General features: G+C 47.4%; 1 protein-coding gene across 3 annotated transcripts; it reads right to left on the bottom strand.

The window, feature by feature from the left end:
- Positions 1 to 2,704: 2,704 nt before the first annotated feature.
- Positions 2,705 to 78,225, bottom strand: rassf6 (Ras association domain family member 6). 3 transcript variants are annotated; one of them, XM_085983755.1, is made up of 13 exons: positions 78,037 to 78,225; positions 44,070 to 44,194; positions 41,627 to 41,719; positions 34,853 to 34,943; positions 32,412 to 32,490; positions 28,846 to 28,985; positions 27,897 to 28,000; positions 27,545 to 27,723; positions 21,967 to 22,068; positions 14,433 to 14,484; positions 13,152 to 13,270; positions 12,951 to 13,048; positions 2,705 to 5,637 (listed from the first exon to the last, which is right to left on the bottom strand). In XM_085983755.1, the coding sequence occupies exons 4-13, from the start codon at positions 34,909 to 34,911 to the stop codon at positions 5,562 to 5,564; spliced, it is 1,008 nt and encodes a 335-aa protein (XP_085839881.1). In that variant the 5' UTR covers positions 34,912 to 34,943; positions 41,627 to 41,719; positions 44,070 to 44,194; positions 78,037 to 78,225; the 3' UTR covers positions 2,705 to 5,561. The 3 variants fall into 3 exon arrangements, with proteins under 3 accessions (XP_085839881.1, XP_085839874.1, XP_085839888.1); XM_085983748.1 differs by lacking the exon at positions 44,070 to 44,194; XM_085983762.1 differs by lacking the exons at positions 41,627 to 41,719; positions 44,070 to 44,194.
- Between the last annotated feature and the right edge of the window lie 43,671 nt (positions 78,226 to 121,896).

Raw genomic sequence — 121,896 nt, 5'->3', positions numbered from 1 at the left:
GGCCCCCTCCTATTTCTCATCTACATGCTGCCTCTCGGCGACATCATCCAAAAACATGTCAGCAGGCGTGTGGAACCTGATGTTGACACCCAGCTTTACCTCACCACCACCTCTCTTGATCCCTCCAATGCCTTTGATTTGTCATGCTGCTTGTCTGACAACCAATATTGGATAATCAGAAATTTCCTCCAATTTAATATTGGGAAGACCGAAGCCATTGTCTGCAGTCCTTGCCATAAACTCTGTTCCCTAGATTCCATCCCTCTCGTGGCCACTATCAGGCTGAACAACACTGTTTGCAACTTTGGCGTCCTATTTGACCCTGAGCTGAGCTTCCGACTCCTTATCCTCTCCATCACCAAAACCATCTACTTCCACCTCCATGACATCACCCGTCTCCATCCCTGCCTCAGCTCATCTGCTGCAGAAACCCTCATCAGTGGCTTTATTACCTCTAGACGCGACTATTCCAATGCTCTCCTGGCCGGCCTCCCATCTTGCACCCTCCTTAAACACGAGCTCATTCAAAACGTTGCCGCCCGTATCCTAACTTGCATCGAATCGTCTTCATCCATCAGCACTGTGCTCGCTGACCAACATTGGCTCCCTGACTGGAAATGCTTCAGTTTTAAAATTCTCATCCTTGTTTTCAAATTCCTCCATGGCCTTGCCCCTCCCTATCTCTGTAATCTCCTCCAGACCTACAACCCTTCAAGATCTCTGCGCTCCTCCAATTCTAGCCACTTCAATATCCCTGATTTTCATTGCACTACCATCGGCGGCTATGCCTTCAGCTGCCTAGGCCCTTTTGATGGGAAACCTCAGTGAAGGAAAAAGGACATTCAGAAGCTCTGGTGTGAAAAGTGGAGTCATCGAGCAGATGCCATGGAGATGGAGAATCTGGGAGAAACTCTCTACTGTGGGAGTACCTTAATACAGACTGCAGCGATTTAAGAAGGCAGTTCACCACCACCTTCTCAAGGGCAACTAGGGATGGGCAGTAAATACTGGCTTTGCTAGAGATGCCCATATCCCAAGAATGAATAAAAAATGGAAGAGCCAAAAATAGAGCATGCAAAGGTCGGTAGGGACTGGAAATGAATAAAATTCTACAAGTAAGAGTGAGAGCGGGGAGAAGCACCAACACAGTCATCAGTGCAATGGAGGAAGAGATCAGTGAGAGGGGCTAAATAGAACTGAAACAAGGAATGTTCAATGTACGCTACATAAAGACAGGTATAGCTGGGATTCATGCATGTTCACCTTTTATCTGGAGGAAGTGGGTGGAATGGAATAAATTATTCTGGGTGAGAACAAGATCAGCCAAATGGAAGGAGAGTGGTGATGAATGGGAACTGATTGGATCACAATCCAAGGAAGAAGTAGATGACCCAGGGACCATCCTGGTGAGGGATGGAAATGTGGAGGGACTGTAAATCCTGCTGAGGGATGGAAATGTGGAGGGACTGTAAATCCTGGTGGGGGATGGAAATGCGGAGGGACTGTAAATCCTGGTGGGGGATGGAAATGTGGAGGGACTGTAAATCCTGGTGAGGGATGGAAATGTGGAGGGACTGTAAATCCTGGTGAGGGATGGAAATGTGGAGGGACTGTAAATCCTGGTGGGGGATGGAAATGTGGAGGGACTGTAAATCCTGGTGGGGGATGGAGGTGTGGAGGGACTGTAAATCCTGGTGGGGGATGGAAATGTGGAGGGACTGTAAATCCTGGTGGGGGATGGAGGTGTTGGGGGAGAGTACATTCTAGTGAGGGATGGAGGTGTAGGGGGAGAGTACATTCTAGTGAGGGATGGAGGTGTAGGGAAACTGTATGTCCTGGCGAGAGATGGAAGTGTAGAGGGACTGTATGCCCTGGTGAAGGATGTAACCGTGAGGAGAAAGGTCAGTGAGGGTGTGCAACACTTTGTGTGGGGGGCAGGGGAGAGGACTTGAGACACAGAGCTCCCATTTAGATAAAGCTTGTGAAGTTGGGGAGACCAGCAAGGACAACATTTGAGAAATCAATTCTTGAGATGATGAAGGTTTGGATTGAGGGTTTTAGCAGCAAGGGGGAGAGAAATAAGCAGGCAATGTACTGGTGGTGGAAGAAGGCAGTCTTGGTGATGTGCAGGATAAAGCTATACTTAGGGTTGATCAGAATGGCAAAGTTGCAGATCACAGGATTTAATCTGAGTTGGCACCTGGGAGATATATGCAATCAGACCCAGAGGGAAGAAGGGACATGTGGATGTCAGATCATGGGTAGATGGCAATGGAGAAATAGAGTTGGCTGCTGTCACGATATGTGGAGACTGAGATGCAGCACGTAAGCGATGAATAAGAGGGAACCAATGAAGAAGCCCTGGGGTACGTCAGAGGTGATTGCGTGAGTGGGGGGGGGGGGGGTTGGGGTTTTTGGGGGGAGGAGCCATTTGAGATGTGGTGATTACCTTGGGACAGGAAGGAATGCGAACAAGAGAATGTAGTGCTGCAGAGATAGTCCACGGAGGGGAATGGAATGGTCAACAGTGTTGAAGGCAGCAGACAGGGTGTAACAAGAATAAAATCTATCAGTGTAAGTGAATTATTTAACAGATGCAAAACCACAGTGGAACAAGTGTCTTCCATTAGCACAGTATATTTAATATGCTAATGATTATTTTATTTTTTATTGTTAAAATGAGTGACTATAGAATCAGCAAAGAGAAGTGTTCATAATGAGAAAAGTTTAATTCAGGACAAATCACAGGTACAGATTGCTAGACCCAGGTAGGTTTACAAGAAATTCCCTTTTGTCCAAATCTTTAAATATGAAGACAAGCAGCAATTCTGATCATCAGATGAAAGGATTTGTTCTCTCTCATTTAAAACAATGGGAGCAGAAAATGCAAATCTCCATGCTGACTGAAAGGGATAGTAATCCGATGTGCAACAGCATTCCCAATCTTTTGAAAAGGGACAACTGAATACAGAGAAATCACACAGAGCAATACTTAAAGACACAAGTGAGTCTCGTTATAAACTCATGAAAATCACTAATATAAAACTACAGTTTCAAGGGCTCTACCTCTGACCCCCTCATTCACACTGCAGATCAGATTTAATGTACAGGTACTGATCTGCACTTAATGTGATCCCACATCCCGTATAATTTGTGTATGTGGCACCTTTTTGTCTGAAGCTTAATAAACACATCAAATTACAGTGTGACGCACATTGTACGTTGGAAGGTAGGGGTAGAAAACAGGTGCTATCAACTGGAATCAAGCTATTTACATGGGAATGATTCAATGAGACAAGTGACTGGTTTAACATCAGCAGCACGGCTTGTGGTTTGTAGTACCAGTGTAGAGAACAGATTTACATTTACACAAAGTGCTCCAAATAAAATAGCAGGCTGTTTATCAAACTATAAAACAAAAATGAAAATGTTGCAAAGTAAATGGCCCAGATTTTCCTGCATTGGTAATTTTGGCGGCAAACGCCATAACTTAAGAACGTTGCACCCGATTCTCCAGTGGCAAAGTGACGCAAAATTTTACTGGAAACTGATTTCAAAACGCCACAGCGAGGATCATGCTGAATCAGAAGCAGTGCAGTCAATGGCCAATAAAGGGACTTTGTTTTACAGAAGAGAACTGATAACAGCCATCTCTGTTTTTCATTCATATGGACTTGATTTGTTAAAAAAACTCATGAATTATTTTGAAGCATAAGAACATAAGAAATAGGAGCAGGAGTAGGCCATTTGGCCCCTCGAGCCTGCTCCACCATTCAATAAGATCATGGCTGATCTACCTCATCTCCACTTTCCTGCACTATCCCTTGATTCCCTTAATATCCAAAAATCTATCGATCTCTGTCTTGAATATACTCAATGACTGAGCCTCCACAGCCCTCTGGGGTAGAGAATTCCAAAGATTCACCACCCTCTGAGTGAAGAAATTTCTCCTCATCTCAGTCCTAAATGGCCAACTCCTTATTCTGAGACTGTGACTCCTGGTTCTAGACTCCCCAGCCAGGGGAAACATCCTCCCTGCACCTACCCTGTCAAGCCCTGTAAGAATTTTGTATGTTTCAATGAGATCACCTCTCATTCTTCTAAACTCTAGAGAATATAGGCCTAGTCTACACAATCTTTCCTCATAGGACAATCCCCTCATCCCAGGAATCAGTCTGGTGAACCTTCGTTGCACTCCCTCTATGGCAAGTATATCCTTCCTTAGGTAAGGAGACCAAAACGGTACACAATACTCCCAGTGTGATCTCACCAGGGTCCTATATAAGCAGAAGCAGAATCTCCAGGTTTACATTGGAAGTTGAACAAATTGATCACCAAGGTTCATTTTTTATTTAAGAAAAGGAACTTTGGATTGTAATGTTCATTGAGCTGCTTCACTTTTTATTTATGGCCAGAAAAATATATAAAAGTCAGAATGTTGAGGCTTGCTCCTGCTGTATTTCATCTATTTGGTCTTATTTAAGTAATTGAGTAATTGTGCATTTCATTTGAGCTGTAAGAAATCTGAATTAAAAAAAACAGCAAGTTTATACAGAATGGCCATTAAATGATGTTCTCTGAAGTTGGTTTTAGTTTGAACCCAAAAGGGCTGATAAACGCACACCAGTTAGTGATTCCGAGGTGCTTTGTGGATGTTTATTTTTACCTGGAAAACACTAAAAAAGACAATGAAGTACTTTTGAAGCATAGTCACTGTTGTAATGTTACAACAGCTTGCATTTATATAGTGCCTTTAATGTAGAAAAACATTTCAAGGTGATTCATGGAAGCATAAACAAACAAAAATCTTGTTGCTCGAGCTTCAGGTATTTTCAGCATCATTTAAGTCTGATTCAGTGAATACGTTAGAATCAATATTACACTAGTGCCAGGCCATCAACTCCCTTATTGTTCAGTCTAAGTGGCAGTGGCATGAAAAGGGGCTTAAATGCAGATTGATTTTAATGGGGGCAGAGCTATGATAATGGCCTTCTCGGTTTTCAGCGAGGGTCACGGCGGAGTAGCACAAAGATCCCAGAGAGATCTCCTGGACTAGTTTCGATTGCCTAGATGGGTCAGAGAGGAATTTCCCAGACTTTTCCCCCCCCCCAAAGTGGCCTGGATTTTTAAATCTGGTTTTTCGCCTCTCCCAGGAGATCACATGGTTTCGGGTGGAGTCGTGAGTGTATATTGTGATACACAAGGTATCAAAATTTGTGTGGGACAGGCTCGATGGACCAGAGGGTCTTTACCTGTCTGTCATTGTTAGTATGTTCATAAAACATGGAGCAGCATAATTAATGGCGTAAGTGATTTGCCCTACAATTTCCTTTTGCACCGTTCAAGGGTCCCTACGCTGTAGATGCACTGGTACAATTGTGCAATTCCCCAGGACAATCTGGGTCAATAATTTCACAATTGGACAGGTTTGGGGAAAAAAACAATTGGTTCCAGAAAGTGTGGCATCACTGTTAAAGTGGGGCACTGTTGCACTTTGGGATGGATGCTGATTACACATCGATGCTCCCCGACATCCAGTTTCCTGGTGATGGATCTGTTTCTTAAACTGAAGTTTCCGCCCTCACCATCACCCGTCTTTGCAGCTGCCGGATCAAAGATTTTTTCTCCACTTTGTACCTGAAATACAGCACAGGAAGAATTCTTTAATTAAATGGTCAGCATTGAAGGTGCACTGGGTTTAAAGATGAACCAAGTTGATACCTGTCTAAATTCTCATTTTAACAAGGATGAAGTCAAGACATTTTAATGGCCAGCGGGTATCTGGCTGGTTTCAGATCGATTCCCGCTGACCCACAACAGAATGAGGCCACGGCGATTATAACCGCTGGCCGACTTCCTGCCTGGAAAGGGCGGAAAAGGGTTGAAAGCGGTTCCTGGCCTGTGGAAATTCAGGTGACCCTTGACGATCAGGTAAGTGTGGGGGCTGGGATATTGGGTGGGTCTTGCAGTATGGAAAAGAGAGGTGGGTGGGGGAAATAGTCCAGGTAGGGGAGGCCTAAATTTTCCTTATGGGGATTAGGGGAGCATTCCTGTTCCTCTTGGCCCCACAAAGGTAAGTAAACGGCTTACCTTGAATGGTCTCGTCTGCTTCCTGATACTCTTCTCACTTGACATTACCTGGCGGGAAAACCACAGCGGCTTCCCCACTCATATCGCAGTCAAAATTGCAGTCAGGGCCCATTGACGTCATCAGACCCCCGATCTGCATATTTAAAGGAGGAGGCTCCCTGGAGAAACACAGCATCCCTGGAGAAACGCAGCCCCCCTGGAGAAACGCAGCCCCCCTGGAGAAACGCAGGCTCCCTGGAGAAACGCAGGCTCCCTGGAGAAATGCAGCCCCCCCCTGGGGAAACGCAGCCCCCCTGGGGAAACGCAGCCCCCCTGGGGAAACGCAGCCCCCCCCCCTGGGGAAACGCAGCCCCCCTGGGGAAACGCAGCCCCCCTGGGGAAATGTAGCCTGGCTGGAGAAACACAGCCCCCCTGGGGAAATGAAGGGTCCCAGGAGAAACACAGGCTCCCTATGCACTGCTGCTCTGAGAAGTGCATGAATGTTACCCTGGGCTCCAGACTTTGTTGGGAGGGTAAGGATTCCTGTGAGCTCGCCTCCATCTCGCTGTTCTCCCTCCAGCTGCAGCTCCCTGTGCTCCTTCTGTAGTGTATGTAACCGTTCTACCTTTAAGAGAACTATTGTATGTAACCGTCCACCTTTAAGAGAACTATTTTAGGTGTTGCACTACTTTATCTTGGCTGCTGTATACTGTAACACCGGGAGTGACCACACCGGTATATAAGTGCTGTGTAAGGATTTATTGGGCAGATTCGCCCTGACCTTCGAATAGTAAAGTCCTGTTAAAGTTACTCTTGTAGTCTGTGTATTAATTCACCATATAACCCACAGACTTTACAGTGGTGACGGGTTCGATCTTACCCTGCGGCAGCGACACACCCGAAGCAGTTAACGAGCGTCGAGAAGAGGCACCCGCCCTCGTCGTTCTGCTGAGAGAAGACTCGAGTCTGCAGAGCAAGGAAGAAGGAAGGATTCAGACACGAAGCCTTCCATCAGCAACAGGCTGTTATTGTCCCTTCTGCCATGGCGGTGAGTGAGCCGATCAGCCAAGAGAAGCAAGTCGGCCACGTTGACTGTGAGTAGGGGGAAAATAAAAAGAAACGGAGGATAAGGGCGGTGAACTCGACCACGGTCGGGGGAAAGGAGCCGGACAGAAGTCGGGCCCAGAGGCGCTGAGACTGGGGCAGCGTAGGGCACGGAAGCCGCGGTACAAGCGGGAACGCAGCCGGTGTGAGAGACCGGGCTACAAGCGGGAACGCAGCCGGTGTGAGAGACCGGGCTACAAGCGGGCTGGGAGACGCAACAGCGTCGTGAGACAGCTAGACCGCGACCGGCGAAAAAGGCCGGGCAGCTACCGAGGCCACGAGGCGCTGCGACCGGGATCGTAAGGCGCGGGAAGATATAAAAATAAATAAAACCGCGGAGAACTCAGCCGCAGCCGGGGGAGGAAAGGACCGGACTGCGAGAGGGCTGGGAGGCGCGATTGGAAGCCGCTGAGGGAGAGACAGAGCCCGAGTGAAGGGGGAACGGGACCGAGCGAGATTCCGCCCAGCGGCTGGAATTGTTCGCCGCCAACGGGTTGTCCCCAGCGCCGGTTGCCGGCCGAGAAAAGGGAACAAGGAACGCACTGAAGCCGGCGCGCAGGCTGCGAACTCCGAAAGCCAGCGGTCATCGCCCGAAGGAAAGCTTACCCCTCCCGCCAGGGGAAGAAACGCGGGAAGCCGCCAGTAGGCGGGGGAGAAGACAGAAGCGGGAAACCGCCATTTGAAAGTGGGCGGGGAAGAAGACAAGCGCGGGAAACCGCCATTTTTGGAAAAAAAAAAGTAACGAACAAATTCGTTGTGGTTTCTCAAAAAGATAGTGAAGATGCCTAAGCATGGTAACATCAACAACTTCGATTCCGAGGTGGAAGATTGGGCCACGTACGTAGAACGCATCGAGATATATTGTGAGGCCAATAAAATAGCAGATGATGATAAAGCTCTCACCTTATTAAACGCAATGGAGGCGAAGACATACGGGCTATTGAAGCATCTTCTATCACCAGCTAAACCGGCGGATCAGACTTTCGCTGATATTGTTGCTGTTCTGAAGGATCATTTGAACCCCACACCGCTGATGTTGGCGGAACGATTCAAATTTTATGCGAGAACGCAATGGAAAGAGGAAAGCAACGCGGAATACTTGGTCGAACTGCGTAGACTAGCGAAATACTGCCAGTTTGGGGAAAATCTGACAGAGGCATTGAGAGACAAGTTCGTGTGCGGGTTGTCGAAGGAAGGAACACAAAAGTGACTGCTCGAAGAGAACGGTCTTACACTTGACAAGGCTGTCCTTATTGCAGCATCACACGAAGCAGCCGCGAGAGGCACTGCGGAAATGCAGCTGAAGGCAGCGGTACTCAGCGTGGATCAAATGACTTCGGGTACAACAAAATGTTATCGTTGTGGGAAGACAACACACGACCAGAACCAATGCTGGTTTAAAAACCAGGAATGTAGAAAATGTGGCAAGCTTGGTCACATAGCTAAAGTATGCCGGTCAGAAAGAAGACCAACAACAGAAAAAAGTCACCGCAGGAAAAGTACAGCAAGGTACACAAGGTGGCTGAGAAGAGTTCAGATGAACAGAATTCGGATTCAGACCCGAACGGCCAGGAACTGGGTAGTCTGAGAATTTACAATGTGAGTAAGGAAGCTGACCTACAAACTATCTGGGTCACACTAAAAGTAGCCGGAGTCCAAGTGAAAATGGAATTGGACACAGGATCAGCCCTATCAGTCATAAATCGAAGGGATTACAACCGGCTATTCTCACATATACCCTTGAGAGATACCAAGATCGTATTGCAGACATACACGGGGCATAAAGTATACCCCATGGGAAAGATACAAGTCAAGGTGAGAGACAGGGGCAAAGAACACCAAGGAGTGGACTTATATGTACTACCTGAGGGAGGTCCACCACTTCTGGGACGGGAGTGGATCAGGGAAATAAACATGGAATGGCACTACCTAAAAGCAATAACGAGTGAGAACTCGGTGAAGACAATCAACTCAGACTCTGAAACGGATGACGACAAGACCAGCCCAGGTGCGAAAGACAAGTCTAAAATGGACTTGCTGACTAAGGTTGGAAAAACGAAGGAGTGCATAAATACTAATGCTTCAAAGGAGAACAAAGTTTCAGAACAGAATTCCACTGAACAACAACAACATAGTTTGGCAGAGAATTCTGAGTCTGTCCAGTTTACAGACATGCACAAGTCTGAGGAACACCGGGCTCGAACTCAACTCCATTTCAAATTACAACAGCAATTAGAACAATTGAGTTGCCGTCTCGAGCAAGAGATAAAAGCAATGAAAACGTTCTTTGACACAGAGTTGGAGAATCTGGAAAGACAACAGAAACAGCTGAGGGAGAAAAGGGAGCAGGAGCACACAAACCATCTGCGCAAGGAGGCCAAACGAATCAAAGCTGATTTGGTTTCTGAAGGTGCGTGCTCTAATCTGGTGGAGCAAGATGTTCAGCAACTGAAGGCGCTTGTTAGCAGATTGCAGGCAGAAAAGGCTGAGTTGGTCGCCATGAATTCCGAGCTCCTACTGAAGTTGGGTGCAGCATCACCGGACGATTCATTTGTGGAAATTCGAATGGTGGAGGCTACGGATGATGGCGAAGTAGAAACAGCAAAGGAGCCCCAGGGCAAGGTTATAAACAGCCCTGCAGCTACTGGGAAATGGATGAGGTCAGAAGAGTCAACGGTCAGCCAACTCCTTTATATGCTGAGGGACAAGACTCTGAAATGGGAACAATTTGGACATGAGTCTAAATCTTCAAAGGAGAGGGGTTTGGAGCTCCCAAAAGTTATTGGAATAGCTGAGGTTGCAACACAGACTGAGAAAATGGCAGCAGAGCAAACCTTGGATGCCAAAAGTACGCTGATTCACGTCAATGTTGAACAACAGAATGCTGAAACAGCTGCTCCAGTAGAGGGATTGAATAATACAATCAATCAATCTCCCAATGAAGTTGAAGTATTGAAATCACGAATGAGGTCATTAGTGAAAGACTTGCAGGAAGCCCAGAAAAAGCTGGATGAAACTGAACACATGAAGAAGTCTCTTCAGGAAAGATGTCTGGATTTGGAACAAAAGCTGGCTAACGTCCAGCTGGGTATGGAGGAAATAGAAGACCCTCTCGCTGGCCTAGCTCAGGACGACACCGAATATTACCATGACCTGTTGGACGACACCGAATATTACGATGACCTGCTCTGCCCAGCTTGTGATGAAAACTCCCAAAGTGCAGAAACCATGAAGAATCACCTAAAGTCTAAGGAACATCGGGAGATGGTGGCGCTACTACGAAAAAAGGAGGACGAGAAGGAGGAACGGTGCATGCAGCTGGCAGCTGACAGTGGAGCCCAGAGAGTCTCCAAGAAGCAGAAAAGGAAAAGACGAAGCAGAAGATGATGACCATCTGAACCATTATCACCTCTACCAGGTCACGCACGTGGTCTCTCCGTACGGAGCCAAATCAGTTTGCGCCTGGCCGCAGAAGAAGCAGCCGGCGGCCCGATCGCGGGGGTCCGATGTCGGAGCCGGTACCGGGGGTGGCGGTCTCGATCGGGTCCGGGACGCCGACGCTGAGGTAGGTCCCAGGGGGGTTGCTGCGGGGGGTATCGCGGTCGGGGTCGGTCCCAAGTCCCAGGGTCGCGAGTTACAGTACCTTGAGTATGCCTCGAGGTCCCGATGGGCCACCTCTAGAGAGAGAGAGCGAGGGCTGCAGCTTTGTCCAGGTCGAGGTCCCTTGCTTCCAGTAGTCTTTGCCGTGAGTAGTCGGACCGCAGGCCTTTCACGAAGGCATCGCGGACATTGTCTTCAGTATTTTCTGCCGCCGTTACCGCTTTAAAGTTACAGTCTCTGCCGAGTGCTTGTAGCACCCGTAAAAATTCCTCCACGGGCTCTCCTGGCTGTTGCGGGCGGGATCCTAGGAGGTGTCTGGCATACATGGAATTTACCGGGGTTTGGTACTGTCTTTTCAGCCGGTTGATGGCGTCCTCGTATGTTTTAAGGTCCCGGATGAGTGCGAATACTTTAGGGCTCACTTGGGCGTTCAGAACTCTTAGCATGGATTTCTGAGGCACGCCGGATTCTCCCAGGTAGGCTTCGAAGCAGCTCAGCCAGTGTTCGAAGTCGAGGGCTGAGTTTGCTGCCTGTGGGTTTAGGTCCAGGTACGGTGGTCTGAGGGCTCACAGCCAGGCCGGCTGCTGTGGCTGTTGTAGCTGGGCGTCTGGCTGGTCGCTTGGCTGGTCGTTTGACTGCTCAAGTGTCGACATTTTAAAATTTAGCCAATAAAATTGATATACCTATCAATTCATCCAATGAAAAGCGACGAGTTAAGAAAGTAACTATAGGTTTTTATTGGCTAAATAACAGAGCCCACCCTCGTGGGTGATCGGATACAACAAGGAGGAATGCCAGCCAGTCGACTACCTTTATACCTGGGCAGGTAGGTGGAGTCATGGGCGGAGTCAGCAGTGGTCAGCCCAGGTATAGCAGCGTGACAAGAGGCGACCTCGTATAGTGATACAACAGTGTGAACAGTGATAACCATAGAGTAACGATATAACAGTGATAACTATAGTGTAACGATAGTGAACGATAAAAGTGGTTTACCACAGGAATTAGAAAAACTTCCCAAGGTACTCAAGCTTTTAGAAGTCAACAATGCTGGTTCAGAAGTGACGGAAGTTCAAGCTGTTAAGTCCAGTGAAGGACTATTGGATGAGTCACTCCAGCAACGTGAACCGACTACACCGAGACTGAATCTGTGAACTGTTTTCCCACAGAGACTGAATCTGTGAACTGTTTCCGCAGAGACTACATCTGTGAACTGTTTTTACATGAAGTTGGATATATGTTATGTTTAATGGGGAATAAGTATGTTGTAAGCTAAAAAGGGAGGATTGTAGTGTATGTAACCGTTCTACCTTTAAGAGAACTATTTTAGGTGTTGCACTACTTTATCTTGGCTGCTGTATACTGTAATACCGGGAGTGACCACACTGGTATATAAGTGCTGTGTAAGGATTTATTGGGCAGATTCGCCCTGACCTTCGAATAGTAAAGTCCTGTTAAAGTTACTCTTGTAGTCTGTGTATTAATTCACCATATAACCCACAGACTTTACACCTTCCACCAGTTGCTGGTGCTCCTCTTTATTCTCTTCCTCTAGCTAGAGTTGAATTGCTAGAAAGATGTTCATTTTAAAAAGTGCATTGCCAGATTCCTGAAAGTTCTACAGCCACTACAAGAACGTTAAAACCGAATAAGTTGCTAAAATCCATTTTAAGCTGCCAAAAAAATGTCTCTCAAAACCTTGGCAGAGCAGATGAGGATCCCTTTGAATAGTGCTGGGAATGGCCACTCGGCTCTGTACCGCCCATGGTTTAGGGGCGGGTTGGGGAAGTAGCGGCGACATTGCTGATTGACACCAAAATGGCACTGGGATTCTGACAATGACATTTGACCTCATTTACGAGGCTTCTGCCTGTTTTCGGCAGGAGCACTGGCCGTGTAAATCGCAGTCCATCTGAACCGGACCTCCGGCAGTAAGTCAGCTGTACTTTGCCCGATTTTCATCCCTGTATTGCCCCACTTATGTTTAAAAAACAAAAAACAGGGCTGTAGAGAGACAAAAATCGCCCTATATGTCTACAGAATAGTTTACAATAACTGGTGTTTTGCTATTTTTCTTTAAAGCTTGTTTAACAATTCAGTGAAGGTACTAACAATATTGTGACGTTACCACAGAGTAACTGCATTTTTGTAAAAGGAGAGACTAATAATAAAAATCTTACCGCAGATGGGTATTTCCAATGTGTTTTTCCTCCTCCTCGTTTAGTTTCTGGAGAATTGCTTTTAAAATGGGAAGCTCAAACTTGATATACTGAGCCACCTGTCAGAAGCAATAATAATAACCAGGAGTTAGAACACAGGTCTTTGAAATCACTGACGTGCTGAGGAGAATCTTGGGGGCTTGTTTCTAAAATCTTACTTACATCAATGCTGATTTCCTCTGCATCTTTGTCCACTAAAAATATTTTCACAATTTTCCGTGACGGCCCGTGAAGCAGTCTCTCCCACAGTGGGAATGCTGTGTCCTTAAGCTTTTTCTTTTCTGTAAAAAAAAATGGTTTAAGATTCGATGAGATTCAGCACAGATGCTACAAATTACCAGATTATGCTCTGACATCATCTCTATCATTATAAATATATCATTTAATTGGCTAAAACAAATTATTTCTCACAAATTGACAACTGCAAATAGAATATGGTTATTCCTACTAATGATTTATTTTACTGTGAGCCAAGTAAGCCATGGGAAGATTAGAGACACAGGTACCATTCCCACATTACAACAGTGACTCCACTTCAAAAGTACTTCATTGGCTGTAAAGCGCTTTGAGACGTCCGGTGGTCATTAAAGGCGCTATATAAATGCAAGTCTTTCTTTCTTTTTGACAGCAGGACTTGGATCCAATTAATAAGATGGTAGTGACATAAATGCAGAAAAATAAAGGACCAGTTCGCAGACTGGATGCTCCTGCCCTGCGAGCCGTAACACTCACAGGGGCACCAGCTAAAAAATGGTGAGCGAGCATCAGGGCATCTCAGCCTGCGATTCTCCGACCAGCACTCCTGTCAGTTGGGGTTTGCAGGCTCAGTCTTGTTAGTAGTGGGACATTTTGTTTACCTCATCATATCTGACTCTGGCGGCTTTTACGCTGAGAGGCCAAACTGCATATGTCAAAGTAAGACCTAGGCCCGATATTTACGGGGAGTCTTAGAGGGTGTGGTGCTGCGCAGTAGTGCGGGGAAAACCCGGGGATGCCTAGGTCCTGACGAGTTTAACGTTAGGACCTCCCTATAATTTTTTTCTTCCATTTCTGCCGCTGGTTTTCCTGCCCAGCAGTCGGTCAGCCTGTCAATTTGGCCGGCTGCCAGGCGGGAAAACCAGCAGCAAGTAGCCAGAGTCCGGGACCCTTGGGGACAGAACCCGGTAATCGGGAGGGGGGAGGGTGCGAGAGATTGGTGCTTTTGGTGGGGAGAGAGAGGCCATCGCGGGAGGGAGGGAGTGAGAGTTAACTGATTCAGTAGAAGGGGTTGAGGCATGTTTAACACTCATATTACAGTGTGGTACCAGATCTAGATATCTAGCAATGCAGAGTGGGGCTGGTCCTAAACTTCTTAGACACAGGGGGATAGTTATTTATCCAGGTATCAGAACCCTTAGGTAAAACTAACCAAAAAAGAAAAGGGAAATTGTGCAGGTAACTTACCTTCACTTGCGTGAACGACATACAATGCAAAATCATTAGGATCATTTTCTATCTGTTACGAAATAAAGATATGTCAAAGTATAAGAAGTTATAATATATTGAAAATCTTATGTCTTTAAGCACTTTCTGTCTGTGCCACATGACTGATATACCTATCAATTCGTCCAATAAAAAGCGACGAGTTAGGAACGTAACTAAAGGTTTTTATTGACTAAATAACAGAGCCCACCCTCGTGGGTGATCGGGTCCAACAAGGAGGAATACCAGCCAGTCGACTACCTTTATACCTGGGCAGGTAGGTGGAGCCATGGGCGGAGTCGGAGGTGGTCAGCCCAGGTATAACAGCGCGACAAGAGGCGACCTCGTATAGTGATACAACAGTGAGAACAGTGATAACAATACAACAGTGATAACTATAGTGTAACGATAGTGAACGATAAAGTGGTTTACCACATTCACCCCTTGTTTAGATTTGAGTCCGGCGGGGTGAAGTGTACTACCAGTTCTGGTATGTCAGTCTGTCCGGAGGCCTCGTAAGCCTCTCCGATCGTCGCAGTGGCGGTGCTGCGTTATCCGGTGTTAATGCTGGTGTCTGCGTGGTCGGCGAAGGCTCGTGGGGTTCCGGCATGCCGTCTACCTGGGCTGGAATTGGGGGGGGTGGTGGGGGGGGGTAAAGGTGGTGTCTCCGGTGTGCCCGAGGGTGCGAGGTCTCGTAAGGAGACAGTGTCCTCCCGCCCGTCTGGGTAAGCCACGTAGGCGTACTGGGGGTTGGCGTGCAGGAGGTTCACCCTCTCGACCAGGGGGTCCGTTTTATGGGCCCTCACGTGCTTTCGCAGCAAGACGGGCCCCGGAGAGGTCAGCCAGGTTGGTAGAGTGGTTCCCGTAGTCGACTTCCTGGGGAAAACAAACATTCGTTCATGGGGGGTGGCGTTAACGGCAGTGCAAAGTAGTGACCGGATGGAGTGCAGCGCTATCGGGAGGACTTCCTGCCAGCGGGAGGTTGGGAGGCCCTTAGACTTTAAGGCTAAGAGGACGGCCTTCCATACCGTCGCGTTCTCTCTTTCCACCTGGCCGTTCCCTCGGGGGTTGTAGCTGGTGGTCCTACTTGCTGCAATACCTCTCGCTAGTAGGAACTGACGGAGTTCCTCGCTCATGAAGGAGGAGCCCCGGTCACTATGTATATAGTTCGGGAACCCGAACAAGGCGAAGAGGTCGTTCAGGCACTTGATGACCGTGGTACTGGTCATGTCTGGGCAGGGGAAGGCAAAAGGGAAACGGGAGTACTCATCAACGATGTTGAGGAAGTACACATTGCGGTCAGATGACGGTAGAGGCCCCTTAAAGTCGATGCTCAGGCGCTCGAAGGGGCGGGTGGCCTTGATCAGGCTTGCTCTGTCCGGCCTATAGAAGTGCGGTTTGCACTCGGCGCAGGTCTGGCAGTTCCTGGTCATGGTCCTGACCTCCTCGATGGAGTAGGTCAGGTTGCGGGCCTTAATGAAATGGTAAAGTCTGGTGACCCCGGGGTGGCAGAGGTCCTTGTGGAGGGTCTGAAGTCTATCAATATGCGCGCTGGCGCATGTAATTCGTGAAAGAGCATCAGGGGGTTCGTTCAGCTTACCTGGCCGGTACAAGATATCATAATCGTAGGTGGATAGCTCGATTCTCCACCTCAAGATCTTGTCATTCTTGATTTTGCCCCTCAGCTTGTTATTAAACATGAAGGCAACCGAACGTTGGTCGGTGAGGAGGGTAAATCGTTTGCCTGCCAGGTAATGCCTCCAGCGCCGTACCACCTCCACAATTGCCTGGGCTTCCTTCTCGACCGACGAGTGTCGGATCTCGGGGCCCTGTAGGGTCCTTGAGAAGAAGGCCACCGGCCTCCCCTTCTGGTTAAGGGTAGCGGCTAGGGCGAAGTCGGATGCATCGCTCTCCACTTGGAAGGGGATGGACTCATCCACTGCGTGCATTGTGGCCTTGGCTATGTCTCCCTTGATGAGGGAGAAGGCCGCGCACGCTTCCTCCGTGAGGGGGAAGGATGTGGACTTCATGAGGGGTCTGGCTTTGTCCGCATAATTGGGCACCCATTGGGCATAGTAGGCGAAGAGCCCCAGGGTTCTCTTAAGTGCCTTAGGGCAGTGGGGGAGGGGTAGCTCCATGAGGGGGCGCATTCTTTCGGGGTCGGGGCCGATGAGTCCGTTCTCTACTACACAGCCAAGGATGGCAAGGCGCGAGGTGTTAAACACACATTTCTCCTTATTGTAGGTGAGGTTCAGCCGTTGGGCCGTACGGAGGAATTTCTCCAGATTCACGTCATGGTCCTGCCGGTCGCGGCCGCAGATGGTGACGTTATCTAGATAGGGGAATGTGGCCTGCAGTCCGTTCTGGTCAACCATCCGGTCCATCTCCCTTTGGAAGACCGAGACCCCGTTGGTGACACCGAAGGGGACCCTAAGGAAGTGGTATAGGCGCCCATTCGCCTCGAAGGCGGTGTACTGGCGGTCCGCGGGGTGGATAGGGAGTTGGTGGTAGGCCGACTTAAGGTCGATGGTCGAGAATACGCGGTATTGTGCAATCTGATTGACCATGTCAGATATGCGGGGAAGGGGGTATGCGTCCAGCTAGGTGTATCTGTTTATGGTCTGGCTGTAGTCGATGACCAGGCGATTTTTATCGCCGGTCTTAACGACCACGACCTGGGCACGCCAGGGGCTGTTGCTCCCCTCGATAATGCCCTCTTTTAGGAGGCTCCGCACCTCAGAGCTAATGAAGGCTCTGTCCCCAGCGCTGTACCGCCTGCTCTTGGTAGCGACGGGTTTGCAGTCGGGGGTGAGGTTAGCGAACAGGGAAGGTGGCGGCACCTTGAGGGTGGATAGGCTGCAGGTGTTACGCGGTGGGCGGTTTAACATTTGCTGGTTGTCGACTGTGAGTGGGGGGAGGGGTCCACCGTATGCTAGGGTTACACTTTGGAGGTGGGATTGGAAGTCCAGCCCTAGTAGGACGGCAGCGCAGAGCTGGGGGAGGACAAGGAGTTTAAAATTTTTATACTCCGTACCCTTAACCGACAAGGTCACAACGCAGTAGCCGCTAATGTCCGTGGCGTGGGACCTCGATGCCATCGAGATTCGGTTGCGCGTTGGCAGGACAGGGAGGGAGTAGTGGCTCACCGTGTCTGGGTGGATGAAGCTCTCCGTGCTTCCGCTGTCGAACAGGCAGGTCGTGGCGTGGCCGTTTACTTTGATGTCCATCATCGACTTGGACAGGTGGTGTGGGCGGGCTTGATCCAGAGTGACGGAGGCTAGTGTGTAGGTAAGCGAGTCGTTGTCGTCTGCGGGCGAGGCGGTCGTCGGGTCCGGGGGCCCGGTGGCAGTCGGGCGTGGTGGGTAAAATGGCGTCTCCCACGAGGTAGGACAAAATGGCAGAGAAGATGGCTGCCCCCATAACTCACATGAGGCACTATTGGGGTCGGTTGTCTTGATCAAAGATGGCCACCCCCATGACTCACGTGTGGGGATGCTGGCCTCAGTTGCCTTGAAAGAAGATGGCCGCCCCCACAGTTCGCATGAGGCACTGCTGGCCTCTGAAGATCCGCTCCTGCAGGCCTTAGAGAAGTGGCCTTTCTTCCTGCAGGTTGAGCAGGTAGAGTTCCTGGCTGGGCAGCGCGACCTCGGGTGCTTCTCCTGGCCGCAAAAGAAGCAGCCGGCGGCCCGATCGCGGGTGCCCGATGTCGGAGCCGGTACCGGGGGTGGCGGTCCCGGTCGGGTCCGGGACGCCGACGCTGAGGTAGGTCCCGGGGGCGGCGCTGCGAAGGGTATTGCGGTAGGGGTCAGGCCCGAGTCCCAGGGTCGCGAGCAGTACCTGGAAAACGCCTCCTGGTCCTGATGGGCCACCTCTAGGGAGAGAGCGAGGGCTTCAGCTTTGTCCAGGTCGAGGTCTTTAGCTTCAAGCAGTCTTTGCCGTGAGTAGTCGGACCGTAGGCCTTTCACAAAGGCATCGCGGATATTATCTTCCGTATTTTCAACAGCCGTCACCGCTTTAAAGTCACAGTTCCTGCCGAGTGCTCTTAGCGCCCGTAAAAATTCAGCTACAGACTCTCCTGGCTGTTGCGGGCGGGATCTTAGGAGGTGCCTGGTGTACATGTAATTTACCGGGCTCCGGTACTGCTGTTTCAGTAGGTTGATAGCGGCCTCGTATGTAGTTGTGTCCTGGATGAGTGCGTATACTCTCGGGCTCGCTTGGGCGTTCAGAACTCTTAGTTTGGATCTCTGAGGGACGCCGGATTCTTCCAGGTAGGATTCGAAGCAGTCCAGCCAGTGTTTGAAGTTGAGGGCTGAGTTTGCTGCCTGTGGGTTTAGATCCAGGTACGGTGGTTTGAGGGCTTGCAGCCAAGCCGGCTGGTGTGGCTGGCGTAGCCCGGTGTCTGAAAGCTGCTGTGGCTGTGCTTCTGGGAGGGCTTCTGGCTGGCCAGTAGTAGACATCTTTAAAATTTAGTCAATAAAATTGATATACCTATCAATTCGTCCAATAAAAAGCGACGAGTTAGGAACGTAACTAAAGGTTTTTATTGACTAAATAACAGAGCCCACCCTCGTGGGTGATCGGGTCCAACAAGGAGGAATACCAGCCAGTCGACTACCTTTATACCTGGGCAGGTAGGTGGAGCCATGGGCGGAGTCGGAGGTGGTCAGCCCAGGTATAACAGCGCGACAAGAGGCGACCTCGTATAGTGATACAACAGTGAGAACAGTGATAACAATACAACAGTGATAACTATAGTGTAACGATAGTGAACGATAAAGTGGTTTACCACAATGACTTTCTGTTGTCACATTTCTGTCACACTCTTTGAGTCAATTTTCCCCATTATAAATTCCTATCCCACATTTCTAATAGAAAATCTCCATTCTGATTCTGATTGTGGTAATGGGTACTTACAATTCTCTCAAAATGCCTTGTGAACATTTTTTCCTCAATAACTTAACTCTCTAATGACCAAAATAAGGCTTTAAAAACATATAATTCACAATAACATTGTTAAATTTATCGACTGAATTTTCATTTACTGCCTTCTTTAAAGCTTTACTGGAAGGCCTGAAGTAAAAGCCTGGGCTTGGAGTTGATAGTTTTACCCAGATGTGTGACCCTGTTAGCTGAAGTATAGTTCAGCAATCTGAGATTGTGCAGTGTGTCTAATTTCTCAGGATGCATTGGTACTATTCAGTCTGCTATAATGAGGAATAGTTCAGCTACTGGCAGTTTCTACTCAAAAGTTAAAAAAAATTATTTGAAGAAAATCTAGAGGTCTAATTTTAAAGCTCAATTGAGGTAAAATTCATAATGAGTGTTTTTATACAACACAAAGATGATGGGGGGTAATTTTAACTCCCCAGGACGGGTGGAGTGGAGGGTGGGGTGGTTTAAAAATACAAAAACAGAAACCCGACCCCAACCCACCCACTTCTGTTTTTAAAGTTTGTGGGTTGGGGGGTGGTCAACTAACCTGCTCTCTGGAGGCAGGTCCATCCTTTACATATTTTAAAGAGGCTGCTTGCCTCAAATTTAACTTCTGTTTGGCATTTAAAAGCTGGAAGTCTGGTTTTCCGGGCCTTAGGAAACCTGGCAGCTGAAATAAAGTGAGAACGGCTGGATGGAACATGTTAGTTCCTTTCCAGCACTGCTTGTGGGCCAGGAGGAGCAGGAGTGCTTCTCCCTGGCCCCTCAAGCTACCCTGTAAACCACCCTGCAATCTGACCCCTTGATCAACCATCTTCCCTGCTGCAATCGAACCCCCGATGTTCGACCCGATGCTCTACTCACCTTCTGACCTCTGATGTCCGAATCACCTCTGCTCCGCTCCCTGGCTGCCTACCCGCCCGACAGCCTCTCAAGCTGGCTGGCTGTGGCCGGGAAACTGATTTGAAAAATTTAAATCAGATCCTGCCTTTAAATTCAACAGAACCTATGGGAAACCCGGATTTCCGGACACTAAAATCTCCCCACCCCACATCCCCCCACCCCCCCGCTCCCTTCATGCCTCCCTGTTATTATCTGGACAGTTGTGTGTGTGTGTGTCTGCATGTGTGCGTGACCTCCTCCCAGCCCCACGATTGGACCCCCCCCCAATCACGACCACCTGCCCTGTGATCACCGACCCCCCTCCCATGATCAGACCCCCCCGCCCCCGCAATCGCCGACCGTCCCCGCAATCGCCATCTACCCCCTCCTGACCCACCATCTCTGGAAAGCGAGGGCTGATCTTCTCTAAAGGCGCTACAGGAAACTGTGTGCTATCCAGCACCGACGGGACCGAGCTGTTGCCGTCCCATCAAAACTGCCGGACAAACCAGCACTAATGTTAAAACATACGGCGATTTTGAGCTCCGTATCTGGCAACAAACCCTGCAGCTTCTAAACAGTCGGCCGTACCTTGCAAGCGTCTCTGTAGCTTAGCAACAGCTTCAGCGAGACCTTGCAGAGCCTGACTGGTGAAAAAAAAGCAACGAAAAGAAAACGAACCTAACGAAACGGCTCCTGATTTTTGCCTGTGGCTCGAGCATTCCGGACAGTTAACCTCCGGATAAACCAAAGTTTCCTGTATATTACTGCAAGTTGCTCTTTTGATGCTCCGGCATATTGCACCTTGTGGGATGATATACATTCAAACCTTCACCACAGTGACTTCCTGAGCCCGGCTGTGCTGACAGGCTAGGTGCTGAGCATAAGTCAAGCTCTTTCGTACAGGATGGAGAGAAAATGAACGAGCGAGTAAGGTCAGGGCTCTCTCATGTTGTTCCTTGTGCTGAGATACAGAAGGGCTTTTGCCAAGGTCTAAGGGCAGGTGCCTCTCTGTACTCACTGTTAGAGAACAGTCTATACCATAATGAGATGCAAAAAATAAATTATCCCTCTCACAAAATCCATGGCTGCTTCCTGTCTGACTGGCCTAAGTCATCCTGCTCCACCCCATACAGGCAGTGAATCAGCTGCACTACCACTCACCTCCATGGGGCTTCCCAGCCTTTCCTGACAGCCCTGTTCTTTTGCAATGGTTCAGGAGTGAGATTCCCTCTGAGACTACAGTAGCGAACATCAGAAGCCATTAATAAAAGCTTGCCAACTATAACCTACCTGGGACAGCCACAAACTCTTGAACCGGGTGACACAGACTCAGGATTAACAAAGCGAAGGGGCACAGTCAATTTTGATTTAACTCTTTACACTGATGAGGGTGACCGTGTGGAATGGACTGTCCATGGAGTGGAGGGGGCAGCTAGTGTGGGAGAATTGGAGAGCTATTTGTGCGAGTGAGAGTAGGATAACAAGGGAGTGGGAGAATGAGGAAGTGGGAGAGCGAGGGGAATGGGAAAGCGAGGGAGTGGGAAAGCGAGGGAGTGGGATAGTGAGAGGCACAGCAGGAATGAGTGACAGAGTGGGAATGAGGGGGAATGAGCGTGTCGGGAGTGGGGAAGTGAGGGGTGTTAGCTCTCAGGACTGGTCAGAAAGACTGCAGAGCCATTTAAAACTTTAAGAAATGTACCTTAAATTTTTGTAGCAGTAGTGCTATCACTTCCTGGGTTGTCAATGTGCTGTTGATTCTCACACTGGTCACAGAGCCTTTGGTTGGCGTGAAAATGGATGTCTGCAAAGCACAAAGCCCATATTTTTATAGATGACGAGCTTTACAACACATGGCTGTTACTTTACTTATTATGTGTTGTATAAAACAGCAAAATGCCATGATCTGTTGTTAGGCAGTTCTGTCATGAGTTAAATAGCCCAAGCCTCAGGCTGATTACCTTGGACGTGTTTGACACTCGCTTGGTCTCCTGCCCCCTGAAGTCCGTTAAAATTCTCACTTTATCTTGTGAATTACAACCTGCAGTACTCACGATAATATTTTGCGAATATGTTATGAAGCACTTCAATCAAAACACTTGGGGAGATGGTTTCTGCAGGGGGCTAATCTCCCCATTCCCTTTATAAACAGGGTGGCTAATCTCATTCTCCTCTTTTAATTGGACCAATAAGGAAACATTGGATTGCATCAATCCAAATAAAAATAATCTACCAAAAGTGCCGCCATTTTAGAGGGGCACAAGCAACAAACAGCCAAATCATAAAAAAATGGAAATTTATCAAATTAAATAAGGATATTATCTACAGTGTCGACAATACACTCCAGTCTCTGCAGTGCACACCGGTCATGGAAGGCCTCAAGTGTATCGACGGACACTGCATGCTCCTCCTCCATGGACAAAGCTGTGGAAGAGAGGCCGTGTCCAACCTGGACCTGTGGATGGCCACATTGTCCAGGCCCAGGAGAAGACCCATGAGGAGGTCCTCTGACATGCCTGCCCCACCTCCGCACCGGGTGATTAAATATCAGGGACTGAAGTGCAGCCAGAAACAAAAGGAGCAGCCCCTTCAAACAGTGTAACAGGGGCCGCAACCTCTCACATTCTGGGTAAATGTGGTGCACGGACTCATCCAAGCCGCAAAAGTTACAGGCGGCTTGGCAGTCCGTGAAGCGAATTAAAAACCTATTGGACGGGACTGCTCCATGCAACACTCTCCAGCCCAGATCCACAATTCTTTTATAAATGAGGTCTAATCTCCCCATTCTCTTTTTTCTTTTCATGGGAAAGAATTGAAAAATTGCAGTGCCTTCAGTTTGATTCCATCGCCTGCATCACTCCCAATTTGCATTGCACCCCCTCCAAGGCCTATATATCCTTCCTGAGGTGTGGTCCCATAACTGGTACAGCCCCCACTGTTTGTATCAGATTAGATCAATTTTAAGCAGAATTTTGACAACTTCAGAAATTAAAACTTATCTTGTTGTTTAAATACTATCATCTCTGGGATTTGAGTTCAGATCTTTTTTTTTGATTCGTTCATGGGATGTGGGTATCGCTGGCAAGGCCAGCATTTATTGCCCATCCCTAGTTGCCCTTGAGAAGGTGGTGGTGAGCCATCTTCTTGAACCGCTGCAGTCTGTCTGGTGAAGGTACTCCTACGGTGCTGTTAGGGAGGGAATTCCAGGATTTTGACCCAGCGATGATGAAGGAACGGCGATATACTTCCAAGTCAGGATGGTGTGTGACTTGGAGGGGAACTTGGAGGTGCTGGTGTTCCCAAGTGGCTGCTGCCCTTGTCCTTCTAAGTGGCAGAGGTCGCGGGTTTGGGAAGTGCTGCCGAAGAAGCCTTGGCGAGTTGCCATAGTGCATCTTGTAGATGGTACACACTGCAGCCACGGTACGCCGGTGGTGGAGGGAGTGAATGTTTAAGGTGGTGGATGGGGTGCTTTGTCTTGGATGGTGCAGAGCTGCTTGAGTGTTGTTAGAGCTGCACTTATCCAGACAAGTAGAGAGTATTCCATCACACTCCTGACTTGTGCCTTGTAGATGGTGGAAAGGCTTTGGGGAGTCAAGGGGTGAGACACTCGCCGCAGAATATCCAGCCTCTGACATGCTCTTGTTGCCACAGTATTTATGTGGCTGGTCCAGTTAAGTTTCTGGTCAATGGTGACCCCAGGATATTGCTGGTGGGGGATTCGGCGATGATGATGCTGTTGAATGTCAAGAGGCGGTGGTTAGACGCTCGCTTGTTAGAGCTAGTCATTGCCTCACACTTGGGTGGCGCGAATGTTACCTGCCACTTATCAGCCCAAGCCTGAATGTAGTCCAGGTCTTGCTACATGCAGGCATGAACTGCTTCATTATCTGAGGAGTTGTGAATGGAACTGAACACTGTGCAGTCATCAGTGAACGTCCCCACTTCTGACCTTATGATGGAGGGAAGGTCATTGATGAAGCAGCTGAAGATGGTTGGCCACACCCTCTCTCTTTCTCAGAGGTGATTCTCTGAAGTAGAAGTCAGGAAGTGGACCTTTGCCGGCAGTCTCTCCACTTATCATAGAATGATTACAGCATGGAAGAAAGCCATTCAGCCCATCAAGCCCATGCCAGCTCTCTGCAAGAGCACTTCAGCTAGTCCCACCCCCCCGCCCTTTCCCCGTAGCCCTGCAAATTTTTTCCCTTTAGGTACTTATCCAATTCCCTTTTGAAAGCCACGATTGAATCTGCCTCCACCACCCTTTCAGGCACTGCATTCCAGATCCTAACCACTCACAGAGTAAAAAAGTTTTTCCTCATGTTGCCTTTGGTTCTTCTGCCAATCACCTTAAATCTCTGTCCTCTGGTTCTCGACCCTTCTGCCAATGGGAACAGTTTCTCTCTGTCTACTCTGTCCAGACTTCTGTCTCTCCCAGTTGAAATCTGCTATTGGTGATCTGAAGAGGATTTCTGGGCTTCTATATTGTTAATATTTCATAATTATATTTGTGGAAAATATTCCTGGCTATAAACAAGCTATGCAAGGTGGAAGTTTATCCCCTTATTCAGCTATGGAGAGCTGAACGGGGCTGTAGTACGCAGCGGTCTGGTCAGTTTCACCACTCCAGCAGGTACTGTAAATGCAGTATGAGTTTCAACAGGCTTAGTCACTTGTGTGTCACTTGGGGCTGCCTGAAAGGACTTTACGGGCTAGAAATTCGATTGCCCCCAAAAAAGGGTGCAGGGATCGCGATGCGGAATCAGCCAACGTCTGTTCAAAGTAACGCAGGCTGCACGCCAACTTCATGCCGCCTGCTGATTAACATGATTGTGACGTGCAGCCCAGTGCTGAACGTGCTGCTGAATGGCTGCACGCTCAGCAGGGGGCCCAAGTTCGTGCGAGGCTAGCACCAATTAAAGCTAGCCTGCACTTCTTGAAGTTAGCCTGCACCTCTTAAAGGGGAGGTGCATTCTGGCTGCAGCAGGTAATTTAATGGTTGGGGAACAGAGTGTGAGCAGGAAGAAGTAGTACTGATGGCACAACAGAGGAAAAAGCATGCTCCAAGGTTCTCGGATGCAGCACTGGAGGCCTTGGTGCAGGAGGTGGACAGGAGGAGAGAGGCCCTGTTTCCACAGGGGGCCAAGAGGACCTCCAAAAACCTACTGTCCTCTCTCAGGATGACAGCATTCGTCCTCCCACCACTGCTACTCTGCCAGTGCACTTGCTGTTGCCCGTCAGCCAGCCAACCCAAACTGCTGCCACCCATGCCGAGGTGGTGCAGTCTAAAACCGGGCCTTCTGGGCCCAGAGTTGCTCAAGGTCATCCTTCAAGGCTCTCTACGATTTCTTCCACTGAAAGTCAGCTGCCTTGTACCAGCTATGCTGCTGCCACTGGGGTAGCACTTCGCAGGAGCACTAGGACAGGCAAAGGCACATGGAAGACAGACACTAAGGGAATACACAAGAATGATTAGTTGACTTTGTGATGTAAAATTGGATGGATTGATATAAAAAGTTGGTTTGGAATGTTTCTTTTGTCGTGGCTTTTATTTCAGCATTGTGGCCATTGTGATGGTCCAGAACAGAGGGATGGTAAGGTGTGTGACTGTTGTACAATGGGGATTTGAGGTTGTGTTCCGTGGAGCTGTAGTCGAATGAGGCAATCACGCACAGATGGGATGTGCTGGCTGCCTCCTCCCTTCCTCCTGCTCCTCCTCTTCCACCTCCTCCCTCTGCAAGCAGCTTGCCCTCTTCTTCACTGCCTCTGCTCCCTCTCCCTGTCATGCTGCAGGCCAAGGGGGATGGCTACTACAGCACCCATGACTGGGAGCAAGTGGTCTGACCAGAACCCTTGCAGTCAGAACCAAGGCCTTCTCCACTTGCAGCACTACTCCCTGTCACCTCACCAACTTCAAACAACTCTGGAAAGCTCCAAACACTTCCACAAACTTCCACAGAGCCAGTGTAAATTAATCAGCAACTAACCGGAGGGTGGTTGATGATCTCTTTAAATAGCACTGGTGACATGATCCTTGCTGCTGCTGAACGCATGTTCAGCTGTGCGAGGTTAAGACAGGGTGTTAGCTCCAGCGTTGAGGACGAAAATGGCAGCGCTGGCGTCAAATCAGCATTGCACGCTGATTGATGTCATGATCTGCCTACTCTACCTACTTTCGGTGCACATTCCTAACGCCTGCCCTGCCGCCCTCACCAAAATGGCCTCCGGCACAGCCCGCACCAGAAGTGTGTCCGCTCAGAAGTGCGGACGCCATTTGAGACACAAAACAGCACCCGTAGCGCCGAAAAATCAGGCACCATGGAGCCGAATTTCTAGCCCAATGACAGGTAATTGCACTCGAACAGCTGTTTGAACTGCCCAAAATAGCTGGTTCAATTAACACGGTTTGAGCAACACCTTTGTAATTGACGCAATGGCAAATGGCTAATGTTTGCCTTTTATAGGTGGCTGTCTGGGATAAACAGGGACAGTGTAAGTGGTGAGGACTGAATTTCCATCACATGGTATTTTCTTTTAATCTAAGGTTCTGTGGCATTTAGTTTGGATGTGTGAAATTAATCATGTGTGAATTTTGTGACCATCTTCACTACCACCGATTGACATCATTGCGGGAGAACTGTGGGCAGTGAGTCCGCGATTTCTAACAGCTGCGGCCAGTGTATGTATAATTAAGGCCCATGGTTTGATTCTGATGATATCCCACTGACTGTAAAGAAAGACTTGCATTTAAATGGCCCCTTAGCATATCTTCAGGATGTCCCAAAACGCTTCACAACCAATGAGCTACTTTTGAAGTGTAGTCGCTGTTGTTATGTAGGGAAACACAGCAGTCAATTTGTGCACAGCAAGTTCCCACAAATAGGAAATAAGATAACCAGTTAACTTGCTATTGGTGGTGTTGGTTGAGGGATAACAGGAAACCGGGAGAACTCTTTGCTTTTCTTTGAATAGTACCATGGGAAATTTTACATCCACCTGAATAGGCAGCACCTCTGATAGTGCAGCACTCCTTCAGTATTGCACTGAAGTGTCAGACTAGATTATGTGCTTAAGTCCTGGAGTGAAGATTAAACTCAAACCACTAATACATTGCAACCATTTAATTCTTATCAGAACATTTACTGTAAAATGAAACATATCGCATGCTGGTCGTACTGAGGGCAGTTTTTCTGTTGAGCAGGTGTAATGCATACACTGGACTTTACAGCACAAGTTGCACTTGTTTTATTTCTGTAGAAAAGAATTGAATTCTCCCTTCATACCTTGTAGTTGTAATAGTGGCCGTTAATGGAACACCGATGGCGCTGAGCTTTCTGTGCTGCAGCCGTTGCTTGGTTCTTTATTCTCATCTTCACCAGTGATGCATCACTCCTGGTACGTATTAAGTTGCCACTTTCTGGCTCTCGATTGCGTTGTGGTTTTAACGTACTGCTTTCGAAGACTAAAGAGTTGGAGGAGGAGAAGAACATAACTAATTAAAATTTATCTCGGATACCATTCAGTGTCATCTCATATCTTTCCCAACAACTCGAGGGAAAGTATTCTCCAAAAGCCATCAAAGATCCCCAAAAGCATTAATTATTGAACCACTAACCCAACCCCCTGGAACCTTACCCAGCTGTTGGGTTGGCTCCTGTTCTTTGGCTTCTGGCTCTGCTTCCTCCTCCAGTTCAGCAATGTTGCACAAATTATCAAATTCTCCCCACCGTGTCATTCCTCTGCAAACACAAGTTAATTTATTTACTGAAAGGCTCATCCTATTGAATGCTTCTTATTGCTGGAAATGAGGTTAGAGCAGACAAACATTTCAGAAACAGTTTTAATCCAAGCTCTGCAACAAGCGTCTCACCTCCTGACCCCTCAAACCTTCTCCACCATTTACGAGGTCAAGTCAGGACTATGATGGAACAGTCAGTTGGATGGTGCAACTGCAACAACACTCAAGAAGCTCAACACTATCCAGAACAGAGCAGTTTGCTTGATTATAGTCCACCCCCTCCACATTTGGTGTATTGTGGCTGAACTTTGTACTATCTACAGGTTGCGCTGCAGCAACTCACCAGGATTACTTCAGCAGCACCTCCCTCCCCTGCAGCCTCTACCACCAAGAAGGACAAGAGCAGCAATGTTGTGGGAATACCATCACCTCCAAGTCACACACCATTCTGATTTGCACATACATTGCATTTCCTTCATCAATCGCTGGGTCAACACGTGCCGCGATATTCACTCGCAGCGCCCCAAGAGGAAGGCGGGGCATTTCCAGTAGCACCCCGCCTCCCTCTTGGGGTGCTACCGGTGAATTTCGGCCGCGGGGGTGCTAATATTTTCGGGGAGCTAAAAGTAGCGCCCCGGCGAAGTTAGCGCCCCAAAGGGTAGGATCTATAAGATGTATTTAGAAGTACAATATTGTAATGCAATTCTCCACCCTGCACTCCCAAGGAGCAAGGCACCCTCCTGGGATGGTGCGTTTACCTTATAATGCCTGTATATAAACACACGTACACATACATACTATGTAGCAAGTGTGAGGTAGCTGCACAGTTTCACCGTGGATGCCTACCTTTTGTTCATCACAGTGTCACGGGACTGGATGGCTCTTGATGATGGTGTAGATTTCTCATTATCAATCTGCAATCTTATTGGTTGGTGTACACCCCACGAAATATCTAATAGCCCTTCTAGGACAATTTTTCCATTATTCTATAAAGGGAATAGTGAGATGCTTAAATTAAATGAGAAGCCTCAACATACAATGTTACATAGAAAACAAAAGTACCTTGTAACAGGCCTGATAACATGAGTGAGGTACATTACAAACAACACACTTCAGCATCATTACCATCTCACCAGAGTTGGGTGCTATTCAGGCTCTGTGAAGTACTTGTATCTTAATATGCTTTAACCATTTCTTATCGTTTAATTATGTTTAAAAAGGACAGCAGACAGAAACCACAGGTTCACACCAGCCATTTGACCATTCTAACCTACTTGTGTCTTATTGACTGGGCATTGGTTGATGATATGGTGAGGGAACATTGGGAAAATGATGGTATCATTTTTTTTAAATTCCACAGTGTATGAGTGCCATGTTCAGCAAGCTGATTAGCTTGTAGTTTGGTGTTCCTTCCTAGGCACCTGATTGGTTACTGGTAAACTTATGACCATTTCCTCCAATTAAGAACATAAGAAATTAGGTGCTTAGAGTTTAGCCAAGTCCATTAAAAGGTCAGAGACTATTGGTGATTAATCAGCTTGATTGTGGCAAGACTTTTCCTGACATTACCAAGTTTATTCATCTTTTTCATATATTTTCTTAACCTTTTCACATTTTATTTACCTTTAACTTGTATTTTATTTTGACATTTTGATGCCAATCTAATATCATTCCCATTGGCGAGGCAACTGCTCCCAGGGACACGGCTGCTGGCAGGAGTTTCAGTAACGTGAAAAATATATGGCAAACATCAGAAGGCATGCACCAGGTCCATGATTACTTCTAACCAACACCAGGGGATGTTTACTGATCTTTTTGTGAGTTACTTCACAATTTCTTTCTTCCCTTTCCTTTTTAGCTGCAATCTTCACCATGGCCAAGAGGGTGATCTACTGCCAGGCCTCTGCAAATGCCACTCTGTAACCCATGTTTACAGAGGCCTGGGTTGAGTTCTGCTTTCCTGCCCAAGCCCTCCCATGGAGAAATGGCTAGTTTCACTCTGTACCACCCAACAATGACATGGCTGAGGTCAGATAAGAACATAAGAAATAAGAGCAGGAGTAGGCCATACGGCCCATCGAGCCTGCTCCGCCAATGAATAAGATCATGGCTGAACTTTTACATCAACTCCACTTTCCCACCCTATTCCCCTTATCCCTAAGTGGCCAAAAATCTATCGATCTCAGTCTTGAATATACTCAATGATGATGGGAACTGTAAGCAATGTTATCATTTTGTGACAAATTCGGGATCAGAATCGGCACACCGTCTACTATATTGTGTGAAACACTGGGGTTACTTTTTATTCGATAGAAATTGCAACCACACAAAAATTAGGAGCAGGAGTAGGCCATACGACCCCTTGAACCTGCTCCGCACAAGATTAATACACAGAAAATCTTTCCTGGAACATTGAGATCGTTGAAATAGTAACAAAAAATATTAGAGCAAATAATTAAATACTTGAATGTGAAAGGAACATTTTCACATCAGAATTAAACTATGTAACCAGATTACAACTTGTACTTTATCCCAAAAGTCCAGTGAGTTCAGGACTGTGTTCTGGCTCTGTGTATTTACTCAATCCTGTATTAAAATAATTAGCATGAGGCAAAACAGCAAAGGACACTTGATAGTTAAAGCAAGCTGGAGTATTACATAAATCATTAATACTGAAATACTTTTATTCTGCTGTGGCACACATGGGTGATTTTGTGGGCACGTGGGACCTTTGCCTGACAGAAGCAACTATCAGAACTCTGGGCACCGTGGACCTGAATATCTCACATGCACATCTGATGCTCGACATCCCCATCTGATGCTCGACATCCCCAATCAGCAGCTTGGATTCATAAAGTGACCCCTTAGACACAAATACTTAATGCACTGGTACAAAGTTCCTCTCTCCGCTAAATTATTGGAAACACTAGTCCATTTGTTTTAAACAACACTTGCATTTATGTAGCCTGTTTGGTACAGAATGTCCCAGTGCACTTCACAGAGCGGGGGGAGAAAAATAAATAGGGATAGATAAAGGAACAAGCCATGGAGGAGAGAGTGCGAGGGGTGGCCGAAAGCTTGGTCCAAAAGATGGGTTTTGGGAATCGGTTACAATCTCTGGTGAAGTAACGGCGAGAGGAATTTCCAAGTAAAGCAGTAAACACTCATACCTGTTGACCTACAGCGGAATTTCAAGGCCTAATATTGTATTTACAGAAGATGGAATGTGATATTGGGCCCAATTCCTCACTCAGACCAAGTTAGAGAATCTATCTCACTGATTTAACGTCTTGAGGGAAAGTTCTATATAAATGCTTCCTCCACTCTACAAGATACGAACTGAAATCCAAAATATAGCCCTATCCCTCCATCGCCATTTCTCAACCCTTAACCCGCTTCTCTCCATAGATGAGATAACTACTAACCCCACCCCCCCTTGCTAATGTGCTAATGAAGTATTTGACTGTCTTGCCCATATTTATCCCTAGAATTTTCAATCCTATTCCCAACCAGCTATTTATATGGCTTCCTTTGATAGGATGAATCACACAGCATCAACCACGTTCATCAGTTCCACACATCAACCTTTCTGTGGGATGTGTTTTTGCTATCTGGTTTGCTTGACAGTTGTTACTCTTGTGACCTCTAGTTCTGTGTTCATGGGCCAAGGCGAACAGCCAGCGTAGGTCTACATCACTATTTTAAAGACCAGGATCGTGTCCTTCCTCAATCTTTTTTTCTCTAATGAAGAGAAGTTCAATTTCTTTATTCTCCCTTCATAACTTTGAACCATATGTCTCAGAGCCACTACCGTCACTTTTATTTTAATCTTCAGCAAACCATAAATGTCCTTTTGAAGATAAGGCGCCCAGAATTGCATCAACGGGACAGATTTCCTCATTGCACTTGGCATCTAGGCTTGCCTCGGGGCATAGCACACAGAAGAAAACGGAGCAGAGAGGATCGCACGTTCATAACAAAACCTATCAGATTTACCATCCATTAATTTAAGTAGACAGGAAATCAGATGGGACCATATGGCCATGCGTTCCTACCCGCCCGAGCTCGTTAATTTTAATAGACACAAAATCGTGCTGACCTCCACACCTGATAGTATGATCTGCACTCATATTGTTATCTCTAAAAAATTACCACAGTGTGAACTTTCTCTCAGGAGATTAAATAGATTGGGCAGAGTCAAAGATGGCGAAAATTGCACCTTGTCAGTGAACTGATTGCACTAGACAGTTTCGATGGGCTTAGCTTGTTCCATCCTTTGTTGTATCATACATGTATTTCTGTGCTTTGGCAACATAAGATGTATCTTGTCATGCCAATAAAGCAATTTGAATTGAATTGTATTCAGACATTTTCATTTCCGGATATCTGAATGGTCTATAAAATATACTCACGTCATAATACGTCAGTTGCAAATTCTTCTTATCTTCACAAAAACAATTGTATGTTTTTAGCAATGAGAAAAACTCAACCCTGGAGGAATTAAGAATATAAATTAAATAAAAACTTGAAGTATCTGGGAGAAATGAACTGACGGAACGAAAGTCTCCTGTTTCTGCTGGCTGCGAGAGTCCGGAGTGGAGTAGGTTTGATCTTCCTCAATCTAGTTCCCATCTGATGAGAGTAATGAGAATGTCCTGTACAGTTTCACAGTTAAAACTTCATAATACACTTACAAGTTGTCTTTAATTTTACAAACTAACGCAGAGCTTTGCATTTCAGAGCACATATCCTGAGTCTGGGTCCTGACAGTGCCTCGTGTGCCAGGAGCACAGATCGGGATATTGGGAGCTGGCCTTTGTGCCTGAATTTCTGATATGTGCTCTCCATGCGCAAAGTTCTGTTTAAATTTTTTTTTAAAATTTGTTTATGGGATGTGGGCCTTGCTGGCAAAGGCCAGCATTTATTGCCCATCCCTTGAGAAGGTGGTGGGGAGCCACCTTCTTGAACCATTGCAGTCTGTGTGGTGAATCCCACAGTGCTGTTCGGGAGGGAGTTCCAGGATTTTGACCCAGCGACAATGAGTGATCGGCGATATATTTCCAAGTCAGGATGGTGGGGGACTTGGAGGGGAACTTGGAGGTGGTGGTGTTCCCATGCGCTTGCTGCCCTTGTCCTTCTAGGTGGTAGAGGTTACGGGTTTGGGAGGTGCTGCTGAAGAAGCCTTGGCGAGTTGCTGCAGTGCATCTTGTAGATGGTACATACTGCAGCTGTGTTGGAAGTGCTATTTCCTAAAATCTATCCTACATGAAGTCCTCATTGAGCTAATGGCTTAAATCTGGTTCCCTGGCCAGTGAATTCCATTTTACATTTATCTATTTGGCCTCTGTGAGGGAGATTCAGCTAGAGTCAAATATTCCACTCAGGATTCTTACAGCCAGTAGAAGTAGGAGACTTACATTCCGTCAATCCATCTCTCTCAGATGCAACAAAAGCACATTAACCCATTGTACCACTCAGTCTCCAGTGAAAATTCAACTGGAATTGCTTTGCTTCACAAGCTAAATTGTTTTATTTTTGTGTTTAATCAACAATTTCAAAGCACAATGAAAAATAGGTGACTCCAAACTGTATCAAAGCTGACATCATATGACATGAATTGCCATAATACATAATGGCCCAAAAATTGCTTTCAAAATAGTGGCAAGCAAATGCCACAGCAACTTCAGGTGAGGGCAGATGCGCTTTTAAACGTAGAAAATGAAAAGTTGCTGTTGGAGATGTGCTGCTCCTCCATTAGCTTTATGAAAATGGCATCTCGCTGTCTGGCTCCCCATTCAAATACATTGAATGGTGTGAAGTTCCTGTTCTTGCATGGTAGAGATAAATAAACTTGCCACAGAAAGTTAAGTCAAGGCATTTCAATCTAAGTACCCTTTTAACGATGTGATAAATGTTAATTACTGCCAGTCAACCTCTCTGGCACTGAAAATTAACTATTACAAGTATGGAGTCTCATACCTTCAGGTTTTAATTGTTGGAGATTTAAAAAAAATATAACTTACATTTTTTGTTTTACTTTCTGTTTTTGTCTCTTTCTTCTCTCTCTCTTAATCCAATCTTTCTTTCCCTTCCTTTAATTACCTTTCTATACCTGATTTAACATTGAATTCACCATTCTAACTTATACTTCTCTTTATGGCTTAATTTCAGAATCCTTCAATCTGATTGGTTAAGGAGATAGACAGTTGTTTGCCCAGTTCACAGAGATCCCAGGTGCCCTGTACTTGCAGGGCAAAATACTGTTGCCATTAAACGGGCAAATGCAAGTCTAACTAACAGCGAACGCCACTTGTTGCCTTGCCACAGCAAATTTTGGGCCAATGCAAAACACAAATAGCATTCATTACTGACGATGTCAGGGTTGAAACTGCGGGAACAGAGCGGGACATTGATGGGTAAGTCCTCTGGTTGATTTTAGCTGCCCATCTGCCCAGTTTCTGACAGGCAGCTGAAAATTGTCCCTAGATTGTCCGTGTGGAAGCTAACCTGTGCATGCACTCAATGTCTGCCACTTCTCACACTGAAGGATTGGTGATTGTGATGAAATTCAAAAACAATGATCTGTACGTGAAATTGGTGTAAGTTGTATGGCGGTAATGACTGTAAAAGACTTGGATATGTAGATCTGATTTTATTGCTGGCTCTTAATCGTGAATATTCTTATAAATAAACATTAATATATCCTTGATATATCAGTATATTGCATTTAAGCCATAAATACATTTTTGTTCATTCATCACATTAGTAGTACAAAGGAAAAAACGTCCTGCTGAAATTAAAGCTTTCATAGTAATGATTGGAAAGGGATGAAAGATAAACAGAACCTCAGTACCTGGAAATAAACTTATCTTTACGAACTTGGATTGCAGGCTGCGGATGGATAGTGTTCATGACAAATATATTTACTCAGAGAAGAGGGAAACCTGACAAAAGAAAATAATAAATAAAATGTAATTTTCTTCTTACTAACACATGAAATGATTATTGCAATATTCCTTTTAGAATGATATATATACAGAGTACAAGATTATCAGTGCACTCTTCATTGACATGCAGTGCTGTACTTAAATTATAAACTCACAAAAACAAGACATTTGAATCTGGGAAAGAAAAAGTTAGAAAGAAAACCCAGTAAAGACAGTGGTTGATGCAGAAATACTGGTAAGAACTGCCCTTGGGTGTGTACGGCTGACTTTCTTAACTTGACTGTCTTAAAATAACTTTCAAGGTAAACTGCAAATGTTTATATTTAGTTGTTTTGTTTATGACTATTTACCACAGCTTAATATGAACAATTCCACATTTCCATGATGTTGGCAATAATAGATTACAACACTCAGATATGCATTAACATCATTGCCCAAAATTTGAGTTTGAGTTTGAGTTTGAGTTTGAGTTTGGGTTTTAATTTGGGTTTGAGGGGTTTGAGTTTGAGTTTGGGTTTGGGTTTAAGTTGGGTTTGGGAATGGGTTTGGGTTGAGTTTGGGTTTGGGAATGGGTCTGGGTTGAGTTTGGGTTTGGGAATGGGTTTGGGTTGAGTTTGGGTTTGGGAATGGGTCTGGGTTGAGTTTGGGTTTGGGAATGGGTTTGGGTTGAGTTTGGGTTTGGGAATGGGTCTGGGTTGAGTTTGGGTTTGGGAATGGGTTTGGGTTGATTTTGGGTTTGGGAATGGGTTTGGGTTGATTTTGGGTTTGGGAATGGGTCTGGGTTGAGTTTGGGAATGGGTCTGGGTTGAGTTTGGGTTTGGGAATGGGTCTGGGTTTGGGAATGGGTTTGGGAATGGGTCTGGGTTGAGTTTGGGTTTGGGAATGGGTCTGGGTTGAGTTTGGGTTTGGGAATGGGCCTGGGTTGAGTTTGGGTTTGGGAATGGGTCTGGGTTGAGTTTGGGTTTGGGAATGGGCCTGGGTTGAGTTTGGGTTTGGGAATGGTCTGGTTTTGGGAATGGGTCTGGGTTGAGTTTGGGTTTAGGAATGGGTCTGGGTTGAGTTTGGGTTTGGGAATGGGTCTGGGTTGATTTGGGGTTTGGGAATGGGTCTGGGTTGGGTTTGGGTTTGGGAATGGGTCTGGGTTGAGTTTGGGTTTGGGAATGGGTCTGGGTTGAGTTTGGGTTTGGGAATGGGTCTGGGTTTGGGAATGGGTCTGGGTTGGGTTTGGGAATGGTTCTGGGTTTGGGAATGGGTCTGGGTTGAGTTTGGGTTTGGGAATGGGTCTGGGTTGAGTTTGGGTTTGGGAATGGGTCTGGGTTGAGTTTGGGTTTGGGAATGGGTCTGGGTTGAGTTTGGGTTTGGGAATGGGTCTGGGTTGAGTTTGGGTTTGGGAATGGTCTGGGTTGAGTTTGGGAATGGGTTTGTGTTGTGTTTGGGTTTGGGAATGGGTCTGGGTTTGGGAATGGGTCTGGGTTGAGTTTGGGTTTGGGAATGGGTCTGGGTTGGGTTTGGGTTTGGGAATGGGTTTGTGTTGTGTTTGGGTTTGGGAATGGGTCTGGGTTTGGGAATGGGTCTGAGTTGGGTTTGGGTTGAGTTTGGGTTTGGGAATGGGTCTGGGTTGAGTATGGGTTTGGGTTTGGGTTGAGTTTGGGTTTGGGAATGGGTCTGGGTTGAGTTTGAGTTTGGGTTTGGGTTGAGTTTGGGTTTGGGAATGGGTCTGGGTTTGGGAATGGGTCTGGGTTGGGTTTGGGAATGGGTCTGGGTTGAGTTTGGGTTTGGGAATGGGTTTGGGTTGAGTATGGGTTTGGGTTGAGTTTGGGTTTGGGAATGGGTTTGGGTTGAGTTTGGGTTTGGGAATGGGTCTGGGTTGAGTTTGGGTTTGGGAATGGGTCTGGGTTGAGTTTGGGTTTGGGAATGGTCTGGGTTTGAGTTTGGGTTTGGGAATGGTCTGGGTTGAGTTTGGGTTTGGGAATGGGTTTGGGTTGAGTTTGGGTTTGGGAATGGGTTTGGGTTGAGTATGGGTCTGGGTTGAGTTTGGGTTTGGGAATGGTCTGGGTTGAGTTTGGGTTTGGGAATGGTCTGGGTTGAGTTTGGGTTTGGGTTAAGTTACTTGAGACTCTGTTCTTTAAGGCATTTGCACTACCTGTGTTCAGCATGGTGAGTACAGTAGTGTATTGGTTATGATACTGGACTAATAATCCAGAGAACATGAGTTCAAATCTCACCCTGGCAGTTTGAGAATTTGAATTCCGTTTAAAAATTGTGGAAATAAAATGCTGGTATCTGTAAAAGTGACCATGAAGCTCTTGGATTGTCTAAAAATGCAACTGGTTCACTAATGTCCTTTAGAGAAGGAAACTTGCCGTCCTTACCCGATGTGACCTATATGTGACTAATCAAGCCCGTGTGGTAGCTGACGTGCAATGGCCACCCCACGTTAAAGAATTCACGCACAGGCATCTTCCACCCTTTTAAATGAAGTTCGGGACCTGGAACGACAGGACCCTCATGGACAACCCCAACAGTGCCCCTTCAACCACTGTCTGCCCCACCTGTGACAGAGATTGTAGGTCCTGCATTGGACTCATCGGTCACCTGAGAACTCATTTTTAATGTGGAAGCAAGTTATCCTCGGTTCCGAGGGACTGCCTAAGAAGAGAAGAAGAAATGTGGTTTACTCTTAACTGACCTCTGAAGTGGCCTAACAAGCCACTCAGTTGTATTAAACGCCTCTCTGGGTAACTAGGGATGGGCAATAAAAGCTAGAATTGCCAACGAAGCCTACATCCCGAGAATGATATTAATAAAAAGAAAGGTCAGCATTAAAGACAATTTTGGAGTGAGAATTGTGACAAACTGCAAAACTATTTCCACATCAAATAATGTTTACTTTCAAACGGAGGCGCATCAAAATAGGATGGAATTTTATACTAAAATGAGTGAATCTTATGGTAAATGAGTGAGAGTTGACAGGTGGGATGCTCAGACAATCCTCCCCGCTCCACTGGAAACAAAGCCGAGTTCTGGATCGTGTCCTTTGTTGTTTGACTGGAAGATGCAATCCTGAAACTCCAGGAGCAGCACTCCGGAACATCAACAGAAAACGATAAAGCTGCACCAGGTTAAAAAGAAAAATTAAAAGTAGTACAGGGGTGGGAGCCCTGAATGCAGAGATTTCAAAGAATGAGGTAGACCATACACACTGCTCCTCTTCCATATTCTACCTCAATATATAAGTAGGAACGTATGAAAGTAGTACAGAAAGTCAAATCAAATCAAATCAACTTTTATTGTCATTGTTAGTGCACAAGTGCAGTACAACGAAATGTAGGCTTGCGGCTCCCGAGAGTGTACATTTAGATTAAGACATTTAAACATTCAACATACTTTTGGCTTGTAATACATTAACATAAGCATAACCATAATAAAGTGCATTGGCAGATGTGCAGGCTTTAGAGTTTATTTGTGGCGTTCAGTAGGATGACAGCCCTGGGAAAGAAGCTGTTCCTAAATCTGGTCGTATGGGTGCGAATGCATCTGTAGCGTCTCCCAGATGGCAGGAGGGCGAACAGACTGTGGCTGGGGTGGGTAGGGTCTTTGATGATGGACCGTGACCTCCGTAGACAGCGTTTTTGGTATATGTGCTCTATGGTCGGTAGCCGGGTGCTGGTAATGCGTTGGGCAGTTTTGACTACCCGCTGCAGGGCTTTCCGGTCATAGTAGCTACAGCTGCCATACCATACTGTGATACAGTTTGTCAGGATGCTCTCTATTGTGCAGCGGTAAAAGTTAGAGAGGATCAGGGGTGACAGGTTACATCCCTTCAGCCTCCTTAGGAAATATAGGCGCTGCTGTGCCTTCTTCACCAGAGAGGAGGTATTGAGGGACCAGGAGAGGTCTTCCGTGATGTGGACTCCGAGGAACTTAAAGCTGTCCACCCTTTCCACCACAGCCCCATGGATCTGGATGGGGGTGTGATTTCCGCCTTTAGACTTCCTGAAGTCCACAATGATTTCTTTGGTTTTCTTGATGTTCAGGGCCAGGTTGTTATCGGCGCACCACTTCACGAGATGCTGGACCTCCTCCCTGTAGGCTGACTCATCGTTAAGCATTTATCATCTTAAACTGTCAGGTTAAGACAAAAGCCTGCAAACTGCTCCTTTACATATCAGCACAAGAAGTGATTGCTCTGCAAATAGAGTGAATTTTGAGTTTCCATTGGTGGATCTTGCTCTGCTAAGGATTAATGTGAGGAAATGGACACCACAATCCAATTTGCCAAACTTTTGTTTGATAATTAATAAACAATTGCCTGGATCGATGAAAATTTTTCATCCTATCTACATTAAAGGCCAATATTCCATGTCTATCTGCCATGTAATAATTTCTTTCAAACATGAGCTACTGGACGAATCTTCAGCACCACGATTTCTGGTGATAAATGAAACCTGAGACAGTTTTTAGCAAAAGTGATGAAATGAAGCTTGAGGACTGTCCTATCTACACGCCAAGCAAAACAAGGTGCATCTATCAGCAGCACATGCAGCTCACTGACCCTCAGTGTCCAGGACTAACAAAGCAGCTGTATCCAGTGAAAGGAGGTGATGTTTACAAGAAGCCACAAGCCCCAAGGGTTCTGAGATCAAACTGTTCGGAACCAAATTCAAATCCCACATGGGAACAACCTGTGGAATGAAAGGCTGCATTTTTCGGTAACTTTTCATAAATGAGGGCACCGGGGATGTTCCCTAATTACCATCCTGTCAGAAGTGGGCAATGGGCAAAAATAGCAAGAATGTGGTCATTTGTGGATATGATGAAGTACCTGGAGCAAATCACCTCAGTGGGTTGAAAATGAGGTCATAGTGCCCGTGGACAAAATGCTGATATTTGATGGCGGCTTTCCCAGGTACCAGTGATGTAATAATTACCAATAACTGAGGTCTTTATCAGTCAACTGAAGCATCGAGCTAGCAGTTGGTAGCTGTAGGGTCACTGTACCAAAACTAAACTAAAAGGCCCTTTCTGTAGGGTCTGTGCCAAAACTAAACCAAAAGGTCGTCTCTGTAGGGTTATTGTGTCAAAACTAAACCATAAGGTTGTTTCTGTAGGGTTATTGTGTCAAAACTAAACCATAAGGTTGTTTCTGTAGGATCTGTGCCAAAACTAAAATAATAGGTCTTTTCTGTGTGAGATCCAAGAGCCTTGCTGTTCTTGGCCAATAATGGGCCATGAGAATAAACATCACCCGGATCTTGTGAATGAACCATGGGGGAACACTGGGAAATATATAGAAACCTGCCAGATGATTGACAGGTCATCAGGAGTTATTCCTCTGTTACTGGAGAAACTACAGCAGAATTCCTGGTGCCTCTGCTTTGTAAATGACCAAGTCTATCGCTGGATAGCCCTGTTTATTCAAAAAGGATTAATGGTCTCCAAGTGGAAAGTCCAATCGTGTAGCTGGACCCTGCCTCCCGACTCTGCTGAGTGGAGTGGGCAAAGGTCATCAGACTGTACACTGTGCAGATTTCTTAAAGGAACAGTGGGGTGAATTTTGCGATTTAATATTCCAATGGGCAGAGCGGTGTGTACAGGAATGCACATTAGGAATTATGGAGTGGCGGTCACTGGACCCGATTCATAGCCTGCACAATTTTCTACCCATTAAAATTAATGCCGGAAAGATGTGCAGGGCCGTGGATTGGCCACGCTGACCTCCGTGCCTGAACTCCTGATACGTGGCCCCAGTTAAGGAAAGCTCTGAGCTGGCAGCGCTAAACCATAACGTCGATCCCACTGTCTCTAGCTGATTTCTTGACCCCCTCAGCGGATTCCCATATCCTATTAATATTTGGAGGTTACATAAATGAAGATATATTTATCAAAATGCCAAAATACTTCACCAGAACTTTCAGAGAGGCCACGGCTAATGTCAAAGTTTGGGTCATGTTGGTTTTACATGACATTATTCTCTATCCATGTTTGGCAAGCGATTGCAAATGTCCAAAACGTAAAGTGAGCTTTCCATTGTCTACAGACATAACAAAATATTCTCCAAGGTTCCTGCAGAGCCACCTCACTGGCGGAAAAGTAGTGGAACAGACCCTCAATCCGCCCGCATGGACAGGCCCAGACCCCCGAGGATAGGGTCATTTGCGTATGTGGGGTGGGCACATACTCAAGCCCAGGAGTTTCAGGCCCATTGGCTTGAGTAAGATTTGGTATATGGGGCCCTTGTGAATAGGATGGGTAGAAATTCATCTGGGCACATTTTCGTGCCGGACTCTCGGGTCCTGAGCGGGACAAGTCTGACACCTGCTCCCCACATCAGAAACAAATTACCCATGGGGGTCCTGCGGCTGGCTTTAGGCCTCTAACATGTGCAAGGGGCCTAACACCTGTTTTAGGCGACCACCCAGAACTCCTGCAAAGCCACGTGCACCAATATGGCGGAGCTCGTAAGGCAGGCGCAGATCGGCCGTGGGATGATGCGTCCCGAAATTGGTCCTTTTTGTCCTCCCTCCGCCGCCCCCCGCCCCCCACACACATTTTCCACCTGGAAATAAGGACCAATTTCTACACCGATGAGCTCCATCTTTATACACCCTTCCCTTATAATTTTGCGAATAAAATGTTTTAAATTGGTGGCCGAGCCTCCAGCTTCAATTCTTGCTTACCTCAACAGTCTGGGAGCTGAGCTTTCAAAGTGAATGTTGTAGATTCAAGTCTGGAGACTGTTTGCTTAAATACTGTCACCTCTAACTCCGAAACTGAAAAGCAAAAGTAAATGTGTGTTTGACGGAGAGCTGGGATCTTTATTTCTGTTCTGGTGAATTATATATTTTATCCGCAATGTTTGGACAGTTTTAATTCAGTTTCTAGTGGGTGCAGTTTGACAGCACTGTAACTATTTGTGTTCATAACATTTTGTAGAACTTAAAGCCCCCTCCATGTTGCAGAACTGCTCATCATCTATTTGAGAGGTTTTGCTGTTCAGCATCAAAGGAGCTTGAGCAGGTCTGAAACATGCAAACGTTTTGATTTGGGCAGGATGCTCATAGCAAGGTCACAGGTTAATCCTGAAAGAAGGGAAGGTGAAATTCCTCTTTTAGCAAAAAATGGGAGAAACTGCACATTTCAAAATTGTGCTTTTGGGTATTTTGTCAACGGTTTGTTAATTAAGGAGGAAAGCAGGAAATGTCCTGTTTTTCATTAAAAAATAAATTGAGCCTTATGATATTTTATGTCTTTAGGACTTATGGACATAATCTAGGCTGAGTCCAGTACTGATGGAGTGCTGCATTGTCAGAGGTAGCATCTTTCACAAGTTAAACTGAGACCCCATTAGCATGTTCTGGTGCATGTAAAAGATCCCATGGCACTAATTGAAGAAGAGTAGGGAAGTTATCCTGGGTGTCATGGCCAACATTCCTCCCTCAACCAATGCCACCAAAAACAGATTATCTGGTCGTTTATCTCACTGCTGTTTATGGGATCTTGCTGTGTGCACATTGGCTGCTGCGTTTCCTACATTACTTCATTACTTTACTTCATTATTACTTCAAAAGTACATAATTGGCTGTGAAGTGCTTTGGGTAATCCTAATGTTGTGAAAGGCGCTATATAAATGCAAGTTCTTTCTTTCTACACATTTATCAGTTTCTCTTCAAACTGAAACACTAAGGCCTGAAATTCCACACCGTTTCTGGGATCTAAAATCAGTGCAAATGCTTTTTCTAGTCTGGTAATTTGGGCCAGAGGTCACTTCTGCAGGTTTGTCAACCCAAAAACGAGGCGCCTGTCCTGCGATCCGCCCATTGAGTCCCCACACGGCTAACGGCAATAAATTTAAATGACGGCCAGTTCAGTGGTACCGCAAAGTTCGGGAAGTTACACTCACAATACACCAGGTGTAAGTCAGAACAAGAAATGTAATGTGCAGCCATTGTGAGGGTCAGCGAAAGCCGGCAGAATGCGCTGGACACTGCGCTGGTTTTTGCCAAGGTGAAGTTACGCTCAAGTTTCTGTGCAAACTCAGTGGAATAAACACGAACATAAAATATCCCATGAATCAGTGCAGTGAAGCAGCGTAATCAATCGTAATCTATTGGTGACTGGAACTGGGCATTCTCCAGCATCACAAGGGAGTGAACCATTATTTGAAGGGGCTGCTCCTCGATTTTTGGTTGCACTTCAGTCCCACGCTTCTGATCTTCGGTCACCCGGTGCGGAGGGGAGCGGGCAGGTCGGAGGACCTCCTCGTAGGACTGCTCCTGGGCCTGGCCAAAGTGGCCATTAATAGGTCCAGGCAGCGGGCGGTCGAGCGGGGCCGTCCAGCCCAATTGCCTGCCTCTCTTCCACGGCTATGTTTGCACCTGGGTGGCCCTGGAGATGGAGCACGCGGTGTCCGCCGGCACATTTGAGGCCTTCCGAGACCGGTGGGTGCCGCGGGGACTGGATTGCATCATCACCCCGGCAAACCAAATTTTAATTTAACTTGTGTGATCATTGACCCAGATGATAAACTATGTCAAAATGGTAACATGCCAACTCAATCTTCCATCTCATTATTTTATCATTTTTAATCTTTCCAAAATGTTTAACATCAAACATAAAGGACACAGATTTTTGATCAGTTACCAACGTGAAATGTCGCCCCGATAAATAATGTCTCCATTTACGCAATGCTTCTACTATTGCGTATGCCTCTTTTTCTATTGAGGAATGCCTTTTTTCACTATTATTCAAAGTACGTGAGAAAAAGGCCACAGGTCTTCCATTTTGGTTCAAAGTAGCCCCAATTGCAAAATCCGAAGCATCCGTCTCAATCACAAAGGGAACCTGCTCATCAATGGAATGCACAACTGCTCCTAAAATATCCTTTTTAAAATTCTCAAAACATGTCCTGGCCTCCCATGATAGAGGATATGTCATAACCCGAATAAGAGGCCGGATCTTCTGTGAAAAATTTGCAATCCAATTAGAATAATAAGAAAACAGTCCAACAACTCGTTGCAAAGCCTTAGAATTAGTAGGACAAGGTAAATCGATCAATGGTCGCAGACGTTCTGGATCTGGTTTAATCTTATTTCCCGAAATAATATATCCCAATAGATTTACCTCAGTAGTCGAAAAGATACATTTCTCTTTGTTAAAAGTTAAACCAACTTTTTCCGCAGCTTGAAGGAATCTTTTTAAATTAGAATCATGCTCCATCCTTGATTTGCCACACACTGTGATGTCATCTAAGTATGAAAAGGTGTCAGAGAGGGAGTTATCACTTATAAAAGCATCCATTGCCCGTTGAAAACAAGCAACACCATTAGTAACACCAAATGGTATTCGGCAAAACTGATACAGCTTTCCACCAGCCTCAAAGGCCGTATATGGTTGATCCTTCTTAACAATAGGAATCTGATGATAAGCACTCTTTAAATCAATAGTGCTAAAAACTTTGTACTGAGATACTTTATTGATAAGCTCGTCAATCTTAGGCAAAGGGTACGCGTCTAATTGAGTATACCTATTAATAGTTTGGGAATAGTCTATCACCATTCGTTTCTTGTGTCTCTCATTAGTCGTGACAACTACCTGTGCTCGCCAAGGCGAACAACTAGGTTCAATGATTCCTTCCAATAAGAGACGTTGAACTTCAGAATTAATAAATTCTCTATCCTGACTACTATATCTTCTTGACTTGGTAGCAATTGGCTTACAATCCGACATCAAATTGGAAAAAAGTGATAATGGAGGAATAGATAAAGAGGTTAATCCACAAATAGATAAAGGTGGCTTAGTCCCTCCAAATGAAAGACTAAGAGACTCGTGTAACTGAAGCACATCATGTCCAATCAAAATATCCGCACAGAGATTAGGCAAAACAGATAGGCGTATATCAGTATACGTATTACCCAGAAGAACCATTTTCACAAAGCAACAACCAGCTATTTGTGAAGTAAGGGTCGTCTGAGCCATACACACCTGATACGTAACAGGCGAAATTTTCAAATGCTTCTCCTTCGCAAACTGAAGACTTATAAAACTCTCAGTACTGCCCGTATCTATAAGGGCCTTCACTTCCAACCCATTAACTTGAGCCGTAACTATAGCTTTGTTTAGGCCATGAGCAAATGCAGCAGAAATTGATGCAATAAACGCCCTATCTAAAGGCTGAATAGTCACAGAAGAGGTAGTGGAGGAAAACCCTCCCACACCAGGAGAAGGGAAGGTAATTGAACCTGATGATTTGCACACACGTGCATAATGACCTCTCTTGCCGCATTTACTACACACAGCCTCCCGAGCAGGACACTTCAGACGAGGGTGCCGGATATTCCCACAAAAATAACACTTCTGAATCCTAGAGGCAACGGCCGCCGAAGTAGAAACTGTTTCAAAATCTGGTAAACCACTCCCATTAAGTCCACATAATTCCTTTTCATCCGAAACTGCCGAAACCATAGTCGCAGGCCGATTAAAAAGAGCATAAGAATCCGAACTTCTCTGAGCCACATCCAATGTAGAAGCTTGCTCAAAAGCACTTTTAAGATCCAGAGTCTTATTTTCTAACAACCGCTGACGAATTGATCTAGACAGTAATCCATTAATAAAAGCATCCCGTACCGATTCGTCCTTATATTAAGTTAATAAATTGAAATAAAGAATAGATTTGCCTTCCAAAGCTAGGCTTTATTAACTTTAAAATCTGCAGCATATCTTTCCACATCCAGTCCCAACTAAGCTAGAAAAGGACTGAATTTAAGGTAGCCACAACACATCATGTGATCATCAACTACCAATGAGATTACAACACATATCCCAAGGCAGTTAACAAACAACGAATCACAATACTTTTACTAATCAAGGAATAATCACCACATTTTGTTAAGTTTTATTTAAAGTTTTATTAAGTTACAGTTAATTTACAGTTCATTTGGTTCAATAAAAAGAGGACAAGGGAGTGAGATTAGCAGGAAATGAGCCATTCTTTAATTGCCTGATTTCATGCTCTTGATCTTACTTCTACATCGGCTTCAATTGACTGCTTTGATCTGCCCTTGATACATAAGACCTGTGGCCAGCAGTCAATTGAAGCCACACAGGTGTGGCCCGCTCTGCTGTAATTGACTGAATTTAGACTAATTTAAACTGAATTTAAAGTAATTACAACAGCAGCGGGAGAAGCACAACAGGGCCTGGCTTCAATTGACGGCTGGTCACTGCAGGTACAGGTGATTATCGCTGGATTCATGTGACCAAGGGTGCCTGTGCGCCTGAGAATCTGGGTGCAATGTGATGAACACACCTGAATGAGTGCAATCTGTGGAAACTCGGCAAGTCGACCTAGGGACGTGGCCAGTTTTGTGGGCGGGGCCTGCTTCGGGCGAATGGACTTTTGAACCAATGTAAAAGATCTCGGATACTCGGGCGTAACGTGTTTATGGGCGCAACTCACTTACCCGGAAAATTCCATGGTCTTTTGCACGATTTGTGTTCGAGCTGACCGGTTGTTCCAATTAAATAGGTTAGGGAGGACCAGGGGTCACAAGTTGAAGTTGTATAAGGCCAGTTTTAGGTTAAATGTCAGGAGGTGGTTCTTTTCCCAGAGAATAGTGGACCTCTGGAACAGGCTGCCGTCTCGTGTGGTGGACGCTGATTCGCTGACTTCCTTCAAATGAAAGCTGGACCTGTTTCTGGCTGGGGTGGAGATCCCCTCGTACAAAAGGTAGGTACTGCAGGGAATTCAGGGACTAGTTTTGATCACCTGGGGGTGGTGGTGGTCAGAGAGGAATTTCCCAGATTTTTCCCCCCAAATTGGCCTGTGTTTTTTATCTAGTTTTTCGCCTCTCCCAGGAGATCACATGGTTCTTGGGTGGGGTGGAGATTGTATATATTGTGATACACATGGTATCACAATTGTGTGGGACAGGCTAGATGGACCAGAGAGTCTTTTCCTGTCCGTCATTGTTTGTGTGTTCGTGTTTCACTTTATTCCTCCTGGATTCCGCTGTTAGGGCGGAAATCATGTGGAAACATGACCCCGAGGAGTTTTTGAGTCTGAGGAATACCAGAAACTTGCCTGCCGATTACTAGAGTTGGAAACGGGTTTGTCAGAAATTTGTTTGCTTTGCTCGTAGTCCGTGCTGGACTTGCTTCTCACTGCCTGTGGGACTGAGACCCACAGGATACTTTTGCTCCCACCCTCAGGTGCAGGTATGGCATTCCCTATGGGAAACTCCAACCTTCCATTATCATGCAGGAGGAGCACAGGTTGGAGGAAAGATGAGTCGGGCAGCATTTAAGGAGGATGGATCCCTCTCCACTTGGAATATACAGCAACACAGGTCCTATGGGGACCTTATAGTGAGGAAATGTGTATTAGAAGAGTGAGCTTCACCAAAGAGGCAATAGGGTCATACTTTCACTTACTGCATGAGGACCTGCAGCCACGGTCATCTGGCACAGGCTCATCTCAGGCAGCCGTGGGTAATCTCTGTAATATTGGACAGGGGCTGTCTGGCCGAGTATTCATCAGGTGACGGATGTACTTTACAGGAGAACTGGGGAATTCATCTAGTTTGGTGGTGTGTAGGATACTGTAGAGAGGGTACACAGCGGCTGGACCTGGGGGAGAGCAGCGACTGGCGAGGTATAAAAGCGGCGGCGGCGAGGCGAGGCCCGACCACAGCGGTTGGACCTGGGGGAGAGCAGCGACCGGCGAGGTATAAAAGTGGCGGCGGCGAGGCCCGACCACAGCGGCTGGACCTGGGGGAGAGCAGCGACCGGCGAGGTATAAAAGCGGCGGCGGCGAGGCGAGGCCAACTCAGCAGTGGGGAGAAAGGTAAAAAGTAATCAAAGTGTGACGTCACCAGGGAGCAGGTAAGTGATTGGTTGGTGAGTATTTCTCTATTTTTTAAACTTTAACTCTGTGGTTTATAGTTGCTAAGGTCTTTCTGGTGTAGCGGGGACTGTTGGTAAACCATACAAGTGCCCTAGTGTATATATTTAATTGGTGGTATTGAATTAATTTAAATTAATTAAAGGGTAAGTCATGTCAGGACAGCCCAGCCCCATGTTATGCTCCTCTTGCTCGATGTGGGAATTCAGGGACGCTGCCTGTGTCCCTGACGACCATGTGTGCCAGAAATGTATCCAGCCGCAGCTACTAGTAGACCGCATTGCGGCGCTGGAGCTGCGGATGGATGAGTTTTGGAGCATTCCCGATGCTGAGAGGGTCGTGAATAACATGTTTAGTGAGTTGGTCACACTGCAGGTAAGGGCTGCACAGGCAGAAGGGAAATGGGTGACCATCAGGCGGAGCAGTAGAAGCAGGCAGGTAGTGCAGGGGACTCCTGTGGCCATCCCCCTCTCAAACAGGTATACCGATTTGGATACTGTTGAGGGGGATGACTTACCAGAGGAAGGCAGCAGCAGCCAACTTCCTGGCACCAGGGGTGCTTCTGCTGCTCAGGAAGGGAGGAAAAAGATCGGGAGAGCAATAGTGGTAGGGGATTCTATCATAAGGGGAACAGATAGGCGTTTCTGTGGCCGTAGACGTGACTCCAGGATGGCTTGTTGCCTCCCTGGTGCCAGGGTCAAGGATGTCACTGAACGGCTGCAGGGCACTCTGAAGGGGGAGGGTGAACAGTCAGAGGTCGTGGTTCACATTGGGACCAATGACATGGGTAGGAAGAGGGATGAGGTCCTGCAGCAAGAATTTAGGGAGCTAGGTAGCAGATTAAAGAGCAGGACCTCAAAGGTTGTAATCTCTGGATTACTCCCGGTGCCACGTGCTAGTCAGTATAGGAATAGGAGGATAGAGCAGATGAATGCGTGGCTAAAGAGTTGGTGCAGGAGGGAGGGCTTTAGTTTCCTGGATCACTGGGCCTGCTTCTGGGGAAGGTGGGACTTGTACAAGTCGGACGGGTTGCACCTGAACCAGAACGGGACAAATGTCCTTGCGGGGAGGTTTGTTAGCACTGTTCGGGGGGGTTTAAACTAACTTGGCAGGGGGATGGGATACAGAGTGGAGCTATAGTAGGGGGTGATGTACAGCCAAATATAGAGGAAAAAATAAGTCAGACTGGAAGGCAGAGCAAATATGTAACGGCACAAGGGAGTAGGGCAAGGCTAAATGGCATTTATTTTAATGCAAGGAGTCTTATGAATAAGGTGGATGAACTGAAGTTGTTGATGAACACATGGGAGTATGATATTGTTGCTATCACGGAGACATGGTTGAGGGAGGGCAAGACTGGCAGCTCAATATTCCGGGGTATAGAATCTTCAGGCGAGACAGAGGGGGGGGGGCGTAAAAGAGGAGGGGGTGTCGCAATATTAATTAAGGAGACAATTACTGCTGTAAGGAGGGATGATATATTAACAGGTTCCTCTAATGAGGCCATATGGGTTGAACTTAAAAACAAAAAGGGGGCTAGCACTTTGCTGGGAGTGTACTATAGGCCCCCAAACAGCCAGGGGGAGATAGAGGAACAAATATGTAGGCAAATCTCAGAGAAGTGTGCAAATAATAGGGTAATTATAGTGGGGGATTTCAACTTCCCCAATATTAACTGGGATAGTCAGAGTGTGAAAGGCTTAGAGGGTGCAGAATTCTTAAAGTGCATCCAGGAGAGCATTTTGAGCCAGCATGTAGAAAGTCCTACAAGAGAGGGGGCGGTACTGGACCTAATTCTAGGGAATGTGGCCGGGCAAGTGGTAGAAGTGTTAGTAGGTGAGCACTTTGGTGACAGTGACCATAATTCGGTGAGATTTAAGGTAGTCATGGAAAAGGACAAGGATGGACCGGAAATAAAGGTTCTAAATTGGGGGAAGACCGATTTTAATATGATAAGGCAGGATCTGGCCAATGTGGACTGGGATCAGCTACTTGAAGGAAAATCCACATCGGAGCAATGGGAGTCTTTCAGAAAGGAAATTGAGAGAGTACAATGGCAACATGTTCCCGTAAAGGTCAAGGGTGGGACCAACAAGCCCAGGGAACCTTGGATGTCAAGGGATATACGAGAATAGATTAGGAAAGAAAGGGGGGCTTTTGGCAGATACAAAGGACTAAAGACAGAGGAAGCCCTAGAGGAGTATAAAAAGTGCAGGGGGATACTTAAAAAAGAAATTAGGAGAGCGAGGAGGGGCCATGAAATAACACTGGCGAGCAAAATAAAGGAAAATCCTAAGGTGTTTTATAAGTATATTAAGGGCAAGAGGATAACTAGGGAAAGAGTAGGGCCCATTAGGGAACAAAGTGGCAAGCTGTGTGTAGAGCCAGAGGATGTAGGTGGGGTTTTAAATTAATTTTTTGCATCTTTGTTCACTATGGAGAAGGACGATGTGGACATAGAAATCGGGCAGGGGGACTGTGATATACTTGAACATATTAGCATCGAGAGGGAGGAGGTACTAGCGGTTTTAGCAGGCTTAAAAGTGGATAAATCCCCAGGCCCGGACGAGATGTATCCCAGGCTACTATGTGAGGCAAAGGAGGAGATTGCAGGGGCTCTGACACAAATTTTCAGAACCTCTCTGGCCACAGGGGATGTGCCAGAGGACTGGAGAACAGCTAACATAGTACCATTATTCAAGAAGGGTAGTAGGGATAAACCAGGGAATTACAGGCCGGTGAGCCTAACATCAGTGGTAGGGACATTATTGGAAAAAATTCTGAGGGACAGAATTAGTCTCCAATTGGAGAGGCAAGGATTAATTAGGGATAGCCAGCATGGCTTTGTCAAGGGAAGATCATGTCTGACCAATTTGATTGAATTTTTCAGGGGGTGACTAGGTGTGTGGATGAGGGCAGTGCAGTGGATGTGGTTTACATGGATTTCAGTAAGGCTTTTGATAAAGTCCTGCATAGGAGACTGGTCAGGAAGGTAAGAGCCCATGGGATCCAGGGTGCCTTGACACATTGGATCCAAAACTGGCTTAGTGGCAGAAGGCAGAGGGTGATGGTCGAAGGTTGTTTTTGTGACTGGAAGCCTGTGTCCAGTGGGGTACCGCAGGGATCGGTGCTGGGTCCCTTGCTGTTTGTGGTCTACATTAATGATTTGGATGTGAATGTAAAAGGTATGATCAGTAAGTTCGCAGATGACACGAAAATTGGTGGGGTGGTAAATAGCGAGGAGGGAAGCCTCAGGCTACAGGACGATATAGATGGGTTGGTCAGATGGGCGGAACAGTGGCAAATGGAATTTAACCCTGAAAAGTGTGAGGTGATGCATTTTGGATGGACTAACAAGGCAAGGGAATACACAATGAATGGTAAGACCCTAGGAAAGACAGAGGATCAGCAGGACCTTGGTGTGCATGTACATAGATCCCTGAAGGCAGCAGAACAGGTGGATAAGGTGGTTAAAAAGGCATATGGGATACTTGCCTTCATTAGCCGAGGCATAGAATATAAGGGCAGGGAGGTTATGATGGAGCTGTACAAAATGCTGGTAAGGCCACAGCTGGAGTACTGTGTGCAGTTCTGGTCGCCACACTATAGGAAGGATGTGATTGCTTTGGAGAGGGTGCAGAGGAGATTTACCAGGATGTTACCTGGGCTGGAGCGCTTCAGCTATGAAGAAAGACTGGACAGGCTGGGGTTGTTTTCCTTGGAGCAGAGAAGGCTGAGGGGGGACCTGATTGAGGTATACAAAATTATGAGGGGTATAGATAAGGTAGATAGAAAGGAACTTTTCCCCTTAGTAGAGGGGTCAATAACAAGGGGGCATAGATTCAAGGTAAGGGGCAGGAGGTTTAGAGGGGATTTGAGGAAAAACTTTTTCACCCAGAGGGTGGTTGGAATCTGGAACTCACTGCCTGAAAGGGTGGTAGAGGCAGGAACCCTCACAACATTCAAGAAGCATTTGGATGAGCACTTGAAATGCCATAGCATACAAGGCTACGGACCAAGTGCTGGAAAATGGGATTAGATTGGACAGGGCTTGATGGCCGGCGTGGACGCGATGGGCTGAAGGGCCTCTTTCTGTGCTGTATAACTCTATGACTCTATGACTCTATGGGATAGGGGACAGAAGATGTGGGAAATGGAGTATGGGATGGGGGAAAGGGGGCATTGGGTAGGGAACAGAGGTTATGGGATAGGACTGTGGGGGAAGAGTGGTGAAGTGGGAATAATTGGATAGCTTTTTCAAAGAATCGACACAGGCATTCTGTGCTGAATGCTATGATACTATTCTATGAGTTTCCTTCTCCTGTTGCTCCTCCTCCTCTTCCTCACCATCATTTTCCTTACTGTCTACCCCCTGTTGCTATGATGGATCTCTAGGAAGGGAGGGTAGAAGCTAAGAATGAGTGAGCATTACCCCCTTGGGATTAAGGAGACAGAGAAGGCTGTGGAAGCTTGTGGCTGAGTGGTGCTTCACAGGACTGTCATGGTGACTGTGTAGGAGTGCACCCACTAACCTGCCACTGGCATTGTCCCACCAATCTCGTTATCAGCCACAGCAAGAAAAGAGTTCCTCCTGACCATAGGAACAGGAGTAGGCCACTGAGCCCCTCGAGCCTGTTCCGCCATTCAATGAGATCATGGCTGATCTGCCACCTAACTCCATATACCCGCCTTTGGCCCATATCCCTTAATACATTTAGTTAACAAAAAGCTAGCAATCTCCGATTTAAAATTAACAATTGATCTAGCATCAATTACTGTTTGCGGAACATAAGAACATAAGAAGTAGGAGCAGGAGTAGGCCATACGGCCCCTCGGGCTTGCTCCGCCATTCAATAGGATCATGGCTGATCCAAATCTAGACTCACGTCCACTTCCCTGCCCTCTCCCCGTAACCCCTAATTCCCTTATCTGCTAGGAAACTGTCTATCTCCATTTTAAATTTATTTAATGTTGCAGCTTCCGCAGCTCTTTGGGGTAGCAAATTCCATAGATTTACTACCCTCTGAGTGAAGAAGTTTCTCCTCATCTCAGTTTTGAAAGGGCAGCCCCTTATTCTTAGATTATGCCCCCTAGTTCTAGTCTCACCCATCAGTGGAAACATCCTCACCGCATCCACCCGATCAAGCCCCCTCACAATCTTATATGTTTCGATAAGATCGCCTCTCATTCTTCTGAACTCCAATGAGTAGAGTCCCAACCTACTCAACCTTTCCTCATACGTCAACCCCCTCATCTCCGGAATCAACTGAGTGAACCTTCTCTGAACTGCCTCGAGAGCAAGTATATCTTTTCTTAAATATGGAAACCAAAACTGCACGCAGTATTCCAGGTGTGGCCTCACCAATACCCTGTATAACTGCAGCAAGACTTCCCTGTTTTTATACTCCATCCCCCTTGCAATAGAAGCCAAGATTCCATTGGCCTTCCTGATCACCTGCTGCACCTGCATACTAACTTTTTGTGTTTCATGCACCAGGACCCCCAGATCCCTTTGTACTGTAGCACTTTGCAGTTTCTCTCCATTTAGATAATAACTTGCTCTTTGATTTTTTCTGCCAAAGTGCATAACCTCACACTTTCCAACATTATATTGCATCTGCCAAATCTCTGCCCACTCACTTAGCCTGTCTATGTCCTTTTGCAGGTTTTTTATGTCCTCCGCACTCACTGCTTTCCCTCCCATCTTTGTATCGTCGGCAAACTTGGATATGTTGCACTCGGTACCTTCCTCCAAATCGTTAATATAGTTTGTAAAGAGTTGGGGTCCCAGCACTGACCCCTGCGGAACACCACTAGTTACTGATTGCCAGCCCGAGAATGAACCATTTATCCCAACTCTTTGTTTTCTGTTTGATAGCCAATCTTCCACCCATGCCAGTATATTACCCCCAATCCCGTGATTTCTTATCTTGATCAGTAATCTTTTGTGTGGAACCTTGTCAAATGCCTTTTGGAAGTCCAAATACACTACATCCACTGGTTCCCCTTTATCCACCCTGTATGTTACATCCTCAAAGAATTTGAGCAAATTTGTCAAACATGACTTCCCCTTCATAAAACCATGCTGACTCTGTCCTATTAAATTATGTTTATCCAAATGCTCTGTTACTGTTTCCTTAATAATGGACTCCAACATTTTGCCAACCACAGATGTTAGGCTAACTGGTCTATAGTTTCCAGCTTTTTGTCTACTTCCCTTCTTAAATAAGAGTGTTACATTAGCAGTTTTCCAATCTGCTGGGACCTTTCCTGAGTCCAGGGAGTTCTGGAAAATAATCACCAATGCATCCACAATCCCTACCGCCACTTCTCTCAAGACCCTAGGATGTAGGCCATCAGGTCCGAGGGATTTATCCGCCTTAAGTCCCATTATTTTACTGAGTACCATCTCCTTAGTGATTTTAATCGTGTTTAGCTCCTCCCCCCCGATTGCCCCCTGTTTGTCCAGTGTTGGGATATTTTTAGTGTCCTCTACTGTAAAGACTGATACAAAATATTTGTTCAGCGTCTTTGCCATCTCCATGTTCCCCACCACTAGTTTCCCGGTCCCATCCTCTAAGGGACCAACGTTCACTTTAGCCACCCTTTTTCTTTTTATATAGCTGTAGAAACTCTTGCTATCTGTTTTTATATTTTTTGCTAGTTTACTTTCATAACCTATCTTCCCTTTCTTAATTAATCTTTTAGTTATTGTTTGCTGGCTTTTAAATGCTTCCCAATCTTCTATCCTCCCACTAGATTTGGCTACTTTATATGCCCTTGTTTTCAGTCGGATACTATCCTTTATTACTTTACTAAGCCACGGATGGCTGTCTTTTCTTTTATTCCCCTTTTTCCTCAGTGGAATATATTTATCTTGAAAGATGTGAAATATCCCCTTGAATGTAGACCACTGCTCTTGTACCGTCTTACACTTTAATCTGTTTTCCCAGTCCACTTTAGTCAATTCTACTCTCATACCTTCATAGTCTCCTTTATTTAAGCTCAGTACGCTGGTTTGAGGTCCAACTCTCTCATCCTCAAACTGAATTTGGAATTCAACCATATTATGGTCACTCATTCCAAGGGGATCCTTTACTAGGACATTTTTTTATTAATCCTGTCTCATTACACAGGACCAGATCTAAGATTGCCTGCCCCCTGGTTGGTTCAGTTACATACTGCTCTAATACACTCTATGGACTCTTCCTCTAGGCTGCCATGCTCAATTTGATTAGCCCAGTCAATATGAAAGTTAAAATCCCCCATGATTATAGCTGTTCCCTTATTACAAGCCCCAACTATTTCCTGATTTATACTCTGACCAACAGAGTTGCAACTGTTAGGAGGCCTATAGACCATGCCCACTAGTGACTTTTCCCCCTTATTATTCCTTATCTCCACCCAAACTATTTCACTATCCTGATCCTTTGACCCAATATCATTTCTGACTATTGCAGTGATTCCATCCTTGATTAACATAGCAACCCCACCTCCCATTCCTTCCTGTCTGTCCTTCCTAATTGTCAAATACCCTTGTATGTTTAGTTCCCAGTCATGATTATCTTGCAGCCATGTTTCTGTAATGGCCACCAGATCATACCCATGTGTAGTTATTTGTACCGTCAACTCGTCAATTTTGTTACGAATGCTGCATGCATTCAGATAAAGAACTTTCAAATATGTTTTCTGACAATTTATTCCTGCTTTTACCCCTTTTACTACTTTACTACTTTACCTTTATCATTATACATTCTGTCCCTTCCTGACACGCTCTGGTTTTTAATTCTCCCACTGTTACCTTGCTCTATTGCCTTCTCCGCTGTCATTTTTATTTTTCGCTCTCTAAAGAGAGTTCCAAACTTCTACCCCGCTTTGTGTGTAGAAATGTTTCCTAATTTCACTCCTAAAATGACTGGCTCTAATTTTTAGACTATGCCCCCTAGTCCTAGAATCCCCAACCAGTGGAAATAGTTTCTCTCTATCTACCCTATCAGTTCCCCGTAATATCTTGAAAACTTCGATCAGGTCACTCCTTTAACCTTCTAAATTCTAGGGAATACAACCCTAATTTGTGTAATCTCTCCTGGTAACTTAACCCTTGAAGTCCGGGTATCATTCTGGTAAACCTACGCTGCACTCCCTCCAAGGTCAATATATCCTCCCTCAGGTGTGGTGCCCAGAACTGCTCACAGTACTCCAGGTGTGGTCTAACCAAGGTTTTGTATAGTTGCAGCATAACTTTTACCGCCTTGTATTCTAGTCCTCTAGATATAAAGGCCACCATTCCATTAACCTTTTAAATTATTTTCTGTACCTGTTCATGACATTTTAATGATCTATGTAAAGGATCAGCCATGATCATGTTGAATGGCGGAGCAGGCTCGAAGGACCAAATGGCCTACTCCTGCTTCTATTTTTCTATGTTTCTATGTTTCTACCTGGATCCCTAAGTCTCTTTGGGCCTTCACTGTTTTTAGATTTTCACCATTTAGAAAGTACCCTGTTCTATCCTTTTTAGGTCCAAAGTGGATGACCTCACATTTGCCTAAATTGAAATCTATTTGCCACAGTTTTGTCCATTCACTTAATCTGTCGATATCCTTTTGTAATTTTATGCTTTCATCTACACTGCCTACAATGCCGCCTATCTTTGTGTTATCAGCAAATTTGGATATATGACTTTTTATGCCATCATCTAAGTCGTTAATAAATATTGTGAATCATTGAGGCTCCAACACAAATCCCTGTCGGACACCGCTAGTCACATCCTGCCAATTTGAGTACCTGCCCATTATCCCTACTGCCTGTCTCCTGCCGCTCAGCCAATTTCCTAACCAGGTCAATAATTTGCCCTCAATTCTGTGGGCTTCTAACTTAGTTAACAATCTCTTAAGTGGGACTTTATCAGATGCCTTCTGGAAGTCCATATAAATAACATCCATAGACATTCCTCTGTCCACTACTTTAGTCACCTCCTCAAAATATTCCCGACAACAGCTACAAGGGCTGACACTGCAGGGGCAAGGTTGGGAATGTCCGCTCTTGCCCCCTGCCTCTCGCAGACATTGCACACAAGTTTTCCTGCCACATGATAGAGTGAATTAGGTGAAGCTAACTGAGGGATGTCTCCCGATGAAATGAACAGTTGATATGAGAGATTTTAAAGTCAGGGAAAGTGTTTTAAGGTTCCGCATGCAGGTAATTGCAGTTAGAGAAGATGGTCACTCATACCGTTAGTGTCCCCCTTAACCAGAGTACAGTGTGAAGAGTGACATGTGCAGCTAATAACTTTACAGGATGAAGACGGTGTTGGCGCTCAAGGAAGTAAAGGGAGAATAGCTGGTGTGTTACCCTGCCGGCCCTGCCAGCTCATTGAACTGGTCTGTGGCCCAGGGGTTGAGAGAGTTGGTGCTCAGTGCCTGTGTCAATGCCACCTTCCTCCACATGGCACAAAAGAATTTTTTGTGGCTTTCTCCTATGGAGACTGAGCAATCTACCCCTCACCCTCTCCTCCTCTCTCTGTCTCTGACTCTCTCTATCCATCACTGTCTCTGCCTCTCTCTCTCCCTCTCTCTTCTCACTGTCTGTCACACGCTCACTCTCTCTGTCTCTCTTTATCTCTCTCTGTCTCTCTCTCTCTGCCTGTCTGTCTGTCTGGCTGCGATTTTGCTGACCTCGATGGGTCTGGCGCGGGCGATGTTGGTGGCGGGTCCCAACCTTGCTGCTGGCTCCATCCCGCTCTGTAAAATGAATTTCCCTTGATGGGGCTTGTTAAGCCCACACAGTGCATTTCCCAGCCAATTAGAGGAAGAGGTGACATCATTTGATGACGCGTCATCAGCCGGTTTCCTTAAAGGGACCATGGCCAATTTTATTTTGACATTTGTGCTGTCAGCGTTCTACAGCATTGGAGTGCTGCAAACACTGGCAATGACTGCACTGAGGTGCAGGGCTGCACCCAGGCTCTCCCATAAGCATATGGAGGGAGTCACAGCATGCAGGGAGGTCCTCTTCCCTTCCCATGGGTGGAAGAGACCTCCCCAGGAGACCAACACAGCCTGGTTGCACATTGCAGAGGAGGGCACAAGCAGGGATGTGGTCAGGAGGACTTGGGTGCAGTGCCACAAACATTTCTATGATCTCAGTAGATCACAAAACATTAGTACAAAGTCACACTCAACCACATCCTGCTGTGCCTCTCATCACATCCCCATCACTCTGCCTTCACTACCCTACTCCTACACATCCTTACTCACACCAACTTACCTTGCACCTCCACCCATCCCTCGCTTTCTATCTATATGATCACTGTTGTGTATGTACCTTTAAGGGAATAACTGGTCTCAGACTGCAGTACCGGCAGTGACCACCCCTGTATAAAAGGCCCTAGCAGGCTTCTGTAGTTTTCAGTTTCCAGGTTGTCTCCATTCAGTAAAGATTTGTTATAATCAACTCCTGCAGTCCGTGTCTCAATTATACACAGACATAATAATGGCGACGAGTAAGAAACAAACTTACCTGCAACTCGGCAGCACCTCAGACGACGTTGTTGAAGGTCGAAGCCAGAAGAAAGAAAAAATAAATAAAAAAATAATCCAAAGTAACTCGAGAAACGGGCGTCGACCGTGGGCAACCGCCCTCCAAATCATCGAATTGAAAAGTGCAGGAGAGACTGTCGAGAGCCTGGCTTGATTCTCCAGTCTGTGGTTTCCCAGCTAATCGGGCTGGTGGCAGGTAGTGCACTGATCCTTCCTGGGCTGCGGCGGGCTAGAGCTCGATCGGGTGGCTCTGCAATGGGGCCGGGCAGCGAGTCGGGAAGCATAGAGAGAGAGAGAGGGTGGAGCACACAGGGCGCGGCAGGTGCTTCGAAGCCGGGCAGCGTTCGGACCTAAGAAGAGGGAGGGAAGTGTCCCAGAGGGTCTGCTCCACGACGGGAATGGTTCTTCAAGTAACGGAGCAAATATTGAAGCACGATAGAAAAATAAAAATACCGCGGAGAGCGGCGTTGGCAGCAGCGATCGGGGAGGCGCGAAGACCATAGGGCGTCGCCATTACAGGATAGTAAAATAAATATAATCACCAGCAACAGCGTTGGCAGCTGCGGCAGCGGCGGGAAAGCGCGGGAGGCGCCATCTTAACTCGGCGGGGAAGAAGGAAAAGTGCGGGAGGCACCATTTTGATCCATCAGGAACGAAGGCAAAGCGCGGGAGGCGCCATCTTAGATTTTCAAGATGCCAAAGACTGGCGATATCACTGCCTTCGATAATGCAATAGAAGACTGGATCACGTATGTGGAAAGAGTTGAGGTATATTGCGAGGCAAACGAAATAGCCGATGAGAAAAAGGCATCGGTATTGCTAAATTTAATGGGCGCAAGAACGTACGGCCTATTGTGGGACCTGATTACTCCAGCCAAACCGAAGGCGAAGAGTTTTAACGAAATTGTTGCAATCCTACAGGAACACCTAAATCCTACACCGCTGCTGATAGCAGAAAGATTTAAATTCCACAGGAGAAATCAGCATAAAAATGAGAGCAATGCTGATTACCTTACGGAACTATGCAAGCTATCAAAGCACTGCCAGTTCGGAGCAGGACTGGCAGATACCTTACGGGACAAATTTGTCTGTGGACTCCTGAGTGAAGGAACCCAGAAGAGGTTACTCTCAGAGAAAGAGCTGACGCTAGATAAGGCTTTCAGCGTGGCAGTATCGTACGAAGCAGCAGCAAGGGGAGCTGCGGAAATACAACAAAAGCCACAGGAATACGGCACCCACGAAATGACACGGGGATTTGCAAAATGTTATCGCTGCGGCAGAACAAACCATGACCAGAAGGACTGCTGGTCCAAGGACAAAATATGCAGGCAATGCGGAAAGATGGGACACATTGCACGAGTTTGCAGGTCTGGGAAGAAGACCAACGACAACAAAAAGGCTACTAAGGAACCGTACAGGAAAGTACAAAAGATGACGGACAGTAGTTCCGAAGACCAGATGAGCGATAGTGAATCCGGGAACAAGAGACTAAGCTGTCTCAAACTTCACAACGTAATCACAAAAGAGGATCACCGAACCATTTGGGTCACCCTCACGATAGCAGGGTCCCAAGTCAAAATGGAATTGGATACAGGATCAGCTCTAACCGTCATGAATCGACGAGACTACGAGCGGCTATTCTCACACATACCCTTGAGAGAGACAGCCATTGTCTTGAGGACGTATACGGGGCAAAAAGTATACCCCAGAGGAAAAATAAGGGTGCCTGTCGAATACAACGGCAAGAAAATGCGGAAATTGTATCTCTACATTCTGCAAGATGGTGGACCACCGTTATTAGGACGTGAATGGATCAGAAAGATAAGTTTAGACTGGCACTCCATTCAGGCACTGACGGTGGCTGGTAAAAAGGATGACGACGTCACTCCTGGACGATTGTCAACAACCTTAGCTGACGCCAAAGAGGTATTTCAACAAGAACTGGGCACTCTTAAAGGCGTAACCGCCTCGATAAAAATAGAGGAGAATGCAATTCCCAAGTTTTTCAAAGCAAGACCGGTACCATATGCAATTCGTCCAGCCGTCGAGGCAGAGCTGGAGAATCTGGAGAATGCAGGCGTGTTATCTAAGGTAGACTGGAGCGAGTGGGCGACACCCATCGTTCCTGTCATGAAGAAAACGTTAAACAATAAGTCTGAGGAGCCAAGGAAGGTTCGCATCTGTGGGGACTTCAAGGTGACGGTGAACCCAGTCCTTCACACAGTACAATATCCTCTTCCAAGGATAGAAGATATCTTCGCCTCACTATCTGGAGGGAAGCGTTTTACAAAAATTGACCTAGCACAAGCATATTTGCAGATGGAGGTTGAAAAATCCTCTAGGAAGTATCTCACGATAAACACTCACAAAGGTCTTTACCAGTATAATCGACTGGTATTCGGAGTAGCATCAGCTCCGGTGATATGGCAAAGAGCGATGGAACAAGTCCTGCAAGGGATTCCGGGGACTCAGTGTTACTTGGACGACATCCTAGTGACAGGTGAAGATGACAGTGAACACCTTGCCAACCTAGAGCAGGTGCTCACTAGACTACGTGAACATGGGCTACGAGCCAATCGCCCCAAGTGCGAGTTTTTTAAGAAACGGATATCGTATTGTGGCCACGTGATTGATGAAGAGGGGTTGCATAAGTCCCCTGACAAAATTGAGGCGGTAGTTAAGGCTCCAGCGCCTGAAAATGTGTCGCAACTGAGGTCATTCCTCGGATTGGTGAATTACTACCATAAGTTTTTGACGAATTTGTCCACAATTCTGCATCCACTGAACGCCCTACTATGAACGGGAGTAGCATGGAAATGGAGTGATGAGTGTAAGCGGGCCTTTCAGAAGAGTAAGGACCTAATCACTTCAAGAGAAGTATTGGCTCACTACAACCCATCACTACCGATAAGACTCGCGTGTGATGCGTCTCCCTACGGCATTGGGACGGTACTGTCACATAAATTCCTTGATGGTTCAGAGAGGCCGATAGCTTTTGCGTCACGCTCGTTAACTTCAGCCGAGCGTAACTACGCCCAGATTGACAGAGAGGCCCTCAGCCTGGTGTGGGGGGTGAAGAAGTTCAATCACTACCTGCACGGTCAGAAATTTACTCTACTAACTGATCATCAACCTCTCGTCTCCATTTTCAACCCTCAGAAGGGCGTACCGATAATGACGGCACAATGGCTACAGAGGTGGTCCCTTTTCCTAGGGGCACACCAATATGACATCGAGTACAAAGGAACTAAACAGCATGGGAATGCTGATGGGTTGTCGTGCCTACCATTGCCGATGGTGGAAGAAGAACTGGCAGTGGATCCAGTGGAGTTATTCCACTTGACTATAGTCGAATGTCTCCCTGTGACGAATGCAAACATAGAAAAGGAAACACGAAATGACCTGACACTCTCCTGGGTCTATGATTTAACGGTGAAGGGATGGCCAGCACATGGCGAACCACTGCTGCCAGCATTCTCGCCGAGAAGAGAACAGCTGTCAGTGTACAGAGGAACCTTGATGTGTGGATCCAGAGTAGTAATTCCACCCAAATTGAAGGATAGAGTGCTCAATGAGCTTCATGAGGATCATCTGGGAGGGGTAAAAATGAAGAACTTAGCCAGAGCGTTTGTGTGGTGGCCGGGAATCGATAGAGAAATCGAAGAGATGACCAAGAGCTGTACAGGATGCCAGAAGGTCCAAAACGCTCCACCACAAGCCCCTCTACATCCATGGGAGTGGCTCTCATCTCCATGCCAAAGGGTGCACATTGATTTTGCTGGTCCCTTTATGGACTCGATGTTTTTAATTGCGGTGGATGCACATTCAAAGTGGCCAGAGGTAATAAAAATGTCCTCAACCACCACAGAAAAAACTATCACAGTCTTACGAGCCATATTCGCCAGGAATGGGCTGCCTGAACAGATTTGCTCTGACAATGGACCACAGTTTGTGTCTGAAGAGTTCCGGAGGTTCTTAAAGAACAATGGTGTTAAGCATTACACATCCGCCCCATATCATCCAGCCACTAATGGATTGGCCGAGAGGTTTGTTCAAACATTCAAGAAGGCTATCAAGGCAATGTGTAATGAAGATATACCCCTACAACACAAGGTGGATAACTTCTTGTTTGCCTACCGGAATGCGACACATGCGGTTACCAACCAAACTCCAGCCATGATGTTCTTCAATCGAAGACTACGATGCCGCTTGGATTTGGTTAAGCCAAATGTCAGAAGAGATGTGGAGAACAGGCAGTTTCAGAATATGAATGAAAGGCCGACCAGGAGTTTTAAGATAGGCCAACCAGTTTTGGCCCGGGACTACCGCAGAGAGAAATGGCAGCCAGGAACGATCTGTACACGGCAAGGACCTCTAATGTATACCGTGGACATTGGAGAGAGCATTGTAAGACGCCATGCTGACCAGATTCTAGAGTCACTGGAAAACGTCAACTCCACACCACAATCTGTTACACCTGGCGATGAAACCGAAGTACCAATTGCATCTACCGCAGAATTGGTGATATTGGAAGCAGACGAACCAAACAACTACATTGATCCCGACTCAACCTTGCCAGAAGAACCTGATATCCCAAAGAGGCGTTATCCAGACAGAATCAGGAAGCCTCCTCAAAGACTGAACTTATAATTGCTTAACTTCAACCAATGTATCTAGCAACCGTAATTGTAATTAGTTATTATTTAGTTGTTAAATGAATGTTATGTACTGTTTATCTAAAAGGGGAGGAATTGTTGTGTATGTACCTTTAAGGGAATAACTGGTCTCAGACTGCAGTACCGGCAGTGACCACCCCTGTATAAAAGGCCCTAGCAGGCTTCTGTAGTTTTCAGTTTCCAGGTTGTCTCCATTTAGTAAAGACTTGTTATAATCAACTCCTGCAGTCCGTGTCTCAATTATACACGGACATAATAATCACATCCCCATCTCATGAGCCACCCCTCACACTCGCCCTCATCCTTGTCCAATCATACCAACTAACAACACACAAGGGAAGGTACTTGGGTGTTTTATGCAATGTCCATGTAAAGTTTCTCTTAATGTGGTGTCAAACATTGAAACCTTTATTTTCAACACTTTGTGTTCTTGGACAGATTTGTGTGCAACTTTGGAAGTGCTGATGGAGTAGATAGCAGTTGAAGTTGAAATGACAGAAGGAATCTATTAATGGTGAGAGACGTTGCTACAATGAGGTGACACAGGCTGGAGAGTTTGCTCCAAACACTTGCAGCCTGCATAAAGGTCAATCTGTGTTTCAAAGGGAAAAAGCAACAGCCTCTGTGCTTGGAAAGTGAACAGGTGTGAAGTGGGAGCTTTTATGCATTTCAAGCTGTCACTCATCAGCTGATTCAATGGCCACTCCACTTCCACCTCAGATTAACAGACGGGGTCCAGGAGCAGCGTGGAAGCCGTGGGCGAGTTGTTAATGTCAAAAGGTAAGGTTAAATTCACTCCTAAGGGCTTGTTAACAAGCCAATAATTGTTTAAATTAGGTCCCCCGCCGCTGCCGGTCGGTTCTGCTTAGCGCTGGCAGACCCGACATTGGGAAAGGCAAATGTGCATGATTTGACAGCAGGTTCCCAACCCACTGTCAATCAAATCAAATTTCACTGCCGACCCACCACCGATCCCGTCCACTAAGCACCGGCAAAATTCTGGCCTCTGTCTCTCTCTTTCTCTCCCTCTGTCTCTCTCGATCTCTCTCTTTCAGATGAGACGTTGAACCCCATCTGCTCTCTCAGGCGGACTTAAAAGATCCCAAGGCACTATTTCGAAGAAGAGCAGGGGAGTTATCCCTGTTGTCCTGGCTAATATTTATCCCTCAATCAACATAACAAAAACAGATTATCTGATCATTATCACATTGCTGTTTGTGGGAGCTTGCTGTGCGCAAATTGGCTGCCGCGTTTCCCACATTACAACAGTGACTACACGCCAAAAGTGCTTCATTGGCTGTAAAGCGCTTTGAAACGTCCGGTGGCCGTGAAAGGCACTATATAAATGCAAGTCTTTCTTTCTTTCTTTGGCCGGAATTTTGCAGGGGGTCAGCGGGCACGATCAATGGAGGGTCGAGTGGGAAAGTGTTTTTTTCCCCCAGCGGGTCGGGACCCCACTGTGAACTTGCTGCCACATGTCTTTCCTGATGTCAGGTCTGTCAGCATTGAGCAGACCCGACACACAGCAGCGGGGGACCAAATTCAGTTAATTAGTGGCTTGTTTAGAGCCACTTATGAATGATTTTGAGCTTACCTTTTGCATTTGACAGGTCGTTCACGGGGTCCACGCGGGTCATGGACCCCATCTGTCAAGCTGAGGCGGGAGTTCAGTGGCCACTGAATCAGCTGTTAAGTTGACAACTTCAAATGTAAAGTAAAAGCTCCCACCTTAGATATATCTTCCCTCAGCCACAAGCATTTCCTCACTGCATTTCCACAACAGATTCACCATGCTGCAAGTCTTTACACGTCTCCATCTTGTCTGGCCTCATTACCTCTCTCGCCATTTACAGATCGCTTCTGTCATCTCTACTTCACCTGCCATCTATTCCATTCCCTGTATACTCTCTCACCTTGGACCTCAGAATCCCACCACGATCCCAACACTTTGATCCAAGCTGCACTGTCATCCTATTTCCCCTCATTCTCCATTCTTTTCCATTTTCTATCTCTCCTGTTGAAAATTTACATTTATTTTTACTTTTTTCTACCTAATTAAATATGGGTCCTTGAGAGCATGAAACCGGAGAAATTATAATGGGGAATAAGGAAATGGCAGAGACATTAAACAAATATTTTGTATCTGTCTTCACAGTAGAAGACTCAAAAAACATGCCAGAAATAGAGGGGAACCAAGGATCTAATGAGAGTGAGAAATTTAAAGTAATTAATATTAGTAAAGAAAAATGACTGAAAAAATTAATAGGACTAAAAGCCAACAAATCCCATGGATCTGATGGCCTTCATCTTAGAGTCCTGAAAGAGGTGGCTACAGAGATAGTGGCTGCATTGGTTGTGATCTTCCGAAATTACCTAGATTCTGGAATGGTCCCAGTCGATTGGAAGGTAGCAAATGTAACCCCGCTATTCAAGAAAGGAGGGAGATAGAAAACAGGGAACAACAGGCCAGTTAGCCTGACATTAGTCATCAGGAAAATGTTGGAATCCATTATTAAGGAAGTGGTAACAGGGCACTTAGAAAATCATAATATGATTAGGCAATGTCAACATGGTTTTATGAAAGGGAAATTGTATTTGACAAATCTATTAAAGTTTTTTGTGGATGAAACTAGCAGGGTAGATGAAGGGGAACCAATGGCTGTAGTATATTTGGATTTTCAAAAGGCATTCAATAAGGTGCCACATGAAAGGTTGTTACACAATATAAAAGCTGATGGGGTTGAGGGTAATATATTAGCATGTATAGAGGATTGGTTAAAGGAGAGAAAACTGAGACTAGGAATAAACAGGTCATTTTCAAGTTGGCAGGCTGTTACTAGTGGGGTGTTGCAAGGATCAGTGCTGGGGCTCAGCTATTTACAAACTATATTAATGACTTAGATGAAGGGACTGAGTGCAATGTATCCAAGTTTGCTGATGATACAAAGCTAGGTGGGAAAATAAGCTGTGAGGAGAACACAAGGGGCAGGATTTTCATTGGGCTGTGGAGGTGGGATTGGAGGCGTGTGGGGGGTTAAAATCCCAAAATCTGGGGGCACGAACCCATCCTGCACCCAACCCGCCTCCATGCCAGTTTCAAAGTAGGCGGATACCCGACCCACACTGGGACCCGTCTCCCCGAGGCGGGAAGGGGATTAGTGCCAATTAACTGTCTGTTAACAGGTAGTTAACTGGCAATTTTTAGCCTAATCCCTATTTTTAATGTTGAAGTGTGGGATTCCCGACGGCGCCAAACCACGCCAAGTTAGAGGAGGCGGACCGTCGGGATGAAGGGCTTGGAGGGGTCGAGATGTCCGGTGTTCAGGTGAGTGATGGGTGCATGAGTGCAAAGGTAAGTGTGTTTGGTGTGTGTAAAGTGTTTAAATAAGTTTTACATACCTTTACTTACCTTTACAGCCTTCCTTCCTTCAGGTCTCAGGAGTCCCTCATCTCACTGGCACAGAAAGCAAAATGGCCACGAGCTGTCATTAATTGCAGCATTCAGCTTTCTGTTCCGGGGAGATCTCTAAATCATCCTGAGAGGAAGGAATTAACTTAGAGTACAGATTGTCAGTGTTTGACAGCTTCAAACAGCTGTGAAATGCTGATATTTCATCTGTCAAAAGGTCTTGACAGATGAAATATCAATCTGTGACATGACCTGTTGCCGGGTGGCACTTAATTTGCCTGCTGAGCCCGCTGGGCTACAACCCCGAAAGTTGTAGTCCTGCCTCCTACCCGACTCCTCAATGAAAATCCAGCCCAAAGAGTCTGTAAAGGGATATAAACAGGCTAAGTGAGTGGGCAAGAAGGTGACAAATTGAGTAAAATGTGAGTTCACATTGGTAGGAAAAGTAGAAAAACAGAATATTTTTTTAATTGGCGTTCAGAGGGATCTGGGTGTCCTTGTACTAGAAACACAGAAATTTAACATGCAGGTATAGCATGCAATTAGGAAGGCATATGGTATGTTGGCCTTTATTGCAAGGGGGTTGGAGTATAAGATTAAGGGGGCTAGAAATGTGATTGCCTCCGACAATGGGCGCAGGGATTGCAATGCAGGATCAAACCTTCTACAATTGCCGAATCCCGCACCATCAACATCCTGGGGATCACCATGGACCAGAAGCTTAACTGGGCCAGCCACATAAATACTGTGGCTACAAGAGCAGGTCAGTGGCTGGGTATTCTGCAGCGAGTGTCTCACCTCCTGACTCCCCAAAGACTTTCCACCATCTACAAGGCACAAGTCAGGAGTGTGATGGAATACTCTCCACTTGCCTGGATGAGTGCAGCTCCAACAATACTCAAGAAGCTCAACACCATCCAGGACAAAGCAGCTTGCTTGATTGGTACGCAATCTGCCACCTTAAGCATTCACTCCCTCCATCACCAGCGCACCGTGGCTGCAGTGTGTACCATCTACAAGATGCACTGCAGCAACTCGCCAAGGCTTCTTCAACAGTACCTCCCAAACCTGCGACCTCTACCATCTAGAAGGACAAGGGCAGCAGGTGCATGGGAATACCATCACCTCCAAGTTTCCCTGCATGTCACACACCATTTTGACTTGGAAATATATCACCGTTCCTTCATCGTCACTGGCTCACCATCACCTTCTCAACGGCAATTAGGGATAAGCAATAAAAGCAGCCCACATCCCATTAACAAATTTTTAAAAAGCACGCCAACTTTGTGCTGCCTGCTGATTAGCATGATTGTGACTTGCAGCCCAGCGCTGAACACACTGCTGAGTGGCTGCACACTCAGCAGGGGGCCCAAGCTAGCCTGCATTTCTGAAAGGCAGTCTGCCCCTCTTAAAGGAGAGAGCATGCTCAAAGGTTCTTAGATGCAGCACTGGCAGCCTTGGTGCAGAAGATGGACAGGAGGAGTGAGGTCCTGTTTCCACAGGGGGCAGGAGCAATGTTCTCTATCATTTTTTTGGTGCGCGGTATCTTTTCCAGCAGCAACAGCTGGTGAATGACTTGCGCGGGATGTCCCGATCGATGCGCTTGCCCGTAATGTTGGCCAGGCAAATTCAGAAAAGGTAATGTGAGTAGATATCCATCGTGGTCAACATCAGCAGTATAGCCCCGAGGACCTGGATGCAGTGCAGGAAGAAGTTTAATGACCTCACACGAGTGGTCAAGGTCAGTGAATTCATCTTTAAATGCCGTATCCCACCATCTGCACCACTAGCCTCACCCACTGCTCAATGCACCACACCTTCATCACTCACCTACCAACAATCTCTACCAAACATGACTCATACCTCAAACTCATAGCTTCACCTCACCCTCGCACACTTACCACTGCTGCAAGCCCCACACCCACACCTCACTGCTTGGACATGATGCCAGCGTTTTTTTTAATTATCCTGCTTCGGCATTATTTCCATCTGTTATTAAACCCATTTATGTATCTATCTGGGGTTTCTGCTGATTTTCTGCCGAAATTGATCGGGCAAATCGTCAAAGACATTTCCGACTAGAGTGTTTTATTAAGTTACTTGTATAGTGCTTAACAGCGAGGGTCCACTTGTAGCTGTTTGGAGCACAATATAGTGGGGTAATATCAAGAGACATTTGCTTTCTAGTCCCATTTCAAAGGAAAAGCGCTAGGTTTTTTTGGGCAAAATGCAAATATTCATGATGCAGCATACATTTCTTTGCCTGACCTTGTGACATGTGCTTTCAGCACAAAGTGCCACTTTTACTTAAGATGCACTTCAAATGGTTGTAACATTCCTACAGGACCAACGAGCATAGCCAGTGGCAACATTTTTCTGCTGATTGCTAAAGAGTAAGATTTACCCTCAGGTTAAAGTAATGTAGTTACAGCAGAAATGTTTTTATTTCTGCAGGTACAATGGCTAAAACTTCAAGTTTTTTTGCCCCTACTGGCTACTTGAGGATACAATGTAGTTTGGTATGTTTTGGTTTGGATATCTGGAATTGCTGTCCTGAATCAAGATTCTTATATGGCTTTGGGACCCACCCTGACCACACATGCAGAGTTTATGACAGCACTGTTAGAATCACTGCCATTCTAGTGGGTATTTGCTTGGATTTATTGTATGCAGGATGCCCCCTTTTTTCTGTTTATTGTATTGTATGGATTATTGGATGGGTGTCAGCCTTGGCTCTGTGGTACCACTCTTGCCTTTGAGTCCCACTTCAGAGATTTGAGCACATAAAAGGGAATCCAAAAGTCTTCTGTAGGCATATAAATAGTAAACCGGTAGTAAGAGGAGGGGTGGGGCTGATTAGGGATCAAAATGGAGACCTACGCATGGAGGCAGAGGCCATGGCTGAGGTACTAAATATGTACTTTGCATCTGTCTTTACCAAGGAAGAAGATGCTGCCAAAGTCATAGTGAAAGAGGAAGTAGTAGAGAAATTGGATGGGATAAAAATTGATAAAGAAAAGGTAATAGAAAGCCTGGCTGTACTTAAATTAGATAAGTCACCAGGACCAGATGGGATGTATCCTAGGATGCTGAGGGAAGTAAAGGTGGAAATTGTGGAGGTACTGGCTATAATCTTCCAATCCTCCTTAGATATGGGGCTGGTGCCTGAGGACTGGAGAATTGCAAATGTTACACCCTTGTTCAAAAAAGGGTGCAAGGATAAACCCAGCAACTGCAGGCCAGTCAGTTTAACTTCGGTAGTGGGGAACGGAGAGATGGTAAGATGTGTGACTGTTACAATGGGGATTTGGGGTTGTGTGCAGTGGAACCATAGTCAAATGAGTCAATCACAGACAGCCCAGCCAGAGACAGGATGTGCTGGTTGCCTCCTCCCTTCGACTTGCTCCTCCTTTTCCTCCTCCTCCTCCCTCTTCCTCCTCCTCCTCCTTCCTCTTTGAGCAGCTTGTCCTCTTCTTTGCTGCCTCTGCTCCGTCTCCGTGTCATGCTGCAGGCCAAGGAGGATGGCAACTACAGCGCCTATGACTGCGAGCAAGTCGTTTGACCAGAACCCTTGAAGTCAGAACCAAGGCCTTCTCCACTTGCAGCACCACTGCCTGTCACCTCACCAACTTTAAAAACTCTGGAAAGCACCAAACACTTCCACAAACTTATACAGAGCCAATGGAAAGTAATCAGCAACTAACCTTAGAGTGATTGATGATCCCTTTAAATAGCGCTGGTGGAGGGGGATCCTTGCTGCTGCTGAATGAATGTTCAGCTGTGCAAGGCTTAGACAGCGTTTAAAAACAGAAAATGCTGGAGATACTCAGCAGGTCAGGCAGCATCTGTGAAGAGAGAAACAGAGTTTACGTTTCAGGTCGATGACCTTTCGTTAGAACTGGAAAAAAGCAGGAAATGGAACAGATTTTTAAGCAAGTGTAGGGGCTGGGAAAGGGGGTAGGGGCTGAAAGAACAAAAGGGAAGGTCTGTGATAGGATAGAAGGCAGGAGAGGTTAAGAGACATTAAGAGATATTCAAGGCAAAAGGAGATGGTAATGGGACAGGTTAAGAAACAAAGGATGGCTCTAGATGAAGTGTAAATTGCGCTGGCAGAATGAAAGACAGCTGCCATGTGGGAGAGAAGAACAGAACAAAAGTGTGGATAAAAAATATATATATGATAGGGGCCGAGGTTATGATCTGAAATTGTTGAACTCTATGTTGAGTCCAGAAGGCTGTAGAGTGCCTAATCGAAAGATGAGGTGCTGTTCCTCGAGCTTACGCTGAGCTTCAGTGGAACAATGCAAGAGGCCGAGGACAGTGAGGTCTGAGTGGGAGTGGAGCGGAGAATTAAAGTGACAGGCGACCGGGAGTCCGTAAGGGGGACCCCGAGCTCCCGGTCGCCTGTCACTTTAATTCTCCGCTCCACTCCCACTCAGACCTCACTGTCCTCGGCCTCTTGCATTGTTCCACTGAAGCTCAGCGTAAGCTCGAGGAACAGCACCTCATCTTTCGATTAGGCACTCTACAGCCTTCTGGACTCAACATAGAGTTCAACAATTTCAGATCATAACCTCGGCCCCTATCATATATATATTTTTTATCCACACTTTTTGTCTGTGTCCTTTTTTTCTTCTCTCCCACATGGCAGCTGTCTTTCATTCTGCCAGCGCAATTTACACTTCATCTAGAGCCATCCTTTGTTTCTTAACCTGTCCCATTACCATCTCCTTTTGCCTTGAATATCTCTTAATGTCTCTTAACCTCTCCTGCCTTCTATCATATCACAGACCTTCCCTTTTGTTCTTTCAGCCCCTCCCCCCTTTCCCAGCCCCTACACTTGCTTAAAAATCTGTTCCATTTCCTGCTTTTTTCCAGTTCTGACGAAAGGTCATCGACCTGAAACGTTAACTCTGTTTCTCTCTTCACAGATGCTGCCTGACTTGCTGAGTATCTCCAGCATTTTCTGTTTTTATTTCAGATTTCCAGCATCTGCAGTATTTTCTTTTTGTATTAGACAGGGTTTAACTTGATTGACGTCATGAACTGTCTACTCAACATACTTCTGGTGCACGCACCAAACGCTTACCCTACCGCCCTCACCAAATGGCATTCGGTGCAGCCCGTACCAGAAGTGCGCGCATGCAGTGCTGACGCCATTTTCGACCACTACACCTATACTAAATTTACTACTTGCATTTGGAAATAGTGAAAGTTAAATTATCGCCAGGATCAAGTTGAATCATGCCCAGATGAAAGTTGAAATATCCCAAGGTTAGAGTTGAATTATCCCAGGGTGAAAGTTGAATTATCCCCGGGTTAAAGTTGAATTATCCCAGGGTGAAAGTTGAATTATCCCCAGGGTTAAAGTTGAATTATCCCCGGATTAAAATTGAATTATCCCAGAGTGAAAGTTTTCACCTGGGAATATTGCCTATTTCTTCTTCTATTTCTGATGTTCTAATGCACCAGTAGGAGTGTTGCCAAGCCAGTACATATGCACGCCCCGAAGGGCCGCCCGTTTTTGAAGGAATTAACCTTCCTGCTACACTTCAAGGATTAATTCCAGGCTTTTTATGAAACTCCCAGCCTTGCTGCTGGTAACCCACAATCAGTGTAACATAAACTGTGAGCATTTATCACCTTTTGGTCCACCTGCCCAACCTCTCCCAGTCTCGTGGCGCTGCCTGCAGTGTTCAGACAGCTGTTTTTTTAATTAATGTTGCCTCCAGTTACACCTTGTTGTTATGCCAACTCATGTACTAACAATGAGAAACACTGAGCTAAGTAAGCACCTTAGATAAGGGCTCATTCCTTTGTACATGAACCTGTCTAGCAACTCGAAGAGACACTGCAACATTAAAAACCCGTCTTGCTTTTCAGCAGTGCTGCTGTCTTGGTGTCTGTATTCATGAGCTCGACAAACTGGAACCTTCAATGGGAATTTGATCCTAACTTGCTTTAAAATCTATTCCTTTTCCTGCTTTTTTCCAGTTCTGATGAAAGGTTCTCGACCTGAAACGTCGACTCTGTTTCTCTCTCAACGGATGCTGCCCTGGCCTGCTGAGTTTTTCCAGCGTTTTCTGTTGTTATAGCAGAACACTTTTGTTGCATCTGAACAAAAACAAATATTCATATTTTCTTCAATACTCATAAATCAGGTTGGGAAATCACTAGGGAGACTAGCAGCCAACTCCAATAAATTAAATGTGCAGACATCAGTGCCCTTTTAAAGTCCAATGGGGAGAAATTCAGTATTGCCCCATTGGGGCGCAATTATCGGCTGGGCGCAAAGATTAGCACCTGGCGCTAATTATCGCCTCCGGCTGCAAACTTGGCTTTTATCGCCCCTGGAGGTGATTGGAGCGCTAAATCAGGCGCTACACACCTCTCTTAAGGCGCAAAGGCCGAGGAGCGAGGCGCTACCTCAGAGCGCTGGTGAAGCTCATGTGCTGTCAGTCAGCAATGGAACACAGACACACTGGCGCCGGCCAATTCTTAAAGGGGAGGGTCGATCTTGCTCTCCATCTACATCCTGCTCATTGCAGCCTTGAATCTCGGCCTGGAGAGACCTGTACATCAATTCTGCTGGAAAGAACAATGGAGAGACCCAGGGAAAGAGCTCAGAGTGCAGCCCCCATATTCTCTTTTAAATTGATGCAAGGAAGATCAAATCAGAAAGAACCTGCAAAGTGCTGCTCAGTACCCAAAACTCCTCAACACAGCTTTGAATATCTCCTACAGTCTCTCTCTCTCACTCAGAATGCGCGGTGCAAAAATTTCGCTGACAAATAAAGGCAGGAAGCGGTCGCCTTTAAATAGCGCTCCCCCAGTCCCTTCCTGACTGCAAAACGCTCCCTTCAAGCTGTTGTTGCTGGCAGCAGGCGGTAAGACAGGGGGCGCCACTCAATATCCGGTCCGGGGCGCTACTGGGGCGTTGCACACTTGACTGACGTCACGATCTGCCGGCGCAGGAGATCGTGGCGGTAGTGGTTAGCGCCGCCGCAAAATGTCTGGTCAATTTCGTGAGTGGCACAAACATCGTCGCGCACGGGTGCCAGTTGCATTGCACCCCAATAGCGCTCTCTTAAGGCACTAATGGGAGGCGCAAACCAACCAAATTTTTCCCCCCAAAGCTCTCTGCTCATGGCTCAGATTCCTCCCTCATGAAGCTCTCTCCTGAGGAGACTATCCTTACTCCAGCCCTGACTCATTGTCTGGCATGGCACAGGGAAAAACTAAACTCCAGGGATCGGATATTTTGCTTAATGGTCAAATAAGCATGCAAATTAGAGACTGTTACACCTCTATTAAATTTACAACTGGCATTTGGAAATAGTGAAAGTTGAATTACCGCCAGGTTAAAGTTGAAATATTCCCACGGTCGAGTTGAATTATCCCAGGGTGAAAGTTGAATTATCCCTGGGTGAAAGTTGAATTATCCCTGGGTTAAAGTTGAATAATCCCCAGGGTTAAAGTTGAATTATCCCCAGGGTTAGAGTTGAATTATCCCAGGGTGAAAGTTTTCACCTGGGAATATTGCCTATTCCTTCTTCTATTTCTGATGTTCTTATGCACCAGTAGGAGTGTTGCCAAGCCAGTACATATGCACACCCCGAAGGGCCGCCCGTTTTTGAAGGAATTAACCTTCCTGCTACACTTCAAGGATTAATTCCAGGCTTTTTTTGAAACTCCCAGCCTTGCTGCTGGTAACCCACAATCAGTGTAACATAAACTGTGAGCATTTATCACCTTTTGGTCCACCTGCCTAACCTCTCCCAGTCTCGTGGCGCTGCCTGCAGTGTTGAGACAGCTGTTTTTTTTATTAATGTTGCCTCCAGTTACACCTTGTTGTTATGCCAACTCATGTACTAACAATGAGAAACACTGAGCTAAGTAAGCACCTTAGATAAGGGCTCATTCCTTTGTACATGAACCTGTCTAGCAACTCGAAGAGACACTACAACATTAAAAACCCGTCTTGCATTTCAGCAGTGCTGCTGTCTTGGTGTCTGTATTCATGAGCTCGACAAACTGGAACCTTCAATGGGGATTTGATCAAAAAGCAGAACACTTTTGTTGAATCTGAACAAAAACAAATACTCATATTTTCTTCAATACTCATAAATCAGGTTGGGAAATCACTAGGGAGACTAGCAGCCAACTCCAATAAATTAAATGTGCAGACATCAGTGCCCTTTTAAAGTCCAAGGGGGAGAAATTCAGTATCGCCCCGTTTGGGGCGCAATTATCGGCTGGGCGCAAAGATTAGCACCTGGCGCTAATTATCGCCTCCGACTGCAAACTTGGCTTTTATCGCCCCTGGAGGTGATTGGAGCGCTAAATCAGGTGCTACACATCTGTCTTAAGGCGCAAAGGCCGAGGAGCGAGGCGCTACCTCAGAGCGCTGGCGAAGCTCATGTGATGTCAGTCAGCAATGGAACACAGACACACTGGCGCCAGCCAGTTCTTAAAGGGGAGGGTCGATCTTGCTCTCCATCCACACCCTGCTCATTGCAGCCTTGAATCTTGGCCTGGAGAGACCTGTACATCAAGTCTGTTGGAAAGAACAATGGAGAGACCCAGGGAAAGAGCACAGAGTGCAGCCCCCATATTCTCTTTTAAATCGATGCAAGGAAGATCAAATCAGAAAGAACCTGCAAAGTGCTGCTCAGTACCCAAAACTCCTCAACACAGCTTTGAATATTTCCTGCAGTCTCTCTCTCTCTGTCAGAATGCGCAGTGCAAAAATTTCGCCGACAAAAAAGGCAGGAAGCGGTCGCCTTTAAATAGCGCTCCCCCAGTCCTTTCCTGACTGCAAAACGCTCCCTTGAACCTGTTGTTGCTGGCGGCAGGCCGTAAGACAGGGGGCGCCACACAATATCCGGTCCGGGGTGCTACCGGGGCGTTGCACACTCGACTGATGTCACGATCTGCGGGCACAGGAGGTCGTGGCGGTAGTGGTTAGCACCGCCGCAAAATGTCCAGTTAATTTCGTGAGTGGCACAAACATCGCCGCGCACGGGCGCTAGTTGCATTGCACCCCAATAGCGCTCTCTTAAGGCACTAATGGGAGGCGCAATCCAACCAAATTTTTCCCCCCAAAGCTCTCTGCACGTGGCTCAGGTTCCTCCCTCATGCAGCTCTCTCCTGATCGGTGGAGTGCGGAGACTATCCTTACTCCAGCCCTGACTCATTGTCTGGCATGGCACAGGGAAAAACTAAACTCCAGGGATCAGATATTTTGCTTAATGGTCAAATAAGCATGCAAATTAGAGACTGTTACACCTCTATTAAATTTACAACTGGCATTTGGAAATAGTGAAAGTTGAATTATCGCCAGGTTAAAGTTGAAATATTCCCAGGTTTGAGTTGAATTTTCCCAGGTGAAAGTTCAATTATTCCCAGGTGAAAGTTGAATTATCCCAGGGTGAAAGTTTAATAATCCCTGTCAGTTTTGGAAGCTGCACCTTTGCCTGGAACCTGTTTAGTCGGATTGCTTTTAGACCCAAAGATTACTTTCTACTTGAGGTTTTCCTCCATCTGGTTAATCTCCCCAGTCTTTTTACAAACTATTCATTCCAACCTTTTCACAGATCTCACACATATTGGGCGAAATGCTTATGGTGGATTGTTTATTGGATTCTTCCTGGCTGGTCACAGCACAGGGTTAAACGTGGGTACTACTAGCTGTTTATGGAAGCTGCAGACAATCTGCTCCTGTGGGGCGAAGGGTTGTTAAACCTACTCAGTGCAGTGCCTTCTCCCTATTGTCCCTGGTAGCTGACCGGAGAAGTGTAATTTTCCTGCAATCGCAGGCTGATCTGGAACAGACCAATTGGCCTCAGCATTGCATTCAGTTCAACCATCCCGTGTGAGTGACACCTGGGGATTTTATTTAAGGATCTGTTTGATTGGCAGCGCTGAGTTGGAGGGACACGGGGGTCCAAACTTCTGATTTTTTTTTTTGACGGAAATGTGGCGTAGTTCTGAAGTCAACCGACAAGAAAATCGGGCATGGTGTAAAACGGGTGCCACGAGCTGTTTCATGCTACTGCCGGCCGGAGACCAATTTCGCCCCAACTGACTCTTTGACAGTTTGAACCCTTGAAGATGCAAAAGTAATAAGGACTCAACTGCGGTCAGCCCTGTACTAACTCTTCGCAACATAATGTCACCTCTTTAATATTCCGCCAACTCGCAGTTCCTTGCTTAGTTTCTGCTTTCACTTTCAACTATTGTGACCGTCTAACGAGCAATTTAAAATAAATATTTTACAATTTAAAGTGAGAGGTAAAGATGGTGAATTCAGTAATCCGTGAACTCGGGGCCTGAAGTGGTCTGTTCCGATCCTGTGCATTCCTAAGTTACTGTGACTGTAAGAGATCTCCTCCCATAAATTCCTCATCACTCAGTGCTTGAAAATGTTTGAAATCTGACTGAGCGGCGCTTTCTTTGAACTCGCCTAAGTTCACTTTTCACCAACCAAAAAGCATGACTTGAATTTTACTCAGAAGAAATGAATGCCTGAGTAAAATATACCTTTCAGGGGCCAGCCAGCTGGTTCGAGAACAGATCCCAAAGAATCAGGCACAGCAAGAGAGTATAGATAAAAATCAATAAAGGACCAGAGATGGAGAGATGAGACCAGCTGGTTGTTTGGAGTTGTAAAGGAGCTCAGTAATGGTTAGTTTGTGAGCATAATTTTCCAATTGGTGCTGATCATTAAGAAAAAAAAAGTATTTGTGCAGAACACGATCCCACAAACAGCAATGAGATATATCCCCACATAATCTTTTTTCTTGATGCTGCTTGAGGGATAAATATTGTTCAGGACACCGGGAGAACTCCCCTGCTCTTCTTCGAAAAGTGGCCATGGGATCTTCTACGCCCACCTGTGAGGGCAGACGGGGCCTCGGTTTAACGTCTTATCCGAAAGATGAAGGACTTGATTATATTACAGGTACTCCCTTAAGTACCGTGTTTTGTTTTCCTATTTATTAACCCGTCAAATTTCATACTGGGCACAAACAGATAACCTAAAACATAAGTCTGAAGGAAAGTATTTCAGTCACTAATAGAAAATAAAGCCAGCAGATTAAACGGCAGGAATGCTATTTCATTTACAAGTTGTAATGTGTTGTGCTGTATCATGAACCCCAGACTGACAAGGTTAACGTGGCAGATTTATAAACTATATATTGAGAAACACAGCACAGCAGGAATCTAATTTCGATTTTGACCCTCGAAATACAGCAAATAATTCAAAAGTCAGTGCTATTATAACACTGCACTTTGAGCTCTCATCCTGTTGTTAAAAACAAACATGGTGCCTATCAGTTTGCATAGAGGAAGTTGTAAAACATACATGAGTCACAGTGGCGTTCAGTCTTGTGCCACGACTGCAGGTATATCAGGTTGTGTTAAAATCCTAGCCTTGTAAACCACACAACTGAGTTGGTTAGTCTCCGAGTCCTGACCTTCTCATTCATGGACTAATTTAAAACTCAAAGGATCAAAGGAACTGTGATAAACACATTCTTAATCCACAAACTTCACTTACCTGAGGAAATCTGAAGTACAAATCGGTGTGATGCACTCTCTCACATATCCCTTCACTTGGCCATTCAGGCACATGACAGCTTTAGAGCTACCTGTCAGCTCACCTCTAAAATATGGAAGAGCCTCAAGAAAAAGTGAATTATTAGCGAAGGAACACTGTTGGGCTTGAAATATGACACACCCATCGCCAGCTGCCCTGTGCATTTTGGGAGTGTTTACTTTGTTGTTATAAGCAGCTGATGATACAAACACTCCCACACTGGCATACTGCTAGAGAGATTACTCCACACCTGTGTGGGAAGCTTTCTGGTAAAAGAATGTGCTGTTTCTATAAAGGAACTTCCTGCTGTAAATGAACTCCTGTACAAAGTTTTGTTGACATAGCACAATTAGAAAAGTTGTGACTGAGGGGGTTATATATTTAATGTGTTTACCAAACCGTATTTAACTTGGATTGCCAACTAAAAGAAAGACTTGCATTTATAAAGCATCTTTCGTGACCTCAGAACATCCCAAAGTGCTTTACAGCCAATGAAGTACGTTTGAAGTGTAGTCACTATCGTAATGTAGGAAACGCGGCAGTCAATTTGCACCCAGCAAGTTCCCACAAACAGCAATTTGATAATGACCAGATAATTTGTTTTAGGTATAAAAACAGAAAATGCTGGAAATACTCAGCAGGTCAGGCAGCATTTGTGGAGAGAGAAACAGAGTTAACGTTTCAGGTCAACGACCCTTTGTCAGAACTAACGAAGGGTTCTGATGAAGGATCATCGACCTGAAATGTTAACTCTGATTCTCTCTCCACAGATGCTGTCTGACCTGCTGAGTATTTCCAGCATTATCTGTTTTTATTTCAGATTTCCAGCATCCGCAGTATTTTGCTTTTGTAATCTGTTTTAGGTGTTGGTTGAACAGCAACAGGAGTAGGCCATTGAGCCCCTTAAGCCTGTTCCGCCATTCAATGAGATCATGGCTGATCTGCGACCTAACTCCATATACCCATCTTTGGCCCATATCCCTTAATACCTTTGGTTAACAAAAAGTTATCAATCTCATATTTAAAATTAACAATTGATCTAGCATTAATTGCTGTTTGCGGAAGAGAGTTCTAAACTTCCACCACCCTTTGTGTGTAGAAGTATTTCCTAATTTCACTCCTGAAAGGTCTGGCTCTAATTTTTAGACTATGCCTTCTAGTCCTAGAATCCTCAACCAGCGGAAATAGTTTCTTTCTATCTACCTTATCTGTTCCCCATAATATTTTGAAAACTTCGATCAGAACACCCCTTAACCTTCTAAATTCTAGGGAATAAAACCCTAATTTGTGTAATCTGTCCTCGTAACTTAACCCTTAGAGTCCAGGTATCATTCTGGTAAACCTACGCGGCACTCCCTCCAAGGCCAATATATCTTTCCTAAGGTGTGGTGCCCAGAACTGCTCACAGTACTCCAGGTGTGGTCTAACCAGGGTTTTGTATAGCTGCAGCATAACTTCTATCCCCTTGTATTCTAGTCCTCTAGATATAAAGGCCACCATTCCATTAACCTTTTTGATTATTTTCTGCACCTATTCATGACATTTGAATGATATATGTACCTGGACCTCCAAGTCTCTTTGGACATCCACTGTTTTTAGCTTTTCCCCATTTAGAAAGTACCCTGCTCTATCCTTTTTAGGTCCAAAGTGGATAACCTCCCATTTGCCTAAATTGAAATCTATTTGCCACAGTTTTGCCCATTCACTTAATCTGTCGATATCCCTTTGTAATTTTATGCTTTCATCTACACTGCCTACAATGCCGCCTATCTTTGTGTCATCGGCAAATTTGGATATATGACTTTCTATGCCATCATCTAAGTTGTTAATAAATACTGTGAATAGTTGAGGCCCCAACACAGATCCCTGCGGGACACCACTAGTCACATCCTGCCAATTTGAGTACCTGCCCATTATCCCTACTCTCTGTCTCCTGCCACTCAGCCAATTTCCTAACTAGGTCAGTGATTTGAGGGATAAATATTGGCCAGGACACCAGGGAGAACTCCCCTGCACTTCTTTGAATATTCCTATGGGATCTTTTACGTCCATCTGTGAGGGCAGACGGGGCCTTGGTTTAACGTCTCATCCAAAAGGTGGTACCTCTAATAGTGCAGCACACCCTCAGCACTGCACTGAAGTATCAGCCTAAATTTTGTGCTCAGGTCTCTGGAGTGGGGTTTGAACCCACAACCTTCTGACTTAAAGGCAAGGGTGCTACCACTGAGCCACAGCTGACAGCAACTCTCCTGGATTGCCCTGGAGTCTCCCATAATTAAATATTAATCTCCCGGAGACTCCTCCGAGCAACCTGTGAGAAGATCACAGGGGCATTTTCTTCTCCTGTTTCGCTCTAGCCAGGTTCGCAACGAACAGCAGGGCCGAAATATGCCCAGCAGCAATGGGGCTCTGGTAAAACCACACGATGGATTGAGTGTTTTTTGGAATATAGAGGATTGTGGGTATTGCAGCCAGCATTATTGAACAATCAATGTGTTGGGTAACAACGGTGGGACTGTGGGGGCAAGGTGGTTGGGGGCTACAGGTCATGCGATGAAGCCTCCTGGAGTATGGTCCAATCAGAGTTGGCGACCCTATCCTTAAGTGATGCGGAATATATGATGGAAATCAAAACCAAGACATGCTTGATAATGAAGCAAAAGATTGAAACCTGTAACACAGACCTGAGCCCACCTGTGTAGAGTCAGGCCAGCAGCAAATACTCTCTTTTCTAACTATTAGGATAGATGTTCCGATGGTCAGCTGGAAGTAGCTGGAAGTCTGTGCAGTGGGAGTTGCGTTTGCTGGAGATACATGTTTAATTCCGGGGAATATTCCTCGGTCAGGCCTTATTATTCATCCAGAGCGAGCTTCAGGCACGTAATGCACCAGTGATTGTGACTATTCTGGAGGCAGGATACCCGTTCCTGTTACAGGGAGTCAAAGGCCTACAATAGCAGTTTAAACAGGAGGGTGTCTTTTGTATGCAAACACGTGAAAACATTGGGGTGTTGCTGGAAGTGTGGCAGATAGGTTTGCCCAGTTTGGCCCTCCAGGGCACCATCTGCACACAGAGCATTACAGAGTGTATGTGAAGAAGTGGTGCTCTGTCTGACTGTTATTTCTAACACTGAGAGGATTTGGTTGTTAATTTGCAGGAAAGTTGAAACTTTGCCAGATTACCCAAGGTAAGAGTACCCACCAATATTTCATGCCAAGTGGATGGGCAAAGTATGCAGGCCCTTTGAATACTTAACATATATGCCCATTCTGCATTAGGGCACATATCACTGGCGCAACCTATAATAAAAACTCTTGTTAAACTGACATCGTTGAAGGGACTAACCCAAAAGATCCTTCTAACAAAATGTAGCTGCATGATGCAGGTACATGTACTCACAGGCACAATGGGCTACAGAATAGCCACTTTGTGTGCTCCTTCCAACCTTTCCAGTCTGCTTTTCTACTTGCAGTCTAGGTGTGTACTCAATGCCATATGGTATATTCTTATGGAAGCATTATTTGAAGAGGTGTCATGCATTCACACATATCTTTCCTTTCTCTTTCTACCGATGTCCCACAAGAGACAGTCACAATACCCAACGGTTCCCAAGAAACCAGCACCAGCACAGAGAGTTACTCAGTTTGAGTTGGATGTTGTTAGTCCTGGGGATGAACAGCACTGGAGAATGGAACCCTTTCCATGTCATTTGGGCTGGGGAATGGAACCCTTTCCATGTTTTGGTCTCCATATTTAAGGAAAGATATATTTGCATTGGAGGCAGTGCAGAGAAGGTTCACTAGGTTGATTCCTGGGATGAAGGGGTTGACGTATGATGAAAGGTTGAGTAGATTGGGCCTATACTCATTGGAGTTTAGAAGAATGAGAGGTGATCTTATTGAAACATATAAGATTCTGAGGGAGATTGACAGGGTAGATGCTGAGAGGATGTTTCCCCTAGTGGGTATCTAGAACTAGGGGGCATAGTTTCAGAATAAGGGGTCGGCCATTTAAGACGGAGATGAGGAGGAATTTCTTCTCTCAGAGGGTAGTGAATCTTTGGAATTCTCTACCCCAGAGGGCTGTGGAGGCGGAGTCAATGGGCAGGATTTTCATTGGGCCGTGGAGTCGGGATTGGCGGCGAGTGGGGGGTTAAAATCCCGAAATCAGGGGTCCCGACCCTCATCCCACACCCAACCCGCCTCCATGCCAGTTTCAAAGGAGGCGGGTACCCGCCCCGCACTGGGACCCGCCTACCCGAGGCGGGAAGAGATTAGTGCCAATTAACTGCCTGTTAACAGGTAGTTAACAGTTAACAGGCAGTTTTTAGCCTAAATCCCTATTTTTATTGCTGAAGTGTGGGATTCCCGATGGCTCCAAACCACGCTAAGTTAGAGGAGGTGGACTGTCGGGATGAAGGGCTTGGAGGGGTCGAGATGTCGGTGTTCAAGTGAGTGATGGGTGCATGAGTGCAAAGGTAAGTGTGTTTGGTGTGTCTAAAGTGTTTAAAGAAATTTAAATTACCTTTTCTTACCTTTTCAGCCTTTCTTCCTTTAGGTCTCGGAAGTCCCTCATCTCACCGGCACAGAAAGCAGAATGGCTGCGAACTGTCAAAAGTGACAGCCTTCAGCTTTCTGTGCAGGAGAGATTTCTAACTGAGTCTGTGGAGAAGGACTCAGGTTAGAAGTAAGAATGTCAGTGTTTGACAGCTTCCAACAGCTGTGAAACGCTGATATAGCATCTGTCAAAACCTCTTGACAGATGAAATTTCAGTCTGTGACGTCACCTGTTGCCGGGTGGCCCTTAATTGGCCTGCTGAGCCCGCTGGGCGAGCTCAACAAGGTCAATCAAGTTAAAATTGTGTGGATTGGCCACATCTCAATACCCGACTCCTGAATGAAAATCCAGCCCAATTAATATATTCAAGGTGGAGGTAGACAGACATTTGAACTACAAGGGAGTCAAGGGGTATGGGGAGAGAGCGGGAAAGTGGTGTTGAGGCCAAGATTGGATCAGCCATGATCTTATTGAATGGCGGAGCAGGCTTGAGGGGCCGATTGGCCTACTCCTGCTCCTGTTTCTTATGTTCTTCTTATGTTCTTATGTCATTTGCCCTACCTCTGGTGCAATGTTCCTTACCTGATCATGCCACTTTATCTTTATCATTCATAAACTTTGACTTTGGAAACAGCTTATCCAGAGGGAAGAGGCCAGTGTCCAACCCACTGCACCATTCAGTCCACTAAACATGCAGCTTAAAAGCAAAAAAACTGCATAAAGACCTTGGCCTAGAAATTCAGTTGCGTTCGCCAGCCGTTAGCGCCATAAGAGGAGTAGATTTCGAGCGCTAGGCACTTTGCGCCCGGGCGCAGAGCGATCTGCGCCTACGCCCAACTTCAGTTGACATTTTGCGCCGGCGCAAAGTGTTTGCGCGCGCTCAGCTGCGCGCGCACCTTATGACGTCATTTTGTCGTGCAACGCCGTTTGTGCGCCCCAAACCGGAACTTCAGTGGCGCCCGCCCAATGTGGGCGTGGCGCTGTTAAGAACTGTGAAGTGGAACGCAGCAGAGGCCCTGCGGGCCTCGGGGAGCGCTAATTAAAGGGCACTTAGACTGAGGTATAAAGGCCAGCCATTTTGCTGCAATGACTTTAGTGCTTTGGATTTCTGGACAGAGACCAAGGAACAGACCTTACTGATTTGGGACAACATAGGAGAGGTATTTTTGGCTTCTGGCCAGAGCTTGGAAATTTGACTCATTGTGATTTGACTGTTTGCAAGTATATTATGGGGGCTGCATGGGGTTCCAACCCTCAGTTCCAGCATTATGTGCGAAGGGCTCGCAGACACTGTGTGAGAGGGGCAGCCATGCCTAGACGCAGAGGGGCCATCAGGCGTCGGCAACGTAGGCCTTACCCACTCAGGGAATACCGGCAGCAGGTGTCCTATCTCACCATGACTGCCGCGCATTGTGTTAAGAGGCTGCGCTTCAGAAGGGATGTGGTTGCAGAGATCTGCCAGCTGCTTCACAGAGATCTGCATCCACAGCTGATGTGCAGGACATCTCTGTCGGTGGAAGTGAAGGTCACGGTGGCTCTGAACTTTTATGCAAGCGGCTCCTTCCAAGCCGCTGCTGGGGACATAGCGAACATCTCCCAGTTCGCCGTGCATCGCTGCATCCGGCAGGTCACCGATGCCCTTTTCGCAAGGAGACACCAATTCAGCTCCTTCCCCATGACCCTAGAGAGGCAGGAGCAGCGTGCAGTCGGATTTGCCAGGATCGCCGACTTCCCCATGGTGCAGGGCGCCATTGACTGCACGCATGTGGCTATGCGGGCACCTATCGACAATGCCGAGGATTACCGCAACCGGAAGGGCTACCATTCCCTCAATGTACAGCTGGTGTGTGACCACAGGCAGCGCATCCTAGCTGTCAATGTCCACTTTCCAGGAAGCAGCCACGATGCATTTATCCTGCGCCAGACTACTGTGGCTGACATGTTCCAGGCACAGCCTCCCCCAAGGGGATGGCTTATCGGGGACAAGGGCTACCCTTTGTGTACATGGCTCATGACCCTGCTCCGCGCGCCCAGGACCCCTGCTGAGGAGGCATACAACGAAAGCCATCAAGCCACAAGGAACATCATAGAGCAAACGATTGGCGTCCTCAAGCAACGGTTCCGCTGCCTGGATCGTTCCGGCGGATCTCTACAGTATTCGCCGGATAGAGTCTCCCAGTTCGTCGTCGTTTGCTGCATGCTGCACAACCTGGCTATCTGCAGGACTCAGGCACTGCCACCTCACGTTGGACCACCACCTCAGGAGGACGAGCAGGAGGACCATGAAGAGGAGGAGGAGGAGGAGGAGTACCAGCCCAGGAGGGAGCCACAAGGTCCAAGGGCCGTCCGCCGGCGGCTTATTGAACGACACTTCTAGGCCCCCTGTCAGGGAATGGCTTGTGGCAATGAACGCACCTGAATGCAGCCGCTCCGCAAGCCCTCAGCCGGTTAACGCAACAACCACTTGAAACATGACACATGGACAAGCTGAATAAATAAAAAGCTTTATTTAACAAACTCAGGCCCCTTCCCACATGAAACACAAAATCAGACAAGACCCCCAAAAAACAGTCAAAAACATATCTCACTCCCACAACCTGGGGAGGAATAACAAAACTTGTCCATCCAATTGGCCTTCATCCTCGGCCTTACCAAGACAAACCCCCCCATACAGAACACAAACACCCCCATATAAAAAAACATTTGGCAACACACTCTACTTGGTGTGCCGAGAGGGCGAGTCCTTGTGCAGGCTTCTCCGGCCCCTGCCCGACCTGCTGCTCCGCCTCAACCTGGGCCCTGTGGGTGTTGCAAGGCTGGGGGAAGGCTCCTGAGGGGCACAAAGCGTGACGGCAGATGCCCTTGGGGGTCGGCCTAGACGAGGTCCGGCCCTGGAGGGGCCGGCTGCTGACTGCTGCAGCTGTGGCTGGGCAGCATCAGTCTCTCCAGCAGCTCGTCGCAGCTTTGCTGGGGGAGTGGCAGTGGCGGCTGCAGCAATGGGGGCAAGCTGGCTGATGCCAGGCGCTCGCTGGTCACCAGAGACACTGGCACTCGGCCGGGCTGGCACTGCAGCAAGCGCAGCAATCTGGTGAAAGCCAGACCGCTGTGCTGCAGCAGCGCGGCGGGTGCCCTGGCGATGCGTCCGTGACACAGCGAGTGTGGCAGCAGTGAGTGCCCGTACTGCCCTGGTCTGTGCCCGCATCAGACCAGCCAGTGTCTGCACGGCACCACTCATGAACTCTCGACTCGCGTCCTGTGCTGCCGCGAGTTGTTCGACACCCCTGGCCTGTGAGTCCCCGAAATCGGCCACACTATGAGCCAGGGACTCAATGGCCTGAGGCAACTGTCCCACACCCCCATGAACTCGGTGTGGCGCCGCTCCGAATCCGCGGACATTTGATCAAGGAGGCGCACCTCCTGGGCGAGGACCGTCTCCGGACTGGAGGCCGGACTCTCCCTTTGGGGAGAAGGCCGCCGAGCTGGCCGACCCTTCCCGCGTGGCTGGACGCCACTGGGCCCAGCAACTGCCCTCCCCTGCAACACTTCCCCCCTCTGGGGAGAAGGCAGCCGTGCTGCCCGACCCTTCCCGCGTGGCTGGACGCCACTGGGCCCAGCAACTGCCCTCCCCTGCAACACTTCCCCCCTCTGGGGAGAAGGCAGCCGTGCTGCCCGACCCTTCCCGCGTGGCTGGACGCCACTGGGCACAGGAGCTACACCCCCCTGCAACACTTCCCCCTGGCTCTCCTCCAGGCAAGACGTGTCCCCTCCATTGCCATCCCCTGGCGCGGATGAGGGTTCCCCCGATGTGCCGCCTTCCTCTTGGTCCTCGTCGTCCTCCTCTTCCGAGGGACTGACACTCGCAGCTTCAGGGACCTCCTCCTCACCAGCTGAAAGCAGGAAGGCGCAAGAGTAGCTTTAGAGTGAGGACAGGGCGTCAGCGAGGGAGGCATGAGTGGTGGCATTATGCGCATTGGTGGGACAGTGGCAAAGGATGTAGATCTGAAGCGCAAGGGGAACGAGAGAGGTCCAAACGGTCATGTCCTTACCATTGGGGCCCAGCACAGGGTCGGCATCTCCAATAGCAACGGGGCCAATCACCCGGGCACGCATGAGTCGAGCCACGCGCTCCTCCAGGTCACTGAGCTCCTGGAACTGGACACGGCCTCCCTCGGTGACAGTCCGGCTCTTCAGATTCTGCGCCAGCTTGGCCTGCAAGAGAAAGGACGGCCTCTAAGTACAGTGTGGTGCCCTGTTGTTGTGTGCACTGCCTCCCATGGTCGAATAGCTTGGCCAGTGTGGTGCCCTGTTGTTGTGTGCAGTGCCTCCCATGGTCGAATAGCTTGGCCAGTGTGGTGCCCTGTTGTTGTGTGCACTGCCTCCCATGGTCGAATAGCTTGGCCAGTGTGGTGCCCTGTTGTTGTGTGCACTGCCTCCCATGGTCGAATAGCTTGGCCAGTGTGTCAAGTGCAGAAAGTGCTACTGATGATCATGCCAGTGCCATAGCTGCTGGGCCTTTGAGGTCCCTTTGCCCATAATGTGAGGTGCACATGCAAGGATGAGGAGGACACTGGAAAGGGTACTCACCCTGACCAACCGAGTGAGGTCGTTGAACTTCTTGCGGCATTGGTCACCAGTCCTGGGGACATCGCTGTTGGCTGTGACCCTCTGGGTGATTTCCCTCCAGGCTCTCCTGTACAGCCTCTTGGGAGCCTTCTTGCCACTGTCCGGGCACAAGATATCTCTTTTCTTCTCCAAACCCCTAAGCAGCACCCTCAAAGCATGCTCTGAGAAGCGCTGCGCTCGTTCACGGGCCTTCTGCATGGCTTCAGGCGCTATTTGGGTCCAGCAGCAGTGTTCAGGCCTAGCTGGAGGGCTCCACTATCCAGGGCGTGGCAGCAGACCAAGTCGACCCTTCCCCCTTTAAGAGCTGGCCGGCGTCAGGGTGTCTGCTGTCAATCAAAACATGACCGCACCTGCGCTGCGCCCGGCCTCGGCGTTATCACTCTGCACCGCCGGCTTAGCGCCTAAAGATAGGGGTGCAACGCCAGTTTCAGCGCTCGCCCAAACTCCTTGGCCAAAGCTACTGAATATCGGCGAAGTGGCCTCCACTTTCCGGCGGGCGCTAACTTTAGCGCCCGCCCGACTTTACCGCCCCAAAAGTGGCTATACTGAATTTCTAGGCCCTTGTCCTTAAGGTTGGTGGCACAGGGTCGCTATTGCCCAAACGAAAAGTGATTTTTTGCACCAATAGGTTGACGCACTTGCAAAGACAAGTTTTTAATATGATTGGATAAATTCAGTGACACTTCGCTCCCACAGGGAGCCTTGCTCAACAAGACTGCTGTTTGGAGACAGGGTACATCACTTCGACCCGTGCTCCTGTTGATAGGCAGTGTTAGGATCACTGAACTGAGCCTGATGACTATAGTGGTTGTTCTCTTTGTGTTAAAGTTTGTGAACACTTGGCCCCGATTTTCCCCCAGCCGTCGGGCGGGTTTTCAGGTGGGCGGGAGCTGAAAATCGCAGAAATAGGGGGTTGCGACCCCCCGCCTGATTCCCCGCCCTGCCCGACTTTCGCCCCCGTGTTTCAACGCGACCCAAATCAGTCCCGCCCGCATGTTTAATCCTATTTTCAGGGTCCCTTGCCATTTTCAGCCTTTCCCCACATGAAACACGCCTGGCGCGAACACCGCTGATGAAGCCTGGCGTGAACAAAGTTGGCTTGCTTGCTTTCAGCTGCAGGTCAATCAGGACTGAAGAGATTTAATCAGACAGCATTTGTAAGCTGCAGGACCTTGTTGCTGAAGGCTTGGGGCAACTTGTTGAAGGCTTAGGCACAGCTGTGGAAGGTTGGAGCCTCACACACTTCTCCAGTGTCGTCGTCGTACGTGTCTGAGCTCCTGGGAAGCCCCTCTCACCACCCTAACTCAGCGCCTCCTCAACGGAGGCATCTGCCAGAGGCATGGGAGGCCTTTTGTTCCTTCCCTTCCTGGCATTAGAGGATCTCCAGCAGCAGAGGAGGCTGGAGCAACTCCAGCAACAGCAGCTCCAGCAACAGCAGCAGCACCAGCAACAACAGCAGCACCAGCAACAACAGCAGCACCAGCAGGAGCAACAGGCTGCGGCTCAGCCACCTGAGGCAGCATAGGCCAGAAGGGGCCAGCGCATGGAAGGCCGTCGGCGCAGGAGATACCCCCCAAACAGGGTCTACAGACACAGGGTGAGCTACCTCAACATGACCGAGCAGCAGTGCCAGAGGCGGCTCCGACTTTTGCAAGAGGTTGTGACCGACATCTGCGCAATGCTGCAGCAAGACCTGGAGCCCAGAGCACCAGGTCCACACTCCTTACCAGTGGCCATCAAAGTCACCACCGCACTCAACTTTTATGCCTCAGGCTCCTTCCAGGGATCAGCAGCAGACATCAGCGGCATCTCCCAGGCGGCCGCACACACTTGCATCAAACAGGTCACCGATGCCCTCTTTGCCCTCGCGCACAATCACATCCATTTCACCAGGGATCGCGCAAGTGTGAGGGCGCGAGCGCTTGGATTAGCTCAGCTGGCAGACTTTCCAAGGGTGCAGGGCATCATTGACTGCACACATGTGGCCCTTAGGGCACCCCACCGCAATCCAGGAGTTTTTGTCAACCGCAAGGGCTTCCACTCCCTTAACGTTCAGCTGGTGTGTGACCACAAGGTGATTTTGCATGTTTGTGCCAAGTACCCTGGCAGCTGCCATGACTCCTTCATACTGTGCCAGTCTACTGTGCCTCCGCTATTCAGTCCGCCAAACGAACTTCAAGGATGGCTACTTGGAGACAAAGGATATCCCCTGCGCTCTTGGCTAATGACGCCGTTGAGGAGACCAGCCAGCGAAGCTGAGGAGCGTTACAACTCCAGCCACATTACCACCAGATGCATTATCAAGCAAACCATTGGATTGCTGAAGATGCGCTTCAGATGCCTCGATAGATCAGGTGGAGCCCTACAGTACTGATCAGCCAGGGTCTCCAAAATCATCGTGGTATGCTGTGTGCTTCACAACATGGCACAGCGTCGTGGCTTGCCGATTCCGCAGGACCAAGAGGCTCCTCACAGAGCCGCCTCGGATGAGGATGATACTGAGGATGATGCCGAGGAGGAGGAGGAGGACGGAAACGAGCATCCTGCAGAGGCCCGCCAACCAGCGGCACCAGTGCGCGAGAACATTGCTGGGCGGAATGCAAGGAACGCACTCATCCTGGGCAGATTTGCGTAGCCTGGTACATCAAACACTGCAGCCTCACTGCTTCTTAACTGACCATGGACAGTGGCCAATGCCTGCACATTCCTACCTATTTGACCAGCTTGCTGACATCTGCAAGTTATCCTAAGGCCTCTATGTGATATCCCATTCGCCAAATGACAGACGCCATAACTGCAGCAGTTGCCACCAGATTTTTTATGTACAGGAAACTGATGGCATTAAAACTATTTACAAGACTTTTCACCCAAGTGACTACCCTTGTGATTAGTGGTGCTTTATTTTTCTCTTATGCGTGCTCCTACGTAGTGGTTCCCCTGTGGCTTCAGCACATATGGAGGCCCCTTGCTCACTTTCCTGCTGCGCCTGTCTCGACACCTTTGGCGGGCATCCTCTGGGGTGGCGAGCCTGTGAGGGCTCGCCAGCAGTCTGCTGCTCCTGCGGCTGTGCAGGGCTTGAGACTCCTATCTCACTGGGGTGTGGACTCCGGCGGGGCTCTGACCGAGGGCTCTGAAGTGGCATGGAAGTGTGAGCGCGTGGAGAGGAGCCCCCACTTCCTTGAGGTGTGCCAACAACCTCCCTCTCATGGGTCAGCTCCCCCTCAGCACCTGCAAGTGGCTGGAGAGCACCTTGCTGCACATCAGGGGGGCCATGGGGACCCGTCTCAGCACTGGAAGTCCTGCTCAGAGGGACTTCCATGAAGATCTGGTTTTGATACCCTGGTGACTAAGCTCCTCCATGGCCGCAGCCCTCCTCTCCTCGGCTGCAGCCCTCCTTTCCTCGGCAGTAGCCAGCCTTACCACGGAGGTAGCCAACCTTTTCGTGGTGATGCTTTCATGCGCCAATGACTCCAATAAGGCTCTGCTCATGCTCGCCATGGACTCCTCCATTCGCTCCACACTCGCAGCGACCCTGGAGACAAAACCTGCCAGCGACTCCTGCATCTGTGCATGGAAATCCATCACCTCCTCTCTTGCGGATGGACCCAGAGGCATAGGGTCGACATGCAGCTGAGCTGAGCTGGCAGAGGCCTGCGCCCTCCAACGAGGACTCTCCACTGCTGTCCCTGTCTCCACACTCTGCTGATGCTCACTTGTGAGCTGTGATACACCAGGTGACAACACTACTCTATGTCCCGAAGGTCCCACCGAGGTGTGAGTGTCTGCGCTGGTGCTGGGTGCGCTTACTTCTGCTGACACTGCGCCCTCAGAGGCTGGAGCTTCCTCTGAGGAGTCTGCCTGCTCAGCCTCTTCCTCCTCGGCAGTGGCGACGGGGGCTCCGGATGGTCCTGTGGGGGAGTAAAGGAAAGAGTTAGAGATGTGATGCCAAGGCTACTTGCACATTGGATTTGGCAGATGCTCATAAGTCCAAATGATGTGGCTTCAGAATCATATCAGCGACTCATGCTGTCAATGAGAGAGATGGGAAACTATTCTGTCACCAACTTGCGGGCTTGCTCCTGTCTCTCCTGCCCCAGCATCCACAGGCACGTCAGCCTCAGCAATCTCCATCACAGCTTCCTCCCAGGGGCTCAGGTGGGCGATTGAGGGTGGTCCTCCTCCAGTCCTCGCATGCTCTCGTCTATTGTGAGCTCTCTTTTCCTGCAATGAGGGAGACAAGTGGAGTTTGAGTGAGAGTGCAGGAGTGAGTGTAGAGATTACATAGCATAGATACTTAGAAGGAGACAAAGATGGTGTGAGGCTGCAAGACCAAGGGCCCACCCTGTGTGTTGTCAGTTGTGTTCCAAGCATCAAAGTGAGAGGCAGTGTGAGGGCTGCATGGTGGAATAGTTACGTGAATGTGAGCATAGAGAGAGAGGGAATGGGTAAGGGTGCATGGATGTGACTGTGAAGTGGGATGTGGAGGAAGAGATTGCTGAAGCTGAGTGCTGTTGGGGAAAGGCAATGGGGATCAGGTTGAGGGTGATGGAAACTTCGTACTTACTTTTCCTGTGTGGTGAAGGTCATGGAAGCGCTTCCTGCACTGCATCCAGGTCCGACGGGTGACTCCCAGAGAGTTGGCCTCTGCAGCCACCTCCATCCAGGCAGTCCTGGTCTCTTTGGGAGGCCTCTTCCTCCCTGAGCTAGGGAAGAGGACCTCCCTGTGGGCCCTAACCCCATCCACCAATGTCTGCAATAAGGTCTCGTCAAATTTGGTGGCAGCTCGGCCTCTGCCGCTGGCAGCAGCTGGTGCAGGCTCCTGTGCCATTCTGTCCGACTGGTTGGGAAGCCTGCAGAGGTTGAGAAGCTTGCTGGACACTTTAAAAGCACCACAAATGATGACATCATAATGTGGGGCTTTCTGACTGGAATTGGACACTTAGCAAGGGTGCCCACATGCTGGAAATTAATTGGCCAATTGAGGGAAAATTGCGTGCAGCTGGCTGACCCATTTAGATTCGGGTCGGAACCCGACATTCGGGGAACCCGACAATTCCGCGCACCTTTGGAAAAATCGGGGCCCTTAAGTCTTAAAGTTTCTGATCATTTAGCAGCAGCCAAGTCTTCATCCCATCATTACTGCAGACAACTATGTGCAAAGTAAGAATTGTTCCTCCCTGTCAGTCCCCTCTCCCCTCCCCTCATATCTGGCCACTGGAGACCAACTGCCAGAGGTTCCAAGACCCAAAGAACGTGTAGGAGGGAGGAAGGGGAAAGGGAGTCGAGAAAAATTAAACTCACCTGCTGTCCTTTTGTATCTTCGGGTGCTCCGCGGGACAACTGCAGACCCTCGGTTAGCTGAGGGTCCTGGGGCAATCCTTGCAGCCTATTATAGGAAGGCTGCTCTATGGGGATTGTGGTCGTGAGAAGCAGTTGGTGCAGCTTATTCCATTGCATTTTAGCAACGGACCAGCACCGACAGCTTCCTCTGCTCTACGGGGAAGAATATCCATGGACTCATCCTGATCTCGAGCCGTAACATTGGCGGAAGATCGGCGGAAACCCCGGAGAAAAGGCGTAAACGGCCGAAGTTACGGTGGGAAATCAAGAGAATACCCATGAAAATTCCAAGCTGTGTTTATCTCAAATTTATTACAATGCGCATTCAGCATTGAATTTCAAAAAGGGAAATGTAATAAAATGTAAAACCTAAGACTCATACACAATGAATGAGATTCTTCCTCCTTCCCTGAAATCTGTAACATGCTGCAGAGGATGTCACTCCTGGGGATTGCATTCAACCCAGGATTGCCCGGGAATCTCACTTTTGCACACTATCAAGCTCAGTGCAGTGCCTTTTCCTTCACTACCCATTTACAACATGAAGGAGAATTATATCTCATGGTGAAACCGTTGGTATGAATTTATGGCTTGCAAAGCACATGCCATTGCGGTTGGAGCGTGTCGCTACCTGTATGGGAGTTGAAGAGGCAGGTCATTGAATGCTGCTGTCAGCTGAAGCCCCCATTCCAGAGTGCATCTCCTCACTGTAAAGGCTGTGTGTTGTATAGCGAATTAATACACAGACTACAAGAGTAAACTTTAACAGGACTTTACTATTCGAAGGTCAGGGCGAATCTGCCCAATCACTCATTACACAGCACTTATATACCGGTGTGGTCACCACCGGTATTACAGTATACAGCAGCCAAAATAAAGTAGTGCAACACCTAAAATAGTTCTCTTAAAGGTGGACGGTTACATACAATAGTTCTCTTAAAGGTAGAACGGTTACATACACAACAATCCTCCCTTTTTAGCTTACAACATACTTATTCCCCATTAAACATAACATATATCCAACTTCATGTAAAACAGTTCACAGATGTAGTCTCTGCGGAAAACAGTTCACAGATTCAGTCTCTGTGGAGGCGTCTCCTGTGCTTCCTGACTCGGTCCGGACAACGCCTCGGTGTTGTAACAGTTCCCTGTGGTGTAGTCGGTTCACGTTGCTGGAGTGACTCATCCAATAGTCCTTCAATGGACTTAACAGCTTGAACTTCCGTCACTTCTGAACCAGCATTGCTGACTTCTAAAAGCTTGAGTACCTTGGAAAGTTTTTCTACTTCCGAACTGATTTGGCTCCGTTCGGAGGGACCACGTGTGTGATCTGGCAGGTGATAATGGTTCAGATGGTCATCTTCTGCTTCGACTTTTCCTTTTCTGCTTCTTGGAGACTCTCTGGGCTCCACTGTCAGCTGCCAGCTGCATGCACATTTCCTCCTTCTCTTCCTCCTTTTTCCGTAGTAGCGCCACCATCTCCCGGTGTTCCTTAGACTTTTTGTGATTCTTCATGGTTTCTGCACTTTGGGAGTTTTCATCACAAGCTGGGCAGAACAGGTCATCGTAATATTCGGTGTCGTCCAACAGGTCATGGTAATATTCGGTGTCGTCCTGAGCTAGGCCAGCGAGAGGGTCTTCTATTTCCTCCATACCCAGCTGGATGTTAGCCAGCTTTTGTTCCAAATCCAGACATTTTTCCTGAAGAGACTTCTTCATGTGTTCAGCTTCATCCAGCTTTTTCTGGGCTTTCTGCAAGTCTTTTACTAATGACCTCATTTGTGATTTCAATACTTCAACTTCATTCGGAGATTGATTGATCGGACTATTCAATCCCTCTACTGGAGCAGCTGTTTCAGCCTTCTGTTGTTCTACATTGACGTGAGTCAGCGTACTTTTGGCATCCACGGGCTGCTCTGCTGCAGTCTTCTCAGTCTGTGTTGTCACCTCAGCTATTTCAATAACTTTTGAGAGCTCCGAAACCCTTTCCTTTGAAGATTGAAGCTCGTGTTCAAGTTTTTCCCATTTCAGAGTCTTGTCCCTCAGCATATGAAGGAGTTGACTGACCGTTAACCCTTCTGACATCAGACGTTTCCCAGTATCGTCATCCTGTGTTTTTGACGGATAGGCTACAGGGCTGTTGGTAACCTTGCACTGGGGTCCCTTTGCTGCTTCTAATTCTCCATCATCTGCAGCCTCCACCATTCGAATTTCAACAAATGAATCGTTCGGTGGTGCTGCACCCAACTTCAGTAGGAGCTCGGAATTCATGGCAACCAAATCAGCCTTTTCTGCCTGCAACCTGCTAACAAGCGCCTTCAGTTGCTGAACATCTTGCTCCCCCAGATTAGGGCACGCCCCTTCAGAACCCGAATCAGCTTTGATTCGTTTGGCTTCCTCGCGCAGACGGTTTGTGTGCTCCTGCTCCATTTTCTCCATCAGCTGCTTCTGTTGTCTTTCCAAATTCTCCCACTCTGTATCAAAGAACTTTTTCGTTGCATTCATCTCTTGCTCAAGACGGCGAATCATTTGTTCTAATTGTTGTTGTAGTTTGAATTGGAGTTGAGTTCGAGCCCGGTGTCCCTCAGAAGTGTGCATGTCTGTAGGCTGGACAGACTCAGAATTCTCTGTCAAACTATGTTGTTGTTGCTCAGTGGAATTCTGTTCTGAAACTTTGTTCTCCTCTAAAGCATAAGCATTTATGCACTCCTTCGTTTTTCCAACATTAGTCTGCAAGTCCATTTTAGCCTTGTCTTTTGCACATGGGTTGGTCTTACCCTCATCAGTTCCAGAGTCTGGGCTGATTATCTTCACTGAGTTCTCACTCTTTATGGTTTTTAGGAAGTGCCAGTCCATATTTATTTTCCTGATCCACTCCCGTCCCAGAAGTGGTGGACCCCCCTCAGGCAGTACATAAACGTCCATTCCTTGGTGTTCTTTGCCCTTGTCTCTCACCTTGACTTTTATCTTTCCGATGGGGTATACTCTTCGCCCCGTGTATGTCTGCAATACAATCTTGGTATCTCTCAAGGGAATATGTGAGAATAGCCTCTTGTAGTCCTTTCGGTTTATGACTGTTAGGGCTGATCCTGTGTCCAATTCCATTTTCACTTGGACTCCGGCTATTTTGAGTGTGACCCAGATAATTTGTAGGTCAACTTCCTTACTCGCATTGTGAATTCTCAGACTATCCAGTTCTTGGCTGTTGGAGTCTGAATCCGAATTCTGTTCATCTGAACTCTTCTCAGTCACCTTGTGTACCTTGCTGTGCTTTTCCTGCGGTGACTTTTTTTTGTTGCTGGTCTTCTTTCCTGACCGGCATACTTTAGCTATGTGACCAATCTTGCCACATTTTCTACATTCCTGGTTTTTAAACCAGCATTGGTTCTGGTCGTGTGTTGTCTTCCCACAACGATAACATTTCGTTGTACCCGAAGTCATTTGATCCACGCTGAGTACCGCTGCCTTCAGCTGCATTTCTGCCGTGCCTCTCGCTGCGGCTTCGTGCGATGCTGCAATAAGGACAGCCTTATCAAGTGTAAGATCGTTCTCTTCAAGCAGTCGCTTTTGTGTTCCTTCCTTCGACAACCCGCACACGAACTTGTCTCTCAATGCCTCTGTCAGATTTTCCCCAAACTGACAGTATTTCGCTAGTCTACGTAGTTCAACCAACTATTCCGCGTTGCTTTCCTCTTTCCGTTGCGTTCTCGCATAAAATTTGAATCGTTCCGCCAACATCAGTGGTGTGGGGTTCAAATGATCCTTCAGGACAGCAACAATATTAGCGAACGTCTGATCCGCCGGTTTAGCTGGTGATAGAAGATGCTTCAATAGCCCGTATGTCTTCGCCCCCATTGAGTTTAGTAAGGTTATAGCTTTATCATCATCTTCTATTTTATTGGCCTCACAATATATCTCGATGCGTTCTACATACGTGGCCCAATCTTCTACCTCGGAATCGAAATCGTTGATGTTACCACGCTTAGGCATCTTCACAATCTTTCTAAGAAACAACAACGAAGTTTTCCTTTAACTTTTTTTTTCTAAAATGGCGGTTTCCCGCGCTGATCTTCTTCCCCGCCCACTTTCAAGATGGCGGTTTCGCGCTTGTCTTCTTCCCCGCCTAACTGGTGGCTTCCCGCGTTTCTTCCTCTGGTGGGAGGGGTAAGCTTTGCCCTCGGGCGACGACCGCTGGTTTACGGGGTTTGCAGCCTGCGCGCCGGCTTCAGTTTATTCTGAAGCGCGCGCGAGAACAGCCGATCGCGTTCCCTTTTTCGGCAGGGGCAACCGGCGCTGGGGACAACCAGTTGGCGTCGGACAGCTCCAGCTCCCGGTCCTTCACGGCAGCCGCTGTAAGCCGCTGGCCGGAACCTCGCTCGGCCCCGCTCCCCCCTCGCTCGGGCTCTGTCTCTCCCGCTCGCCGGCACGGTCTCGCTCACTCTCTCTCTCTCGGGCTCCGTCTCTCCCGCTCGCTCGGCTCTCCCAGACCTCCCGCAGTCCGGTCCTTTCCTCCCCCGGCTGCGGCCGAGTCCCTCGCGGTTTATTTATTTATTTATTGCCTCCGCGCCTTATGATCCCGGTCACAGCGCCTCGCGGCCTCGGTAGGTGCCCGGCCTTTTACCCGCTGCGTTCCCGCTTGTAGCCCGGTCTCTCACACCGGCTGCGTTCCCTGCACCGCGGCTGCCGTGCCCTACGCTGCCCCAGTCTCAGTGCCTCTGGCCCCGGCTTCTGTCCGGCTCCTTTTCCCTGGCCGTGGTCGAGTTCACCGCCCTTATCCTCCGCTTCTTTTTTATTTTTCCCCCTACTCACAGTCAACGTGGCCGACTTGCTTCTCGTGGCTGATCGGCTCACTCACTACCGTGACAGAAGGGACGATCACTGCCTGTTGCTGATGGAAGGCCTCGTGTCAGAATTCTTCCTTCTTCCTTGCTCTGCAGACTCGAGTCTTCTCTTAGCAGAACGACGAGGGCGGATGCCTCTTCTCGACGTTTGTTAACTGCTTCGGATGTATCGCTGCCGCAGGGTAAGATCGAACTCGTCGCCACTGTAAAGTCTGTGTGTTGTATAGCGAATTAATACACAGACTACAAGAGTAAACTTTAACAGGACTTTACTATTCGAAGGTCAGGGCGAATCTGCCCAATCACTCATTACACAGCACTTATATACCGGTGTGGTCACCACCGGTATTACAGTATACAGCAGCCAAAATAAAGTAGTGCAACACCTAAAATAGTTCTCTTAAAGGTGGACGGTTACATACAATAGTTCTCTTAAAGGTAGAACGGTTACATACACAACACTCACTATTAGAAACAAATCATTCTGACACTTCAGGCTCTTCCACACATGCTACATTTTTCCTGTTTTTCTTCTTAGGCAGTCCCTCGGAACCAAGGATGACTTGCTTCCACATTAAAAATGAGTTCGCAGGTGACTGATAAGTCCAATGTGGGACCTACAGTCTCTGTCACAGGTGGGGCAGATGGTGGTTGAAGGGGTGGGTGGGTGGGGTACTTGGATTGACGTGCGCTCCTTACGCTGCCTGCGCTTGGCTTCCGCTTGTTCCCGGCGAAGAGACTCGAGGTGTTCGGCACCTTCCCGGATGCTTCTCCTCCACTTTGTGTGGTCTTGGGCCAGGGATTAGAGGGCTTTAGAGGGTGTCCTTGCAGTGTTTCCTCTGCCCACCTGGGGCTCTCTTGCCGTGCCGGAGCTCCGAGTAGAGCGCTTGTTTTGGGAGTCTCGTCTCGGGCATGCGGACAATGTGACCCGTGCATCGGAGCTGATCAAGCGTGGTCAAAGCTTCGATGTTGGCCTGAGCAAGAACACTGATGTTGGTGTGCCTATCCTGCCAATGGATTTGCAGGATCTTGCGGAGGCAGCGTTGGTGGTACCTCTCCAGTGCTTTGAGGTGCCTGCTGTACATGGTCCATGTCTCTGAGGCATACAGCAGGGCGGGTATCACTGCTGCTCTGTAGACCATTAGCTTAGTGCCGGGTTTGAGGTCCTGGTCTTCAAACACTCTCTTCCTCAGGCAACCGAAGGCTGCACTGGCACACTGAAGGCGTAGTTGGACTTCGTCGTTGACGTCTGCCCTTGTTGACAGTAGGTATGGAAAGTGGTCCACGTTGTCCAAGGCCTTGTCGTGGATTTTTTTTAACTCTTTTTGCAGTTGATTTCAGAGTCCTTTGCAATCAAATTCTGCTTTAGAGGAGTTCACAGAATCACAGAATCACAGAAACCCCACAGTGCAGATAGAGGCCATTTCGGCCCATCGAGCCTGCACCGACACATATCCCACCCGATCCCCGTAACCCCTACACCAACACATATCCCACCCTATCCCCGTAACCCCACGTATTTAATCCCCCTAACACTAAGGGTCAATTTATCATAGCCAATCAACCTAACCCGCACATCTTTGGGATGGATGACTTGCCAACTCCAGCAAAGAGCCCAGACACCACCCCCTCTCGACCCCAGCTAGGCCTCGTGACCCCTCTGACCCCAGCTGTGAGTTCAGACCACACACCCCCCCCGCCCCCCGACTGGGAGCTCGTGGTTTCAATGAATGAATTTAAAGCTGAGCACTCAGCCCCTCTTAATATGTTGAGGATGGACACTTAGGAGAGTTGAAAATATAAGTGTTAGTTTTTTAAAGATATACGAATAAAATAGATAAACTTTTCACACAATGAAATAAATGAATGTACAGCTGAAAAACCAGTCGCAAAGAAATAAAACCTAGGAAAAGGGAAGATTAGAGAGTGTGAGGACAGGAGGATGAGGGTGATGAGACTGAAGGAACACATCAGTAAGGATCTGGAAATGGGAATGGAGGGGAGAAGGGATGTGAGTAAGAACATTGTGATGTAATTTTTTTTCTGAGGGAGCAGGGCACAGGCTGTGTATCAGCTTAAATGACTGAATCTTATTCATTTAGGCATTAAGACTGTGGGTTCCAACTCATTATGTTGCCTGAGCCTATCAAAGGAGAATTTAATACAATTAATTTGTGAGAATATATTATTTAATTTAGCAGAAAAAAGAAATTAGGTGGCATTGGTGGTATTGGATTGAGGATAGCACCAGCAGGTGTAATTAATGCAGGACCAGCCAAACTAAAAGAGTTAATAGCAGTATCATTAGGATTCATTCATATACTGAGCAATGATCAAACTTAATTATAGGGGGGCTTAAGGGAAAGTAACTATCTGAGAGTAGGTTAGGATGAAAGTCATTTAAGAGCAAAATAATATATTGACCGTGAACGATAAAAACCGCTGTACGGTGACTTTAGCTGATGCTCTAAAAGAAACCACAGTTCAGAGAGAGGGCCACAGATACACAAGTCACAGAGTTACAGGTCACAGAGTCGCAGGTCACAGAATCAGACGTGCATTCAAATCCCACCACGACAGCTGGGGAATTTAAATTCCGTTAATTAAATAAATCTGGAATTAAAAAAAGCTAGTATCAGTAATGGTGACCATGAAACTACTGGATTGTCGTAAAAACTCATCTGGTTCACTTTTCCTTGGAATTATGCATAATAACCTTGGTCAATATGATATAGCTTGCAAGTATATTTGGCGAGGGTATGAGATTGCCATGACTTTGGGTGATCTACATCTACTGGAGATCATGCAGGCTCACTTCGGCATTTTCAAAGCTCACGCAATGATGACCATATATTGTCGCCACGTAGAAGCTGCTGGACACGTCAATCTTGCGCGTCTGGCAACATGGAAGAATAGTAGAAAAGACACATTCAATGACCCCATTATAGAAGGTGCAAAATCATAAATGATTTTGATAATCATAATGATGTCGGTACCATGGCGGCTGAAGATTGTTGGGCAGGAGTGCGGGAAAGGCGGAGCGAGGCGAGAGCGGACCCTCTTGTGATGGCGCCGATGAAGATGGCTGCCGTCCTTGCGGGCTCCGTGCGTACCAGCCAGCTAAGTGTCCTTTGCTGCTTGGTGCGCTCGGCTCGTTAAGAAAAAGCATTTCACTGACTGGATTTCACTTGTTGTATTTGGTTATGTGACAAATAAAATTGAAATTGAAATTGAATAATGTCCTTTAGGGAAGGAAGTCTGCCGTCCTTACCTGGTCTGGTCTATATGTGACTCCAGACCCACAGCAATTGGTTGACTCCTAGCAAGCCACTCAGTTGTAACAAACCGCTACAAGGAACAATAATAAGAATAAAACCAGACGGACCACTGGGCCCCGGCTTTGGAAACGACAACGACACACCACAAAGTCCTCCTCACTACCATCTGGGTACTTGTGCCAAAATTGGGTCAAGCAACAACTTGACATAGTCATACTAACAGAATCATACCTTTCTGCCAATGTCCCAGACTCCTCCATCACCATCCCTGGGTATGTCCTGTCCCACCAGCAGGACAGATCCACCAAGGGTGGCGGCACTGTGGTAAACAGTCGGGAGGGCGTGGCCCTGGGAGTCCTCAACATTGACTCCGGGCCCCATCAATTCTCATAGCATCAGGTCAAACATGGGCAAGGAAACCGCCTGCTGATTGCCACCTACTTGCCTCCCCCCTCAACTGATAAATCAATACTCCTCCATGTTGAACACCACTGAGCACTGTGCAAGGGCACAGAATGTACTCTGGATGGGGGACTTCAATGTGCATCACCAAGAGTGGCCTGGTAGCGCCACTACTGACCGAGCTGGCCGAGTCTGATTGATGGGTGTGTGATTAATGGGTCCCCGTTTTATTGGGATCTCATTAAGGTGGGTATGATCAATGGGGGTCTGATAGATAGGGCTTTAGTGATGGGATACTGATTGATGGGATACTGATTGATGGGGGTCTGATATATGATGGACCGGAGTGGCAGCAGCAGCGGAGGAGGCACAATATAAAGGTCGCATGTATTTGCAACACCAAAGATCTGATTGCTCCTCTTGGAAGACAAGAGCTGATTGGTCACCTTGAAGGACAAGAGTGGATGATCCATCTCGGCCTCCTCCTGAGGTCCCCACCATCACAGAAGCCAGTCTTCAGCCAATTCGATTCACTCCATGTGATATCAAGAAACGGTTGAGCGCACTGGATACAGCAAAGGCTATGGGCCCCGACAATATCCCGGATGTCGTGCTGAAGACTTGTGCTCCAGATCTAGCCATGCCTCTAGCCAAGCTGTTCCAGTACAGCTACAACACTGGCATCTACCTGACAATGTGGAAAACTGCCCATGTATGTCCTGTCCACAAAAAACAGGACAAATCCGATCCAGCCAATTACTGCCCTATCAGTCTACTCTCAATCATCAGCAAAGTGCTGGAAGGTGTTGTTGACAGTGCTATCAAACGACACTTACTCACCAATAACCTGCTCACCGATGCTCAGTTTGGGTTCCGTGAGGACCACTCTGCTCCAGACCTCATTACAGCCTTGGTCCAAACATGGACAAAAGAGGTGAGGTGAGAGTGACTGCCCTTGACATCAAGGCAGCATTTGACCGAGTGTGGCATCAAGGAGCCCTAGTAAAATTGAAGTCAATGGGAATCAGGGGGAAAACTCTCCACTGGCTGGAGTCATAACTAGCACAAAGGAGGATGGTTGTGATTGTTGGAAGCCAATCATCACAGCCCCAGGACATCGCTGCAGGAGTTTAAAAAGAAAATAGGAGCAGGAATAAGCCATTTGGCCCTTCGAGCCTGCTCCGCCATTCAATACGATCATGGCTGATCTTCTACCTCGTCTCCACTTTCCTGCACTATCCCCATATCCCTTGATTCCCTTAATATTCAAAAATCTATTGATCTCTGTCTTGAATATACTCAATGACTGAGCCTCCACAGCCCTCTGGGGTAGAGAATTCCAAAGATTCACCACCCTCTGAGTGAAGAAATGTCTCCTCATCGCAGTCCTAAATGGCTGACCCCTTATTCTGAGACTGACCCCTGGTTCAAGACTCCCCAGCCAGGGGAAACATCTTCCCTGCATCTACCCTGTCAAATCCTGTAAGAATTTTGTATGTTTCAATGAGATCACCTCTCATTCTTCTAAACTATAGAGAATATAGGCCTTGTCTACTCAATCCGTCCTCATAAGACAATCTCCCCATCCCAGGAACCAGTCTGGTGAACCTTCGTTGCACTCCCTCTATGGCAAATATATCCTTCCTTAGGTAAGGAGACCAAAACTGTACACAATATTCCAGGTGTGGTCTGACCAGGGCTCTATATAATTGCAGTAAGACGTCCTTACTCTTATACTCAAATCCTCTTGTTATAAAGGTCAACATACCATTTGCTTTCCTAATTGCTTGCTGTACCTGCATGTTAACTTTCAGTGATTTGTGTACAAGGACACTCAGGTCCCTCTGAACAACAACATTTCCCAATCTCTCACCATTTAAAAATATTCTGCTTTTCTATTTTTCCTACCAAAGTGGATAACTTCACATTTCTCCACATTATATTCCATTTGCCATGTTCTTGCCCATTCACTTAGCCTGTCTATATCCCCTTGAAGCCTCCTTGCATACTCCTCACAACTTACATTCCCACCCAGCTTTGTATCATTAGCAAACTTGGATATACTACATTTGGTCCCCTCATCCAAATCATTGATGTAGATTGTGAATAGCTGAGGCCCAAGCACTGATTCTTGCGGTACCCCACTAGTTACAGCCTGCCAAACCGAAAATGATCCGTTTATTCCTACTCTCTGTTTTCTGTCTGTTAACCAATCCTCAATGCATGCTAATATATTACCCCCAATCCCATGAGCCCTAATTTTGTTAATAACCTTGTAGGGGTTTTTTGGTATGGGGTATTTGCCTGGTCAGTCAGCCGTGTGTCTGAGCTGTTCCAGCCCCGTGCGGTTCGAATCACTTCCCCTTTGGTTCTGACCGCCGGACTTATTTCAGTAGCGATGTAGACAAGACAAGACCAGTGGTTGGGCGCAAAGAAAACCAACGTTTATTGAAATGAAGAATAAATTGCTATACAGTGAAAATAATTATGAATACAGCACATCTTTACTTAACGAGGAGGAGAAAAGACGGACACATCGAGGGAAAATTGACTAAAATAACCATTTAACAAAATTCCCCTTTAGTTCCCACCCCTTATACCTATCTAGGTTGCTTTGTAATGGGCCAGAAAGTTTATGCTCACCAGTCTACGATGTTGAAACGCCTGCTCCGTGCCCTGCAGTCTGCCTTGGAGATTTTTCACCGCCCGAAGTTGAGATACCCCAGTAATTCAAAAGTAACTGCTGGTATTCCACTTCTTTGGGCGGGCTGTGACGTTCCTCTTGAAGGCAGGGCACTGGAGGCGAGGTGGTAGAGAGAGAGAATGGCTTCCCGAGGGGCTACCTTTATACCCCATTGGGAGCCCTTATCTTCGCGCCCAAATCTGGACGTATCTGGGTTACACAAAAGGGACCAATCTGTCCTCATTGACTGTAATGGGTTTGAATGCGTTTCCCATTTGTTTAACTGGTTTGTGAATAGAGCTGTCCCAGTTTGAAAAATGTCCTGCTGGTTTCTTGAGTGCTCGGTAAACAGTACTTGAATGTTAGTGTAAACAATCCTTTGTCCTGTGAGTGCTCGGTAAACAGTACTTGAGTGCTCGTGTAAACAATCCTTTGTTCTGTGGTTGCAGCCTAACCGCAACTAGATTGACAGCAATCACTTAAGCCCTTGAGTCAACACTGCTGAGGGCTTCCTTTGTTCCATGTTGAAACTTCCTAACTGCAGTTGATTGACAGCTTCAAGTACCTTGCGCCAGCCAGTGCTGGGAGATCCTGCCTTTATATTCGTATAGGCTGTCTTTTCTCTTTTTCCACGAGGCCGGCTACAGCCATCTTTAATGTCCTGGGATTTTAAGGTACATTCCAACCAGGTTTTCTTTAATCAAATAATCTTCGGGGGCTGCCGAAATTTTGTGAACCTTACAGTCCACCCTTGGATACTAAAAGTTGCTTACAGTACCCTATTAAAGGTGAGCAAAAATTTCTGACCCCCCCACAAACAACCTTCCCTTATACTTATCTATATCTATCTCTGATCCCTCGACACCTCCATCCCCCTTACCCAGAGAGAATTGCAGTGCACGGTAGGCGTCTATCGATAGAAAAACATGATTAATTACAATAAATCAAGCATGGATGGGTCCAATGCCCCTGCACCACTTGTGACATCATAGAGCTTTATCATGATACAACATCTTTAATGAAATTAACACCAAGCCAAAATATATTTGTTAAAAAAAATACAAACGGAAGAAAATGAGCTTCCCCCTTTTTTTTAAAGAGAAAAAAAACCCAAATCTGCATCACTCATGATTAGTTACAATTCAGTCTTATTGACCTCTGAAAAAGTCAAATTTGCAGAATTTCTGAAACATCTTTTCTTTGGGGTGATGATTCGTATCCTTGGGCACTGGAGGGAGGCCTCCCCATACGTGAAGCTGGTCTCCCTAGAATACTGGGTTGAATTGGATCCCAGTCATCCTGGCCAGCTCCCCTCGTGGGCATCTGCCTTCCGCAGACCCTTCCCGTGTTGGGTTAGGGGTGCTCCCTTCCCTGAGCATCCAAAGAGACGATGGTCCTCCGCACCTTTCGAAACTCTGAAAAAGACTTAAAAAAAACATCTAGCCAGGTTCTCTGGCTCGGGGGAATGTGATCAGGTCCTCGACCTCGGCTCACATAGACAACACTCTGGAATGGTTCCATACTTAAAACTTATACCTTAATTCTTAAAACTACCGATTGCAATATAAGATTAAAAAATAACACACTCTAACTTACTTGTACATATTATTAAACTTAAACAAAGCTATATACAAGCACCTCCCATCTCCGGGCGGCTAGCCTAATCTCTGTTAGGACTGTTGCAGGCTACTGCCTGCAGCGAAGCTGGACTGATCCCAACTTCTGGTCCCTCGCAGCTTATGGCTGCTAGTTGGGGACCTCTGTCTTTTGGCTTCTCCCTGACTCAGGAGACTACCCTTTTTAACTGGAAAGCTGGTGACCATACTTTTCTGGGCTGGGGTACCTGAAGAGACCTCCTAGGGAGTGTCGCTGGTGGGGCTACCCTGATGAGCAGACCCTTAGCTCGGGTCACAGTCCTTGCTGGCTGGGGACCTGCTCCCTTGGGTCCCTCCCTTCCCAAACCTGGGCTGGGGATGGGCAATCCCTCACCACCGGTTGCAGCAGGCTGTGAGTCTCCGCCCCCAGGTTCCAAACCTGGGTCGGGGGCGGGATTCTCGCGCTCGGACTCCTCCCCATCTGAATCCCAGAGGATTGGGGGAGTGTCCTGAATGGTGGGCGGAATGGCTCCTCCCCTGACACAAGCCACAGTGCCTGCCTGTGCAGCCTGTGAGCTTGTACCCACTGCGGGCTGAGGATTTCTAACCCCAAACCTTGTCCCAACTGGCTGCTCTTTCTTTTCGGGTTTAAACAATTTACTTTGTTTAATATAACTAGCAGCCTGCCAGTAACCCTGTTCTAAATTCTTTCTCCTTACCAGGGCGGCCTTAAAGGTGGAATCTTGGGCTTGGACCTGCTTTTAGTCCGGGGCCAAAGCTATCCCCTGTGTGCCTCCCTTGTCCTGGATTGCTGCTACCGGGCCTGCTCTACAGGGGCCCCAGAACTCTCCTTCCCCGTCCCCCTGCTTGGCCACCTCGTCGGTCTTTTGGTTACCCTCCCATGTGGTATGGAGGGATCCTAAACCTATGGCCAAAGGTTTTGACCTTTCCCCAGCCTGCTCGTTCCCTGTGGGTCCCATTAAGCTAAATGGGACCTTGTTAGACCGGGGTGAATTGTTCAGGTCTTCCAAATGGACCACCGTGCTGGAAGCTCCAGTGTCCACTGAATATCTCCCCTGCACCATCTTCACCCCCATCTTAACATAGGGCCTGCTCCCCTCAGCATTTTTGCGGGGACACAGGTTGACAGGCTGCGCTGGCTCTAGTCATTGCTTGGAGTGGGATGGGGCAGACGGGATCAAGGGAACTACAGCACCGGTGGTGGCTGCTACTCTCCCCTGGCCAGTCAGAAGAGACCGCATTGCTTCCAATAGTGACTCAACCGAAGCGGGAGGAATTCCTGCCTCTACCTTTTGGACTGGGGCTGTGGGATTCTTTGCTTTATTGTCCTTCCAAGGATTTCTACAATCCTTGCGCCAGTGGCCGTCCTTCCCGCACCCGTAACAGTTTAACTTAGTCTGGGAGGGACGGTTCCCCTCCTGGTGCCACTCTTTCTTATTCGGGCCCCCAGGTTTAACCTCATGGACTTTTCCCTTGGGTTGGTGCGTCTCAGTACCCCTCATGTTTCTAAATGCTACTGTGAGCTGGCGGATCACCGCTTCTTCGGTGGTCCAGGGGTTTCGGGGGTCAAACCAAGCCGCGGCCTGGGCTTGGATCTGGGGTAGGCTGTTTGTCATAAGACAACAGAGCCAGTGAGTCAATTGGGCTGGGTTCAGTGCTGCCCGCCCTGGCATTCCCAGGCATGTGCTCCAGTAGACTGGCCACAGCCTGTCTGCGAACTCCTGCGGGGACTCCCCTGGGAGCTGTACCGTTCTTTCTACCCGGGCGAACGGACTACCATCATTGAGTCCCATGGCCTCCAACATCTCGTTCCTCAAATCCTCGTATTCTTTCTGCCCCCTTTTGCATTCGCCAGATAGGGTCTGGAGGATATCACCTCCCAGGGAAAACAGCAGCATTTTAACTTGCTCTGCGTCATCGCAGTCATTAACATAAGCTGCTTGTTCTATCTCCCTGAAATGCAGAGAGGGGTCTCCCTTTTTAGTGAGCTTGGGGATGTGGCTCACCATGGCCCTGAGCTGTTGGGTGCCATACGGCACCACAAACTAATTCTGGATACCCCTGGGTCATCTTCATCAACGGGCGGACCGTACCTCCGTTGTCGGAGGGGGTACACTGGTCCTGGTCCCCGCCTATCTAGCGGGGCCTGCTGTGCTTCCTCTACCACCTCATCCTCCACCCCACCTTGCTGCCAGAGCTCCTGAAAGCTTGGAGCTATGGGTGGCGGTCGTGGGACCTCTGATTCCCTAACCAACTTTGTTCTGGGTGTTGCCTGTGGGACGGTTCTACTTGGGTTGCCGGTAAAGTCCGACTGGCCTATCTTCAGGCTGATAAGACATATCATCCCCTTTGTCCTCTTTAAAGCCATATTCAAGCTTTCTATCTCTTCCCTACAGGGGCCATGATCTGCTTCCTCGAACCCTTGGTCGCAGGCCAGCTTATACGCTGCCTTTACCTCCCTAACCTTTTCCTCCTGCTCTCTTACTTCTTGTATGAGGCGGGCATGCTCCTCCCGCACCCTCATCTCATTACTCTTGGCCTCTGTAACTAGGCACTTCAGGTACTCTAACTCGTGCCTCGTGTGGCTTTTGTCCTTACTAAGCTGGTCCACCAGGCGCTCTATCTTGGCCTGGTATTCTTCAATCTCCATTTCCTTATCACAACTCTCTGTTTTAACTTCCCTAAGCTTGCAGGTACCTAACCACAAACAGATCAGTGGTGTGATAAAAAGAAAGCCAATAACTGCTGCTCTCTCCAGACCCAGACCACCGTCTGCTACATCGCATACTGTCGCCGACGCTCCTGCTGCGGTCTCCATTTTGTGGGGGTTTTTTGGTATGGGGTATTTGCCTGGTCAGTCAGCCGTGTGTCTGAGCTGTTCCAGCCCCATGTGGTTTGAATCACTTCCTCTTTGGTTCTGACCGCCGGACTTATTTCAGTAGCGATGTAGACAAGACAAGACCAGTGGTTGGGTGCAAAGAAAACCAACGTTTATTGAAATGAAGAATAAATTGCTATACAGTGAAAATAATTATGAATACAGCACACCTTTACTTAACGGGGAGGAGAAAAGACGGACACGTCGAGGGAAAATTGACTAAAATAACCATTTAACAAAATTCCCCTTTAGTTCCCACCCCTTATACCTATCTAGGTTGCCTTGTAATGGGCCAGAAAGTTTATGCTCACCAGTCTACGATGTTGAAATGCCTGCTCCGTGCCCTGCAGTCTGCCTTGGAGATTTTTCACCGCCCAAAGTAGAGATACCTCAGTACTTGAATGTTAGTGTAAACAATCCTTTGTCCTGTGAGTGCTCGGTAAACAGTACTTGAGTGCTCGTGTAAACAATCCTTTGTTCTGTGGTTACAGTCTAACCACAACTAGATTGACAGCAATCACTTAAGCCCTTGAGCCAACACTGCTGAGGGCTTCCTTTGTTCCATGTTGAAACTTCCTAACCGCAGTTGATTGACAGCTTCAAGTACCTTGTGCCAGCCAGTGCTGGGAGATCCTGCCTTTATATTCGTACAGGCTGTCTTTTCTCTTTTTCCACGAGGCCGGCTACAGCCATCTTTAATGTCCTGGGTTTTTAAGGTACATTCCAACCAGGTTTTCTTTAATCAAATAATCTTCGGGGGCTGCTGAAATTTTGTGAACCTTACAACCTCTTGTGTGCCGCCTTAATGAATGCTTTCTGAAAATCCAAATACACCACATCCACTGGTTCCCCCTTATCTATTCTGCTAGTTAGTACCTCAAAAAACTCTAACAGATTTGTCAAACATGATTTCCCTTTCATAAGTCCGTGTTGACTCTGCACAACCCTGTTATTATTTTCTAAGTGCCCTGTTACCACGTCCTTAATAATAGTTTCTAGCATTTTCCCTACTACTGATGTCAGGCTAACTGGTCTGTAGTTCCTCATTTTCTCTCTCCCTCTTTTCTTAAATAGTGGGGTTACATTTGCCACCTTCCAATCTGCGGGAGCCGCTCTATAATCTGTGGAATTTTGGAAAATGACAACCAATGCATCCACTATCTCTATGGCTACCTCTTTCAAATCCCTAGGATGTAGGCCATCAGGTCCAGGGGATTTATTGGCTTTCAGTTCCATTAATTTCTCCAGTACTATTTTTTTACTAATACTAATTTCTTTCAGTTCCTCATTCTCTCTCGAGCCTTGTTTCTCCACTATTTCCGGGAAGTTTTTTGCATCTTCCATGAAGACAGACACAAAGGGCTTGATTTTGCCAGCGCTCAGAGGGCGGGTTTGGAGGCGGGTCAGGTAGTAAAATCGCAAATATTGATGGCGGATTCCAATCCCGCCGTCAACCTGCCTCCGTGCAACTTTGCCAAAGGTGGCCTCCCAGACTCCCGATCGGTCCCGCCACCAAGCGGCGGGATAGGCCCTTAAGGCAGTTAACTGCTTGTTAACTGCCTGGATAATGCTATTTTGACAGCAGTTTTAGATTTTACCACTTTTTCTGCGTGTTCCACGTCGTTCCCAAACCATGCCAGCTGATTGTGCCGAGTTCACAAGTGGCTGCCTTCTTCACAGCTGCAGGTCCAACATAAAATGGAGCTCTCAACAAGGCTCAGTTGCAGATGGCAGAACTTTGTTTTTTCAGGCCTTGGAAAACTTGGTCTACTGATCTTGGAAGTGGTGAAGCTGAGATCCATCTCCACTGTGACCTCCTGGGAAAATCCTCTCCCCACATTGACTGAGCACTTCCCCAACTGAGATATCTACCAGCAACATGGGAACCATTTATTTCCTTTCCTCCTGATCCTCAGATTTGGAGGAAGAGCAGCCGCGGCAGCAGCAGAACCGGGCACAACAGCAGGAGCGCCAACCTCTTGCTCAGCCACCTGATGCTGCACAGGGCAGAGGGTGTCAGCGCAGGGCTGCACGTCGCCGCAGGAGATACCCCCAGCACAGGGTTTACAGGCCGAGGATGACCTTCCTCAACATGACTGAGCAGCAGTGCCAAAGGAGGCTGAGACTTTTGCGAGAGGTAGTTGCTGACATCTGCGCAATGCTGCACCAACACCTGGAGCCCAGAGGAACTGGTGGACACCCTTTACTAGTGGCTGTCAAAGTCACCACTGCCCTCAATTTTTTTGCTTCAGGGTCCTTCCAATCGGCTGCACACACTTGCATCACGCGGGTAACTGATGCCCTCTTTGCAAAGTCGCACAATTACATACACTTCTCCATGGATGAAGCAAGTGTAACCGCGCATGCGGTTGGCTTTGCAAATATGGCAGGCTTGCCGAGGGTGCAGGGCATCGTAGACTGCACACATGTGGCCCTTAGGGCACCCCATCACAACCCAGATGTTTTTTTCAACCGCAAGGGCATCCACTCCATCAACGTGCAGCTGGTGTGTAACCACAGGAAGGACATTTTGCATGTTTGCATGAAGTACCCTGGCAGTTGTCATGACTCATTCATCTTGCGGCTGTCTAGTGTGCCTCCGCTCTTCAATCCGCCAATGCAACTTTCCGGATGGCTACTTGGAGATCAGGGCTATCTCCTGAAGATGTGGCTGATGACGCCATTGAGGAGGCCATCGAACGAAGCTGAGGGGCGCTATAATGCCAGCCACATTTCGACCAGATCCATCATCGAGCAAACCATTGGCTTGCTGAAGATGTGATTCAGATGCTTTGACAGATCAGGTGGAGCCCTACAGTACTCAGCAGCCAGGGTCTCCAGAATTATCGTGGTCTGGTGTGCACTACACAACATCGCACAGCATCGTGGTTTGCAGCTGCCTGAGGAACAAGTGGCTCAGCACATAGCCTCCTCAGATGAGGAGGAGGAGGAGGAGGAAGAAGAGCTTGCGGAGGCGGATGAGCCAGCTGCAGCAGCACACAAGCACATTGCTGTCCGGGATGCAAGGGATGCACTAATCTTTGCCAGATTCACTTAGGTAGACGAATCAAACACATGTGGCTGGCACCTTCTTATCACACCATAGACAATGGACAATAATCTGTGGGTTCCTATCACTCTGACCACCATCATTACAAATGCAAGTCGCCCTGAACCCTCAATGTGCAACTTCCATTTCCCAGATCACATAGGCCAGAACTTCAACTGTTTGCCATCACCTCTGTTTAATCAATGCACAAAAGGATGACAATGGCAAAAGTTAAAGACAACACAACAGAACACCCAAGTGACTACCCTTGTGACTAATTGTGCTTTATCTTCCTCTTACGCGTGTTTCTACGTGGTGCTTCCCCTGTGGCTTCAGCAAATGTGGACGTACCTTACTCACTTTCATGCTGCTCCTGCTTTGTCACCTTTGGTGGGCGTCCTCTGGGTTTGTGAGCATGTGAGGGCTTGGCAACAGTCTGCTCCTCCTGCATCTGTGCAGGGGCTGAGACGCCCATCTCAGTTGGGTGAGGACTCTGGTGGGGCTCTGACCGAGGGCTACTCAGTGGCATGGGATTGTGAGTGCTTGGAGAGGAGCCCCCACTTCCTTGTTGCCTGCCACCAACATCCCTCTCATGGGTCAGCCCCACTTCAGTGCTAGCAAGTGGCTTGACAGCACCTTGCTGCACATCAGGGAGGCCATGAGGACCCATATCTGCACTGGCAGTCTAACTCAAAAGGACTTCCATGAAGCTCTGGTTTCTCTGCTCAATAGCTGCCCATCGCTCCTCCAGAGATGTCAGTCTATTCTGAACATTCACCATGTTTTCCAGACTCTGGCGACTTATTTATTCCATGGCCGTAACCATCCTCTCCTCTACTATAGCCAACCTTTCCAGAGAGGTAGCCATCCTTTCCACAGAGGTTGCCATTCTTTCCGTGGCAGTACGTTCATGTGCCATTGCCTCCACAAAGGCACTGCTCATATTAGAGTTGGACTCCTCCATCCTCTCCACAATTGCAGTAACCCTGGTGACAAAACTTGCCAGAGACTCCTGCACTTGCTCCTGGAGTTCCAGCACCGCTCTCTTTCTGGATGGACCCGGAGGCACAGGGTCCACATGCAGCTGAGCAGAGCTGGGAGCACCCTGCGGCCTCCAACGAGGACTCTCCACTGCTGCCCCTGTCTCCACCATCTGCTGATGCTCACTTGTGAGCTGTGATACACCAGGTGACAACACTGCTCTATGTCCCGAAGGTCCCACCGAGGTGTGCGTATCTGCACTGGTGCTGGGTGCGCTTAATTCTGCTGCGCCCTCAGAGATTGCAGGTTCCTCTGAGGTGTCTTCCGGCTCAGGCTCTTCCTCCTGGACAGTGGGAAGGGGGGCTGTCGATGGTCCTTTGGAGGAGTAAAGGCATGAGTTGGACATGTGATATTAATGTAGCATGCACATGGAATTGTGCAGATGATCATAAGTCAATCTGTATGAGCATCAGATGCCATATCAGTCACTTATGCAATGTAAATGAGAGAGATGCAAATCTATTCTGTCACCAGCTTGCTCTGCTGCGCCCATCTGACCGTCCCCCACTTCCACATCCTCATCGCCTCCAATGATCTCCAGGGCTGCCTCCTCAGCGTTGGTGAGATGGACTATGGAATGTGGCCCTCCTCCTGTCTTAGCCCTCTCCCTCTTATTGTGGGCTCTCTTTTCCTGCGATGAGGGACACAAGTGGAGTTTGAGTGAGAATGATGGAGTGAGTGTAGAGAATCCATAGCATAGATGCTTAGAAGGAGATAAAGATGGAGTGAGATGCCAATACCAAGGGCCTTCCCTGTGTGTTGTTAGTTGCTGTCATAGCATCACAATGATAGCAAGTGTGAGGGCAGCATAGTTGAATAGTAAAGTGATTGTCTACATAGAGAGAGAGGGATTGTTAAGGTTGCAAGGGATGTAAGGGTAAAATGGGATGTGCAGGAGTAGGTTGACAATGCAGAGTACTGGTGATGAGAGGAGATGGGGAGCAGATTGAGGCCAAGTGTGATGTTATACTCACTTTTCTTAAGCGGACCAGGTCATTGAACCTTTTTCTGCACTGCACCCAGGTTCGAGGGCACATGGATCTCGAGCTCACATCCTGAGCAATTTGCAGCCAGACTGCTTTTGTTTGCTGTGGTGGCTTCTTTCGCCCAGAGGATGGGAAGAGTACCTCCCTGCGCCCTCTGACTCCCTCCACAAGAGCATGGAGGGAGTCATCATCAAATCTAGAGAGGCCTTGGCCCTTGAGGTAGTCATGGCAGCAGTTGTAACAAGGAAACCCACCAGCAAATAATGAGAAAATGAACCAAGACTGCATGGGCCCCTTAAATGCAGCTGGCTCACAGACATCAGCAGAGGCGAGTTCCAGACCCAAAACACTAATTGGCCAGGGGAGCGCACACGCAGGGACTCAATTGCCCAATTAGGGCAAAATCGCAAATTTTTACCGGCTGAAAGCGGCCGCAGGATCAGAACCCACCGACCACCTGACCCGCGCCCAACCCACCACCAATGGGAAAATTGCGGCCAAAGTATTTGTTTAATTTCTCAGCCATTTCCTTATTCCCCATTATAATTTCTCCTGTCTCAGCCTGTCAGGGACCCACATTTACTTTCGCTAATCTTTTCCTTTTTACATACCTATAGAAGCTTTTACAGTTGTTTTTATGTATCTTGCTAGTTTACTCTCATATTCTATTTTCCCTTTCTTTATCAATTTCTTGGTCCTCCTTTGCTGAATTCTAAAATCCTCCCAATCCTCAGGCTTACTACTATTTTTGGCAACATTATAAGCCTCTTCCTTTGATCTAATACTATCTTTAACTTCTCTTGTTAGCCACGGTTGGACCACTTTTCCTGTGGGCTTTTTGTGCCTTAAAGGAATGTATATTTGTTGTAAATTATGCATTATTCTGTAAATGCTAGCCATTGCTTGTCTACCATCATACCTTTTAATGTATTTTCCCAATCTACCTTAGCCAACTTGTCCCTCATGCCTACGTAATTTGCTTTGTTTAGATTTAAGACCCTAGTTTCGGATTTAACTAAATCACTTTGAAACTCAATAATAAATTCTATCATATTATGGTCACTCTTCCCTAAAGGCCCCTTTACTACAAGGTTATTAATTAACCCTTTCTCATTGTACAATACTAGATCTAAAATAGCCTGTTCCCTGGTTGGTTCCTCAACATACTGATCTAGAAAACTATCTTGCATATATTCCATGAATTCGTCCTCCACACTATTACTGCAAATTTGGTTTGCCCAGTCTATACCTAGATTAAAGTCCCCCATGATTACTGTATTACCCTTGTTACATGTGCCTCTAATTTCCTGATTTATACTCTGCCCTACATTACAACAACTGTTTGGGGGCCTATAAACAACTCCCACCAATGTTTTTCTGCCCCTTGCTGTTTCTTAGCTCCACCCAAACTGATTCTACTTCTTGATTTTCAGAGCTTAGATCCTTTCTCTTTACTGTCTTTATCCCATCCTTTATTATCAGGGCTACCCCTCCTCATTTTTTATTTTGCCTAACTCTTCTAAAAGTTAAGTATCCTGTAATATTTAGTTCCCAACCTTGGCCACTTTGCAACCATGTCTCGATTATGGTTAATCGATCAAACCTGTTCATTTCTATCTGTGCTATTAATTCATCTATTTTTTAACGAATGCTTTGTGAATTCAGATATAGTGCCTTTAGCTTTGACTTATTTCTATTTTTCCCTGATGTCACCTTAGTCATTGATGCCTTATTACCTTTGTTACTCTCTCTGTCCCTTCCTGCCCCACTCTGCTTATTTCTACCCAAAACTCTACTCTGCTCTAGAGCCTTGACATTTCTTTCACTGCTTTTAAATTTACTCTTTCCTGAATGCTCCCCCCACCACTTCATTAGTTTAAAGCCCTGTCTACTGCCCTAGTTATTCAGTTCGCCAGGACACTGGTCCCAGTCCGGTTTAAGTGGAGTCCATCCCAATAGAACAGCTCCCTCTTTCCCCAGTACTGGTGCCAGTGCCCCGTGAACTGAAACACCCTTCCACCCACACCACTCTTTGAGCCACGCATTTAAACCTCTAATCTGTTTGTCCCTATGCCAATTTGCGCGTGGCTCAGGTAACAATCCAGAGATTATTACCTTTTAGATTCTGCTTTTTTATTTGGATCCTAGCTCCTCAAACTCCGTCAGCAGTACTCATTCCTAGTTCTACCTATGTAGTTGGTTCCTACGTGGACCGTGACAACTGAATCCTCGCCCTCCCACTTCAAGTTCCATCCGCGAGGCGATGTCTTTAACCCTGGCACTGGGCAGGCAACACAACCTTCGGAACTCTCGGTCGCGGCTGCAGGGAACAGTATCTATCCCCCTGACTATACTGTCCCCTACCACAACTACATTCGGTTTCACTCCCCCCACTTGAATGGCCTCCTGCACCATGGTGCCATGGTCAGCTTCCTCATCCATTCTGCAGGCTTTTCCCTCATCCACACAGGCACCAAGAACCTCATACCTGTTGGACAAGGGCAAAGGCTGAGGCTCCTCCAGCACTGCAACTGGGGTCCCCTTAGTTCTTCAGGGCAATGTCCTAGGCCCAACTATCTTCAGCTGCTTCATCAAAGGCCTTCCCTCCATCATAAGGTCAGAAGTGGGGATGTTCGCTGATGACTGCACAGTGTTCAGTGCCATTTGCAACTCCTCAGATAATGAAGCAGTCCATGTCCGCATGCAGCAAGACCTGGACGACATTCAGGCTTGGGCTGATAAGTGACAGGTAACATTTGCGCCACACAAGTGCCAGGCAATGACTATCTCCAGCAAGCGAGCAACTAACCGCCGCCCCTTGACATTCAATGGCATTACCATCGCCGAATCCCCAACCATCAAAATCCTGGGGGTTACCATTGACCAGAAACCTAACTGGACCAACCACATAAATACAAGAGCAGGTCAGAGGCTGGGTATTTTGTGGTGAGTGTCTCACCTTCTTTCCACCATCTACAAGGCACAAGTCAGGAATGTGATGGAATAGTCTCCACTTGCCTGGATGAGTCAGCTCCAACAGCACTCAAGAAGCTCGACACCATCCAGGACAAAGCAGCCCGCTTGATTGGCACTCCATCCACCACCTTAAACGTTCACTCCCTCCACCACTGGTGTACTGTGGTTGCAGTGTGTACCATCTACAAGATGCACTGCAATAACTCACTAAGACTTCTTCGACAGCACCACCCAAACCCACGACCTCTACCACCTAGAAGGACAAGGGCAGCATGCGCATGGAAACACCATCACCTGCAATTTCTCCTCCAAGTCACACACCATTCTGACTTGGAAATATTTTGCCGTTCCTTCATAGTCGCTGGGTCAAAATCCTGGAAACCCCTCCCTAACAGCACTATGGGAGTACAGGTTGAGTGTCCTGAATCCGGCAACCTTGGGGCCGAGCCTGAGCTGGTTTTTGTGTTTTTCCGGACTTCGGGACATGTTTCTGATGTCCGAAGTCCGGAAATATCGCAACCTGGGCTCGGGCATTTCCAGACTTCGGACATCAGAAACATGTTCCGAGTCCGGAAATGCCTGGGCCGCTCCACGTGCGCTGACGCGTTTCTCCGCCCCTCCCCTTCTGTTAAAAGGGAGGGACGCTGCGAGCTCTGCAGAGCATCCGATGGCCCACACTAGGCCACCAAGGCGGCGTGGTGCCGTGGCTGCAGCCTGGCGGTAACACTTAGTGGAGCTGTGCAGATTGTAGTGTATGTACCTTTAAGAGGAACTATGTTTTTGAAGCCCCTGTATACTGTAGTACCAGTAATGACCACTCGGGTATATAAGCCTGTGTAGCGTCTTGTGTAGTTAGTTCACCTCCAGACTTTGTTCAGTAATCACTTGTTAAATCAACTCCTGCATTCCATGTCTCCATTAACACATGGATCTAACAGTGGCGACGAGTTAGAAACGAACTTACCTGCAATTCGGCAGCACCTCAAGGGGATCGATTCCTCAGACGAAGGTTGAAGCCAGAAGCAAGAAAAAAAAAATACTGTGGTTTCACCAGCTAAACGGGCTGGTGGCAGGTAGTGCACTGATCCTTCCTGGGCTGCAGCGGGCTAGAGCTCGATCGGGTGGCTCTGCAATGGGGCCGGGCAGCGAGTCGGGAAGCAGAAGCAAAGAGAGAGAGAGGGTGGAGCACTCAGGGCGCGGCTGGTGCTGCAAAGCAGGTCGGCGTTCGGACCGAGCAGAGGGAGGGGAAAGTCCCAGAGGGTCCGCTCCACGACGGGAACGGTTCTCCAAGTAACGGAGAAACTATTGAAGAGATATATTAAAAAAAAAAAAAAAAAAAATAGAAATACCGCGAAAAGCTGCAGGTCGCAACGGGAACCGCGGAGAACAGCGTTGGCAGCAGCGGCAGCGGCAGCGGCGGGAAAGCGCGGGAGGCGCCATCTTAACTCGGCGGGGAAGAAAGAAAAGCGCGGGAGGTGCCATTTTGATCCATCGGGGACGGAGGAAAAGCGTGGGAAGTGCCATTTTAGATTTTCAAGATGCCGAAGACTGGCAATATTAGTGCTTTCGATAGTGATATAGAAGATTGGACCACATATGTGGAAAGAGTGGAGGTATATTGCAAGGCAAATGAAGTAGCGGATGATAAAAAGGCATCGGTACTTCTAAATCTGATGGGCGCAAGGACATACGGGCTGTTACGAAACTTGATCACTCCAGCCAAACCGATGGACAAGAATTTTAAGGAGATTGTTGATACCTTACAGGAGCACTTAAACCCAACACCACTGCTGATAGCGGAACAATTCAAATTCTTCAGGAGGAATCAGCACAAGAATGAAAGTAACGCTGATTACCTCACCGAATTATGAAAGCTGTCAAAGCACTGCCAATTCGGGGCAGGACTGGCAGATTCTCTACGAGACAAATTTGTCTGCGGTCTCCTAAGCGAAGGAACACAGAAAAGACTACTTTCTGAGAAAGATTTGACACTAGACAAGGCTTTCAGTGTGGCTGTATCATACGAAGCAGCAGCAAGAGGAGCTGCAGAGATACAGCAAAAGCCACAGGACTTCGGCACCCATGAAATAACACGGGGTTTCAAGAGATGTTATCGCTGCGGCAGATCCACCCATGACCAGAAGGACTGCTGGTTCAAGGACAAAGCATGCAGGCAATGCGGAAAGATGGGACACATTGCACGTGTATGCAGATCTGGAAAAAAATCCGCTGACAGTAAAAAGGTCAATAAGGAAAAGTACAGAAAGGTACAAATGATGACGGACAGTAGCTCCGAACACCAGAAGAGCGATAGCAACTCCGGAAACAAGAGACTAAGCTGTCTCAAATTACATAATGTAATTGCCAAAGAAGATTACCAGACCATTTGGGTTACCCTCACGATAGCGGGGTCCCCAGTCAAAATGGAGCTAGATACAGGATCAGCTCTGACCATCATGAGTCGACGGGATTACGAGCGGCTATTTCCGCATATACCTTTGAAAGACACATCCATTATCTTGAAGACATATACGGGGCAGAAAGTATATCCCAGAGGGAAAATAAGGGTGCCTGTTGTATACAACGGCAAGGAAATACAGAAGTTGTATTTATACATTCTGCCAGATGGTGGTCCACCATTGTTGGGACGTGAATGGATCAGAAAGATACGTTTAGACTGGCACTCCATTCAGGCACTGACGGTGACCAGTAAGAAAAAAAATGATGATGACGTCATACCTGGACGATTAAAAGAAATCTTGGCTAACGCCAAAGAACTGTTTCAACAGGAACTAGGAACCCTGAAAGGCGCCACCGCCTCAATAAAAGTGGAAGATGCGGCAATTCCCAAGTTTTTTAAGGCAAGGCCGGTGCCATACGCAATTCGTCCAGCCGTCGAGGCAGAGCTGGAGAATTTGGAAAAAGCAGGCGTGTTATCCAAGGTAGAGTGGAGCGAGTGGGCAACACCCATCGTCCCGGTCATGAAGAAAACGTTGAATAATGATAAATCTGAAGAACAGAGAAAAATTCGCATCTGTGGGGACTTCAAGGTGACTGTAAACCCGGTTCTTCACATGGTACAGTATCCTCTTCCGAGGATAGAAGATATTTTCGCCTCACTATCCGGAGGGAAACGTTTCACCAAAATTGACTTAGCACAGGCATATCTACAGATGGAGGTTGAGGAGGCCTCTAAAAAGTATCTCACGATAAACACACACAAAGGCCTGTACCAGTACAATCGACTGGTTTTCGGAGTGGCATCGGCTCCGGCTATCTGGCAAAGAGCTATGGAGCAAGTCCTGCAAGGGATTCCGGGGACACAATGCTACCTAGACGACATCCTTGTAACAGGAGAAAACGACAACGAGCACCTTGCCAACTTGGAGCAGGTGCTCACGAGGCTGAGAGAACGGGGCCTACGAGCAAATTGCCCCAAGTGCGAATTTTTCCAGAAACAAATATCATATTGTGGCCATGTCATTAACGAAGAAGGGTTGCATAAGTCACCTGAAAAAATTGAAGCGGTCGTGAAGGCCCCAGCGCCTGAAAATGTCTCACAATTAAGATCGTTCCTGGGATTAATAAATTACTATCATAAATTTTTACCAAACTTGTCGACGGTTCTGCACCCTCTTAACGCACTGCTACAAACGGGAGTAGTTTGGAAATGGAGCGAAGACTGTAAACGTGCCTTCCATAAATGCAAAGGCTTGATCACGTCCAGAGAAGTGTTGGCTCATTACAACCCATCACTGCCAATCAGACTGGTGTGCGATGCATCCCCTTAAGGCGTGGGAGTGGTATTATCGCATAGATTCCCTGATGGCTCGGAGCGGCCGATAGCTTTTGCGTCACGCTCATTGAACTCAGCTGAGCGTAACTATGCCCAGATCGACAGGGAGGCACTCAGCCTGGTGTGGGGGGTGAAGAAATTCAACCATTACCTACACGGACAAAAATTTACCTTGTTGACTGACCATCAACCCCTCGTCTCCATATTCAACCCTAAAAAGAGCGTTCCCATTATGACAGTGCAAAGGCTACAGAGGTGGTCCCTTTTCCTAGGGGCACACCAATATGACATAGAATACAAAGGAACAAAACAGCATGGAAATGCTGACGGGTTATCGCGCCTACCATTGCCAACGGTAGAAGAGGCGCCTACAGTGGACCCAGTGGAGATGTTCCACTCGACCATAGTGGAATGTCTACTGGTGACAAATTCTACCATTGAAAAGGAAACGAGAAATGACCCGACTCTCTCACGAGTCTACGATTTAACGGTGAAGGGATGGCCAGCACATGGCGAACCACTGTTGCCAGCATTCTCGCAAAGAAGAGAACAGCTGTCAGTGTGCCGAGGAACCTTGATGTGTGGATCCAGAGTGGTGATTCCACCCAAACTCCAGGATAAAGTGCTAAAGGAGCTTCACGAGGGGCATCTGGGTGGAGTGAAAATGAAGAACTTAGCCAGAGCGTTTGTGTGGTGGCCAGGTATCGATGGAGACATCGAAGAAATGACCAAGAGCTGCCTAGGATGCCAGAAGGTCCAAAACGCCCCACCACAAGCCCCTCTACATCCATGGGAGTGGCCCTCATCTCCATGGCAAAGGGTATGTGATAAAAATGATAACATCCGGGAAGTTATGTCATCACTTCCTGTGAACTATGAACTATGAACTGTGTACATACCTCACTTCCTGTAAATGTCACTTCCTGTTGGACTGGTATAAATACTGGTCTGTTCAGTATTGTAAGAGGCTTCTACCAGAGGCATGGTAAAGACCTCTCTTGTATATAGTGTGTTTATAAGTTACTTAAAGCTTACTTTAAAGTTACTTGATGGTAAGTCTCCTTTTTCTTACATCAGGGTACATATCGACTTTGCTGGTCCATTTATGGACTCAATGTTCTTAATCGCGGTGGATGCACACTCCAAGTGGCCGGAGGTAATAAAGATGTCCTCCACCACCACGGGAAAAACCATCACAGTATTAAGGACCATATTCGCCAGGAATGGGCTGCCTGAACAGATCTGTTCTGATAATGGACCGCAATTTGTATCTGAAGAATTCAGGAAGTTCTTAAAAAACAATGGGGTTAAGCACTACACGTCCGCCCCATACCATCCTGCCACCAATGGATTAGCTGAAAGGTTTGTCCAGACCTTCAAGAAGGCCATAAAGGCCATGGGTAATGAAGACATAAATCTACAACATAAGGTAGATAACTTCTTGTTTGCGTACAGGAATGCAACACATGTGGTTACAAACCAAACCCCCGCCATGATGTTTTTCAATAGAAGACTAAGATGCCGGCTGGATTTGGTCAAGCCAAACGTCAGAAGGGACGTAGAGAACCGGCAATTTCAAAGCATGAATGAAAGGCCAACTAGAACCTTCTAGATAGGTCAACCAGTTTTGGCCCGGGACTACCGTACCGAGAAATGGCAGCCTGGAACTATTTGCACACGACTAGGACCGCTGATGTATACCGTTGACATTGGAGAAAGCATAATAAGGCGCCATGCTGACCAGATCATAGAGT

The sequence above is a fragment of the Somniosus microcephalus genome, chromosome 1 (assembly GCF_052327205.1).
Source record: "Somniosus microcephalus isolate GS21.2 chromosome 1, FLI_Smic_1.0, whole genome shotgun sequence".
In the NCBI taxonomy this organism is placed as follows: Eukaryota; Metazoa; Chordata; class Chondrichthyes; order Squaliformes; family Somniosidae; genus Somniosus; species Somniosus microcephalus.
This window is presented reverse-complemented; position numbering and strand designations above follow the sequence as displayed.

What these genes read in the sequence shown, in the direction of transcription:
- rassf6 (XM_085983755.1), bottom strand. Translation starts at nt 34,911, where the DNA reads ATGAACACTATCCATCCGCAGCCTGCAATCCAAGTTCGTAAAGATAAG. An exon ending in GCCACTATTACAACTACAAG is followed by an intron (nt 22,069 to 27,544) that starts GTATGAAGGGAG and finishes TGTGCTTTGCAG; the next exon opens with ACATCCATTTTCACGCCAAC. An exon ending in CAGAGGAAATCAGCATTGAT is followed by an intron (nt 13,049 to 13,151) that starts GTAAGTAAGATT and finishes TGCTTCTGACAG; the next exon opens with GTGGCTCAGTATATCAAGTT.